General features: G+C 43.4%; 2 protein-coding genes across 4 annotated transcripts; one reads left to right on the top strand and one right to left on the bottom strand.

Moving 5' to 3' along the window:
* Positions 1-32776: 32776 nt before the first annotated feature.
* On the bottom strand, positions 32777-65349 carry SMARCA1 (SWI/SNF related, matrix associated, actin dependent regulator of chromatin, subfamily a, member 1). The gene is made up of 24 exons (XM_059859758.1): positions 65204-65349; positions 61459-61545; positions 59009-59175; positions 57971-58071; positions 57749-57849; positions 57290-57469; positions 55848-56003; positions 55480-55611; positions 54665-54733; positions 53831-53940; positions 52938-53164; positions 52276-52397; positions 51748-51900; positions 50259-50391; positions 49150-49298; positions 48438-48557; positions 47652-47762; positions 47352-47465; positions 45366-45488; positions 43696-43828; positions 42809-42927; positions 42397-42609; positions 37618-37728; positions 32777-36928 (listed from the first exon to the last, which is right to left on the bottom strand). Exons 1-24 carry the CDS (start codon positions 65282-65284, stop codon positions 36857-36859), a joined length of 3084 nt encoding a protein of 1027 aa, XP_059715741.1. The 5' UTR covers positions 65285-65349; the 3' UTR covers positions 32777-36856.
* An 11975-nt stretch (positions 65350-77324) lies between these two features.
* GAB3 (GRB2 associated binding protein 3) lies at positions 77325-142778 on the top strand. Of its 3 annotated transcripts, XR_009488253.1 has the most exons (11): positions 77325-77535; positions 121936-122239; positions 128180-128393; positions 128809-129281; positions 131788-131843; positions 132906-133161; positions 134294-134375; positions 135970-136072; positions 137321-137434; positions 138442-140344; positions 140739-142778. XR_009488253.1 is itself a non-coding variant. In XM_059859150.1 (10 exons), the coding sequence occupies exons 1-10, from the start codon at positions 77464-77466 to the stop codon at positions 138556-138558; spliced, it is 1788 nt and encodes a 595-aa protein (XP_059715133.1). In that variant the 5' UTR covers positions 77325-77463; the 3' UTR covers positions 138559-142778. The 3 variants fall into 3 exon arrangements, 2 of the variants coding, with proteins under 2 accessions (XP_059715133.1, XP_059715131.1); XM_059859150.1 differs by having other exon boundaries at positions 131791-131843; positions 138442-142778; XM_059859148.1 differs by having other exon boundaries at positions 138442-142778.
* The last annotated feature ends 1401 nt before the right edge of the window (positions 142779-144179 follow it).

Below are 144179 nucleotides of genomic sequence, written 5' to 3'. Positions count from 1 at the left end.
GATCAGGCCTGCTTCTCATCTTTAGTAATTGGTCCAGCTGCAACTTATTGGAGGATAAGATTACCTTCTATACCACCTTCATTCACCCACACTGTATCCCCCTACAAACTAGAACATAAGATTATTCCTGACTCAACTTTGCCAAAATTTCACCCTAGGAAATCTTTCAGCATGTAGGCTTCTTACCTAGGTAACCTGTTCCAAGGATGTGCCAACAGCTTCATCCCAGGTTGCCCAGCTCAAACACTTGGCAGTCTTGTGTCAGGCTCTAAGATTGCTTTCCTTGGGTTCTTACACTTTGCAACTTAGTTTTTGACCCTTGAAAGTTTGTATTACCCAGCCTCTCTGAAATAGGATTTTGTTTTTCCAGAAATTGATAGCTTTTCATAATCAATGGAGTCTAGACACTGAAACCTGGAAAGCAAAAATACAGACTTCTTCCAAGTGCTGACAGTATCCATTTAATTTCTTGCAGCCAGGGTGGGGAGAATAACAGTCCATTGTCCTTTAACCTCCAGGGCCCAAAACCTCCCAGAAATGCTGCCCTCTGCCCAGACTCATCTGGGCTTTGCCAAGGGAAGGTGCCTCTGGGTCCCTGAGCCCCCCTCCCCTGCCCCAGCCTTGGTATCCTCATCCCCCTGGCTCCAAGGGACCAGGCTGCAGCTGCTCTGCTCTTCTCTGCCTCCTGCCCTGAGCACATTGATCCAGAGAGATTTGTCTGGACCTTTGCTCCATCTGCTGCTCAAACATTAAATGTGGGAGAAGGCAGAGTCCCCAGACCACAGCAGAAATGATGTTTGGGGAACAACACTACTGCAGTTCAGTTGTATTATCAGTTTGAAATGAAAGCAAAGTGCTTTGCAGGGCATTGCAGGTACTGGAGATTTAACTTCACTTACATTTGGACAAAGAAAAGAAAAAAAAAAAAAAGAAAAAAATTTAAATCTCCTTTTACCACCTCCCAGTTTTCCAGAATTTTTTTAATTCTGTGCTGAACTACGGGCCATATATTTACACTCATGGGGATATTTTTCCTCTAGTTTGGACATATTTCTTTTCTTCATTGATTCAAGAAATGAAATGGGAGCAAAACAGGACAGAAGAGGTTTGCCTTTTCCTTTCCAGAACACAGTCACAGCACCCACTGATTACTGGACTTTTGGTTGCTTGTGTGAGCCAACTTTATTTTTCCTAAGTAAATCTTGGGGACATTGCTTTGGTATTTAGAGAAAGAAGGAGCTCTGTGCATTTATCACTTTTTTGTTTAATGTGATCCCAAAACACAGATGACTTTTAGTACTTTTGGGCATGGGAATTTTAAGGGATTTGGACACACATGCTTCTTCTGGATGAAAGGCAGTGAAAACTTGGTCATAGCCTCATTCATCACTGGCTTGATGCAACCAACACTGAAATCTTTGGGCACATCTCCACAAAACTGAACCCATGCACCAAACAGTTCTCCTCTGCCCAGGCTAAAAATAACAGAGGTCTCATATGAAGCCAGATATAAATAGATACCAGAAAATAAATCACTGCAGTAAATAATATCAAGAGAAGCAAATTCAAGTCAATCTCTAGATTTATAAACTATAGGGGTAAGAGGCCTGGCAGCTGCAAAGAAACAAATGGGTGTGATGGTCTGCTTTGTTCTGTTTGCAGATAAACTTTGCAATTGCAGCTCCAGTTAATATTCATGCAGGAATCCTTAGCTGTAAGCACAGAGAGAACAATAAACCAGCAAAACCCCAAAGTTACACTGTACAATGGAAGATGGAAGTTGATGCACTGGGGCTTTGCCTTCCTCCTTCCTTTGGCAGTGCTGTCAGAGTGGCATAATGACTCAGAAAATAAAGAATACACAACTAAAATTATATCAGAATAAGCAAGAAGGGGACAACCATGGGTTTACTACCAGTCTCTCTCCCTACTAATTGCTGATTTTAATAGCTTTGAGCTCCTTAGCTGGCAACACACAGCAAGGGGAGGGGTGAAAATGTTTTATTCAGGGCTCAATAAACGCTCTGCAGGTTGGTACTGACACGGCTCTCAGGACAAAAGCTCCTCACTGTGCCATCAAGCAGCTGAACCTCTAGTCCTGCCTTGTCTGAAGAAACAAGCTAGATGCCCCTTCTCCCAGTCAAATGCACATTAGTTGCTGTCACTGCTGTCAGGCCTGAGTTCTAATGACAGCATTACTGCTCCTACAGCTGCAGGGAAAGCAAACAGCACCAGAGAGGGAGGCTGCCAGGAAGGGGCAGTCACCACCTCATCTGCAGTGAGAGGAAGAATGGGAAATATCTCTTGCAGAAACCAAAGAGCAGTGATCCTTGCAAACTGCCCTGAGAAACACCCCTGCCTTTCTGGCCAGCCTCCTTTTCATTCCACAGATACAATAAATCCACCTCCACAGCTGAGAACTGTTTTTCCTCATCAGGCTGAGGCTCCTTCTGTCATACTCAGCCCCAGCAGACCATCCTCCTGGCGCTGTGTTTGGACACAGGTTTTGTGTGAGGTTCTGACTCCCCGTGCTCAACCCAGCTCTGATCATAAGGCTGAAATGTGTGAGAGCTGCCATGTGGAAATCAGCACATGGCACAAAGCAGTGCCCTTTCACCCCAAACAAAGGCAGGGTTGTGTCCAGTAGGATTATGGGGCATCTCTCCTTGTGAGCAGTTTCAACTAAAGAGAGACCATTTTAAATTTTCACCTGCTTCCCAGCATTCCAAATTTCTCCCAGCATTTCCATTTCTGCCAGGCTGAGCTCCCTGTAACAGGTTTCAATTCCTCTCCCCACTGCCAGGCAATGCACTCCCCTTGTTTGTTGCTGACAAACTGGAGCCTGCCCTGGGGTTTCCCTTTCCCCAGCAAACAGCTGCCCAGGCTCTGTGGCAGTGGAACAGGCAGGCACCAGCCCCCCATCTCAGCATCTCACCGAGCTGCTGCTGCTGCAGCTCCCTGTCAGAGCACCTGGCCCACCAAAGCTCATTAGGGGGAAGCAGGCAAGGAGTGCTGGGGAAGGATCTTGTCATCATTAATAATGTCAGACCCTTTTCTGCCTTGTCTTTTCATGTTAAAATTTTCAGAAGAACATGGAGGAGCCACACTTGACAGGTCCTAGAGTACCTTTGACACCCTGATCAAACTTGGCACCTACTACTTTATGTCTGGAGTAAATGATCCTTGGCGCTCATGTACAAGTCATGTATTAGCATATGTAGCTTTTTTTATAGCTGTTTGATATGTATTATTCTGTTTAGCTGCATATGGATACACAGCTACCTATTCCTTGGCCTGTTCTGATATCCAAAGGCATTCTCAGGCAAATTCCCACTAGGCTGGCCTCAGGGATCATATTTTCTGAACTGCACAGGGTCACAGCAGTTACTCTGAACAGCTCATCAGTCTATCAAAGAAATAGGTGACTCCTGTAGCCAGCCACACAGACTATTTTCTCTTTCCCCTTCTGACAGATAAATTATTTAACATATAACATGGAAATTTTCCTTTAAATTCATTAACAGTTCCTCCACACACTCCAGCAAGCTGTTATGTTTGGATACCTTTCTCTCATAAGCCTCAGGCTGACTTCTCTCTCTTAAAAATGGTTTCCCAGTGGATTCCAACATGGAATACAATCTGGTGTAATGGTGGTGTACAATCTCCTCCCAAACACAGCTCCCTGTCTTTTATCCCCAGTGCAGCATGAGAAGTACCAGGCTCCTGAAAGACCCTGGAAGGCTCCTTCCTACCTTTGAGACTTTTACCCCAGACTCCCTGAAAGCCACATGAACTCCTTTGTAGTTTGAAATTACACCTGTCTGGCCCCTCAGTCTCACTGATTGCAGCAGTGTGGAGACTGAAGCATGCACTGCCCCAGCTGCAAACACCTGGCTGGGAACCTGCCTGCAGCAGGTTTCTGATGGGGCACATGAAGGGAGTTCTTCCACCAAAACACTGACAGCAAACCCTGCCCCACGGGTGTGAGCAATTCCAGCAGGTGCCACAGGCAGCCCCGGTGTAACAACCTTCCTTCCCTCTCCAGGATGCCTGCACTCACCCTGACCAGCTGCTGTGCATCCCACTGCACACTACAGACAGACTTGCTATCTGTTGTGCAGAACATAAAAGAGAAGCTTTGCTGTCAATCTCCCATTATTCTGCTGCAGATGTAAGGAGAGGTGGCCTGGTTTATTTAATGAGCACAGTGTCAAAAGGCACCAGCCCTGCAGCCCCTGTCTCCCCACAGCAGCCCAGGGCAGTGGGGCACTGGAGAAGGTGCCTGCTCCCACAGGCACTGGAAGAGCTGTGACTACTGATTTCCAGGTGCATTCAGTGACCCGACCTAGGCAAAGTTTCACTAAGTTACTCCAGGATGTGCAACTCCTCAGCTTCGTCACTGGAGCTACCAAAGCTCTCCTGCAGCACAGCATTTTCCCTTGATGCCATTTTTTACCCACAGGGAACTCATCTAAATTTTCTCCCAGACCCAAACCAGCACCTAGCACAGTAGCTAGATTTCATCCAAAACCCAAGAATTTCCTATGGCATACCCTGGGGGCTGGCAGCCCTTGCTGCCTCCCACACCCTCCTCCTCCAGCTGTCTCACCCTTGCTTGCTCTTTTAACTACCAAGGATCCCTAATTCCTGATACTAGCTCTCCAAAGCCTCACATGTAGAGGAATCATCTCCCCATCTTGCTTGTATTACAAAACAAATTAGAGATACTGAAGTGATGTGTGTTAATCCTGTAATTATCATGGTTATAATGAGGCAGTTTAATGATCTTGCTAATTGTCTGTTCAGCAAGACTGGATTGGAAAACATTCCTTAGCCCATCCACCCTTTTAATTCTGCTTAGATCAGACATTTCCTGTAAGTGTAGCTGTGTGTATCACTACCCCATCACCAAATTAATCTTTCAAACTCGCTTCAGGTCTATCCAAAGGCCAAGTATTACATTGTAAGCAGTGTCTATGTAGCCATAGTCAGTAGCTACTCAGTTATATATTAATTCAGACAAGATTGCCAGAGGAAGCAAAAAGAGAAATAACACATCTTTGTGACGACTAAAATTTTGCTTATGGGTTGCCTGTTAAAGGTCTTAAAAATCTCAGCTGAAATTAGCTGCCTTAAAGTTGTTTCTGCCTAATCAACTGCTTTCCTGTTTATTCTGCTGCAAGACCCCCCCCCGCCCCCCCAGCCTGTGGCTGTGGCTAAATACAGGTGCTGTCCCAGAAACCACCTGCAATGCCCCGGGAAACTTCATTCTCCAACTCCTGCACACCTTGGGAGCAGCTCAGGACCCCCTGCCTGGGTTGTCAGAGATCATTAAAAATGATCTTTACAAAAGAAAGCAATCAAGAACGGGTACACAAGTAAGTGTTCACTGCTGCAAAAAAAACACATGCCTCCAGCACATCAGCTTCTCTGCAGGAGTTGTCATGCATATGCTAATCCTGGAGTAAACTGCAAGGAATTCCAAGCAATGAAGCAGTAATTTAGCCCGTGTTTACTGTAAGCAGCTGATGCAGCCATGCTTTCCCTGCCATGGCTTGTTCAAAACCCCACATCTCATCCTTCTGGCTCTCTCAGCTGTAAAAAAGGTGAACTAAGTGTTCCTGCAATAGGCAAAATTTACCAAGCATCTCCATGTAAAATTCCTGTGTTTCCCCAGCAAATGATTGCAGGAGAATTGAAAAAGAATGAAGTCTGTCCATTTAGCCAAAAACACACCTCTGAGCTACAGAGGTAACTGGAGAACTTCTCCCAGGTACTAACCATCTCTCTGAGATCCCTACCTCACCTGCTGCTACAAAACCAAGGTAACTTGTCATCAAGCCTGGTAATAACAGTGCTGTGAGCAGCCACCCAAAACCCAGAGGTCAGATTTAAACTGATATTAAACCAGCAAAACTCCACCAGTCAGAAAATACAGTGATTTACCAGCAGCTGGGGCCCTAACCTCTGCCCCCAGTGAGCTTTGCTCCACACTGCACAGGCAAACAGCCCAGCACACACAGGCCAAGCTGCCCAGCACAGCAGAGAACAGACAGAAATCAGGAGCTGTCTCTTACTGCAGCCAGATCTTAATGCTCAGCACCTTCCAGATTTTGTTTCTAGTACATTTGACACGCTAGAGAAATAATGAACAGTAATTTGAATTAATCATTGCAAGTTCCATTGTAATTAACAGCAGTGGTTAGCATGCCATATTTAGGAGTACAGAAGTGACGCATGGGATCAGCCCAAAGATTTAACTGAGGCACTGTTCTGTTTCCAACACCTGTCAGCAGCAAATGTCTGGAAATACATTTGCAAGGGCAAGGCAGGCAACGAGTAAAGCTTTCCCTGAACATCCTTCCAATCACCAAGGCTCCCAGCTGAGAAATTTCCTGAGCCAAAGCCTGCCAGGGCTGTGCATGCGAGCAGCTGGCACCCAGCAGCACCCACCAACTCCTTGTGCTCTGCAGAACATCTCTGCCTGGGCCTCAAAGGCCAAGCCCCAGAGGGTACAGGCAAGTTCTGCATGTAGCACTGTTTCTTTACTTATTGGAGACACAACTCTCTCACATCACTGTGTGAGCTATCACGGGACTAGAGCTCTCCCTTAGCCAAGTGCTGAGGGCTACTTTGCTGAGGAAAGGGCTCACAAGTGAGACAACAGCAGGTAATGCACTTGTATAGGCTAATGATTCCCACAGCTTTAAAATTTACTGTCCCTGCAGCATCTGGCCGTGATAACCAGAGGATGCCATCAGGAGAAGGTCTGTAGATAAGCATTAGAATTCATTAAAACCAACCAGCAGAGATTAAAAATGAAGACAAGACAAGCTTATCAAGACACAAGCCCTCTTCTCAGTCCTATCAGCTCTCCTATTAAAGTGTATGCTCTGTCCCCAGAGATCTGCCTTGGCTGAGCAGCGCTGGGTGCAGGAGCAGCAGGCAGCAGGTCAGCTTAGTGCCACTGCCCTGCTCCCCACCCTGCAGCAGACACAGAAAGGATGGGCCCCACATGCCAAGCAAGACCTGGGAATTAAAGTTCATTTATCAGCAATGGGAAAAATATTCCCTTGGCAGGAAAAGGAGAGGTCAGGTTACAGTGGCATCTATTAAATGACTCTGTTTCTCAGCACTCTTCAGAAAATAGAGTGGAAACAGCAGAGTGATGACAGTAGGTGGAATCACCAGCAAGATGAGAATCAAGCACCAAGGAGACAGGAAAAAAACCCAAGGGATGTGGCTGAACTCATTTCCCTCAGACCCACACAGACACTTACTCTGTGCTTCACATTGCTGATAGCACAGCCATCCACAGGGGGATGAACTGCAGGGTGCTCAAGTGAAAGAAAAGTTATTCAATAACTTCAGACAGGTTTTGGTTTGAGCTCCAAAAACCCCTCCAACTCAGCTGTTGCACCTGAAGAAGGTAGCCTAGTGTGAAATCTTAAATAAAATACACAATGGTTTTCAGACACATTTTCCAGCAAGGAAACCACTGGAGATGATGGAAAGCCTCGCTTGTTTTTTTGGCTTTTAGTCTTGTTTTGAAACAATTTTGCAATGACACCACTTCAAAACAAGCTGCCATATATGAAGTGGCAGAGTCAATATTACATTTTAAATAAAACACTCATTTGTTTCTTATTGTGCCTTCAAAACCATAAGGTTCTTGATTGTAAACACCTTTCTCAGAATACCTCAGATCAGGAGGTGTGGTGCTGGCAGCCAGGAGTGTTATCAGATTTGTATGATCCTCAGCAATGCAGCCACACTGCAAATGAATTTGCATACCAGAGATATTTGGGGCCAAATAAAGCAAAACTGCCCATTATTCCTGAGCTGTAACATGGCTCACATCCATCCCTCTACCCATTTACCATTCTTCTGTTTATTGGTCCATCTCCAGTATGAACAACTCGTGAAAAGTTTGGGGTAAAAACTCTGCAAAGGTAAATTTAAGTCAGAACCAATATTTATTCCAAGATTGTTCCTCAGTCCATTCCATCTACTCCCCAGCTCTCCACAATAAATCACTTGGGCTCTCCATATACTGCAGCACATCAGATCTCAACAGCATAGATCAGAACACACAGCTGTGTTTATGAGAAGGAGAAACTAATAAATGAAAAATTATGAGTGGATATTGAATCTGCTAGACAAATGCTCAGCAATAGATTAACATATGCTGCATTTGCAAAAAAAATAATACTTTAACTCCAGCTTATATTAAATATTGAGATCACAGAGTTTTCCTCAATGTTCTGCATGTCTTGATATATTGTAAGCAGCATATTTTGTTAGTTGCATATATCCATATCTCTCTAATAACTTTCAAACTCCTGGACTCCTGTCATTTGGACTTATATTTGAAGAGACACTTGAGACCTATAAAAGAAGGGAAAAGAACCCAAAACCCAATACTAAAAGCAATGTGCTTTCACTGCTTTTGTCAGTGGAAATTTTCTTTTGAGCTGTATAATTGAAAAGCAATGCAGTAGCACAAAATATTACATGAGATGAGGAACATTTCAGTGACAGCCTTGCAGCCCACAAATCAAAACATAATGCATTGTTTATCACAGATAATTTCAGGCTTTCCAATCCATTTTAATCTTTTTGTTAGCTTTTAAACAAACTCTCTGTCCCAATTTTAGAGACAGGAATAAGAAAAAACATTTGCATTCTCTTCTGAAGAATATTCATTATTCAGGGTAACAGAATAAACTGCAGAATATACTGCCCTGCTCATGGTAGCTACTCTCTGCATGATAAGATACAAGCCAGTGAACCATCACAACACATTTTCTTTATTTAACTTTTAGGAAGCTGTAACTAAGCTATAGGCTTCTCTGTTTCTATTCCTTGGCTTTCAATTCATTCTCTGCCTTATTTTAATATTTTCTAAGTTTAAAAAAAAAGCCTCACCAAAGTCAAACCTTTTTCATGCAGATGAGGATGCCAGGAAATAATTCAGTAGCAGATTCATCCCTGAGAACAGAAACACATTTTAAAAGTCATATCTCCATTTTTAATCATTTTTACAGTCTAAGAGGGAGCATTTTCTAGTGAGGTATTTTTCCTCCTGCCTGGAGCCACAGTCTGTGTAACATCCGAGGTGTTGAAAAATCCACGAGAAGGTCAAAAATGTAATTCTGAGACCAGTTTTAATTCAGCCAAAGTCATTCAAGGGAGAAAAACCCAAAACCACTTAGTGGTCTCTAGGTAAAGAGAGCATTAGCCCACCCCTATGTTATCAGTTTCATGGACATCAATGCTGATGACAATTCTCATTTTCCTGACACATCTATCCATAGCCTGAGTATTTGCACATGAGTGACACCACTCACCTCATGGAAGTCAGCAGAACTCCTAATGCTCACCCTCTACAGCTGAATTAAAGCTCACTGCCTACCACTCACTGGTATCAGCATCCCTCCTCAGGTGACCCACTCTGACCTCAATAATCAAATTTAACAAAATCCCAGCTCCCCTCCAACCCCCCTGTGCTGTGTCAGTCATACCCTGCACGCACAAGGGCCACGTGTCACAGAAAGAAAAACTTGTGCAAAGTCAGCTCAGTTTGCTGACACCACTCAGGTGTTGCTCATAGCAGGCACCTCCTCTAACAAGATTTGCAGTGCATTTTTTATAAGAACATTTGGTTAAATTAGTATCTGCAAACTACAGTGCCACACATGCATAATGCAGTGTGGCAGCTCTGAAGATTTAGTGAGGCTGCACAGAGAAGCACCCACAGTGATAAATGAAAAATACAGGTTTTCAAAATACAAACTTTATGTCTCAAGACACCTGTTACTTGCTCAGAGGATGAATGGAAAACTACCAGAAATCAGAATAGGTGTTCTCATTAGGCTGTTCATCATTTCTTACTCTGTTCTGCACTGTCAGCCAACCAGCTCTCTCTGGCTGGGCCAAAACGATTGCTGTGTCCCAAGTTCAGTCAGTGGGAGAAAGCCAAGCAGACAACAAAACCTGGAACCAACCTGAACTTGGTCAAGGTGCAGGGATGTTTGAAGGACAGCCCAGAGGGGGATAAAGAACATTAAGTGTCCCAGTCACTGATGTGACACTAAGGACAGAGCAAGGTCTCAAGGAGTAAATTGTAATGCAGTATTGGCCTCTAAAAAAATTGCACAAGTAGGAGGATTGAGGTCACACCCTTGTGCTTCAAAGGCAAGAAACTCCTGCTGCTGAAATGGAGAAAGGCCAGTCCTGCAGCTCTTAGTAATACCTGGTGTAGCAAATTTTTCAAACAGACAGAAAAGCAAAGAAAAGAGCAATGCAGGAACACAACAGGGTTTGAAGACACAGATTAACAGATTTCAATATTAATCAAGTTAAGGCAGAGGTTGTTATTAGAGACCTGCCCTAAAGTTGCTTCTGATCATGTATTTAATAATTTAGGTATTTTTACACATTTTCTGTACAGAAAAAAAAAAAAGAGAAATTGATTTTAGATTTCTGAACTATGCTCTGTCCTACTTCACTATTTCCACAGAGCTCCAGAGTGAAGCTGTCTGATTAAAATGCCAAGCAGGCATTTTGGCAATGAGGACCAATAAAAATGCACAAGCAGGAATTGTGCCTTGGCAACTCCTAGCCATGATGTGCTCCTAACTTGCATCCTGCTGCCCAGGAGCCCCAGGGAACAGCCCTGCCATGGGTGGCACCACCACACACGCCCTGTCCATAGCCCTTTCCCTAAATCTCCCTCTCTGCATCACACAGGTGAACATTGTTCCCTCCCACCAGCTCTCTCATCCAGCTGACAATTCCCAACAGAGGAGCATTTGAATAATCAACCAGCCATTTGCACAGCTGAAATAGCAATAAGTCAATACCAGGGTCATAAACCCTTCCAAGTTCTTTTTTGTGATATGGTTTGCAAACATTCCTACTGGCTCTAGCAGAATTAGATTGGAAGTCATGAGTGAGCAGAGCAATTCCCACTGCAGTTGGATAAACCCTCCCTTCCCAATCTGTTACAGCTGTAACAAGATACACATGGAGAAATAGTGTTGACCAAGGTGGAATAATATTTAGAGCAGAATGTCAGGTTCAGCCACAAATAGATTTGCTTGTGGAAGCAGCTGCTGCACCCATCAGAATCTTTTAATAAACTGTTATGAAGATTGACACCTTGGAAGTAATTAAGTATTCAGTATTTTTAGGTAATTACTGCAGCAATAACATAAGACGTGCTCATTTTCAGAATGAGGAATTATCTGTAGCTCCCATTGCTGTGCTCCTTTTAATAATCCATAATAGTTTGACACCAAGGATTATTACTCCAGCTTTCCAAGTTTCCAAACAAACTAATAGGAGCAAAAGAAACTGTTTACAGTCCAGGGGAAATCCCATGAGCTGGTTAGATAGAGCTTCCAGGGGAAAGCACACAGGAGACAACATGCCAAGGCACTGCCAAACAGCAAAAAATCCACAAGTAAAGCAAATACCTCTAAGTCAAGATCTTGTGTAGAAGGACAGAAAAAAACAGTACAGCAATGAAAGCAGCCACGAGAAAACGATGTCTCATTAGCAGGCTTGCTGCCAGGTTTGTTGGGACACTCACTGGCTGGGATGGGGAAGGGATCTTCTCATACAGTCACAGCTCATGGGCCACCACCCAAACCAAGCTCCCACCCTCTCTCTTCCACTGACACCTGGACTCAGACTTGCTCCCCAAGCCCTTTGAAGGGCACAGGCTCATCCTGGATGTCCAGCCACATGCATTTGCCAAGTGAGACATCAGGACCTCTCCTGGTTCCACACTCACACAGCACATCTCCCCACTCAGAGCCAGACTCAGGCTCACGCTGCTTCCAGGCAGCATTTCACCTGCTAATTGCAAAAAAATGCAAACCCAAAACTTCCCACAGGCACACTGGTTACTTTTGCTTTGAGCTGCCCAGTGAAACCAGCCAGGTTTCCTGCGAGGTAGAATTGACAGGATCTCCAGATGCAGATGGGATTTCTCAGAGCAGGAAAGCTTCACTGTGCTCCCCTGCAGAGGAAGAGAGCCTACCTGAGCTCATTCTAAGAGCAGAGTGAGCAGGCCAGGTTTCAGTGCTGTCCCCCTCCTGCCCAGTGCCACCACTCCAGAATTCTGCAGTGTCCTTGATCCCCCCAGTGCCACTGGGCTGGAATGACATCCTTCAGGCCCTGACAGGTTGAGAGCAGCTGCACTCAAAGAAACTGCTCTGCCGTCCTAAAAGAAATTTTGAGGATCAAAAATTAAATAAAAATAAATACACATCAATTAGACAAGAAGGCCAAAGGTGAGAAAATGTAACTGAATTAAAAAAAAAATAGACTGAAGCAATAAAGGTTAAAACAAAACGGTCTTGTTGATAAAAAAATGCTTCAGTAGCTTTAGAACTACCTAAGAGGGGCTTTGGCCTTATCACTTTCAGTAAATCTGGAGGTTTGTTTTGTATTTTAACTTAAATGTCAAGTTATAAATGCACTTTGAACTGAAAACACATTTTAAAAAAACCTTTTCAAAATGGGATATTCACTAAAACAAACCATTCTCCCATAAACAGGCTTGGCTTTGACAGAAAAATGTCAGCATAAAACATACCCACTAGTCCTTTCTGAGCTGTGTGGCCCCTAATGAGAGGATCCTCCTAATCTGTCCACCTGCAAACATCTCTCAGTGCCCCACCACCCAGGCACTCCCAGACAGCTTTTCCCACAGCCTGGGCAGAGCTGGTGTTGCCTTATCAGGATTTTTAGCTGCTGCCTCACCCTGCCCTCCTAGCAGAGCTGCTCCTCAGGGAAGCTGAGTGCCGCTCTTCAAACCCAGGGATATTGCTCTGGGATGGAGAGATGCAGTTATTAACCCCCACTTTGTCTTCCCTGGCTCCCATCCCTGCAAAGACAGAAATCTCTGCCCATGCTCAGCCTCTGCCCAACCCATGAACACGCGGTTACAAGAGCCGCCCAAGGAGACATTAACAGCTCCTCATTTATTTTAAAGTGTTGCCTGGTTTGTTTTTGAAATGCACCATCTGTGCTTGCCCCAGGATGTGTTAAGGAAGCCTGGCTCTTGGCTCTGTCAGGGCACAAAAGTGATTTTAAGGGCCCGTGGGCGGGAGCCTGAACCACAAGTTGCAGCTGTGACTGTAAGCAGCTGTGGCAATGGCACATCCACCTTGGCACATGGAGAACTCATCCCCACAGCTACCAGGGGCTGTCTGAAGGAGGCTGTGAAAAAGCCACCAGCAACATCCAGCCTCCTTCACAACTGAGACGAAATGAGGCCAAGGAGATTGTAGCAGCAGTATATTTCAAGTAATGATGGGATTCAAACAGCTGGAACTGAGGCACACTCTCACAGATGGTTCTTACATTTGTTTTTGTTGTGGTTTAGCCAGTAGACTTTGGGATAACTGTGTCTTCAGGATCCCAAGGCTCTAATAAAGTTGCATTTGCCATCAGCTCTATTTTTATTTGCATTGCTACAGGAGGTACCTTGGCACCTGCATGACAAGACAGAAAGGCTTCCAAAGTGGATCAAAGTGTGGATTAGGGCACAAGTTGACTCTTCAGATAAATAGACAAAACCTGCAACTAAACTGTGCTTTGAAGAGGAATTTTATATTCTATTCAACCTGTTTGGTGCTCTCTGACTGTGAACTCAAGACAGACACCCAAGACTTTTATCCTGCTTAAGCAAGCAGTAAAGGTAGTTAAATTCCATTAAATCCCATAGCAATTCTCTCAGACCAAAGCACATTTCCACAGCAGATAACTCAGATTATGCTAGCAAAGCAATGGATTCACTTTTTCCCCCTCGGATGCTAATGCTGTTAAAAACACAAAGCCAAGTGACACTGTCCTGGCTAGAAAAAGCCCATCAGCTTTGTGCAAAGATTCCTCTTATTAAATAGCAATATCTTCTTCTGCTCAGAATTTCCATCATCTCGGGGAGACAGAGAAGGAAGGAAAGGAGGAGGAGGAGAAAATGAGAGTGGGATGGAGGTGTTAACCCCTGCCTTTAAAGACACTGTTCCATTTGGTAAAAGGGACCCAGCTGTGCTCCTAGAGATTAAAATCTGAGCCCCATATCACAGTCTGCCTTTTCCTGAGGGACAACACCACAAATTTCAACATCTTCATCTGGTGAAGTGGAACCAGTTATCATGGGAGGAAAATCAGGATGTTTCATGTCCAGACCAAAACTTAGGTAAACTCTGGAAACCAGTAAACCCTGTAAACACAAAGTTTTATTCCACATTAAATAAACAAACCTACTAAAAACAGAGAAGTTAAAAAAAAGTTTGAATTATGCCTGAAGAGACCTTGGCCATATGTGGTGCCATATTCAGAAATTTCTTTCCAGGCTGCTGTGCCACTGTTCCATTTGTTAAATTATTTTCATGTTAGTGAGAATGATTAGGTTTCTTGTGAAGTTATTGGGGCCCGAAAGGCACCTTTATTTACCTCATTTATCATATACAGCAGCCTTCAGCTGAAGTCTAGAGGTAAACAACCTAAATAGCAATATTCTTGCTGGAATGCAGTCATCTTGACCACAGGAGCTCTGGAAAAATGCAGATTTAAACTGTTCACATTCCTGTTTTATCTGCATTTCAGTCTGAATGACTAACTTATCATCAAGCTCAGCAATAAAGAAACATAGAGAGAAGATATTAAATATTTATGCCTACAGTACCTTACAAGATTTCATTGAAATATTAATTGTAAAACAAAAGCACAACTGTTCCAGCTACCAGGAGCAGTAAAGGCAATACTTAAAGCCAACTAACAGTGCCATAGCCAATTAAGTTTGGTGTGCTAAAAGAATTGTTAGCTCAATTTAAATTTGTCAAGGGAAATACTTTGAAAATATACATTCAAAATATTTGTCAGCCACTTTGCAACCAGCACCTGTAGAACTGTTACAGGATAAACATAAACTAGGGAAATATTTGCCTGCCTGAGTCCCCAGGTTATGCAGAGTTTCTGTCACAGGGTTTCCTGCAGCTTTGCACACTCACACCAGGACTGACCCCTTGGTCAGGGACTCCAGAGCTGCCCTGGCCACGATGGTCACAGCAGAGCAGGAGCCACTTCACACCAGCCACAGGTGCCACACCATGCATTTTCTTAAAAGGTGGTCTGTTCAATCAGACAATGCCTTTTACAGATATTCATTTTATTTTTTACAAGAAATAAAAGCTTACTGCAATCTGAGAGAAATAAAATCTGGTCTTTGCTGAAAGAGCTTAAACTTAATAAAAGGCAGCCCGTGTGGGTGAGGAGGGGAGAAAGCCAGCTAAAATGGGCTGAAGAGAAAAATCAAAGACTAGTTGGGATAAATGAAGAGAAGCCTCTCCTTCACAGAGATTAAATTATTAATTATCCTGGAGAAGGGTCTGTGTTTACCTCAGACATGCTCAGTGCCTTAACAAGGGCCACCATGGGCGCTGCCCTAAAGCAGCACTGCACACACGGAGCTGCTCAGCTTATTGCATTACAGAGGATTTGAAACACTGCTGCTCCTCAAAGGCAGTGAGATGGGGTCAAGAACATAATACCCATTGCAGAGAAATCTAATTCCAAAGCTGGGAAAGTCTCTTCCCACCCCAAAATGGCTTTAGGTATTGAAATGAATCCTGTATTACAGCTAAGCTTTGGTCAAAGCAGAAATTCTGACAGATTTATTACTAGCTTATCAAGTGACTTCATGGCTTCAAAAAATACATATATTCTTCTAAAATCCATTTATCTAGGCAGAATTTAATAGTTGCAAGAAGTATGCTCATTTAATTGAAATTTGCTCCTAGCATGTTACTCTAGGGCTCTCTCCATCTGCAGCACCCCACCAAGGCGAGCGTCCTTTTATTCCTGCTGTCTATCTTCCACATTCTGAGCCCACTTAAAATCATGCCAAGGCACTTTCCTTTATGCCTTTGCATTCTCAGAAAATTGCTTTTTAACTTGGGTCAGCTTCAATTTTAACTTTATTTTTTAGGAAATGTTTTTTAATCTGCAGCAGCTCAGCATTTATATACCTCATTTTGCAGTGCTGCTCTGGAAGAAATGAAGGAAGTGGCCGGGGCCTCATCACCCCAAAGCAGTGCACTGTGTTCATCAAATGTGCTGTGAGGCTCTGGGGGAGACAGGAAAAATGGGCTGTAATTCTGGCTCAGGCCCTCCCTGGCCTCCAGCACGAGGTGAGATCCCTGCTGGGTGGTGCTGGACGTCAGGACCTGCTCTGTGTTCATGGCCCCACTGGACCATCTCAAAGCACTGCACTTCTACAAACTTGCTGATTAATGAAGAATTCTAAAAGCCCTTCCAAGAGCTAAGGACAGCCCTGGAGAAGGGTAAGCAGAAATTATTGCTCAGCTAAAAGCTTTCAGTTGCATTAGCAGACATCTGGGAGAAGCTGTTCAGTTCAGGACACCTCAAAAGGAGCTGGCAGGATGCCATGGGAGCCCCAGGGGAGCTGCAGTCCCTGGGATCTGCAGGATCCCCCTCCAGCCACAGGTGAGGTGACACCAGGGCTCCGGGAGCACTCACTGGCAGCACAGAGAGAGAGAGAAACCTCTGGCAGATGGGAAACCAGAAAGAGAGTGGATTTAAATTAGAAACAAGGAAGGTGTTCTGGTCTGTGGGCGAGGTGAGGCTCAGGCTGCCTCAGGTGAGGCCAGGCTGGATGGGGCTCTGAGCAGCATGGTCTGGTGGAAGGGGTGGACTTGGGGATCTTCAAGGTCCCTTCCAACCCAAACCATCCTATGATTCTGTGACATTAGGAAAGCAGTGTTCCATATAATGGAGACTGTAAACATTAAACCAACCTTTGACTAAATGCACATTAGTAAAGAAACTCCTAACCAATTATTGAATGTAGGCTACACACTGAGCTTCTACAAGTTAATGAAGAAGCATTTCAAATACATATTCTACTGGGTTTGCTTCCCATAATAAATTCTTAGTGTAGAGGAGTTGATGCTTCATTTTTCCTTTAGTCCACTTCCAATCACAATGCCAAGTGCACTTATCTGAAGGACATTATTTTAATGAAGTCATTTGTGCCCTTAAAAATTAATATGTCAGAGCAGTTAAAGTCTAGTGACTGTAACCAAACCAAATAATGCATAATGGAGAAATGCAGTGAGAAAAAAAATACAGCCTGAAATCAAGGTTAAAGTAGTTAACCTTAGGAAAAAGAGGGAAAAGAAAAGCCAACAGCAATTACATGTCCCCTTGACACACCATAAAGAAGACCATTACATTGTCATCACCCTACAGCACATCGTTGTGCATTGAGATGATTAACCATCACTGTACTGTGCACTGAAGGCACCATGAAATTTATCTTCATTCCAAGAGATAGAAATTGTGGTCTAGAGACACTTGACTTAAGAGAAGCCCCTTTAGCAGCACAGCACCAGAGCTTCTCAGACAGCCATGACTAGAACAGTCCTTTTTGTTGTCAAGAGTTTTGTGCAAGCCAAATGCATTGCAAAAATATGACACAACATTCACTCTTCCAGCTCTTTAAGCCAAGCCATACAGAAACTGCCATTTAATTCCATCAGTTCAGGAAAACTCTCCCCTCATTTTTGCATAAAGCCACGACAGACCGTTTGGGCAGCAGCTCCTTAAATTAGACCAGCTCCAACTCAGGGCTTCTTGTCTTCAAATAATTCAGCTTTTCCCACATCCAGGTGAAAGTGAACCATGTACTAACCAAAAAAGCCAACTATATACAAGAATACAAAGTGTACCTGTTGTGTGCTACTACTTCATCACTTTTCTCACCAGGACATGTTCCCCAGTGGTTCTGTCATTCCCATCAGCAGTGACAGAGGCAGAGCTGGTCCCTGTGAAATCACAGGAAATGTTCACAGAACTGAGGCTCCTTCCTTCAGCAACCCAGCAGATGTGCTTCCCACAGGTCCACTGCCCTCTGGGTGGTGGGAGGGGATTCCCAGCTAAGCATGCAGGAAGTTTTAACACATGAAAGAATTAACTCAAATTTCCAAATTTCCTGGTACCCAACACCCCCCACCTCACCTTTAACAAATGAAGAATTTGTTTCTCTCTTGCAGTGGAAGACCATTCCCACTGAACCCAGCAATCTACCACAGCAGCTCACTTAAACTGCTGCTCACAGAGGGGTTTTCTTCATTATCAACTGCAAACATTTCCAGACAAGAAAAGCACCATCACATTTGCAGAACCCATCACAGATATTTATGTGTTCTTCTTCTTGGCCCATGGAATTTACTGGTTTGACAAACTCCCTTCCCTTTTTAACACAACTTAGCAGTCTCCAAGGTGCACCTCCAAACCAGATTAATGTACCTCCAGAACATTCATAAGGTAAAGAAAAGTAATTTAATTTGTGATTGCATAAACCAGTCACGGAAGCCTCCCAAGAAGCCTGAGTTTTCATTTCTTTCATAGTAGACATTTAATTATATGATAATTACTTACAGCTTGCAGCTCAGCTTCTACTTTTATGAAATATAAATTGCTCTTCACTCAAAAGTGCAGGATGAGCATTTAAAAGGCTTCATTAAGTAGGTTTTAAGATTCTTTTTGACGACTTTCTTTAAGCTGTGGAAGGGAAAGCAGATGTACCTGTAAACTGAAACTTGCTTCACAGAAGAACAAAGTAGAATTGCTAATGTAATACCAGGATGGATGAGCCTTGACAAGAAAAAAATATTAACTTTTAACAAACACATTTTTTTAAATAACAAACAAAATATTTCTGTCAAGCTGTATGATAAAAGGGACCAGAAGGGAATAAGCAGCATTGCCAGATCTCAGACATGAACAACAAGGCTCCTTTTTCTAAATTTCCAAGGCTTGGAAACCTGAGGTTGTGTCAGACTTAGACCATTATTAAAGCAGCCCAACCAAAAACCCACCAACTCAATTGTGGCTTCCCAAAAGCCTGGAAAACAGGAACCATGAAAGCAAAAAGTAGAAAGTAAAAAGAAAAATGCCTTCACATGAGCTTATGTATTGTAATTCTGTGACTGTTTTGACCTTGATTTTGATTTTAGACCATTAGGAGATGGCAGTGCTGGTACTTCTGCCCTCTCATACCTTCACAGTGCTACAAGATCAGACCTAGGAACAAAGGTATGAGGACACAGCCAAAGGCTGAGGTCCTGGCTGCTGCAAAATGTTGTGCAGGTGTTCCTGCAGCTCCCTGGTGGGCACACAAACCTCTCACAGTGGTGGCAGAAAGAAGCTGCTGGCTGCAGACCCTGCAGGAAACATGCCCCAGGCAGGCAGAGAGCTCTGCCCCAGGCAGGAGAGGGGAGCTGAGAAAGGTGCTGAGGTGTGAGTTCCACCTTTTGAGACCCCAGCAGGGAAGTTTTTCTGATTTTAGACGAGCAGCTGGGTATGCTCATACTGTTAATCATATCTGGATTCATGAAACATGACTATACAAAATGAGACAATGAATCTGACACACAGAGCCTGCCTGGAAACTCTGCTGGGCAGCTCTGTCTGCCACCCTCCAAGTCAGTACCTCAGAAGAGAAATTCTCTCTGTAGCAGAGGAACACAAAACTTGAGGTTTACCTACAGCAGTGCATGGTTAAGAAAAGGAATCAGATCTGAAAAACACAGATTGAAAGGCACAGTTAAATTGCATTAAGTCTTGGAATGGACACTCTCACTCAGAATTAAAAAGCACCCCTGATTCAAGTGAGGTTTATTAATTCCCAAGGGAAAACAAAGCTTATTATGATTTTTTGTCACTTAAATTCTGAGGTAACAAGCCTACTGAGAATTTGATCATTTGGTTTAAAAGGTACTTTGGAATCATTTTCCCAAGGGCTCCCATGCAGAGCAGCATTTGCAGACTGCAGTGACTTTTCAGACACTTCACAGACACTACAGCACAGAGCACTCACAGCACCCCAGAGCCACCCCTCTGCAGCTGATGAATTCAGGGGATGGCTTTTCTTTCTTCTGCAGATGACACACCCCAAAGGGACACTTTTAATTGTGGCCATGGGCAGGCAGTCCCCCAACCCTGACTTTGCACAGAGGCTGTGAGCAGTGCCCCTAACACCCAGCTGGCTGGAGTCAGCCATGGTCCAGGGGAAAATAAAGAGCCAACACCCTACAGCAAGCTGTGCCTTGGCTGAAACGAGCAGAAAAGTTCATCTTTATTTTATGTAGTTTACAAAAGGGCAGAAAATGCCACGCCATTTCATTCTGAATAGCTTCTTCCATGAACTACTGCAGCACGAGGCACTTAGCAGCTAAATAACAGCAAAGGAAGGAAATTAAGAAGTATAGGGGAGCAAAAGGAGTTGTACTTCCAGCTGAGACATGGAGAGAATTGAGAGATGGTGAAAGGCTGCTTTGTGTAGGACTGAACATAACTTCTGTACCCTTACTCACACCAGCACAGCCTGCTGGGGTCAGGCTCTCAAACACCCTCATACTGATCAGTAATGTCTCAACCTGTAGAAATCAGCTTAATGCTGAAACAAAAGTTACCTGGCAGCACATAAAGAATTTAAAAGCATTTTTTGAGCACAGGTGCTGAAGGGAGGTGGGCTGGGGGCTGCCCAGCATAGGAGGGCCTCTCCCCAAGGGAAAAGGCTACTTAGAGCTCCTGTGAGACCTTCTGGCCACACACTTGGCCTTGAAAGGAGACAGTATTTTTTACAGCTGCTTTTCTGAAACTCATCTCATGTCCAGAGAGGGGAGAGGAGGGTCAGGGGACAGGGAGACACCACTGCCTCCTCTGTCCTACACCTATTTCCATACTACACCAGGAGGATCATTCAGTGAAATGGGTTGAAGGCAGTAGGGAGGTAAGGAGAACACCTGATCACACAGACCCATAAAAATAAAAGGTTTCTCTTTAAAGTTCCATTAAATCTGGGTGAAATTTTGCATCTGCAACAACTGCACAATTAAGACTGGAAGAGATAAAGTTGTAATTTAAACCTATAATTAAAACAAAACTTTAAAAGAGCAATCTTTTATTCTTCCCAATCTGTTCTTTTAACATTTTATCAGTTTAAGGCACTTTTAAAGATATAACAGCACACTCTTCCCACAAAGTGAAGTAGCAGGGCCTCAGAAAACATCTGCCATCAGGCAGGTGCACTTTGTGCTCCAATGAAGAATGCCCCATTTTTCATAGCTGGATACTGCTGGGGAACCTCATTAGAAACCAAATTACTACCTGCATCAGGTTTACACTAATGTATTGACATCTACAGCACTTGTTAAATGAACCGTAAATCCAATACACTGAAGTCATTTTCAACTGAATCAAATCAGGTTTCAGTCAAAAGAATTACAATTGTCATATGCTTAAAGCTTGGCACTTTCCTGGTGTCTCCAGCTAGATCATTTCAGACACAGAGAGAAAATTGTGAACCCATGAAAGAGCACAAGCTAAATTGGACTCACTGCAAGCATACTAAACACAGGGTGAGGAGTTTGAGGATGATAATTGACTCTAATTGACTACTTGGTAAAGCTACCCAGGCATCCACAGGCACACTCCTCACTAATCTGTTCTCAACAGATGCTATTTTCTTCTCCTTAGTTAATTTATACTTTGTTTGCATTTCAGAGAATCTTTTCATTTCAAATCTTCACCTCCTGGTACCCCTGTGGGCAATGGCTTTGTGGGACCGTGGCTCCTGCTGCAGCACAAAAGGACCAGGGCTGTGCACAGCCCTCCCCAAAGCTCTTTCTCAACAGGAAGAAAAATTCCTTCCAGGCCTTGGGAAGCAAATTCACACTCCTGTGTTGTCTCTTCCCCTCACAGCCACCACTGGTCTTCTTTTAATTCTGATCTAAAAATCCTTGACCCACATGTGAGTGAGGACAGCATTAACCCCAAATTTCCTTTTCTCTCGGGGTTGATGATTTCTCAGTAAATCCAGGTCTGTCATGCAGTGCCTGACCACGTGCACAGTACAAAAGGGGATGGCAGGCAAGAGGACAAAGCCAGCTTCCCCCTGTGCTGCTCCTCCAGCCCACCTTTTCAGCTTGCTTAAACCCAGATACTTGCAAGGCCTAATTCAAATTCAGTACAGCTACGAATCTGAACTAGCAGATTTGTCCAGCTAGATTTTCCTCCAGACTCACACACACTTTCCCTAAGTGGTCTTGGTTCTGCTTAATTCATTTCCCAGAAACAGAAAACAGCAAAATGTAAATTAAAAAGGAAATATATACGAGCCAGCTCCTCTACCAGCATAAATCAAACCTGGTACCAGCAAATCACTCTGACACTTAGAGTCTGAGGAACCAGCTCCTAATCAAGAGTTTATAGAGATTAAATTCATTTACTAGGCCAGACTTTAAACAATCTCTTTTGGCCTCTCACTACCTAAATCCCAGGCAGACTCTCTGTGCAAGTCCTCCTCCCCTTCCCTGGGAGCAGTGATGCCTCCATGATCTGCTCCAGGAAGAAAGAGGTGTCCCTTGGGAGAAGTGGCCACACAGCAGAACAAAAAGCCACATGACATTTATGCAGCCTGGAAGAAATGCTGCTGATCAGTCAGAAGGAACTGGTGACCTTCTAACATGAGAAAAACCCTCAGTGGAATAGGGGGGACACCATTCATGCCCAGAGCTGAGGCTGTCCCCTTGGATGGTGCTCCCACTGCTCTGGCCACTTTCCATCCCCATTTCAGCCTGATCCTGGAGGGCTCCAGCAGAAAGTCATCCTGCCAGTGTATTCAAGGACACACTTTTGTGACACACTCTTACTCACTGATGCTGTCACAGGCTGATGCTAAGTGAGGATCACCCACACAGTGCATCTCATTCCCCTGCTGGTGCTGAAATGCTGGACCTGCCCCGAGCACAGGGCTCCTGAGCCTCCCAAAGCTGGCAGGGAGGCAGCCTGGCCCCTGAACCCAGCACACAGGCAGGCCTGGACCAGGACAGGCTGGCACAGCTCAGCAGAAGGCATTGGGCCATTTGCTCTGTGTGTTTGCTATCAAGGGAAAGGTCAGCAACTCACTGCAGAAAAACAGAGAAAATGCTGGTAAACAGGTGAAACACAGCCTCAAGCTGTGATGGTCAGAGTGAAGCTCACACTTACCTTGGAACTGATTTGTTTTCAATTGCTTCTTCCTTCCAATTCTCAAATTCTTTTTTGTCCCACTCATTTCTCCAGTATAATGTTAGTTCCTTACTCCCCTGGGAACAAGCATCTCACACACAAGTTTCATGTGGGTGCAAGTCCTTTCCATTGCTTCCCTGGACTGCTCAGTGTGCACCAGGGGCCAGCAGGAGAGGATGAGGATGCCATGGGGCTGGCATTGATTCAGCTCAGCCATTTCTGCAGTCAGCTGGGGAGGCTGCACCCTCCTCACCACATCAGCCCTTTGTCAACTCTCCTACACTTTACCACGGTCATTTTATCTCCCTCCAGCCTGCAAAATAAAAGAGTAGGTGTTAATTTAGCAGCTGTAAGGTGGCTTTGTGTCAGACAGTCTTAGATACCATGAGTTCCAACACTGTTGTAGTGCAAGAACTTCACATCACCAGAGCTTCATACCCCCTCAATGTTCAAATGTTTCTCACAGGCAGCTCCTCCAAGCACTGACTGTTCCTGGTCCTTGCAGCAGCCATCTGACTCCAGATCCCACCAATCCACTCTTTTATACCACTGTTCTTATTGCCTACAGGTGTGGCCTGTTAAGATCAGGCCTGCTTCTCATCTTTAGTGATTGGTCCAGCTGTAACTCACTGGGGGATAAGATTACCTTCTATACCACCTTCATTCACCCACACTGTATCCCCCCACAGCATCCTCCAGAGGCAGCTGCCATGGGGGCCCTTCCCAGGATGCTCACCAGACAACCAAAACATTGGTGGGTAACCAGGGGAACCCAGCACTGGCTGAGGCAGGAGCTATGAGCTGGAGATCTCCAAAACTAAACACATGAGAAAGAATGAAGTCTGTGATTTCACTGTAGCTGAGTCTATCACACACCCCCTCTGTGAACCTCGTGCTCTCCCAGGGGATTAGGGGACCACATGACTGCACTGGGCTTTCCTTTAAAGAAGACAGAAAACCTGCAGGGCAAGCAGGGAACAGAGTCAAAGAAAAGCCTGGTCCATTGGGTGAAGGGAAAGAGGTTCCAAATACTACCAATGAAAGGGCAATGCCAAGAAATTGAGATTAGCTCAGAGCCAGTTACAAAAGCTCAGAACAAAGAGTGGCTACATCAGCCTTTAAAAACTAGTAGCAGATCCAGAAATAAAAGTGGATCTTAAGTGAGTTGTAAAAGAGATACATTAAATCCCTGACACAGTGACAGGTCAGAAAGGTTGTGTCACTGAAGAGCTCTCCAAATACAACACAACACACAAGCTTGCTAATGCTGAGAGAGTTGGGATAATTGTCTTGTAGTACAGAGTCTGTGCCCAACTGCAGTGCAAACCAGACAGAGCAAGTCCATACAGCCACATAATCAGCATGGAAGGATCAAAGCACTTTCCTCAAACATCTTTGATGAAGGTTTCTGACTCTTGAATTACCTACTATGCTTCAATTTATTATTTTTGATGACAATATTTTGTTTTCATCCAAACTAATTATGTCCAAATGAATGGTAATGGTAGATTTGGCATCAATTTTCCCTGTAGATGCTCTCAACTTAAATCATCCCTTTGCACACAGATGATTCCCTTGGCTACCTCCTGCCAGAGCATCGACACCTGAGTATTTATTTCACTCATTATTTTTATGCCCATCACTGGAATTTGATAGAAACCACAGGAACATGAACAGCTTCCCCCTCCTGTGCCCAGGCATCAGGAGCTGGGCTCCCTCAGCAGTGAGCCACTGTCTGATAATCTGCTCAGAAAGTGCCCTGAAGCTGAGCTGTGCTCACAAAACCTTCCTCAGTCACAGACCCTGCACCAGACAAGGTGTCCCAGCAGGTCATTTGTGGAGCTTTGTCAGTACAGGAGCAGCTTAACTGATGCACCAGACCAGTGTCTCTTCATTTAAATTACTGGAGAGTCAAGAGTTCACGAAAGCTGAAAACTGCTGGTTTTTTTTACATAACATAAAGATTTTTGCAGTTTTGCAGCTGCCTCTCTAGTTGTCCACTTCTCCAAGTCTTCCCTGGCCTGGAAGGAATTACTCAATTCTGAAAGAGAAGCAAAGCCCACAGTGATTGGGATGACAGATGGATCCACCTGCTGGCATAAAATCACATTTTCTAAATCAGAAAATAGAAAAAAAATTGCCCACTGGAAGAGAAAGGCTTCTACATTATTATTATTTACATTATTATGTTGTCCACCTTTTTTCCTCATAAAAAAATATCACCTAGGTAAGAAGTAGTCACTTGACTTTCACAGAAAAAAAAACCATAACAAAAGAGATGCAAACATTTTTTCTGACATTCTGACTCAGAATGGAAAATTCATCTCAAATAGCCCCTCTATGATTGAAAATTGTGTTTACTCTTGAGACAAGTAGGATTAGTCTCAGTGGCAGATTCATTTGCTTTTTGATACAGAAAAAGTGTTCTGTGGGGTGAACACAAACACTGCAGGCTCCAGAGGACTGCAGGAGATCATTTCACCTCCAGGGCACTGCCTCAGGTTCCATCTGGAGGTAGGGACAGAAGAATTTTTAGTGTCTAATGTTCAATGTTCATTTCTATGTGAAATGAGTTTTGTTGTTGTGTAACTCGGTGTTCTCTCCAAGTTAACACCACTGACTGTCCCAGTGGTGAGGCAAGTGCAGTGAGCAGCAAACCCTCCTGCTCCCTGAGTTTCCTTGCCATGGGGGAAAGGCTGCTCTTGAGCTGGCTGGAATGCAGTTCTTCAGGAGCAAAACAAAGGATTTCTTGAGATTGGGGCTTATTAGCTCATTGCTTGTCACCAGATTTAAAATTGTTCCAAGTGAATGCTGAAGGCAGCATTTATAACCCAAAAGACCCAGTTAAAACTCAGATCTGATGCAGAGATGAATAGGCTGCTCTCCTCTAGAAGTTTCTCCTTTTTTTCCTATTTGCAGATATGTGCCTTCCTCTAAAAGCAATGTATACAGTCCCAAAGCCTGGGAGACTGCAGCTTTGGAGCATTTCCAGAAACACCACATGAAACACATTGCACCTGCAAAGGTCTGCTGTGGGCAGATGGAAATGAGCAATAAGCCATTTTTCCTTTAGGCAATCCCACAGCACCAGTAACACTGCCCAGAGGCCTCATTCCCTGCCTCATCTGCAGCTGGAGGTACTTTTTCTCCTGTGACATAACACACTTAATGTATCTTAAAAGCAAAAGGCTACCTGAGATTTCCCAAGCTGAAACACCATTTTAGAGGCCAGAACTGGAGACACTCGGATGCAGGGAGAGCACTGCTGCTCCCAGCACTGCTGCTCTGCCAGCCCCCAGCAGTGACAGCCCTGCAGGCCCTGGGGGCAGCTGCTGAGAGGGAAGGGGACACAGGAGAGGGGATCAGGGACCCTGCCAGCCTCAGAGCCTCCTAAAACCACGCTGCAGACACCCTGTCAGCCTGTGATTCAAGGCTGTTCTGGCCACCTCCCACAAAGAGCATCCTTCCAGGGTAGCTCTAGCCACACCTCTTCCCCCAGGCTGTGCACATGAGGTTGGAGAGGGGAAGGAAAAGGAAACTTTGCACTTTGCCTGCAATGAGTAAAGGAAGCAAGAAATCAACTAATGTGTTTTCCAGATCTTGCTATGATGCTATGATGAAAAACAGGTTCTTGCACCAGCTAGCCACCCACAACAATTTATAGCACCTGATTTGGGGGCATTAACCTGTGCACACAAAATGTGTCAGTTCTTATTATTCACTGTAAACATGTCATCAGCATGGAAATATGCTCCACAGGGCTACTGAGGCTGGTCCTGAAATTGTAAACAGCCCATTAAGTAGGAGCAGTAAATACTCCAAAGTGCTGTAGATCTTGGTCAGTTAAAAAAAGCACTAGACAGACTTTAAACCCCAAAAATATACTTGGCTCCATCTAAATCCCCTTCTTGCAATCCAACCCAGTGCTGCACTGCAGGAAATCGAGGGGAGGAAAGCAAGCAGGTAAAACCCAACAAGGACAGGAAACACGGGAGCACTTTCACAGCTGCTGGTGCTGGAGCAAACACCAACAGCAGCATGACAAACACTCCTCTGAAAGAGAGGGGTGAAGCACGGGCAGGGGATGCCTGTGAGCTCACATCCTTGCTCAGATCAAAGGTGCACCTGAGCATCTCAGGCAACAGGAGCCAGAGCAGGCTGCACTGGTGGTAATGGTGACTGCACTAGAAGACAGAACTGTGGAGGAGGCAGAAACAAGATCCAGCTGACAGGAATATTTTTGCTAAGACAAAAACATCTGATCCTGTGTAACCTGGTCCCTGGCACAGCATGGGGACCTGGGTCTTACCAGCACAGAGGAAATACCTGAACTGATTTTTGCAGGGCTGGAACTCAGCTGATCCTCACAGCAATTTACATTGCTCTCAAAGATAGAAACCACACTCTTCTTTCTTTACCAAAGACCACAAAACTTCATTTACTCCCCTGATTGCATTAACCAATATGAAACAAAGTAATTTTTAATAAAGTGTGCCATGGCAGAGAAAAATTGATACAATCACAGAGCTGCTATAATAGGATTTAATTCTGCTTCAGATGTGCTAGTTTTAATAAAAAAGGATTGAGCAAATCTAAAATAAATTACACTGAAAGGTCAGGCTTATTGCTTGTACAGTTATGTTAACTCTTCCACAGACATTTTTACAGACTGTATTTATGAGACCTTTTGATTTTCAGAAGAGGTATAAAATACATCTGCAATTTTCTCATTATTTGCAGCAATGTTTCTTCTACAAGTGTCATTTCTTGGTACTTCAATATAGATTTATTTAATGGACATCTATAAAAAATTATGAGTTATTTATCAGGTGGTTTTGTTGAATTAGTGAAACTGTAATTCCCAACAGAAACTTAAAACTCAACTAGAAAAAAATGTGTTAAGGGAATGATGATTTCCATTTGTGTGCCAGTGACACTCGTGATTTCTTATTCATTAATCATTCCACTAGCATGTCATTTATTCAATAGAAAGCAAATAAATTACTTATTTTTATATATAGCTAAGGCCCTGATGCAGTGAACTACTCAGAACAGCCCTGAATTGGAAAGATCTGTAGACACTGAATCTTATCACAAGGCTCTTATTAATATTACAGCAGCAGCTTGAGGCCCCACCCAACATCACAGCCCACATCACTTAGTGCTGCCATCACCCAGAGATAAATCTCCATCCTACCCCTAAAGGAAGTACATAAACAGACCTTAGCAGAGGAAACAACAGAGTCTGCAGAGGAAGGAGCTTGCTGCAGTCCCAGAAGAGACAGAGCAGCACAGCAGTGTCCCAGCCCAGAGCCCCAGGCTCTGCTCTCCTGCATGGCCTGACACAAATCCTGCAGGCACAGCCAGGGACCCCAACGAGCTGCAGTGACACCCTGTCATTCTTACCCAGGTCCATCCTTACACCAGTCCATCATGTGTGAGCACAGAGGTTCTCTGCTGCTTCTCCATGGTTTTACCCAGCTCAGGTGAACATGAGACATCACACTTGGAAAAAGAACTGTCAGTCCTACATCAGTGTTGATACAACATCTAGACACCAGAAGCTCCATTCTCTAAAGCCACGCCAGAGAGATCCTGCTGAACTGGACCAAAGAGATTGTTGGAAAGAAGAGGAAACCCAAGCCAGTCTGTATGCACAGCTCCAGGGAACCTGGAGCACAGTCCACCAGCAGTGAGCACAGACACAATGGGCTGGACTGTGTCTCCACACTTAAAGTAAAATCCTGGGTTCATTGTGAAGTTCTGCTCAACAACAGTAAAGAGTCTGTCCAGCATCAGGAAACTGCACACAACACCTCTGACAGCAGCAGGATAATAAAGACCTGACACAGGTCTTTATTATTATTTCCCAGAGGGTCTTGGGTTTTAAGAGTCACTTCAGTTCCAAAACACTGATTTTTATGTCATTCTAATGAGATGAATGGCTACTAGGTGACTAGGGAACTGGAAGAGAGTGTTGTCTTCATTTTTCTATTTGGAAAATACAGCAAACCTTAGAGATAACTCCTCAAATTTGCCTCAACACCCTAAACATCTACCAAGCTCTAGCACATCAGTTCATACACACTTTTCCTTCTGATACCACTGGCTCTGACATGATATCTGCATCTATTTCCACCTATATAAGACAGAGATACAAACCATAGTGTTTGCACAGGCCCTGCTACATAAATACAACCTGCAGTTACTGCTGCTGTGATTGATATAAACCCTCTCATGTCCCACAGGAATGTGGTCTCCATCTGACAAAACCATCTATTTTGTCTTTTATTTTAATTGGTTTCCTGCCAGCTGGGTCTGCATCCATCTGATCAAGTGAACTATGTCCTCAATCAACCCTTCTTGATTTTTTTCCTCTCTATTTTTAAAAGCAATGGCCGAAGACCATGAAAGCAGTAAAAAATATTGCATTTTCTCAACTTTATCTAATTCCTGATAAGAAAAATATTTCTATAGCAACCCTTGCACAAAGCCCTCAAAGCCCTTTAAATTAAAAAATAATTGATTAATGCAGAGAAACTGGCAACACTGCTGATCTCAGGTTGTAGGCACCTTTGTTTAACCAAGAGCAACTCTGAAAACTGAGGTGCATAACCCAGGAGCAGAGTCTGAGGCTGTGTTGAGCACACTCATCTGCTGAATTTGACCAAAGAAACTCACATTCATCCTGCTGCACTAACTACTGAGGAGCCCCTCAGCTCTCCCACACACAGGCAGGCTGGGAGTGACACACATGGCCTCCCAAACTCTGGGAACAGGTCAGGAATGGCACAGCCACCCCAAACTCTGGGAACAGGTCAGGAATGGCACAGCCACCCCAAACTCTGGGAACAGGTCAGGAATGGCACAGCCACCCCAAACTCTGGGAACAGGTCAGGAATGGCACAGCCACCCCAAACTCCGGGAACAGGTCAGGAGTGGCACAGCCACCCCAAACTCTGGGAACAGGTCAGGAATGGCACAGCCACCCCAAACTCTGGGAACAAGTTAGAGGGCAATCAATGGTTTCATTCAGATGCAGAAGATAGCTCAGATTTGCATGGGATGTATCAATAGGGTGTCATTAGCTCCATAATTCTTCCACTTTCCTCCAGTGAGGAAGACTCCTTCTGCCCACCTCAGTTCTACACTGAACACTGCAAGGAGCCTTCTGTGCAGAGATGTCCATTTCTGCCTGTGTGCAACATTCATGGATGGGCACTGGGACCTGGCATCAAACAATCCTTGCACCACAGGCTTCTAAACAAACTTTTAAACCAGGATGCCTGACAGCCAGCATTTTAAGAAAATCCTGCAGCACCCAATAATAAATAGACTTCCATTACCCTTGTGTTTCTGATTCTGCCTCAGGTTCACGACAAAGTAACTTGCAGCTCAATAAATTTTGACATGTTTTCATGTTATAAAAACAAAGACAAAAACTTATTTATTCACTTTTTACCTCATACATCCCAAATCAATAATTGCATCTATTGACTGAGGACAAATTCAAAACTTTAATTTACATTGAGTACCATAACCTAATAGATGGCAACAACTGAATTTGTTGAAATCGATTTTCGTTTCCAACAGAAAATCTTCAGGCCCATAGCATAATAAGATGCAGTACATGGAGCAGTTAATTACAAGTGAGTATCACAAAAAGCTAAAATTAAATTTCTTTTTGAATATTGAAAGAAAATGCTGAGTCTCCAAGGCTGACACTTAAGAAAAAGAAATTTCTTGTACCTCTTCCACATGTTCAGTCACGTAACATTAATCAACCCTTTGTAACATAAATAAGTAAAGTTATTTCAGAGAAATGTATGTATAGAAGCCATAAATTAATGCTGACACACTTTGAAAGGGTATGGGGTTTTGGTTTGTTTTTTTTTTTTTAATTACAGTGACAGTTTTAAGTCCCTGAAGAAAAGTCCTGCTTTTTGTGCTGCAGACATGCCTGCCTTCAAGCAGCCACTGAATGGGCTCTGATACAAAGCCACCGCAGACCTTGCAGCCTGGCTCTGAGCATCACGAGTGCCACACTAACTACAGCTCAGTTTAAACTTTGAGAGAGGCCCTTTAAGTTGAACATGATGCAACTACTGGATGGGAAGACCTCCTCAAATCACCTCTTACATGGCAACTAACCAGCCAGCCAGGCAGTTTGTGTGTATGTTTGGAAAGGAATGGCAGCTCTGAGGAGGCAGCTGCACTACAGCCCTGTCAACACAGAAGTGCATAGAGCACCTCAGTACTGCCACACCACTGGCCTTGCTCACAGGGCATGGAGCTTCTCCAGCTCCACATTCCCTCCTTTCAGATCCAACACCACCACCTGGGGTCTGAACGGGTAACAGCAGGGGAGCACTGCAGGCAGGAAAGGCAGAGAGGAGCAAAGCCCAGCCAGCAGTGCCCTCACCAGCACTGAGGTACAGGGACAGCTCCGGTGCCTTCCGACCTCCACTCACTCAGCAGCAAGTTGCAGTGGCTGTACTTTCAATTTCCATTTACTAGCAATAAAAAGAGATGGATTTAGCCATCAATCTCCAGTTAATTACAGATTTTCCCAGCCCAGCTCTCACCCCTGCCCAGCACATGCAATTTTTTCCAGGATTCAGCCTTTTTGCTCCCCATTTCAAATGTTGGACAGGGAGCCTGTTGTGAGAGCAGGGCTTGCACAAGGATGGGGCACTGTGCCAAAGCACCCCATCTGTTAGTCTGGACAGCTTTCCAAGGAGCCATGAAAACACCCATGATGTTAACTTGTCCAGCAAGATTTGAAATAAGGCCTAGAAGCAAAGGCTCAGTCCCAAACAAGAGCACATCACATACCTGTGCCTCTTCCTGCTCCTGACTTCACACCCCCCCTCCATCCCAACACCAGTCAGGACTTAAAGCAGGTTGTAACAACAACTGGCAACCTCTTGTCTTGCTATCTCCACATAGCAAAGCTGTCTGGAAGAACTATAGCTCTTGGAATGAACCCAAAAATTGTTTTGGCTGCTACTGAAGACCAGGTAAGGTGGAACATCATGTCTCTTCCCAGCTCCTCCATCCTGGTCTAGCTGCCTCACCTGAAAAAGAGTGAGGTCTATCAAAAGTTCACTGTGGAGCAGACACAATTGCTACCAGCAACACCAGAGAACCAGGTCCTCCAGTCTGTCCTTTTTTTTTTTCTTAGGTTATCCTGAGGAAAAAAACTGAGCAGTCAGTTAGGGCATGCACCTCTCAAAGCACAGTATCTAGCAAGGCTACAACTTGCTTGTGATCAACAACTGCAACAAAATTCATGACTTCTACCACTGTGTCAGCTGGACTTAAGCTCCAAAGTATTTCATTTTAGGAACACACCAGAGGTATGAAATAAGAGGGAACCAGCAATACACTTTAATATAGGACCAACATACATTGTGTAAGACTGTACTAAGAGACAACACAGGCAGGGCTGTCAGAAAAACACAGGCACTGCTAGTATAGTTTTAGATTACAAGAAAATATAATTTGAAAGCAGATGTGGAACAGCCACACACCTCCTTACATTCAACCACCATGGCCTGAAGGTTATGGGAGGTACAAGAGCAACAAAACCAAATCAAACTATCTTGTAAGTATCCAAGTAACAGACCCCTGTGTACCAGAATGACCAGAAGACATCAGGTTCATATTAACTTTTATTTTCATGTATGTACAACTTAAGAAACAAATCCCAGATTGAAAAAGTTCAGAAGTCATCTTGAACAACACAACATCAACATACCTTTGAGGCAGCAAATATTACTCCTATTAAGGCTCTCATGAAAGGATGGATACCATGCAAATGCAATTAAAGAGTACATTACATTTCAAAATATGCAAACTAAGTTCAACTTAAAGTCTTTCAGAAAAATAACAGATCAAACATTAGAACTATGAGCCACAAACATATTTACACATATGCTTGGAATATGTGTGAACCAGATAAAATTAAGTAAAATGTAACAACTGTCAACCTCTCTTTAGTCAGATCAGAACTACAGGTGGTGATCAATCCCTTCCAGCATCACAAGTGCCAATGTGTGCACCAACCTCATCATTTTGCATTCATAAAACTGGTACTGACTGCAAAACTCCACCTTTTTTCAACCTGTGCTTTGGCATTTATTTCTCATCACTGAAAGTATTTAATCTCCCTACTGAACGTGGGCAGGAGGCATGTACAGAGGGCCTGTAACACAGCAGCACACAGCAGCAACTGCAGGCACTGCACAACCAAGTTACTTCCATTGATGCCAAACTAATTTTTGCTTTTATACAACCTTCACACAGCTAGCTACAAAGATACAAATATATAAAATCAAAAATCAGTTTGGCAACACCATCAGGCACTTAGATTCTGATTAATTTCTGTATACTCCTTGCTCATCATCTCAAAGAGTGAAAGCTGCTTTTTTTTTAAACCCTAACCAGCATTAGCACTAAATCAAACAGCAATGCTAATCCACAAGAAAAAAAATTCATACTTAATATTTTAGTATTGTACCACCACTTGTGCAAAGCAGCATCTAAAGATGGCCTAATATTACCAGCAAGAAGACAGTTCATTTCTTCTCTGTGTTATTGTAACAAACTGAAATTAATACAATGAAGGTGGCTAGCAGCATTAGTTTTTTGGCGTCATCACTAACATAAATCAAAAATAAAAGGACTAATGAGTTGGAAATTATGAATATGTGAAAAAGAAACCACTACAATTGCTGTGACCTCTCCCAGGATGTTACGTGCAGGTGACTTTCTTCAAGCCTATGTTCACACAGATTTTACTTGTCCACTGAAAAGGAACTAAATTAGCTTTCAAAATGTTTTCTCTTGCAGCATTTCTGGCAACTTTAAAATTGCCTAAAGGCTCAAACTTTTCAGAAGCTTTCTGTCACATTACATTCAGCACTTACTAATTTCTTACAAACAGTATTCCTCGCCTAAGAAAAGAGCAGTTAAAAGGAGAAAGATTCTTTCATTTCTGTCACCTAATTTTGAGTCACAGCAGCAGATAATTTAAGATACTGCTAGGCACACACTGTGTGGGTATTGGCAAGTAGAAGAATGAAAAAGGGAAAAGAAAGATCCATTTTCCTTTAATCCTGACCAGCAGCTGTTAGCAATTTTCTTTAGTTATCACTGTAAGACATGATGGATGGGAAGGCTCAATCTGCTAGGAACTGGTGTATAGTGACCAAATGCTCTCCAGGACTGTTGTTCAAAAGCACATTCAGTTTAACTGGGGACTACAGACTGCAAGAGGTAACAGATAGCTCCTGGGAGAATCTATCATTCTTCAGAGAAGCTGTCTGATCGAGGGGTAATACCTGAAAGAACCATTGCATGATCTTTTGCTATATGGTTTGTGCATCAAGTCATTGAGAAGAAAGAACATTAACTCAAGTGGTAACTCAAACCAAAAAATCTGCATAAACATGTTGAGATAGTACCATTTTAAAACTTTCCATACACTTTGCAACACAGAGAAACTGGATACACAAAAACATGCAAGTCAAACAAAGCTAATCTACAATAAACAAAACCAGAATACACTTATTTCAAGACTTAAAAACATTAAAATATTCATCCAATGCTAAATAGGAGCAATTGAAAAAGCTCTAGACCTAGCCATGTAATTCCATAAACAATTCAATTGGCTCTTTCAGCCTTTATTCCCCAACTCTTTTAACTTGTTTTTATCATTTCAGGCCACAAACTTAGTGAGTGGCACATGAGCCAAAATTCAAATGCAAACAAGGCATCTTCCTCTCTCTATCAATAGCAATGCTCCCAGGATTTGTGGTTATATATGCATGTAGCTGCACAGCCTTTTCCATATTTCCATGGGACGTCCTCCTCCCAAGGACAAAGCAGGATGTTAACTGCTCCAGTAGCACATCCTGAGGAGACATGCTTCTTCCTGAGCACACCTAGCCCACCTGGGCTGCACACTCATTTAAGAGCATGCTCTGACTCCTATGACCAATCTCCTGCCTGAAGTTGTGCCCCATCATTAGCAGATGTACCTCTCAACTCATCAGATGAAGTTCAACAGACAAATACCAAGTCTTACAAATATAAGCCCAGTGAAATAATTAATGTGGTCCCTGGACAAAAGCTACATTCCAAAATACAGAATCTAATATTTTGAATTATCTTTTGAAATGTTCAACCAATCAATCATCACACCCATTTTGCCCCAAACCTTTAACAGACACTATGAAAAAAGCTGGAAATACCTCATCAAACTTAGAGATACTAATCCCAGAAAACTTCAAAGACATACCAATATATTTTAAATGACATAGAAGAATATGGGCAGAGCTCAAGAATTTTATTTTATAAAGTCCTATGTTTTACAAACACAGAAGAAGGTAGCCAATGCAAAGCACAAAATACAAAGAGTAAAGAGGTTTCTTTATCTAAAAACACCTCAAACCACTGAAGGAAGCAAACTGCACTAGAAGTTTACAAGTAGTCTTCAAGGGAAGTACCATGTAAAGCACACTGCATTAATCTAGACCTGACATTATGAGGGCATGTCTCACTGTAGCAAGGTCTGTACTAAACACCAGATCAGAGACAGAACATTAAAGTAAAACATCAGATGTCACAGCCACTGTTCCACTGATCTGGGAAAGGCAGACTCCAAAGTGAGCAGGAACTGTGAACCTGCTTAATAAAGGCCATTCTTGCAAAGTCAAAAAATCATACATCCAACACTTTCATCCCTTCATTAAAATAGAAATACTAAAAAGGAGCACTCCATAACATATCCCCATTGCTTCTGACTGACATGTTGAATAACAGGTAAAAGAAGAACTTTAGCAGAGATAATTAGAGCAACGAAGATCTTTGAGCACAAGGCAGCAGAGCTGAAGAGCCTACCAACCAGAGAGTGAACTATTTTGTTTGCTACTTAAACAGCCAGAAGCTGTGAGCTGACTACTTCCTTTTTTGAGGCATAGAAAAGGTTTCATCTAGAGGCCATTCTGAGAAACACCTCACCCTGTGTTAAAGCATAAAGCCCAGCAGAAATCACTGATAAAGAAAAACAAAAAGCCTGCATTTGCTGGGTTTCCTTTTGAGAAAATTTCAGAAAATTTCATTTCAGAGAAAATGTCCATTTAATGCAGAGAGCAAACAAGGGTGTCAGTCTAATTAGATTTTGTTCAGTCATGCTCCTGATCCTGTCTAAGTACTCCTCTGAAAAAAATCTGATTGATGATGAAGGCACAATTATACAAACCTTAACATTCTCTCTAAATGTAGCTAAGCAAAAAAGGGGGAGAAGATAGGGAAAACAAAGGTGAAGTATATTTCTCTTCAAATAATTAAGTCAGTTTATTTTCCAACAGCCATATAAATTTAAAATATGAAACAACAATAATACAGCTATAGAATCTAGGTTTTCTTTCAAAGCAGCAGCATATAAAACATATAAAAGCTAAAACCTCAGCACAAGCTTCAAAAAACCAAGGACTGAGTGAATTTTACCAAAGACATGAAACTCACAAAATACAGTACACAAAAATACTGGAATGCGTAAGATATAAAGCTACACATTTTAGGTAAAGAAAGGCCTTGTAAAGGATACAAAATTTGCAGAATTAAAGCATGGGACTTGGGGAAGAGTACCATGAACACAAAGAAGTTGGCAATTAATACACATAGATGGAGTGAAGAAAGTGGCAGTTTCATATTTAGCATTCAGTTTTCAGGTTCATGACTTCACTTTCTTAGCATCTTTTTTTCCAGAGTTCTCAGCAGCCAAATCTGCTTTTCTCTTCTGTGACTAAAGAGAAATAATAAGAATAAATTTTACAAGCTGGCATTACAAAAAAAAAAAAAATTAAATACATAACTGGTTATTCAGAAGGGAATGTACAACCCCAATGCATTCTAGAATTCAGTTCACTTTTGTAGGATATAATGAAAAGGCAAACATTAATCCCTGATGTAGACACTTAATTCTCCTACCCTTTTTATATCCTTAAAATCATTACATGGTCTCAGTGGTGCAGGCACCACACATACCATGAACTGGATGAAAAGATCAGGACCTTGACTTACACACAATTCTGTTCTAAAGATGACAAACCTTCAAAATAAAAGAAGCACTTTAATTTCTTCTTCCAGCAACTACTATGTAGGGGAGAAAAAAAATCTGAGAAGAAATTGAAGCAACATGTGATGTACGTAAGTAGGAAGAAGGTAGGCAGTGCAACTTTCTAAAAAAAGTCTTCCTCTGCTACCTTAACAAAAGACTTCTCAAAAAAAAAAAAAGCCCTCAAATACTATGCATTGGGAATACCTACCTAAGCAAATCTAGGAGAGCTGTGAATAGACAAATATTTCAGTTTCATCTCTCACCTCATGGTTTCTACTCACGCATTCAGTGCCTACAATTATCTTTTACATTTTTTAAAAAATATATAATTGAATTCTACCCCACTGGAAGTAATTAAGTGCTGCTAAACATACTGCTGTAACTTTTGCTCCTCTCTTCTTCTTTTCAGCTCTTTCTTTTTCCTCAATTTCCATATTTTCTTTTTCTATTAATGATATGAGAGTATTGCAGCGTCTCTGAAACTCCTAAGGAAAGAGAACACGTCAAATTTTTAAGTAAATTATACAACTTCTCTTGCTTACATAAGTATGTTCAAAATCCTTTCATTTCAAAGCACTTACATTTTCCTAAAATATTCAATAATACTGATCATTAGCTTAGTTACTATTATCTGTCTTTCCCTCAGTGTAACCTTTAGAAACAGGAAAGGATTTACTGTCCTCCTGACAAGGAGTTTTCAGGATTCTGTCTTCCAAACTGACATTCCAAAGACTGATGTGATCTTTCATCTTGGTTAATGAAGCAAATTACAGCCTACCAGCATAGTAAGCCAGATTTTAGGAAAGAGGTCTTCAAGTATATCTTTAAAGCAGAGAGAAAAGGAAGCAAAGCTATCTTAAGCAACACTTTTCTGTGGCACACAGACTAGGGAGGGTTTTTTGTGAAGGACACAGTAGAGCTGCAAATTGGCCAAAAATCTATTCAGTCTTAAACTGTAAACTCACTGTTGTGTTTTTATTCAAACAGGACCATAAATGCTCTAAATGCTTTCAGCATCAAGACTTGCAAGCCATCAGGACTAAATGCCATAAGGTTGTTTACACATTAAGAAGTATTTCCAATACAACTCAAAATATCTGCATTGCAGTTACTAATGGCTGACTTGCTTAATAGAATTCACTTGACTTGGACAGTTTCTTGTACCCCATTTAAAAGAAAAAGATCTCTTACAAAACACCTAACAGTTTTATTATAATTATTCAGTATATTCTATGTACTATTGAGAACATATTTCCATGGGGTTTTCTTTCCAACTCAAAGCAGGAAGCTCTCTTCTGAGGGAAAAAAAAGTCCAAAAAATATGTCTCATCTCTGCTAAACTCACTGAAGACATTTTTGAAACACAGGCTATCCTAGAATTACCTAGTAGCATGTATCATAACCTACAATGGGTCCATTTGCAATGAAGTGAACAAGTGACCTTTCTGTCCAGAAATTAGTGTCTATTTTCTCAGCATCTGTAAGCTGGATATTGCTTCAGCCATCATGGATAAGACAGCCTTGGTGCTTTCCTGATCTGAACCTTCCCAAACAGGCAGCCATGTGACTCATCTTGGAGACATTCTAACCCTCAAGCTTAACCAGTCTAAGTTCTACCGTTTCCACAGATTCCTGCACAAAGGATGCTCCATGGCCTTGGGCAAAAGCTATGCAGTTCAGAATGGACACAGAGAATCCTACCACCATTTGAATTCTTTTTATCAGACACACACACATAAAAATCCTCAGGACATTGTTCTTTACAAGTCCCCTCCAGAAATGTTCCAGTGTCATGCTTGTAGCTACACCAACAGAGTACTGTAGTAAGTCACATCCCTTTTATCACATCCCTGTAGCAGTAATGCCACACCCTCCAGTAAAGGTTAAACCATGAATTAGGGTGCCATGCTTGTGCCCTGATATGTGACAGTCCTTCTGGAGCTAAAATACTCTCACTTCAATTGTTAAGCTCCCTCAAATTCCACCCAAACAACAAGGTTTAGATAAAAAAGCAACATCTCTGAGTAAACTTGAGTTCAAGCCATACTACAACCCCAAATAGAACAAAAGAGAGCCTCAGTCCCAAAAAGCTACACTCTTAAGATGAACAGAGATGAAAAAAGACCAAAATAGAATGATGATTGTCACCATGCCACAAGTACTTGACATCATTTAAATTTGTGTATATTGCACTCAGACTTAGGAGCTGAGGTAAAGAGTGATGACAAGCTGCTTCACCATCATAACCTGGATTTTTTTCTAGCATATGAGAAATGGGATTGTGTTAAACTCAAAACAAGCAACTAATCTGAGAGGAATAAGAAATAACCTTGATGCACTTGCCTAAAGCACTCACAGATCCTCCTCTTTCCTGGGGACAAATGCTTGCATAAATACATACATTTAGAAAGTGTTCAGGTTCATGGTTAGACTTTCCAGATGGACTACTGCTCCAAAGCATCTGCTGTGGACAGAGGATGGACTCAAAAACAATTTTCTCTGGAGAATCACAGAATCAGTTGACAGCAAGATGTGCTATGCACACAGGTTTCTTGTACATCTACCACCAAAAATCTGAGTGATAAATCCTGCACTAAGCTACTGAAATTTCAATATGGACTGCTGAATTCCATTTTAGTACTACAAAAATGCACTTATTTAAAATGCCTTGCACTTTCAGAGATGACTTTTTATTCCATGTGGCTTGATACTTTTCTCTTTTGGATGGAAAGAGAGAAGACACACTTAGTTCACCCCCTCACAGCTATAAAAACCTGGATTGCAATAAATAAGATGGGAGCACTGAACCTTCCCTTCTGCATGGCTGGAGGCAGAGATGCTGACTTGGGAGCAAAGGCTCCCTCAGCTCTGTCCATAGGCCTGGGCATTCCTGTATTTACTAAGAAGTCATTTCTCTTATGCTGGGGAGTGTTTGCAGAAAGCTAAAAGAGAATATGCATAATTTATGACTTCAGAGAACAGATACATGCTTCACTACTGCCATGATATTTTGCATTCTTCCTGCAGGGACAGAATTTTTTTTTTAAACCAGCCAACCAAATCTGTGCTCAATATAAAAAGCAAAAAAAAAAAAAAAATTACAATCTTAGGCACTCCTGGTATCTTTAAGAATTTACATTTTGGGTAGACCATTTGATTTGGAAATAATTAAATGAAGCAGGATTTGTTTTTCAAAGAGAAATCTTCAGGAGAACAGAAACAGTAAGATGGAAGATAAATTAGCTATTTATGTGGAATTCAAGAGACATCTAGTGGTTAGAACACAAAGCTTTCTCAAAGAGCCTGTTAAAGCCTTTTCTGAATTATGCTGCCCTTTTTATCTTGTTGCATATGAGTTTAAATGATCACATGGGAATTTCAGCATTTCAGGAAGCCTTCTCCACTTTCACTTATTTACTCCTCAATAAAAGTTTGTATTTATACTTCATTCATTGTTATTATCATGTGATTTTCCAGCACATTTCTTCAAAAAAAAAAAAAAAAATCACCAAACAAGTGCAAAATGGACCCATAGAAATTAAGACCTCCACAAATCTCAGGACATTAGAATATATCAGCTATATTAATAAACCATACAGAGCACAGTAATTCAGAACATTTCAGAAAATTAAATGCCCATTGAAAGTGAAAGATTGTTTTAAGTTTATATTTCCATAATACTCTTTTTCATCCATGCAGTAGCAGAAAAACCAAAATTATTAAGGGATAGAATTTTTTAAAGAAAACCTAAGCCAAAAGATTCACTGTATTCCCAATGTCTCAGTTCCAGCATTAAGACACCACAGAACATATTTCTACACTTGAGCAAATGATTTCTATCCCCTTTAAAAAAAAAGTATACTGAACATAAGGATCTGCAAGACTTAAATTGAATATTTAACTCTACCCCTGACAACTATATATCAACTAATATTAAACGCTGAGCTACATTTTTAATTTCTAGTACCCATTTCTGTGATTTATTTAAGTGGATTCCTGCACAGACAACTTAAAGAAACTTCTTAATGTGCTAAATACCGCAGGCTTCTCTCTTTATAGACATAATTTAAAAACCCAGTATTTCTTTAAACAGACATTTCAGTATGAAACACCTGGAATTCTTTTTAATTAAGGGCTAACTGCTGCACTACCCAGAAACACTTCAATTGCTGAAATATCAAGTAAAAAGTGTATTGCATAATTATAAGTAGTACTGGGAAAAGCAAATATACCCACCTGTTCAAATACATATTTTACATATTATATTTTATGTTTTATTTATTCTTCGTACAGTACCCAGAACTCTGAAAGAACATTCTTTCAGACAAACAAATCCTGAGGTCAGGAAATGAAGACAAACAACAAGTAGAAGGAATTGAGCAAAAATTTTGGGGCAGATCCAACAGCTTTTTATCATTGAAAGAGTCCCATATTCTGATGTTGGTACCTACATACCTTAATATTTGCAACCACCAAAGCTTCTGTTAGTGTTATCAATTCTGCTTAATAACTAAATTAAAAATGAATGGCTCTGCTCTAAAATTGAATACTAGTCTACATGCTATTAACCTTGTATTATACTCTCTAAATACCAACAAAATTTTCAGTAAAGTATACCTAAAGAAATTTCAGCACTTCCATGGGATAATCCACATTCACAAACTACAAAGTGCATTTTAAACCTATTGCTTCAATGATTAATTTCTACGTGAATCACTAACTTTCCTCATGCTGTTAGAAATTAAATACTGTATTAGAAAAGCTGCTCCCTTCTCCAAGTATATTATTCAGATGTCTTCAGTCTTTAATGTTATGCAACAACTCTAAGAGAGTCATATTTTAAGAGACATTGCTTGGTAAAACATTCAGTTTGCAATAAAAGTAACAAGGATATTTGTAAGTCTAGTCTACCTCAGCCTTCATGCCTTTGGGTAACATGTGCCTTCAGTCTGGCAAGTTTTCTAATCTGTCTTTCAGTTGTATTGCATTTCTTCTGTACTAAGACAAAAGGTTACTATAAAAAAACAGCAATTAGAATAAAACTCAAATTTATTCTTTCAGCACTTGTTTCCTAAACAAATTTTACGTGGTGGTGCTTAAAAAAAAGAACAAGATGCCTTGTGTCATGCCTAGTCCCTGTAAGTGGTACCTACCATGGCAGTTCTGGATTTGATGAACCAGTCGAACCTGAACTGAGGAGCGTTGCGCACGCACTGCCGCAGCTCCTCGTACACGTTCTCCTTGTCAAAGCCCATCTTGTGTAACATACAGATCAAAAACCTGTCTTCTTCTTCTGTGTAATTCTTCCCTTTGTTTGTTCCATACTGAATACGCAGCTGATGAAAAGGTGCTTTGTACCTTGCAATCTGCATGGAAAACAAAAATAAGGACTAATAAAGGTACAATGCTACATCAAGGAATCATTACATGATACTGTAGATCACTGAGAGAGGGTATACTACCTATGCTGCATAAAAAGACAGAACTCTCATCCCCAATTATTCCTTTCTGAAGGAATTTTTGGAAGAAGTCAGCTGCAGAAAACAAAAAACCTGGAATAATTACTTTGGCATCAAGGGCTTTCTTGATGCTGATCCTCCGCTGAATTCTGGCCTCTCCTCGTTCAATTTGAGCCATAATCCTCTCAATGTCCTGTAGCTCATTACAACGTTCCCAGAAAACAGCTAAAAAACACAAAACAAAATTGTTGAATATAATCTTTTCCTCTGCTCTTATGACTTTACTGTTAAGATAAAAAAAAAAAAAAATTTTTAGCTTGTGGTTCCATTAAATCTTAAACAGTGAGCTAATGCACTCCAGCTTACTATGCTAGCCAAAAAATAAGCTTGCACTGACTCTTTATTCAGAATCTTTAAAAGTTAACTGTAAGTAAAGGCTTAGTAAAAACTCTAACAAAATTTACATGCAACATAATTAATTGTAAAATAAATTCAACACTGAAGGAAACTCTTGTGGAGCTCTTCCTTTTTAACTACAGGAAACACTGCAAAGTTGATTTTATGAAGGTGTTTAGTAAAATTACATCCAAGGCTGAAAGAGGAAGAAATCTCAAAAGCACTGTGTAAATACAAAAGACAAAGACACAGTGTACTAGCAGGTAAAACAGCAGAGATACACCATAAAGAATCACGTTGGCACTATCAGGCAAATTCACAATTTCACAAATAAATGTTGTCAGCTAGAATTAGCTGCGTCAAATTCTAAATCTTGCCTAAGGAGGGCTAAAGGCAGCTGTAGGTGATGGTTACGTGCTACGAAATCAACCTTTTAAATAGAATTTAGTCTTCTGGGAAAAAAAAGGCATAATTTAACAAAAAAAAATTCTTAAATGCATCCAAATTCTCCATCTTGTAATTTTAAAAGAACATGCAGCAAAAATCATGGTAATGCTCTGGTATTAGGAAATAAATACATTTCAAAATATCACAAACCTGAGTACTCAATGACCTCCTCAGGTGACTTTCCTTCCACCTCACGGGCAATATTGTCTATATCATCACGACCATATTTCTCATTAGCTTTAATAAACTGGTTAAAATCTCTTTTATTCCAGTTTGTAAAACCCTGTAAGCAACAAGAGATTAAGGAGGCATTATCAGGTCAAAGGAAAGCATTTTCCAAAATTTTGATTTATTTATGTACCATTTGCTCCTCTGCAACATCACATAATGATAGTGGCTAATGGTCTTTCAGGATTTCCATCAACTTGTGTTATCCAGGCTTATTACTGAACCTACAACTAAGCAGTTATTTCTGGGCATGACTCCACGTGCATTAGTAACAGCTTTTTATCCTTTCTTTTTAAAGTTTTTGTGATACTTCACCAAAGAAACAAGCTCAGTGACAGCTGCACTCCTGCAGATACAAGCACCACACTTCAGAGCAGTACAAGATGCAGCAATGCCTGTGTCATCACAAGTTCTTAGAGCAGAGTGCAAGTATCTAAAGCAAGAGCTCCTACTTCAGACATTTACAAACCTGGAACCAGACAAACAGCTGGATGAAAGCTTAAGTATGTCAAGAAAAGATCTCTAGTCCAAAAAGATGCAATCAAATGGAAACTCTAAAGCACTGTCAGAGAGAGAATTTGTTATGTACCAAAGGAATCAATCCAAAACTGAACAAGCGAGATGCAATGCACAAAAATACTATCCAAGAAAGAGACATTACAATTTAACGACAGGGAAAGCAGAAAATGACAAGAACAAACAAGACAATCACATGCCTGGGCAATAATCTTAGTGCACTGAGTTTCTTTCATCACAGAAATGTATTTACAAGGAACTTTGTCAGTTCTCCAGCTGAATAAGCTCACTCCACAATTAGCATGTTCAGAGTGAGTCTAACATACACAATACAACTATTTGTTTTTAATCATTAACAGCAGTACTGATATGCATTTCAGCACCAGCTTAGATATTTCCTCTGCTATACATAGGTGAAATTAAGAGTGAAATTGTGACCTTGGAATTTTCTTCCAAGGTACACCATCCCCAATTCTTCCAGAGAAAATTTTCTGGATCAAAAAGTCCTGTTACTTTGAATAGGCCTTTGTCCTTAACAATCAGCTTAACTCAGCAGGATAATCAGCCAAAAGGTCAAGAAACTAGTCAGTGACAGAAATTCAGTCCCAGTATAAAAAGAACATGCCAGACAAATCGACTGGGACAAAAATTAATGGATGTGACATGCCTTAGACACCTGCATAAACACCATGTATGTTGACACAGGCTTGTCCTGATTCAAACCCTTTTTGATTTAAAATCAACACAGAAGCTTTATGCATGTACAGGGAACCCACTGATTGGATTTCTGCATGTATTGCTGCATAGTACATCTACTATATGGATAGTACATGTACTATACAAGCTGTTGCCTCTGAAATGTTCAAGGACTTTCAAGGAAACAGTACATGACTAAAATGTAAACTTGTTCAGGGACAGGAAAGATCCCTCAAAGCAAAACCAATCAAAATCATTATGTGTTCTATGCTTTCTTCTTTCAATTACATCAACATAGCTTTCCTGCGTGTATTTACCATTACTTATATTCCATACTGGCAAAAACATATGATGAAATACTTCGGCTGATTTTATTTTACCTGTGTTAAAAGCTTTTCTTTCTCTTCACTTTCCTCAGCATTCAGAGGCATAGACTCATCTATCTTCTTTTGCTCCTCCTTTTGTACCTGAGCTGCATTTGGAAGGTCAGGATTCCTGGGGACCTAAAATCAGGGGTATCAAAAAGCAGTACAGCAGCAATGTTATTTCAAAGACTGCATTTTAAAAGCACTAATCTGTAAAAAATGTGTTCTACCTAGATTCAGATCTTACTGCTTAAACCCCTCCTCTCAAAAACAGGACTGGCTTTAAGTTCTAAGTTGGTTATGGCATGAACCCATCAGTCCTGCACACAATGACCTCAGGATACTGTGAGAGGCTGAGCTGTCACAGCTCACTGATTTCAGTGGTACTTTTCACCAGCAAAGGATCTCCTTTCCTACATTCACTGGTTTACAATGTTGTATAACTACAGTGAAACACTAAGTTCTGCCAGGTTTACTGTCAAGCCATGGACACTGCCCAAGTAAGGACCAGACACAACATGATGTAAACAAGAACAAACAACATTTTATCTGTCCCCCTCTACACTGACCAATTTAGTATTTGTGACCTTGGAACTGTACTCCAATTCCACTGCACACAACAGCAAACAAGTCAGAAACCAGTATCCAGTAAAGGTTTAGCAGGCCTTACTTATTCCTGCAGCAAAAGGCAGTGGAAGATAAGAACTGTTAAGCTGGTTTTAATATATAAGAAATCTTCTTGACTTTACTGGTTTAAATTAAGACTGACACAAAGCTTGGTCTCTGCCTATTGGTTACCTTCTGATATTATTTATGGCCGTTTTCAGTATTTATAATAAACTCTCTTCAGATTGGAAGTTATACTTCCATTTCAAAGCTGAACAAATTTAATTATATTTATCACTTTTCCCACCAGTAAACAGTCATACTAACCTTTTAAGATAACAACTATTCATGTTCAAACTTTCCAGGCTGAATGGTTTCCATAACAGGTCTGAAACACCTCTTTTTACATGCATATTGTCAACATTAGCAATTCTCTCACCCTTCTTTGTTGGAGCATTAATTGAACAAATTCTTTCCCTCAAGTAACTGCATACTCATCTTAATTCTGTCCTGACATCCCCATGAAATTCTTCTGGCTGCAAACACGATTCTAAAAAAACCTTCTGCTTTTTCTTAAAAAAAACATTTTGCTAATATTAATTCTACTCTAACCAATTTTCTATCTGTTGCTTTGTATGACAATTATGACAATTTTATGTTCTCTAACACATTTTTAGGTTATTTTTTTTTCTTGCTGCAACCTGTCACAAAAACTGAGGCTTTTTAAAGCAAGTTACAGACATGTCTGGCTGGAAGTAGAGAATCCATTTGGTTTACTCAATCAATACTGGTCCAAGTAAGGATAACAGAATCTGTTCACTGCTTGTCCAGTAATGTCAGCAGGGAAAAGGGAGAAATTCAGCTAAGGCACAGCAGGAAGAAAAAATATAAGGAAAATTGAGAAATCTGTTATCAGGTTTCCTTTTTGTAGCAGTAATACATTCAGACTTCTCCACACCTTTAAACCTTTTACATCCCACCCGAATTCAAGGAAAACTGATGTCGTTTTAATTACCTTCATATCAACACAAAGATATACAAAAGTTTTTACAAAAAAATCATACTCTGAAGGTGACTTTATATTAGCCAAATTATCCTCACCTTAGACCACATGTCACACCTTTGGTTTTGAGTATATGAAACATCAGAACTGTCTTTTTTCTACTCTATTTTATTGTTAGGAATCCACCACAAAACACAAAGCTACACAGATTCAGAATGTTTAGCGAAGGAAAGAACGACAGATTATTTTTTCTGGTCTTCAGTGGAACAGAAGCAGAAGAACAGAGGCTTTAAGCAATTTCTTTCACAATAACTTGACAAGTCAAAGCTGCAACAAATTTACAAAAAGAAATACAAATACATTTCCCTGATTTGAAAAGGAAAAAATGTTACCTTATATCCTATAGTTTTACGGTAATATAGAATTTCTTTTTCCAGAAGTTCAAATAACCGTGGTGGGAAAAACTGAAAATCCTGAATATTTGGTTGTTTTGGAGGTCGTGGAGCCTTCAAAAATACACAGATAAATCAATATTATAGAAGCTTTACTTGCAGAAAAGTTAACTACCATAATTCAGCAGCAGTGGCAACCTATGACCTTGTAAATAGACAGGGGTAGAGCCAGGGATACAGCACGGGAGAGGACGAGCAAAAGAACAACATAAAACCCTTCCACACTTGCCACCTCCTTACCTTTGGGACTTTGGGTTCACTGACACGTAGGGCCTCTCTGAAATAAGCATCCACTGCATAATTGGCTTTGCGTTCTCTTTTTGGAGGCTCAATCCATTCCATCATGCTCAGCTACACACAGAACAGAACAAAAAGCTACTTAAGTAACTGTTTGCTTCCCTAAAGTCACAAGAATAATGACTAATATGGCACTGCAAAACAGGAATGTATTTCTATGCAGCAAATCTAATGATTGTGCTCAATAATTTGGATACTACAATAGAGCTCAAAAATCAGCTAGAAATTACTGCTGATTATAACAAATATTTAAGCACTTAAAAGATAATACACAGGTAAGGCAGTGCAGTGGCAAGAAGAGATTCTTTTAAAGTATTCTAAGTATTTCAGACACCTGAGTAGGGTTATGATTCCATCTACCAAAACACAATGGAAGGGCTGAGGACTTGGGCTCTGAATTCTCTAATTCCTTGTGATATGAATAAATTGCTTCTCCTCTAAATATCACAATGAATAGCCTCTATAAAGGCTACAATACAGACAAAAAATCCATTAGCAATCAATTAAACTGAACTAAATCCTGTTATCAGATTTTGCCATGAAAAAAACAGTGGGGCTGAAAGTGGTTTAACAAAAATTTGGAATATTAATGCTTGGGCAGAGCCAAGTGATTTTTTTAATAGTTCCTTACTTCTCTAGAATCTAGAAACCTTCACAGTCATAGCAATTATAGTATGGCTTTTATGTTTGCATCTTTAAATTGAAGTCATAAATGCGACAAAAAATTACCTTCTGTTTTTCTCTGTAATCTTCACCTTCAAAGTTGTATAAGCTCATCTCTGTGTCCATAGTGAAATTTCGTAGGGAGCTCTCTCCCATTTTCTGCAATCGCTCATTCATTTCAGCTGTCTAAAATGAGAGGAAGATATTTTTAGGCTCACTCAAGCTACTTAATCTTTCCTGAAAAAAAACAGCTTTCATCATGACTACAACATTCTCAGTATCTTTTTCTGATTTTAACTTTTACTTACACTTTCTTCTAAAGAGAGATACCCATTGTCCTTTGCAATTTAGAGCAATTTGACTTCAAGACTCTCCATTAAACTAAATTTATTATGCTGGGATGTAGTCCTACAACTGTAGAATTTAACTTTAAAATTCAAATTAAATTTATGCCCATCTCCTTGGAGCTGAAATGGCAGTTCATTTTTTCATAGAGCTATCTATTACCTAATGAAGTTCCATAAAGACTTTGTGTCTGTCAGAATTATTGGCATTAAATTTACATTTTTCTAGAAGACCACAAAATAAGCAGCGCTTAGGACAGGATACACACAGCATGAACCTTGAAAACAATTACAATCACTAATTCTACTTCTTCAGAACTTTCGTATTATTTAAAATCTGCACAAATAGTAAAGTAATAACAGATTTACATAATCAGATCTCATTCCATTTTGTGCATACATATTTTGAATTCCATATTAAAAGGTTCTCTAACCTTCTTTTCACCTCTTTCTAAAATAGTGGTTATATCCTCTTCTGTCAGCTCACTGTCTTTGGAAGCAAACACATGCGTGGCTCCGTGCCGGATCATCTGCAGCATTTCATCTTTTGCCAGTTTGTTGGTCTGCTGGTCTATGAGCCTTCCTACAATCACAAGGAATATGTTGAAAGTTAAAATGTGGGAGTTCTAGTAGAACCGTGCAAGCAGTGGATTTTTTTACTTCATTGACAGAACAAGAAAGGAAAAACAGAACAACCATATAGAAAAAAACATGTTTTGCTCAAGATAAGAATAAACAGAAGTCAGGAACTTTCTTGGGGAAAATTAAAAAAAAAACTTTGTCTCAAGCCATAACAAAAAATATTTCACATTCAGATAATCTGAATTTTACATGAAAGATCTTATTCTTGCAAAGTTAGCTGAAATTTAAGGTCACAATCTTATCTCAAGAGGAAAAATTAAGAAGTATTCTATAACCACTAAGAAGTGCTTGACATTTTCAACATTCACATCACTGATTTCAATCCAAATCTTCTAATTATTCTTCCCAAAATTTAATTGCTGTCCCAAAATTTCTCTTATCCTATCTCTTCTCATGCTATCAAAATCTTGACCATCATCCTTTCAGTAGCCCACCCTTTAGTAAATACAAACAACTCTAAAAACTTAGCTTGAGTACCTTAGTTTTGACAAACTATTCCTCTAAGTGCTTCCAAACAAAAATACACAAAGGTATTTTATTTTTCAGTTAACTCTTATGTGGTAAGAAGCATATGCATATCATTATTTCAACTGCCATGGAACATACCTGATTTTCTTTTTTTCCCTTGAAACATATCACAAAACTAAGTAACATCTATTCAGCTGTAGTTTACTTTGCTCATTTAGACTCACTCTAAGTCTTTATCTACATTAATCAGAAAACAGAATTCAAAAATAATTCAGCTGAACAAGTGAATACCTTTCACATTAGGCTGATTCAGTACACTGCTATTATACACAAGGCCTGCTTTCTCTAACACTGTACATTTGTACAGTTATTTAACCATACTTTAAGGGACTGAACAATTCTGTTGCAGACAAACATATATAGCAGTTGATACCTTGTTGTATAACTATAGAGTCCAGTCTCAGTTTTATTTCAGCTCTTTCTACAATCCTCTCTTCAACAGTATTATCAGTGATAAGTCGAAACACCCGTACTGGTTTCTTTTGACCAATACGATGCGCACGATCCTAACAAACATAAATCAATGAGTGTTCAGCAACAAGAACTCACAAGCAATAGACAGTTAGCTTGCAGAAATAGCAGCTTCAAACTAGCATTGCACTTCTTGGTCCCTTGCCTATTCAAAAGCAGATGACTGTAAAACCAGTATTCTAATATTTACTTTTACCTGGCTATTACATTTTTGAGTCATTCCACAGCAATAAATGCATCTCCCTCACTGTAAATGAAGATAACTGAATGTCTGTCCAGACTGCAGCTGGGAAGTGGACACACAACAGTACATACATGCATACACTTGTATTGCTTCAAATGAATTCTCTCACTTGACACAGGTGTTGATATTCTGCGTCCCTGGCTTGAGCACATTAATTCCATGTGCAGAGTTCCTGCAGCCACAGCTCCAACACTGTGCTTGTCCCAAGCCAGCAAACGAGGTTTGTGACTGATTCACTATACTCATTTGTAACAAAACTTGTGTTTATCCTCTCTGGAAAACATGTCCTTTTAAATCAAAAAAAGTTCAACAGCTGTCCTTCAAGCTGTGGGTACCAGGATTTTTTCTTTAAATATGAGTTGTTAAATCTTTTTCTCTCCTGCATAATATTAATTTCTTCCTGAAAACCCCACTGAGGTTCACAAATCACACTTACACTCTCCAGGAAGTTGGTCAGCTACTGGCAGTCAACTTGCATATCTAAAGGATGAGCTATTGATATTAAATATTTGATGTGCTGAAGTGCATTAAAAGAAAATTTGAAATTACAAACCACTGAACAAATATCCACCCTTCTAATCAGGCAAGACGGATCACACGAGCTTTATTCCAAATGAAACAAATTACAGACTCTATTTTTTTTTACATTCAGAACTGAGAAAGAGAAGATTTGAGTAGGTTTAACCCAAAGGTAACTTCCTCCACCCCCAGCATCACCACCAAATGCCTTTATGCTTATGCAGAAACAAAAAGTAAAACCATAAACTTCCAAAATGGGAGAAATATAAGGCTGCATGCTTTTAGTTATCTGCTTTTATTTTGAAAACAGTCCTTTATTATTCATTGACTCTCTTCTGAAAAGACAGAATTAAGAATAATCCTATACTTCTATTAACAACATTCATACTGTATTTTGATGGAAGTAATCTCTCATTTTGAAAATAATTAAGACAAATTTACAGGCAAAAATCTACAATTTCCTAGACAAATTCTGTTCATGCCCTTTTATTCAACTCCTTTGTTTCTTGGTATTGTCTTGTGTAAACTAAAAGTAAAGAAAAACAAAAGTGCAAGTTCTGAAAACAGTTATACAAAATAGAACACTAACAGCTTAAACCAACAGATGTGTGTTAGAGAGTTAACTCACCATGGCTTGCAGATCTACTTGAGGGTTCCAATCTGAATCATAGAGAATAACCACATCAGCAGTTGCCAAATTAATTCCAAGACCTCCAGCTCTGGTACTCAGCATGAAAATGAATTTACTGCTGTTAGGAGCATTAAATGTGTCAATTGCCTCCTGAAAAAAAAAAAAAAAAAGTGTCACTGAAGTATCAGATCTTTCAAACAAGTTTCCAGTATGTTGGTGGCTTTCCAATTAAATTTCTTTTAAATTTACACAATTTTCATATAAAACAGAATTTTATCAAAGTAAGAAACTGAGCAGGTGGGAAAATCTGTACTGACTCCACAATATACTGTATTTTTCATTTAACTGAGGATCAAGTAAAACATACTGTGGACTTAGGTTAGGAGAAACATTCCCTTAGCAGCCTTTTAAAAACTGCAGCATTTCTGCTTTACTTTAAACAATGAGGTGGCTACATACATATATGTGAATAATAACTCATTAACCTAACCAAAGGCTTTTCTTGTTTGCATACAAATTTCCCACCTCTCTTTCCTCATGTGGTGTCTGCCCATCAAGCCTGCAGTACTCATAACCACGCCACATGCAATAGTCTTCCAAAATATCCAGCAAACGAGTCATCTGACTGAACAGCAGAACTCTGGAACCTGACAGAACACAGAAGGTTTTGACATTCATTTTATGTTTTCACGTTGATCTTATCACAGAGCTACTACCAAGCATGACTGAGAATTTATGTGAAATATTCTTTAGTATGCCTAAATTGAATAACTCTTCCTTTTCAAGTTATTTTTCTGGTAGTGATTTAACCACTCAAGAATATTACTTGATAAATTATAGAGGAGAAATATATAACCAAAGAAGCAGAACTCCACTGTAAGGAAATCTGGTGCTGACTGATGCACATAGATGAAATAATCCCATCATCAGAAATTTTCTTACAGAAAGGAGAAGGGAGGCTCTACTCTTCCTTTCCTTCTGCTTCTCCATATTTTTAGTCTTATTCATCATTGCCATAAGATTTCTTTTCCTTCATGTGTTAAGATCTACAGAAAATTAATTTTCAACAACAGCCTCAGAGAAAGTGCTGAATACATTCGCTGCAGGAGAGGCTAAACCTGTGCTGTTTTTGAAAGATACTTTACTTAGAAGGAGCATTCAGATCACTGTCCATCAACAGTACTCACCCTGCTCTCTGAGTTTTGCCAGCAGCTTATCCAGAACTAACATTTTACCACTGTTGGTGATGAGGTGAGTGTCAGTGGTATAAGGAGGGCCAGGCTCAGCACCATCAAACAGGTAAGGATGGTTACAGCACTTCCGCAGCTGCATCAGAATATTCAGCAGGCGCATCTTATCCATTTTGCCAGCTGAGTTCAGGATATCAATGTCTTTCATCAGGATCCTGGTATACCTAAGGTTTTAAGGGCAGTTTTGAACAACTTCCCAGTTTTTATTTGAATGAATGAATGAAACCCTGCAATATCACCATTCCTATTTCTGGATGTGGGAGTTGGCCTTGTTTATATAGCAATGAGCTACATTACTATGAAACATCTGACTGATAATAAGGATTTCTAAATTCATACCAAAATACAAAAGGGAATCTCTCTGAGAGTGACAACGATCTGATCCGCCACTCCCTGGATTATTTTACACTTCCATTTTAGTAGTACAAAGTGGATTAAAAGTATCACTTATTTGACACAAACTGCTACACTGACCTGGCTTCCTTGTCTCATGTCTCTTCTGGGTATGTAGCTCCTCAGGGTTCTCTTCTACTTTCAGGTTAAGACTTTTTGGTGCATACATACTTGGATCACAGGAGGAAGCTTAGGAGGCATTTGTTCTTTCACATAAACTTAAGGAAGGAAAAAAGTTTCTGCTTTCTTCCTCCCAGCTCTTTTCACTACTCTTCCTGAGCCCTCTGAAACTTGTGCATTTTTTACAAAAGCCCTAAGACAGCTATAAATAAGTTTCTCTGACTGTCTCAACATGCAAATGTAAGGGAAAAAACTATCAGCGTGAAGAGCTATAGTGTTTATCAGAAAAGAATCTTACTTCAATGTAAATAACTCACCATTCTCTCTGCATTTTGCTGAGCCCAAGATAAATTTTTACCTCCTTCTTTGGAGGCAAACTCTTTTCTACTTCACCTTTTATGCGGCGTAAGAGAAATGGCTTCAAAACCTGCACAAATTAAGATGTTTTGCATAGATTAATGTATAAAATTGACTGCCACAAATACAAAACTAACAGATTCAATTATCTGATACTAATCCAGAACTAATCAGTATCTATTGCTGTCATGGGGACTCCATGAGAAAATTCTGCAAAACGAAGTTGTCTAGCAATGACTAAACTCACATATAAATATGTGTAATAAGGATTGCCAGAATCATCCCAGTTGTTATCTTAAGAGGGGGCAAAACTCTTAAATTTATAAAATTTAATCCTTTTTAACATGAGCCCTGTTTCATTTCCACTAGAAGGGACAAAACCTACCAACAGCTCAAGTATAAGAAATGCATGTTGTAGGTTCTCTGACTTCTTTTGCTACTGCAAAAAATGTCTTATCTCATGCACAGTAAAACAAAGGTAAAGGCATGCCTTTATTCAGTTTAGCATGATGTGTAACAGTGTACTATTCACAATAATAAATGGTTTAAAAAGACCTCAAAATTCTTCATTTTCATATCTTATGTTCAGATTTTGTCTGCTTCAAACAGTAACACACAAAAAGTAGTACCTATAACAGGAAGCTTAATTAATGAAAATTCTGATAGGTATTCCTGTAACTAAAGACCTTCATGTTCTTTTTTTCAGCTTTGAGATGAAGGGGAAACTAATCTGGTTTTCTTCTTTACAGTGTGCATGCTAATGATGACATGTGATTACAGCTTTAATTACTTACAGCATGAAGTCTTTCTACAAGTTTCTGATCACCGAGACAATTTTTAGTGTCAAACCACGAGTCAAAATCCTGTGATGAGAAACAGCACGATTGGTAAGAACAGTTTATCATCTGCACTTTTAACAGACATATATTGACTCTCTTTCATTCCAGCTGAGAGTGGCATAAATCTTGAGACAAATTACTTCTGTGAAAGAAAAATCAGGCTGCAATTCTGTGCCATCTCCCCAGTACACTGTAACATTTGAGTCAAGTGCATCACTCTGCAGACAAAACACCATTACACCCTGCTTAATATACAACTTTCCATGCTCATCACTGCAGTGTCCAGGTGCCTCCCTTCAGTGCTTAAGTGATGATGGGGCAAAAAGTTAAAAAAACCCAACGTGAATCCTTAAGAAAATTAGATGCACAGCAGAGCAAAAATAACACAAGCAAGCAATACAAGCACAAAGAAACATTAACAGTAAAAGAGAAGAAAGATTACTGCAGTTCTAAATTTAAAAAAAAAGGCTTATACCTATTTGGATGCTTAATACTCATGCTACTTCATTGCTTTCTCAAATTTTGCGTAATTCTTGATTTATTTAAGGTATTGCATTTGCTATTAATGGTCTGAGGCTCATCCACACCAGCAGAATGCAATGTTTTAACTAGGCAGAGTAAGAAAAGTAGTCAACAGTAAGCCAAAGATCTTTCCCTGAACCTGGGTCATGCACAATGTCCATCTCCTAGTAGGCTGGTCATTCCTCTCTTCTACTGACAGCAGCCCAGGAATCAAAATAACAACACTGTGCTTGCAAACATCAACTTACATCTGCAGAATTGAAGACATCAGGTAAAAGGAAATTGAGTAATGCCCACAGCTCATGGAGGTTATTCTGTAAAGGAGTTCCTGTAAGCAGCAATCGATTTGTTGTCTTGAACTCACGCACAATCTCTGACAGCTGGAAACACAACATAGTTATCTACACTAAAGCACAGTGAATCAGTTTTTGAAACCTAAAACAATATCAATTAAACTTAGAGACAGTGACCTACCTATGAAATTCACATTTACCACCCAATAGCTTATTGCTTTTATTGTAAAAACACGCCACAGCTAACACCTGCAATCTGCTCACATCAGATGTATCTTTTTGTATCAAACTAACCTCCAAGTATGAAACAATTTCAAATTTACCTTAGACTTCTCATTCTTTATTCTGTGGGCTTCATCAATTACCAGGTACCTCCAGTTAAATTTCTTGAAGACTGATTTCTCTTTAATTACCATTTCATATGATGTAACACAAACATCCCATTCACCAGGCATCATAACATCACGGATAAATGCAGCCTAGAGCAAAAGAACTGGATTAGTAAGCATTTATAAATATGAACAAATTTTATGGCATTCAGGGAAAGCTGTCTCCACCAGGATCACTAAACTAGCACATGTTCATCTGAAACATCTTCTCAGTAACTGAAAGTTACTGTAACAAAAGCCTTCAATCCTTTGTACTTCAAGCAGAGAAAACTGGAGTTAAGCAAAACACAAATTAGCTTCTACTCAAAATTAGCTATTTGCTCTTCAGCATCATTTCTCTGTAATTCAAATAGAGTACATACAACCAAAAGGGGAAAAAAACCTTCTGAATTAACTTGTCCAAAGATACAATCCACAGAAGTGTACCAAACCAACTTACATAGTCTACTCCCAAATATCTTCTCTCTTCCCCAAATAGCTCCCTCCTCTGTCCCATCTGTTTTGCAAGGCCCATATCAAAGCATACAAATCCTTTCACATGAAAGAACACCATCCCAATAGGAAAGCCACGTGGTGCACCTGAGGCCATTTCTTTGTCCTATAACCTACAAAAACAAGTTCCCTCAGCTGCTCCTCCTAAGCTCTGCTCCCTTCTCTGAACACACTCCAGCACCTCCATGTCACCAGTGCCCAGTACAGGGGGACAGTCACTGCCCTGGTCCTGCTGGCCACACCATGGCTGGTACAAGCCAGGATGCCACTGGCCTTCCTGGCCACACTGCCAGCTCCTATTCCCTTTCTAGAACCTTTCTACCCTCAAGCAGTAACAGGCAGCCATGCAATCCACACGAGCAGCTACAGAATTCACAGAAACATCCAGCTCGTTCATCCTCTTCAGTTAGGAAAACATTCCATATCTATTTTAAGGCCTTCACAATGAAAGATGAAAAGCTCTACAGCAGAATCCTAGTTACAAGGCCAGGCAGGCTTATAAAATACAAGAGTGGCAAAAGTCACCTGAAAAAAGGTGAAGGGAGAGGAAACAAAGTGAGTGCAATAAAGAAAAATGAGTACACACTGTCACATTGCAAATATGGAAGAGAGATAAAAAATAAGTGCAAAAGTCAAAGAGAAAGACAACAGAAAAACAGACAACTCCAAGGGATGTACCCAGATCCCAGTCTATTATTTCATCTACTGATTTTCAGTTTTTCCTCATAGGAACAAGCATAACATTTTGCATTTTCAACATTAATGCAGTTAAAGATTACTAAAATACACTGTAATTAAGGAAACAGCTTAGGGAGAATTCCCCATACCCAAATGATATTTTTTTGCCAATTAATGCATAAATTTCTGAAATGTGAAGCACTTACTCTGGCATCTTTATCTCCAATAAGGCAAACAGCACGTAAGGATGGAACCCAGCGCTTGAATTCATTCATCCAGTTATGCAAAGTTGATTTTGGAACCAGGACCATGTGTGGCCCAGGAATGTTCCTGTAATGCTTCAGATAGCCTAATAAAGCTATTGTCTGGAGAGTCTTACCGAGGCCCTGCAGTGACAAAGAGGGGGGAAAAAAACTTGCTGAAGTGAAATACACAGAGAAATACTTTCAAACCATTTTCTTACTAGGCAATTATGCCATTTGTTTAAAGAAAACTACACAAAAAATGTTTGCAAGAGAATTTCTTTCATTACAATTTTAGATTTGAAAAACCAGACTGCTGTAGAATGAAGCATACTACTGCATGTACATGAATCCTATAAGCACTTCAATGTTGTATTTTGCTCAACAATTACCACAAAAAAAATCCAAAAGATTACTGCTTACCATTTCATCTGCCAGAATGCCATTAACTCCATTTTCATACAATGAGATCATCCAGTTCAAACCTCTAACCTGATAATCTCTTAGGGTTCCTCCTTTCACATCTGTAAATATAAGATTCCTCTAAGTAGAAAAATACTAATTTGAAGTAGAAAATTTCAATTGCAATCTGCTCAGATCTTAATTACATGAAATCAATCAGAGAACTGTCAACACCATGCTTACATGAAGGGGACTCCTCAAACCGAATGCACACATTGGAGCTTTTCCGACTCTCGGACAAGAGCTCCTCATCCTCCTCCTGCTCTGTGCGCCTGTGGCGGTACCTAAAGAAAGAGCCCAACACTGATGTGTGAACAAACCACTTCAAAACACTGCTACAAACTCCAAATTACAACAGAAGCAATCACTGACCCACAGCGTGAACGTTCTGGTATCCTGATCAAACTCTCATCCTGTTAATACATTATTCCTCAGGAGTCATTCCAGCTTTAATTAGAAAGGCTATAAGAGGGATATGAAGCCCTCTCTTTCAGAGCCACAGCTATAATCTGACAATATCATGAGATCTCTGAGGTACTTTTTAATGAGCAACACAGAAATACAAGACATCAGTGGTGGCCTTAGGCTCAATCACTTGATAAATACAAAATTCAGAAAAATCACATATTCAAATTTGAAAAAATTCAAATTTCTAAAATAGAATGTCATTTTGCAAACATTTAAAAAAAACAGTTGCTTGTTATTTCAAGACCTCTCAGAGGCACTACAGGCAGGCTCTGCTGCAATACTAACACAGACAGACCAGTGGGGAGAGCCAGTTGGTGCTGAGGATCCAACATCCCCACAATGTGGACACTGCCTTGTCACAACATGTTCTAGCCCCACCCTGGTCCCACTGACAGGTGCACTACCAGCTGGGTCACATCAGGTGGATTTCTGGAGTGCCCCTTCAGCATCATGCAAAAGAAATTCAATTCATGTGCTTCAAAGCCACCCCACAATACAGACCAAAGCATTTTACATGGCGAGAATCAGGCAACTTGCTTTAAAAGTGCACTTCTGATCCAAGGTCACACTTATGTTAATGGAGCAGATGATGCTTTCAAAGCAACCAGCTTTTAAAGAAATTGATACCCCACTAATAGGAAATTGTCTGGATTTACTGAAAGTACAATTTCTATGTAAAATCTCTAAACAAATTATGTTAAAAGTCTAAGCTGTTTGAACATGTAAGAAGTCAGAAATAAAAATAAAACATACTCCCCAGCTGAAATCAAACTCTGTTTTTCATCTTTCTTCATCCGTGGCCGTCCCAGCTTGACTTTCAGTGGAGATGTTGGTGATTTTTGTGCTGCAGGTTGAATAAAATGTGCAAAAAGTTCTGTCTGCTTGAGGAGGAATTCAAACCTTTTTGCTCGATCTGCTTTCTAGTTTCCAAAATGGAGAAGAGAATAAAAAAAGAAAAAAAAGAAAACTAAATAACTTTTCTTTATAAAAACGTATTTTTGTTAAGAAACAGAATTCAGACACTCATGAGAACAACCTATATGAGGAAAGACTGACAAGGCCATCTGTTAGACAGCCCAGAGGGCTACAAGCACTGTGAAACAGAGCTGGAGAGGCTTCATGGTACACCAGCAGTGTTGAAGGGACACTTTAATCTTGGTTTACAAAAGATAAAGACAAAACTAAAGTTATGACTTGCAGTAAAGGATGAAATCCTAACCTTGCTCGTCAGTGGCAGAACTTTCATCAGCTTCAAGGCTATCAGGATTTGATCAAAGACAACAATGTAGTAGCTCTGCTTTTAGAACTATTTCTGAAGTAATGGTTGAACTGCTTTCACTCAGGTTTGTTAATTTTGCTGCCAGATTTCAAATTTTGAGCATTTCAGTTTTGCAATCTCAATGGGGCACATGCACTTCACTATGTCACACAGCAAAACGTGGCCTTTCTTATACTTAGAAGGTAAGATGTTACATAATTTTAAAGAATAATATGAAAAAATGCAAATTCTATCGGAGAGAATACAACTGTTACCAGTTTCTCTGTGAGAAATTTAAGCACCGTGTAACACTGTGTCATGTAAGGCAATGTCCATGTGATCTCACTCACATATCATGATATAAAGGACAGAACTGAAACCGTAGTTCTGCATCGTGGCCTTTCCAAGGAATACCCGACCCCCAGCACGCCTTTCCGCAGGTCGCTTTCAGCAGGCAAGTCTCCCCCAAGAGCAGGACCGCCACCCAAAGTGCAGCAGAACGATCCCGGCGTGCAATGCACGATGGCGCCACACGAGGGCGCCGCGTTCCTTTAACAGCGCATCACTCACCGCACAGGAACAGCTCTACCGAGATCCCCTGGGAAAAAAATTACTGCTTTCCCCCCCTTGCACTATTATCGGACCATTTCTACCAATAACTTGACAGCCGACTACAATGTAAATAAAAAGTAAAACCTTTATGAAAAAGAAATTATTGAAAGGGGAAGTAGAGGCATTGATGTTTATGATCATCAGTATAAAAACAAATCCATTCAGCAGATTTGTAGTTTACAAACAATACATGATCGTTTTGGCAAAATAATCATTGTTGGTAAGGACCTATATTGAATGAAACAATATTATTTTCTGCCTGCAATATCACAGGCTTAGAATAAACAGTACATCTTGATAAAACAGAAAAGGTCAAGCTCACAACTGCACAATTGCTAAAAGGTAGATTTTTGGTATCTAATCCCCTTTGCCTGTTAGGACAACTGAACTAACACTGTAATTTAGGGAAGCTGTAAAGTCATGTATTACTGTGAAACAAGTTTAGCTGTTTACTAAATTCATTCTCAAAGAACAGATTCACTGTGGCTCTTCAGCTATAAATTAGGTGTTCATACATGTAGGTATCAATTTTTCTACGTCTTAACAGTTGTAGTCTTCCCTGACTTCTGTGATATCCAGTCCTTTCAGACTCTACTGTAATTGTCTGGCATTCATTTAACATTAAAGCTTTTAAAAACAATGCAAGACAGAGGTACCAGCTTAAACCAAGAACTTAATACAAATGTCATCCAAGGTTTTTGCCTCTTTGTACCACAGAAGTTACCCTGTTACATCTCCTCTCCAACACTACAAGATCCCAGCACTGGTGTCAAGGACAAAGTCTCTTTTGCATTGTTATGGCACACATATTATGGGGCATTAAAATATTTAAAGCCTTGTTTTTATATGAGAGAAACTGGCACCTTCAGTATTTCAATTAAGTAAGAAGTAGCTTAAGGATGTCTCTGACATGACCCCAGGAGTTATCAAATAAAACTGGCAGAGACCAGTTGAAAACAAAATGGGGAGAGTTGTAAATATAAAATGTCATTGAATAGTAAGTCTTTACTATAGATGGGTGTGGATAACTAAAAAAGAAACCACAAAACCAAAAATCCACTGACAACTCCTGAGTATAAAAAACCACAGGGTACAACTCCAAAAACCATGCAGACAAAAATACTTGGAAGAATGGGACAGTATTTAACAGAACCACCACCACCTGACCTGTCAGTCACTGTGAGAGACATGACATGGACACCTAAATCAATCTTGATTTGGTTTTCTTTCTGACACATCCAGGCTGCAATAACTCCCTGTAACTGTGCTGATCCTGCTCCAACAACCAAGTGCCATAAAAAGCTGCAGTACATTTTCTCATGAAAGCACTTACCATCTTCTCTTCATATTCTGGGTCAACTTCTTTTTCAGGTCTAGCTGCCTTTGGAGGAAGTTTGAGCTGGAATGGGGGATCATTTTTCTGGAATTCAAAAGTTAAACGTTTTATAAATACCACTTTATTTACTTTATTAGCAAAATGTATCAAAGTGAACCAACCTACAAACTGCAAGACAAGCATGCTACTTTTTAAAAATAATTATTTCAAAATGAAATGAGTGCATTATTCATATCACTTCACCTAAAGCAAAACTTCATGTCCACAATGAAACTAAAGAGCCTCATATTTATCTCTACAAGCAGGATCCAAATTGAAAGAAATTACTGAAAGAACACTAAGTTTAATCTTTCACAGAGATCTCACTGTAAATGCATAATTAAGTTTAGTATCTTGAAATAATATTTTAAAAAATTTAAAAGTTTTTAAAAATAAAATATTTTTAAAAATTAAAGGTTTTTCTAAATATCAGATTCCTAACTCTAAGTTGCTGACACTTGCATTTTGGTTGGGTTTTGTCTGTTTCCACTTCTAGATGAATAGTCACAAGTTCAATTGGAAACACAGCTTAACGACACTAAACCATAAACCTAGGAAGATACAAACAACCCATTCAATCCAAGCAGCAACAACTCCATGGGACACTCTCAGACAGAAGAACCACTTTATTTACTATATATGAAAGAAATCTATGAAATTGTAACTAAAATGTAACTTTTGTAGTTTATGAGATTCATGCCTGTCTTCAGTTGTGAAGCTCAAAGCAAGTTTTCCACAACTATACTGGTAAAATGATGAAATGGTAGATTTTTTCCCCCTAATTAAGGAAAACTTTCCTAATTGGTCTTTGAAATATGCCAATAAAAAAATTAAACCTATTTTGACATGCCTTAAATTCTAAAAATGTTTTTGAAAAGCTCTGAATAAACTGGAAGGGGCTGCAAGAGTCCATGTCTGCATAAAATATGACAGTGCAGAGCATAAATCTGCTTTAAGTATCAGACTACTATTAAATACATTAAAATAATAATTACTCTAAACTATTCAGAGTCCAGTAGCAAAACCAGGCCAAAATGGTACCAAATATTTAAAAATCTGTCAAGAAAGATTGCATTTAAATTTCAGAACTGTTACTGATAAATACACACGCCAGCTTCTTCTTTAAGCACAATCATGCAAATGGGAGGAATGTTTTCTGAAGTCAGAGATTACTGTTTCAAGTTTGGCCCAAAGCCATAATTCTCTGCAGAGGTGAACAGTACTTAGTGTAAAATGAAGCTGCTTGACAGCTTAATGATTTTATAAATGCTCCAGCTCACCTGTGCAAGGCCAAATGTTGCAAATAGGTAATTTAGAAATATTAGAAATATTCTATTCACTTAAATGTTCTTCAATCACACAGATAATCAGCTCATCTCAGAAAGCAAAGTTACCCCAACATGCCAAAGAGAGGTGATACAGATGTGGATATTCACACCTCCATTCCATTACTAAACAACACACAATCCAAAAAGAGACACTGACATTGCTAATATCAGGTCCAGTCCTTCAACTGAAGTGTCAGATTATTCCTTAAATGAAAACAAACTGACAGTAGGCCATTTCAGGCATCTCCCTCACTTGCCCTAGAAATAAATTAGATAGCTATGTGTTATTGGAAAAAAGCTGTCTGTCTACCTCATGTAAGTATGAAGTTTCTTCAAGCAGAATAACATAATGAGAATCCCTAAAACTGAACGTTTTCCAAGTAAATTGTAATGCAGTATTATCTTTCTAAGCCCCAAGGCAGGCAGCTGCAATGCCACTTCTGTTCTTACTCAGATTATCCCAGAAGGATAAAACTTATCCTACAAATCAAATTTATTCTGAAAGAAGTATTTCTGAATAACACACTGAGTTAAAACAGAAAATGAGCTGACCTATTACTGCAGCCACAGCACAATAAAATCACAGTGTACACCTTAGCCTTGAAGAGAAAACAGTGTCCCTACCTCCCCCCCACGACTTATTGCAACGTTTCTGTTGAATATTGATGGACAGGCATCACACACAGACTTGCTTCTGCATAATGCTCACAATCTACACTTTGACAATTACTAAATTTTGGTATGAGTAAGAATATTTCCCCCTAACAAGAGGGCCATGTAGCTTTATACAACACAGAAGCATAAAATATTTCACGAAGCCTGAGAGTTTTTCCCTAGAAACTTTACACAACAGATCTTCATCACGTAGAGGGCTGATCTGTCAGGAACCAGCACAGCAGAAGTCTCAGTGCAATTCACCATCACAAAAGTAGTTTCATTTTTAGCTCAGGAAACTTGCCAGTAACAATTTGTCTCTAGTCTAAAACCTATTTCCATTATAGATTAAACAGTCCCCTGAAAACTGGGGCCATTTAAACACCTTACAACATCCACGCAGCACTTTCAAAAAATCCTGAGTATTCCAGGATACAAAATACTCCCCTTAAAACCTCTAATATTAAACTACCCTAAACAGAGTTCCTAAATTCAGGCTGAGAGATTTCTATCCAGAAAGTTTAACAGTCCCAAAGTGAGCAGGCCCCATGAACACATAAATGAACAACTGGCAACAAGAACTGCTGCTGCCTTAGTTTACCCTTGCAACTTCCACTACTGAAAACTGAACAGATGCACTAAGAATAACTGGGATTCCTTCTGCGTTTAACTCACATACACAAGATGGAAATACATTTCCAAATAGCCAGTAAGACAGTTTTGGTAGTACAACAAAGACTATTTATGAAGTAAAGCACTGACAGGGAAGCAGAGCACAACAGGTTGCATGACTGCCACTGTTATGCAGATGCTGTGACTGTACAGTTGACATGCATAAAATTTTGCAGAGTAAGTTGAATACAACAGAGAAACAATCTTTAAACATTTTCTCTTGAGCAAGCAAGTAAACTGCCCCATAACTGTTCGTATACATGACAAAATAAAGCTTCAAACATTCTTTATAGGCAAAATGGACTGTCAGTAACTGGGATAAAACACCTGAATGTACTGTTATCAGTAGTTACCAGTAGTTATCAGTATCACAATTTTCTCCAGTATCATAAATATATGATACTGGTCCTCATTCCTACTAAGTTTTTTCTAAGATTCATTCTTCGGGTTAAACCTTGTTCTGTGTTTCCAAGGATACCCGAATACGTCACTTTCTACATGCCTTGTGTCTTTCTTCCAAAAAACTAAGGAGAGGCGGCTGGCAGCCATACGTGTTCTCTCGAGGGGTGTAATTTGCACCAAGACATAATTCGAACTGGGCAGGGGCAGCGGGAGGCCCTGACCCCTGCCAACTCTCCGGGCCGCCCTCCCGACATTCCCTCCCCGAGCCCTCGGAGCTCCTGGCTCCGTGACAGCTTTCCCCGGGACGCGGGAAAGGAAACAACAGGGCGGGGGGCTCCGGCAGCCGGACCCCGCGGGAGCGCGCAGGCCGCGGGGCTGGCGGGGCTCCGCAGGGCTCCACAGCCCCAGCCCCGGGCTGCAGGGCCGGGCCGGTGGCACGGCAGGGCGGCGGGAACGGCGGCCGGTGCCGGGGCGATGCCGAAGGGCAGGCTAGGGAGCGGGGGTGTCTGGGTGGGCCCGCAGGGCGCCGCGGCGGAGGGGCCCGGGCGGCCTCAGGGCCGGGGCGGCGCGGGCCGAGCAGGGGCTGCAGGAGGGGGCGACCGAGCCAGGCTCCACCACCCGCAGGGACCCCCGGAGCGGAGCGGTACCTCCTCGGCGCCGAGCTCCTGCGCGGCGGCCGTGGCGGAGGACGTGGAGGCGCGGGGCTCCTCGCCCGGGCCCGGGTCCATGTTGAGCTCGGCGGGCGCCGGGGGGGCGGGGGCGGCCCCACCGCCCCTCGCGCCGAGCGGCCCCGCCCCTCTGGCCGGCCCGCGCCGCGCGGCTCTCGCGATAGCTGCGCGGTTCTCGCGATAGCCGCGCGGGTCGGGGCCCTGGCCGGGGCCGGGGCCGGGGGCCGGGGGCCGGGGGCCGGGGGCCGGGGGCCGGGGGCCGGGGGCCGGGGGCCGGGGCCGGGGGCCGGGGGCCGGGGGCCGGGGCCGGGGGCCGGGGGCCGGGGCCGGGGCCGGGGCCGGGGGCCGGGGGCCGGGGCCGCCCGAGTGACACCGCGGCTCCCAGTGAGCGGCACAGCGCCACAGCCTACTTTGGGGTCCAATGGACCTTAAAGATCATCTTGTTTCACCCACCGGCCATGGGCAGGGACACTTTACGCTATCCCAGGTCGCTCCAAGCTGCTTCCAGCCTGGCCTTGGGCGCTTCCCGGGATCCAGGGGCAGCTACAGCTTCTCTGGGAAACCTGTGCCAGTGTCTGACCACCCTCACATGAAAGAATTTCTTACTAATAATTAATCCAAATCTCGTAGTTTAAAACAGTTCCCCCTAGTCCTAGCTGCCCATGTAAAAGTTGGCCTGCCCGAGTCATGAGCCCCTTGCAGAACTGAAAGGCTTCAGTAGGATCTCCCCAGAGCCTGTCCCCACAGGGAGCAGAGGTGCTCCAGCCTCCCGGCCTTCTCTGGAATCGCTCCAACACGTCCTGCCATGCTGGGAACCCCGCAGCTGGGTGCGGGTGTCACCAGAGCCGGGCAGAGGCTGAGATCCTGCCCCTGGCCCTGCTACCTCCGTGCTTTGGGTTCAAACCTTGCTGCAAATGGCAAGTGTGCTTTCCTAAACCGCCCCAGAGAGAAAATCATCTGTTAACATCTGCAGGTCTAAGAGGTACCAGTAGAGCTCACAAAACAAAAATAGCTGACAAGTTGGGTTTTTTTTCCTGAGCGATTTTAAATTCAGCAGTGTTTGCTTATTTCTTTTGAAAATTGCAATGATGAAGCCACTCAGTTTAGTTACTGGCAAGGCACATATTGCACTGTCCATGCAAGACATTCAGATTTTCAGCTGCTGAGCTGTAACTTTGTTCATACTGCTTAAGAATCCCAAAACAGTCCTTGAGCTGGTAGACTTAAAAAACATAGCTCCAAATCAGCCATGTTCCCTGGTGATTGGTGATTACTTACAAAGGCAGTAGCATGAGCATTTTGTCCAGTGGCAGCAATGAAACCTTAGCCCAGTGGGCAGAATGACCAAAAAATGCTACTTCAGTCCAGTAAAAAGCTCAGCAACTATCATCAAAATCTTTTTGCTTAACAACTAAGCTGAGCAAATGGGTTATTGCAGCTCACATACGCTGCATTTAGAAAAACTTCTGAGACCTCTCTTCCGTCTATACATTGGTTCCGATGAAGTGCCAGTAACATAAGTCTGAACTGTTTCCATGACTGCCTGATTACTCTGAAATTCAGTATCTACTTTATGGCCCATCATAGACAATCTAAGCTCCAAATGCCCCTTTTTCATGTTGTGAAACAGTTGCAAAGCAGTAACAGTGCTATTCCAAATTATTTAGCACCTTCTGTGTATGCTACATCATCCACAAAAAAGCAAGGCCCACAGCATCTACAGTAGCCCTTGCACATGATTTATTTTTAAAAGCTTTGGGAAGTACATTTGTCATAGAGCAATTGAGAAGAGTGCTGTAACTGGTTTTGAAAGAGTACTCCAAATAGCTTTTCCAAGCAGGGCTCTGTAGAAAATGAAGTTTACCGTTAGCTATGAGAAAGTCCCTAAGGTGGGAAAATTCCAGTCCATGACATGGTTGTTCTTAACCTTCAGAGCAAATAGCGCACTAACTACTTTTAATATCTGCCTTTCCTTCTCCACTTTCAAATGCTTGAAGCTTCTGTTTATGCAGAACACTCTCAAGTGTTTGTCACAGCTTGTTTTTTCCTTGGAATTCACAGGAACATTGTATACTGTACAAAACAATCAAGCTGCTGCTTTTATGAAAGACCTCTTTTGGCTATTTTTGCTTGTGTGCTTCACATTTACATTTGACACTTTGCAAAGATGTTCTTAGCTGCTTCTCTTAGACTATGCTGTGTACTCCTTGTGGATCTACAGCAGTGGCTGAAAAAAAATCACTTAGTCACACAACAGTGTTATCATGTGATAATCTAATTAATTGCTTTTAAAAAGTAAGAAGTGCTTTTTTTGTACTTTGTATATTAGATTTTGTAGTCATATTTGAAAAATTCTACCAAATATTTCCTTTTTTTTTATGTGTTGGGAAGGAAGGGGCTAGTTGTCCTGTTAACATTGTAGATTAGCTGTTAGCTCCTTGTTTACCCAGGTTTATTACTCTGTATTTTACAGTGTGCTAGATATAATCACCAGAGCTGAATGTGTGGTCTCCTACACCCCAATTTAGCAGGCCTCCTCTGCCCATCTCAGAAAGATGCACTTAACATGCTGTATGATGAGAATTATGTTTCCTTGTCAGATTTAAAAAGAGAAATTGCAGGCTCATTGTTACCCACTTGTACATTTTAAACACTGCTGAAATATATAAAGATATGATAAGATACAGATCCAGTGACATTTTTTTCTGCTATCTGGGTAATTCCATAAGATTTTAAAATTTTGACAGTGATTACTCAACCTTTTCCAAACTGTAGCAGTTTTCATTTCTCTAGCACAGATATAGCTGGGTTTGTGTGACTTCTTAAATAAATCTTAGTATTCTGTGGAATTACTTTCTAGGCCAAGTTGCTATTCAAACTCCTTTGTGTGAGCTGACAACCTGTAACCCAGCAGGCTGCTGAATTCACAAGAACAAATAAACTCAACACACCAAGAATCTGCCAAATCCATGCAAGGCCGGCAATAGCACCAGGTTTGTAACTCAGACCACAGCTGAAGAGCAGTGGCTATGGCTGCTAACTAGAAAGGGAGAGACAGGATTATGCAGGCACCTGCTGAAAAAACAGGAGTGGTCTTCAAAGACCTTTTGAGCCCCTTGGTAAGCAGGTGGGGCTGTCACGCCAACCAAGAGACTCAGTGTTGGTGAAATGGAGCCATGTGAGTGGGGATGGGATCTGCTGTTAGCAGTAAAACCTTGATTCGGTAGAAAGCAGCAGCTTAAATAATAAAATGTGCCTTGGATATCAGTTGTGATGTGTGTCTTTGCTGATTTGACAGTCCGATTTCAAGTGGCAGTGCCACTGTCACGTGCCACCAGGTGGCAACACCGACCTGTACTCAGCTGCGGCAGTCCTGACAAGGGCATCCGGCAGCCTGAGGGCTGTTTGATGTGAATGCTGCTCAGCCTTGAAACTATTCTGATCAAAAATAGGAAAAAAAAAAAAAACCCAACCAAAAATTACTTTGTAAACCATGTTTTACTTGCTGTTGTTTAATTACCTTTTTAACTCTATCACATACATATAGCACTTTCCCATGGAATGGCAAAAGGGTTTTGTTAAGAAGGGCCTTGGGAAGGTTCTATCCTGTTACTTTGGCATCTGTTCACTCCCACATGCACATTCAGGAGGTTCTCCACTGAATGCCACAGTCCAAAATCCACTTCTAGGACGCTGGTCGTTTCTGGCTTAATCATACCAGCAATTCACTTTAACCACAACTGTGCAATGCATGTTAACTGTAAGCAATAAACAGCTTTATAATTCAGCTTTGTATATAAGCAGCAAGACCTGGAAGTAGCACAGCTATCTCTGGGGTATTTGCAAGTTGACTTGAATAGTTGCCACCTTTATCTCCGTGCCTACATCAGCCTCCAAGTGTGATCAACCACAGTAACCACACGTTACCCTGACTGCAGCAGTGTTACTGACTTGCTTAAAATGCTTATATCAAGTGTTGCTATTTTAATATTGCTGTTCCTAACAGGTTATTTCTCTACAAGTAGCCCTGGCTATGTCCAGTAGCGCAGTTCTATGCATTCTTGCACTTACCTGTTTCTTCAGTTCCTTATTTCACAGGTTCCCTTCCAAGTTTACCAACTTCAGAGTTCCAGATTATTTTCTTGTTCATAGGATTAAAAAGCTTAGGACTCCTCCTCTGGAACTTACAATACGGAAATGTGCTCAAATGTGCTCTTGGTTTATGTGCAAGTCATTTGTAAGCCAGGTTTTGCTGAAGATGCCATTTTCAGGGTGTCCATGGCTGCAGGGCTTTGCAGCAGCAGAGAGCTGAGAGCAGTGCAGTTCATGGCTACAAACAAATGCTCCCTGGTTCTGCATCTGTAACAGGCAACAATGTGTCCTCATAGACTCGACACTGAGTATTCTTGTAGAAAAGGGTTTGCTGCTTTTGTTGTAGCTGCTTGGAGGTTTTGTGAGGTTTTTTTTTTTTTTTTTTTGCTTGTGTTTTTTTCTTCTCTTGTTTGTTTGTTGGGGTTTTTTTGTGGTGCAGGCTTCGTATCAACACATCAATTTTCTGTATCAAGTTTTCATTTCACCCAACGAGAGTCTATGGCGTTGCCAATAGGGTTTGCAAATGCAAGACCACATTCAGCATTGAGAACTATAACATGTCCTTTGTATCTGGTTCAAAGTGTTGATAGCTGTACAAATACTCTTTGTTTTTACAACTTTATCCTAAGATTGCATTTGTAATCCAGGCTTTAGTAGCCAGAGCTTTATTGTGGTACTGGAAAGGTTTCTAATATCCCTGTATTTCCCAACTATGCAGTTTTTAACTTTTTTTTTTTTTTTTTTTTTTTTTTTTTTTTTTTTGGCTCTGTGTTCATTGACGCACTGGGAGAGCCAGGAGCTCTCACAGTTTGTGTTCCTGACCCCTTGCACTGTTACTGGTGTTTCTGCAGGTGAGCAGTGGGTTAGTTCAAGATTCTAAAAAACAAAATTGATCCTAACAAAGAGGGTTACTATTTTTTCCTCAGATCAGCCCAGCAAAACAACTCAACTGCCCACGCACACAGGGGCCAGTGCCAATACAGCAGCAAAACAGATCTACAGCAAAATGAAGGGTGGGATTGCAGCCACACTAATTTGTATCAGTTTAAGCTACCATAACCAGGCTTTAATAAACAGCTTCACAACTGTGTATTCTGTCCTGAATGCCAGATTTTGCCCACCTACAAACAATGATGTCATCTAGATATAACAATGATTGGTGATTCCTTTGGAGATCATAAAATATTTCCTGCTGTAATAAGCTACTACTTTGCCAAAATCTGAGCACTGTCTCAAGAAGACAGTCCCTGACCAGAAGAGCACTTTAAAAGAGACTTTTGATCGAAGCAAAAGCTGTCAAAAGTTTCCTCCAACTGCAATGAAGCTGAAGCATAATTTGCTACTCCCTGCAATGGCATCTTTTTCTCCCTAACCTATGCAGTCATTTTGCAATATTGAAAACCTATAAAAACAAACTGCTCTTAACAAAGACAGAACATTATAAAATTTGGAATATTTGTGAGAATCCAGTGAGCAGGCTGGTGCAGTACAGTTTTTAACTCTCTTAAATGTTGGTTGAGATTCTTTCTTCACAAAGAATTCTCTTACTTCTTTGCCCAAAACAAAATATCTCTCTCTTAACCAAAAGCCTGTGGGTTTGATTTCACACAGATTATTTGTAAACATAACAATTCTTGTTTAAAGGTTTTAGCATGCACCAGGATTTCCTTTAAATACAGGAAATGCACAAAAGGATGCTGAAAAGTACTGCCTGCCTAAGCCTTGCAAACATGGCAGATCCATTCCATAAGCCAAAAGCCATCACTTCAGTTACCACAGACTTTACCCTGCTGTGAAAATACTTGTAATCTTGTCCTTTATTTCTATTTTTACTTGTAAACATCCACACACTGAAAAACTAGACTGAAGCTATTCTATTTCCCAGAGTACTATCCATTTCTGCTGAGGGGTCTGTTAGACAAATGTATTTTATCCTAGTACACATAGAATTTGTGTCTGCTTTTCCCTTTGCTGTCCTTTCTTTTTCTGCTGCTATTTTGCTTCCCTGACTGCCTGGGCCTTCTTTCTTCCTCATCCTGTACTGATTCTTCCTTTTTTGTAACAGTCTCAAACACAAAGCTGCCATCAAAACAATCCCTCCTTTCCTGCATTTGCATTCTTCACACAGAGCAACCTTTTAGACATAGAGTTCAGAAATCTGGTGTATTTGCTGTACTTTGGTGTACTGCTTTATGCTCTATTTTCTGTGTTTTGCTCTATTCAATCATAATTAAACATAGTTAATTGCCTAGAGAGGGAAGGTCTCTCACCCATAGTTCTGCCATCAGCATGAATATTTCTCCCAAGTGTAACAGGTAGGGTTCCTATTTATTCTCAGGCATTTTTGGGCAATCTAGAGAACAGAGGCAGGCAGTGTCCTCTGTTAATTCTCCTGGGTTCATTTTCTCATCACTCTAGCGTGTTCTCTGGTCTCAGCAGGACAATTTGGGGGAAGCTGAGACCCATCCTCCAGCTCGTGGTGAGTCTTCCACATTTATGAGTCTGGAAAAAGCTAGAGAGATCATTTTTTTCATCTGAACATAAAACTACAGACTTCTTTTTCCATCTGTTTCTTCAGGCCTACCTGGGACCCTTCTTTAAGCTTCCCATCCAAACTTCAGGCTGCTCCAGATAGTCTGGAGTAAACTGGTCTCAGCAAATCCTCACTTTCAGGGTATTAAAATTCAAATAATGATTTGCTATTTCTGGCCTGGAAGAGGCATATCATAATCTTGATGTCAAATAGAATATTTTGGATTCCTTTAACAAAGAAGGTAAACTCCTTGAAATTGCCATATAAAGTAGACCTCATGTGTGAGCTGAGTACTGATCATTGTTGTGTATGAAAAATAAATTAGATTTTTCTTAACTCATAAAATTTATTAGGACAATTATAATAGAAATTTTGGATCTTTAAAAAAGCCTTTGTATCTCCTCCCTCAACTGCAAGGATTATTTGCTGACCTTGAGGGGCCAGTAATACCATTACCCCATGAGGAAATCTTCACAAAATGTTTGCTACTGATTCACATGTGGAAAGGAACAGCCATGACTCACTCCATCACCTGTGTAGGCATCATAAAATTGTTTACTAGTCTGCAAAGAGAAACTGAAAATTAGCAAATGCCCAATTTTTAGTAAGTGCTTTTGTGGATGACAGAGAAGAAAGAAACCTCTCATCTGGCAAAAGAGCCAGGGCTGAGGTTTGAACAAAAGTGAACCTGTTTGTTGCCACTCCCACTTCAGAAAAAGTTTAACATTTGTAAATAAATGCACTATTCAGGAGAACTCCAGTCTTCCATCAGTTACTTTCCTAAACAGAAGACTTTGCTATGAGATGCTGGATGTCTGCTGCTGTTTCACAGGGGAGGTTAGTGCCAGAGGGCGTTGGTCTGTTTTCTGAAAGGGACTGACAGAGTTCTCCCTATGTGTCATGAGAGCTTTTGGTAAAATTAGATTCTGCCCTGTCCACAACAATAAAGGCCGTCCCCTACCACAGCTTACATAGTTCAGAGCTTCCTGGAGCAAAACCACAGCAACGTTTGGCCGTTGTCTTTTTTTCTTTTGACAATGGCTCCCGCTCTGAAATCAGGTGTCTGCCCGTGGGGTGTCACTGCCACCAAGGTCCTGGGGGTGACAGAGTACAAACCAGGCAGAATGTATTCATCAATCAAACAGCACAGTGCAGAGGGGGCAGCATCACCCTGGGCCTGTGGTCAGGCTCCAGTTTTGGTACTTCATTGTTTAAACAACAGCAATAAATCGTGACTCTGAGGATCTGAGTGCATTCCTCCTTTAGACCTGATTTGTATGGTGAGGACAGGCTGTTGAAAGGAAGAGCAGGGGCTGAATTATCCCGTGACTTTGCTAAATTTGTCCTTGTGAATGGAGAGAGAGAGAGTGAAATACTTGTCTGCAGGGGGGAGCAGAGTGGTAACTGTCAGGAACAGCTGGAACATATATACTGTGTCATGTCTTTTTGTGGCACAGGGCTTCTCTGCTTGCTGAGAGAATGCTGCAGAGGCATGTTAGCATTCTGCTGAGTAAGTGTGGTGCGAGTTCCATATGTAAACAGGGATCAGTTGCTAGCTGAGAGAAAAAGGCTGTTCTCCCAGGGCTATGGCTGTCTCTTGCATGCACCTCAACCTTCTCAACTCCTGCGTGGTGTTGTAAATTAAATGGGAGGCTAGATTCTCAGAAAACTATCTGCTTGTGGAAATACCAGTTGAGACTCTGGCATCTTTTTCTCCTTTATACCTATAAATTTGTTAATTAAATAAATCCTTCTGATTTTTTCCATCCTGATTATCCATTTGTGCACAAGGAAAAAAGAGCTTTCACTACTCTCAAAATTAATGATAACAGCCCCAGTTGCTGTGCAACATAGAAACGGAGAGGCTTAAAGAGCAGACTTAACTTCTATCAGTGGTCTCTCAAGTCATGAAGGCATTTTTCATCAATGCCAGTAGCCATTTTGTTCTTTTCTGATTTATTAGTGTTGTTTTCTTCTGAAACATCAGTAGCCTAAGTTAGGGAATGAAAGGAGTACACCAGTACTGCCACGACAAGCAGAGAATTCTCTCAGGGATCTGGCTGATGTGAATTGCACACACATCCAGGGTCAAACTGCCCGTGGTTGCTCCGATCTTCGCTAGTGGCACATACGAGGTTAGTCTGGGGAGGGCGGTGTTGGTGCGTGTGGCAAGGTTCTGACAGCAGAGGGGCTGCAGGGCTGGCATCTGTGAGAAGCTGGCAGGTGCTTCCTCCGTGTCCAACAGAGGCAGGACCAGCTGGCTCCAAGACACACATGCCACTGGCCAGGGCCAAGCTGATCCGTGTCAGTGGTAGCACCTCTGGATAATGTCCTTAGGAAGGGGAAAACAACCTGTTCAGCAGTAGAAGAGAGGATTGACAACTTTCTATTATATTTCCAACATCAGTTCACCCTCTACATATGTCTTCAATGGTAACATTTTTAAAACAAAGACCCTGTCATTCGACATCATGATGATGGATTTAAGAAAATAGTTTAATTATTTAAATGTGGCTGAAAAATTTGTGCATGGATCAGGACAAAAGTGAAATCCCACTTCTTCCATCAGGATGAGAAACCATTAATTTTTAAGCCTGTTCTTGTCAAACATGTGTGTGAGTGATACATTATCAGCACAATGAAAGTTGTCAGTGTAAGAAAATAACTTTATTTGCTCTTTTAATGTTTGGAGCTCAAATACCAAGAAGGCAACAGCAGCTTTCATAACAAACACGTTAACCCCCACATGCTCTGCTTAATTATGGCTTCCTGTATTTCTCCTCAGGCTACTGGCATCATAAGTAAGCTGGCACAGATTTTATTTGTTCTGAATGTGCTGAGTGCAAGTGGCCGGGCAGGTGCTTCACAGGCAGCTGAGCCGTTCCAGCAGTTCAGAGGACAGGAGCCTGTGACAGAGGAGTGACACATCAAGCAGGGAACAGAATCACTGCACCCCTCCCTGTCACCATGGCTACCACTCAGCAGGCGGGTTTTGGGCAGAAGTGCCAATTTAAGCAACTGCTGATTTCTTCTTATTGCCCCTGCATCACCCCCTCCCTAGATAAGGTACATGCTATTGCAGGCCACAGCATTTATCAGATCAGGAAACTAGTCCTGATACAGCTGGAAAATAATCTCTCTCCTTTTTTTGACTCGTTCTTTTCCAACCAGTCAGGTTTGTGATTCAGTTCCTCATGTAGACACAGGAATACACCATGTCTGTGCAGTGGAGCTGATGGCAGAAGTGCAGGGACAAGGACTGCTGGTGATCTGAGCAGCACAGCAAAGACAGAGCCAGAGCTCTCCTTAGGGCTGTGGTCTGCTATTCAATGTTTGGATTCATTTGGTAGCCCAGGCTCCTTTTTCCCCTGTCCTGTCCTCTCCCCATTCCCTCTGCTGCCTTTCTGCAAATGGCTATGCAGCTGCACAAGGGAAGCCATCTGTCTGAAGCATGATCCAGTAAAAAATGGATATTGCTAGGACAGTGCAGGGATAACACATGAAGTGTATCCCAACTCATTTTATTTTGACATTTGCACATTTTAAAGCCTTTAGTTCGAGGCTACTGTATCTGTCAGGGTGACACAGGCAAGTCACATATGGAAGGAAAGTGTGACTTTCTTTCCCTAAATGAGTTCCATGGCTGGATATATCTCTTCAAGAAGTGTTGCAAAGCCTTGTTCACAAACCTGCTATTAAACATGTGAAGTTGCTAAAACATCACCGTGTATAATGGATAAATGGAGCTGAGTGAAGGTGGTAGTAAAATAGAAGATTGGGAATCAAATAATACTGCAAGACTGGATGAAAGCCATTCTCATAACATATCTAAAAAAGAGCACATTTGAAATCTGTTTGTAGTTTATTCATGACAGTTTTCATTTACCATAGGATTCTTTTGAGACCAGTGATAATGTAAAGCACTTGCAACAGAAATCTATGAGTTTGTGCAGATTTATTTATATTTTATGTGAATTTACATAGGGCCATATTTATACAGTTATGTCATTTAGAGTACATATTATATTAAATATAATAAATACATATTGCAGTCACCTTTTTGCTTAAAAACTTGAAAAACACATTTATAGTTTGTGAGATTCGAGGAGTGACGCTGCAAGCTGTTGTCAGCCTGCCCTGCCAAAGAGCCCCAGCAGAGACCTGAAAAATTCTGTGAAAAGATTAAACTCTGCCATGGGCGTGCTGGTGCTGATCACACCTTGCAGTCAGGCTGCACTGTGAGTGCTGTGCCTGGCCAGGGGCACGAGAGACTCCTCTAAGTAACAGACTTGTGAAGTCAGTGAAGAGCCACCGCATCCTCTTTAAATAAGTCAGAGCTTAAAACGTCTTCTGAAAAATGAACACAGATTGCCCTGTCCTTGAAAAGGCAAGAGTTTCCCACCCTGGAAAGAGGCACAGACTACAAGGATATCAACAATATTATGCACCCTGTGGGTGTATTTTTCAGTTGAGACAGTGGAGTGGCAGTCCCTTTGAAGTCACTTTCTGAAAAAGTATGTTTCTAAAAAATCCGTGATAATGAGAGCAGAAAAATCAAGTTTATTCCTATTAAATTCGTACAGGGGGCTAAATGCTACTGGAAAAAGCACTAAATCCACAGACTAACGAAGCTTGTTAGATGTCGGAAGTTGTAGCGGAGGTTTCAGAGGGGACTGGCCCCACCGGCCCTGGTTTTGCCTCCCGCTGCGGCCAGAGCCCTTCTCGTGCCGGGTCCCCACGGGGACCTCCGCGGTCACCGCTGCCTCCGGCGCTCCCACGGCTCAGCCGCGGGGCTCGCCCACCGCGTCCCGCCGGGCAGGGGCTGCCAGCATCCGCGGGGCTCCGGGGGCATCCGCGGGGCTCCGGGCAGGGACCGTGGGCATCCGCGGGGCTCCGGGCAGGGACTGTGGGCATCCGCGGGGCTCCGGGCAGGGACCGCGGGCATCCGCGGGGCTCCGGGGGCATCCGCGGGGCTCCGGCGGGGACCGCGGGCATCCGCGGGGCACAGGGCCGGGCTGGCCGGGGCGATGCGCGGCCGGGCGCGGGAGCCGCCCGCTGCCGCTGCCGCTGCCGCTGCCGCTGCCGCTGCCGCTGCCGGGGGTGTCGCAGGCGGCGGCGGCGAGCCCCGGCCGCCCATCACGTGCTCGGTGTGTTGCATTGTGCTGGCGGCGGAGGGAGGGCTGGCCGTGTCAGTGATCAATGTCATGACTTCTTCCGCGGGCTGGAGCCGTAGCAGAGCGCAGCTGAAGGAAGCTGATTGCTGCGGTGCGAACTGGCTGGGAACAATACACACACCCGCACGGGCGGACACACAGCCGCACGGGCGGACACACGCCCGCACACACCGGCGCACACTCGGGCGGACACGGCGCGCACACACGCACCGCGGGGCACACGCGTCCGCACACACACACACACACACTCAGATCCCAGCACACACACACACACACATCTCAGCACACACACACTCGCATCCCAGCGCACACAAGCGCGCACACACGCTCGGACGGACGGACGGACGCACAGCCGCACACACACCCGCACAGAACAAGTACACACGCACTGGCAGCCCGCACCCTGGCTCCCGCTCCGCCGCTCCGCGCCCGGGGGGAAGATGAGCTCGGGGGACGTGGTTTGCACTGGCTGGCTCATCAAATCACCCCCCGAAAAGAAACTCAAGAGATACGTAAGTGCAGAGGCTTTGCTGATATTTTTTTTCTCGCTAAAGGGATTTCGGCATGTGCTTGCTGTCTGACTCTTCCTTTGAAATCTCTCGCCCGTTTCGGCTTCGCCTTGGACCAAAACAAAAAGAATTCCAAGTCCATGCGCTTATGGAGTATTTTAGTTTCCACCGACATTCTTGTGCCCTCTGGAATTAACCTTTCCCGGCTCGTAAGATTACCGTACTTCAGCTGTTATGCAACATATTTTAGGTTAAAAACCACATTTCGGTTTCAGTTAACGCAGCCGTGACTAACAGAATTGTTGTAATAGAATTGCAGATGTCACTTTTCCAGGGACAGACAAGAACATCCTAAAAGGAAAGGGGGAAAAACAAATCCAAACCCAAACAGCCAAAATTCTAGTAATTTAAATTCTGAGGATTGGTTTTGTTAAGATGCTCTGTAATTTCTATGACACTTGCTAAAGGCAACATATGCAATAGTTTTATTTTTTTTTATTTACTAATGCCAGATGCAGTTGTTAGCAGAAAGCTTCAGAAAGCTTTTTGGTCTGTGATAAAGAGGTGCTGGAAGATGCTGCGCTGTAAAGTTCCTGATAGCTGAAAGGTGAAGGGGGCTGGGGAGAAGAAGCGAGCCCTGCATGGAGATCTGCAACTGCACTATGGGCCCCTTGTTTCATTCTGTATCTGCTTGCCTGTTTGTCTGGGGAAAAAAAAAAAAAAAAAAAAAAAGGATGTGTGTTGCAAACATAGGAAACTGTCTCATTGCAGGGTGCGAGGAAAGCACTCCGGGTAGGAATAAATGACCCTTAAATTTTTGCTTGGGACAGCATTAACAATATAAGCCCCTCATGGGCCATTTTGCATACTCATTTGTGGTGGTTCTTCATCAGGCATGTTGTTGTGTTCTGCTGTGACACTTTTGGAATCGGTAATACCCGTTTGAGTCATGCCCTTCTAACCTGACTTCCCCCGGAGCTCTGCACCGTACTCGAAGGATGCACTGGCCGTGGCTCCGGCGCTCCAGCCGTGGGCACAGCTTACATCATTTGTCGTGTTCACTTCTGTTTATCAGCGTTTTCTCTGGAGTGCTGATGTTAGCTTTTCCCGGTAATGCGAGGCATAACTGTCTTGTGGAGGAATATGGTGGATATCATTTGGTAGAGTGTTTTTTCTTTGGCTAAAAGTGAACTGAAAGGATAATTTACTGATGTTAGAATTATTTTTAACTTACACTTAGCCAGAGTTTCTTCCTGTAGACCACAGTATTGCATTGAAGTGGCTGAATATTTGCTTTGTTCAGTTAGCATTTTCCAATTCTAAAATAACCACTATGATGTGTCTCATGGGAGCTGCAAATAAATTATGGGCATCTCATTTTTGCTGTATTTTGTAACGAGTGCACTAATAGCACTGTATGGCAGGCACAGTGTAAGAGCCACTGATTCACCCAGCTGGTATCATTAGTAACTCTGTCAGTGAAGCTATTTTTGATGACTCAATATTCATAAAAGGGCAAAGTAGAGAAAACAGAATGTGATAAAGCTGGGATTTGAAAGCCCCCATTATACAGTGAAGATAATAGTCACAACAGGGGCTCTGATCAGCTCACAAGGCTACTTGCAGTCTGCTCTGCTCAGATTTTACACTACAAAACCAGGGGAAATTTGGTCTATGTTATTCTCCAAACACCATTGGATTAGCCAGATCTCTGCAGATTAAGCTTTGTTTTCTGGTTAGGAGGATAAGGTAGTCCTTTGTCCATAATAAAGCAGAAAGAAATCTTGTGCAAGTACAGCAAAGCTCAATGTTCTTTCTCACATGACTGGTTACACGGTGGATGCTCCAAACCAAATGGAAATTGTCTCTCACCTGCTGTAAACTACTTCTTCCCTATTTTTCGTTGTTTCACCAGCATGGCAGTTCGTGCATCTTGCACCGGGGTAGCACATCGCACTGAGCCACGGTGACTGCTTAAAAACAACAGAGCTTTAAAACAATGCCCGTTTAAACTGACTTCAGTAGGTGTCAAGTGTCAACCGCTTACAGGAGAATGGTGTTGGCTCTGGTTCTGAACTGACAACATACATAAATCCCCGAGTTCTGCACCACCCTTTGTGCTCAGCTGCAAAAGCCCACGGTCTGAGCCGACGCTTCCAGGGAGCTTCAAGTGCCAGCCTGGCCTGCTGCTCGCGGCACCTCCCGCACGCTGCCCAGCCTCGTTTGCTCTCATGGGCTTGGCTCCCAGTTTACATTTTCCTGAGCTCAGCATCCGGCCTTTGTAATGTCTCATCTGAGGGTCCAGTGTTTTACACACAGATAAATTCTTAATCCTTCATCTATTGCATTTATTACATCTATCAGTAAGAAAATCCATTTAATTTCAGTGGAATATGTGGTTAAAGATCAGAAAAAGCAATGAACTCAGGTTGTGAGATTGGGAACTGCAATAGCCCTTCTGAAGCCACTGGGAATATTTGCAGTGTTTATAAAATTAAACAAATTATTCTTTCCAAGACTGAAGCCTAAAGACCGAAGGATACCTTCATTTATATTTGTTGTCTGGTGAAAGCAGTTAGGTTTTCTTCGCATAAATAAGTCAGAATTTGCCTCTGGGTAAGCAGAACGTTATTTTCAAAACTTTGAAAGTGAAAAGCAGGTGTTAAGAGTCTATATTTTTCCTGCAATGTCTTACAAAGCCGATGCTCTTAGTAACACTATTCTTAGAAGTGTCTTATCATTCCCTAACAAAGGCTGCTCTCTTGCATGTGCAGGAAACGAACATGAGATTAATTACCCTAGTGTAAGTTTCTGTAAAAACAGAGAGCTTAATGCTAAACACAAAGAATTCGTTCCAAAGCACAGGGAGCTTTGCTACATCAGGCAAATACTCTAATAGTGATTTAATGGCATGGGCAATGCTTTTCTCTCAATCTGATACTTGAACCATGAAACCACCACCTCAGCCTATCTATAGAGGCTGTTGTGCAAGGAGTCTCCCAGGAGAGTATTTGGTGTGTGTTGCAGTCCTTTGTCCTCTGAGTGTGACCCGAAAGCTGTGCTGCTTTCATTTCCCCACTTGGTTCCAGCTTTTCTCACCCACCAGGTCTGCGTGGGCCTGAGGGGTGCCAGGGAACAGCCAGAGCTGGGGGAAGCTGGGTATGGGGCAGGAGACAGAGGGGAAGAAGCTGCTAACAAAAACTAAGAAGTGGTGGTGATGGAGGTAAAGTCCATCCTGCTCTAGACCAAAAATGTTAAGTATCAGTCATAGTTTGACATTCAGCCCCACAGGAGGAAAAGCCACTGAAGATTTTTGCTGTTGATGTTAGTGGATCAGTGAATACCAGCCTCGGCAGGAAATTAGGTGTATGGGGGAATCTGCTTCAAATTTGACGGGTTTTACAGTTCCTTACATTAGTCCTGAGTACATCCATCCCAATTCTGTATTGTCAGCATTGAATGTCTGGCTCCTTGATAGTTTTCATGTGGAAATTTATCTGATCACTGACTGTTATTATTTGTTGTTTATTTGGGGGACGTGGAAGGAAGGAATGGTTTCACGGCCTTGGAAACAAAGGACTTAACACAGCCAGTGCAAAAAGTCACAATGAAAGGAAAAACAACATAGAAGAAGGCCCAGAGAATGTCTAATGAAATAAGAGACCCGTGCTATTGAGAAGACACATTGCTCATGTGCTGACAAAGAGATGGGAATTTTAACACACAGCTAATTGCAACCTCTCCTCGAATCGCTGTCCCATTGTTTGTCACACAGTGTGGAACGGCAGCAGTAGCTCCTCTGAATGCCCTGCCAGTGTTTACTTGCTGTTAGTGTTGTGTGGTTTGCAGGAGTAAAGGGCCATATCCAGATGTTTGCTTGTTGTGAGTCACTGCAGCTCCCTTTAAGTTAACGCTGTGCAGCTGTGCCCCAGCTGAAGAGCTATTTTTAATCTTCAGTACTATACACATTGATGAGGGAAGACCACTTGCTTAAAAAAGGGCAAGTTTCCCACTTTACTTGAGTGATTGATTTCTTCAAACATTGTTAAAAATCAAAATTCCTTGTCAGCATCTCTAGAGCAAGAGTCCCAAATGGACCCCATATTAGAAAACGTAGCCTTGCACTTCCTACCACCCTTCTTCTTGGAGAGTCTGGTCTAAGACAAACAGAGGTGTAAATTAATGTACTCTATGGCAAAAGCTGGTGGGGCAGAGTTCTTTGCTGCAGTGTCTGTGTGTGGGGCAGTAAGTGCTGCCAGAAGGACAGAGCAGAGCCCAGCCCAGCATCTCTGACCGTTGGGGGATCTGCCAGGGCCCAACCGCAGCACACCAAGGCTGGGGCTTTAGAAGATAAGAGAATCTAGGCAACTTCTCCATTTTTAGCTGAAGTTCTGGTATTTATCAGGAGAACGAACAGGAAGTTGCTAAGAAGAAAAAGTAAAGTAGAATTATGGACAAGTTTGCTCAAGTAATTGGAACAGGAGTCGCAGAGCACAGCAAAGGGCGGATGGGATGGAGAGCATCTGCTCCCTGATCCTGCACTGGGCTGCTGTCACCAGAGGACACTGCCACCCTCCCCTGAAAGAAGTCCCCAAGTGCTTTGTGAGATCAAGTACTTCTGCTGCTTTGGGGTTTGGGGGAAGTTTCTGAAAAATATTCTCAAGAAGAAACCCAAATTTAATTTTTATCCTTAAGTCTATTAATTTCCAGGTGCTCCTTACAGAGCCTCACCTCTTGAGTCCTGTCCCTTTTGAACAGAGAATTCTGACCACCTTTCATACTTTCCTGAATAAATATCCCGAGCTCCCTGAGCTTCTTTACCCAGTTTGAGCAGGTTTTGTAGCTGTGGTTCACAGGCTGGGTGGAAGTGGGAGTCACGTGGGTGCAGAAAGTTGTCAGAGCCTTTCAGCTCATTCCAGTTGTAAGTTTTGTGCCTATGGTTTTTTCCTGTTGTTGCTTCACTTTAAAATCCAGTGAATATTCTATCTGTCTGGTTTGTGTATTAAAAAAGAAATTATTTTGAGAATATGAAGGCTTTCAAACAGAAGCTCCTGTGTGTCAGTCTACATGTTCCCTTCTCTGTGAAATCCTGTACAAATTGATCTCACTGGTAAAACAACAGCAGAATATTTATGTTAGGGAGGAGTTTCCATCACTGGAATTAAACATTTGTAATTAGCTATGTGCAAATCAGACCTTGTTTTGGTAGGTTAAATGTGGTGTTTGTTTTAGACCGTTTTCTTCCCTTTTAACAATGTTTTGATAGTTTAAATCCAATGAGATAGGTTGACTTCTAAGAAAGAAATAATTTCTAAAAAACACTGCTGTTCTTGGCAACCTGTGTATCAGAATAATTTCCCTTGAACTATTTATTTGGGTGGAGCCATAATAGTCCCGAAGCCCCAGTTTAATCTTTCACTGCATGTTTTCAGTGCACAGAAATGTCCAGCTATTGGTTTCTATTCAAAACAGAAACCCACAAGTTATCAGGTCTTTGCATTCAAAAATAGAGCCTTAAAAAAACATGCTTGTTTGAAATAGAGAAGGAAATGTTCACTTGAGTGGTGATTAAATGAGTGATGCATTCAAACATGGCTCAGAGGAAAATGCATTACCAGTCCTACTTTGGTGAAGTCTTTGTTGCAGCATGTCATCTATGCAAATATGGATAAACACATTACTTCTACCATGATGCATTAAAATGCTATGAATATTTGTTATGAAAATTTGTTAGGATTTTAGGGAAAGGGACAATGTTACTTGTTGGAAAAACAGTAATTTTATTTGCTTTTTTCTTCTTTTCATTTGATTTGGAAATAAATTAGCAATGTGATAAGACAAGGAAAAAATGCTGGTCTTGAAATAAAATTTACATGTCAAAACATTACATGCAGCCAGATAAAATACATTTTCTTCTCTCTCATTTAATTGTTAAATAGAATGCAACACTTTAACTTTTTTTTTCTTTTGTTTTACAATAATGTCCTTGACTCGCTTCAGTTTGTGTTGCATCAGGAAAATAAACAAACAAACACGTAGCCATGCAAAACTTAGTTCTAGAATCTGCTGCAGCTTGGTATTTGTTCAAAACAGACCAAAACTGATGCCTAGACTTTGTGCCAGAAAAATACTCCCTTTCTGAGGCTAATTCATTCATGGCTTTGTAATTGTTAGAATGAGACAACTGTTCTTAGAGATTTTGTTATTCCCTTCCCTCCCGATGCCAAAAACCCCACCTGACCCCTGCAGTCAAAACTGCATTGTAGCTTTCCACAAAAGCCCCAAGCAGCACATTTCAGTTATCCAGGATCCATTTTCATAGAGCATTTCACAGAAAGGCAGTAAAATGTTGTTATTAGTATGAATTTGAAGTTACTTAAATGAGAGTGTTAATTTAAACCGAGCTTAGATTGTCATGTGAAAGTTTTTGGCTCATTTTTGACAATGCTTTTTTTAAAAGACAATTCTTTCTGTGAGGCCTGTTAGTGATAAATATTCATCCTGTGACTCCCAAGTCTTGAGACCGTGGGTTATGTATTCATATTTCTGTTGGACAGAATAATGGCCATGAGGGGACCCTTTCTAGCTTTGCAACTGTTGTAATGTCAGCAGAGCACATAGTTTGTGAACAGTCTGTTTTTACATACCAGACTTGCAAACTGTTTGTAGAAGTTCAAGGATTTTACAGTTGTGGAACCATTTTTGCAAGCTGACACGAACTGGTTGTGCCAAGGAGAAGCCAATAGTTCAGAACAAGCTTGAGCTGTGTTTTGTTTGCAGACTTTACAAACAGAGCAGTAAAGCCATGAGCTTTACCAGAGTTCTTCCTGGGTTTGGGAGCACTGGGGAAGCGGCTTTGGGTGCTTCCCAAAGGCACCCAAAAGAAAAGTAAAGCAAAGTACCCAAGTAGCAAAGTAAAGCTGCACTTCCAGGGGCTGTTGCTAGTTCAACAGAAAAGCTCCCAGCACTCAGGGGTGACTGAGCTGATCAGATCACTGAGGGAGGAGAGGAAACATCCCAAGAGATGCCAGCTGAGTTTACAGTAGCAGTGAAGAAACAGTTTCAGGAGAAGTGATAATGCTCCCTCGCCAAGTGTTCACTGCTGTTCCAGCTACATCATCTGGATTGTTTACTAATATTTACAGTGGAAGCTCTGCAAGCTTAAGAAGTTTTATTTTTAATAAGTTCAACATTTTGAACCCATCGTAAGAAAATAATTCCATTCTGACTGAGGACTTAGGTTTAAAAATAAGAAGCACTCAAGTAGCTCAGGGAATTGGGGTTTTTTTGAGATTTTCAAGTGCTTTGCTCCCACTATAAAAAGGTTTGCAGCATTTTTTCACTGCGTCCTCCCCTGACTCCAGGGCTGCTTTTACAGGTCTTCACTGATTACCTTTCCCAGTAAAACAGTGAGATTTGGACTGTCAGCTGAAAATGGGACTGGTACTCCCACTATTCCTGTTACTGTTACACTTTATACTTTTTCAAATATTCCTTTTTGACAGATGACTGAGTGTCACACCAGCCTTGAGCTATGGATTATAAAATAAGGGTGAACTGTTCCTGGAAAGTGATGGAAAACCACCAGCTAAACCCCATCATTATTTCAGAATCCTCCCCAAACTCCTGCTTTCATCTGCTCTGAGCCCAATAAATAGCCAAGCTGGAACACCATTAAGACAAACAGACAGAAAGGCTAGGGGACAATCAGATTGGCATAGGAAGAACAGGCTTTGTGGTGGTGACACTGCTTTGCTTCCCCTGTGCATCCCTTTCCTTTGGGTTTGCAGACTGGAAGCTTAATAACTCTGGTATTTAATATATAAAAAAAAGAAAAGGCATTTATTGAAGTGTTACTAGACTGCAATACTTTAACAGTTTTAATATGTTCATATGTTCTTTTTTTTTGCTTTGCTTTTTTTTCAAATTCACAACTGAAAGTACTGTTGCTATGTTACTGTAATGGTGTGTAGGCTGCTAAATAAATAGAGGGAGTTTAGTCCATGCCAGAAATAGAAAGCCAGGTCAAAGGTGACATTTGGGACATGCTGAAAAAAAAAAAAAAGAGAATATATAATTATTTATTTCCTTCCTATTATTCTCTTCAGTCTCATTAACCCTAGACTACTTAGAAGGAAATTGCAACAGAATTTCTGATCATGTCAGAGTATAAAAAAATGACACCTTGGGAGTTGTAAGTCTTTTGGCTTTGTTCTTTGCAAGATCAAATTTGCCCAGTAAAACAGTGGCACCTCTCACTGCTGTGAATTGGGCAGGTACTTGGAGGTCTCAAAGGACCCAGGGACTGCTGAAAATTCACTCTGCAAAGGTACACACAGAAGGGAAAACCTGTCAGAGAGAGCAAGCTTTGAGGGAAAAAAACCCCAGGAAATGTGAGTCCATTGTCCTTTCTGGGGTAGTCTGGCAGGTTCCCAAAGCCCAGATACACAAAATGTGCTCGGGCTCTGTGAGCAGCCCAGGTGCCTGCACCTCTTTGTGAGCCTGGCTGCTTGTGAACCTGCACAAGAGCAGGGTCATGTCATCCTGCTCTGCTTTCTCCGTGTGCCCCTGCTGTCCCTGGGCACCAGGAGCTCTGCTCCAGCCCCAGGGAATCAGCCCAGGTGAATGGGGCACTGCAGCCACTGCCTGAAAAGCAGACCCAGCCCTCCCTCCAGCCACATGGGCTGGGCCAGAAGCACCCTTAGCCCAGGAACCAGCCCAGCAGCCTCCTTAATTGCAGAGGGAGGCTTCTGAGTTTATTTGCAAGCCGTTAGGCAGCTGCTGGAAGCTCAGGGCTGTGTTCCTTGAGCACCAAACCCTTGGCCCTGCTGCTCTGGGAGCATCAGGAGCTCTGAGCCCGCAGCAGAGCAGCTGGAAGCTGCCAGACCTTCCCCTGGCAGGAGGTGGGACATGGAGCAGCACTGAGCCATCAGTTAATTTAGCAGATTTGTAATTAATCTGGAAGATCTTCTCTTTAAATATATATGTTTACTTATAAGCAAATTATCCACAATATGAAGCCTCTAATTTCTTTGTGTGTTAGGGAAGAAGCCCACAGCAACAGCCTTAACCAGCTCAGTGCATGCAGTCCTACTGGAGATTTTGTGGTGTTATTTTTGTAGTGTTACTTTTCTCCAAACAAACAAGTTCCCCCTATGGAAGAGACCTTTGGATTCGAAGCATTCCAGAAAATCCCACATTTAGCATAAAATTTATAGAAAAGGATTAAATTAGAGATACAACGAGAGCCAAAGATGCAACAAGTCTTGATCCTAAATTGCACAAGGCTTAAAATTTTCTTTGTTAATGCTCCTTGAATGAAGGGATGGATCTTGAAGGACTGGGAGCATTTCCTCATATGATGGACGTGAATAGCTGGTTTAATAAGATACTTTCCTATTTTCAGCCCCATGCCAACCCCTTGTGCCTTAGACCTTGGGGTGTGTCTGACTTTCTGTGTCAGAAAACAAGAGTTTAGGATCCATCAGGGTTGTTTATTTACCTTCATCACAAGTTTGCTGCTGCAATTGGTTGTTTTCTATCACAACCAGTATTCAGCCTCACTCTGAGAGGGTGTTAGAAGCTTTCTTGTCCCCTGTGGAGTTCAAATCCTCATTTGGACTCTGTCAAATCCTTTACCCTTGCCAGAGACTGCATTTATCTCAAACCCTAAAGTGCAATTACTATGATTTATCTCTCTTTGGAGTGAATAAGATTTTAGCAGGCATTTTCTCCACAGAAGTCTGCAGCTGGGAGAAGAGCAACCTACAGCCTGTCCTTTCCAGGGCTGTGTTGCATATGCTCAGTAAACTGCCCAGTTTTAACCAGCAACAGCAGCATTGCTAGGTGGAATGAAGGATGAATTATGCCCTCTGCAGTTCTGTTATATTGTCCTCCTGAGGACCTATTTGCCTTTCATGATATTTCCAGGTCCTTGAAATTATTTTCTAAAACTTGTAAGAAAAGTTGTTTTGCTGGTTGGTAGATTGCAGCAGTTCCCCACTGGATCAGTCCAGATGGGCTGCAGGGATGTTTGCCTGTGCTCTTTGCTGGGGCAAACAGCTTGATTGTTAAACTGGATGAAATTGTGCCAAGGCAGAAGCTGGCAGACATGGGCAGCTTTCAGATAAGCTGTGGTTAGCTGGATGAAGATTAAGCATATTTGCATTGCTGCTCTCAGTCAGTACAAACTCCCCTCCCTGTGGCACTTACCTTGTGGTGGGCTCAGAGATGCTTCAGTGGAAGTTGCCATTAGAGAACAGGCAGCACAAGTTTGGGAGGTGAAGAGTCAAGGGGAGCTTGTGTGGAGCTGTGGCTGTGCAGTCCTTCCCAGAACACAGTGATGGAGAGGGGTAGTCCTGGAGATGGTCCCCAGTGACAGGTCTAAGGAATGATGAGACTGTAGCTTAGCAGCCTCAGCTCTGTGAGGACATCAGCAGTGCTGGCTCCAATTCTGACATGCTCGGAACTGACTGTGCACCCACAGACAGGTTTCTGTTTGACTTGTTTCTGGGGTTCACTGGATTTGGAAGTGGAGCTGGGATCTCTGTATGAGCATATTGTTAGAGGTTTTAGCAGGTATGTTATGTGTCATCTATGCATATGAATAAAAGATAAGGAGCAGAGGAAGGCACTCAGATGTAAGACCTTATAGCATTAATGGACACAAAGCCTAAGGTCAGTTTGTTGTAGGGCAGCTGGTCACATCTGACTTCCAGCTCAGGTTGCTGCAGTCAGAGTACTTGTTTGGAGTGCAAACATGGTTGTGCAGAGCCACTCCAGGTTTAGCTCATGGTGCACAATCTTCGTGGCTCCTTGCTGGGATAACAAGAAAAGGCACATGAGCCTGCACAGCAACAGCAGCAAGGAAATGTGGTGTCGTAGCATAACTGAGTCTGCACCACCCAGCATGAAACTTTTTCCTTCCAGAGTCAAGTGCACCCATAAGGAACAGAAAGGCCAAGTAAATACTGGCTTTAGTAAGCTGCTGGAATCAGGCAGGTGCAGAGTCAGACTGGAGAGTTGGATGTGAAGCTTTCATTTGCCTTTATGAGTTTGCATAAGTCTGCTTGGAATACCTCTTTGTCCTCTCTGAAAAGGTTTCATGTGCAAAGTACTTAGACTCATCAGAAAAAAGCCCTTGAAATAGAAATGGTAGTTCATGTTCTTTAGCAAAATAGGAGCTTAGAGAGAAAACAGAAGCTAGAAAATGTAGTCTCAAATTCTAACCCATTATGACTATATTTATGGGGAACATTTAAATGATTGGAACTGTTTTCCTACATATTCTTTACTAGAAACAGCAGTACTTTGTGACTGGTGATGTCTCATCACCTTTAAACACTGAACTTGAATGTCAAGGTTTTTCTCTTTAGCTTTTCTATGAACTGGCTGAATGCAGATCCAGCACAGAGCCATGGTCCTCAGCAGCAAGGGAGTGGGAAGAGAAAAGCAGGTAGGAGGATTTTGCATCCCAGTGGAAACCCCCAGATCTGCCATTATTATCAGAGCTCCTGGTAGCTGCAGTGACACTGGGAGAGATGGTATGTGCTATGGGAACTGCAGCATTTACCAGCCTGTGATTGGAAACTGGAGGCAATGAATGGATATGAATATGTTCAAATGCACAGTTTCAGTTCATTTTGTGTAACATCTCTCTCACACAATTTTCCACAAAAAGATATTTCAGCCAGATAGAGTTATGGTGAGAAATAAAAGCAGAGTTGCAGTGAAATTGGTAACTTCTTAAAAAGAGTGAACTCACTGAAAAATCTCACTTTCTATTTGAGAGATTAAATCTATGCATGGTGCAGCCATTTTTGCTTTGCCTGGCATAAGATTTGCATGACTCGTGGCCAACAGCAGACCATGCTACCATCCCCAGCTGGGACCTGGAAACACAGAATGCTGATGCAGATGCTGACTGCTGGCTGGGGGATTCCTGCCCCATCTCTGAACCGATGACCTGTTGGATGGGGCAACACACAGAGTGCAGGCAAGTGCCTGTAATGCTTCTCCCCAGGTGAGGGGATTGATCTGAGGGTGAGAGACAATGCAAGGCTGCCAAACACCTCCTGTCCTTGCAGCCAGTCCAGCTGATGAGGATGGATGATGTAATGGATCAAGCAGGAGAAGGAGGGTGTAAGATTTGAAAGGCTGCACATAGGGAGGAGGAGTTGCAGTCCTAATTTGAGTGCAGGCAGCTCAGCAGATGGCCCAGCAGACGAGTTGCTATGCACCAGAGCGTGTGTGAGAACACAGAATCACAGAGTGCCTTGGGTTGGAAGGGACCTTAAAGATCATTCCAGCCCCCTGCCAGGATGCCACCCACTAGATCAGGTTGCTACCATCCAACCTGGGCCTTGAACACTTCCAGAGAAGAGGCAGCCACAGCTCTCTGAGCTCTCTGTTCCAGTGCTTCACCACCCTCTGAGTAAAGAACTTCTTCCCAACGCCTGATGATAACATGAGGGTGGTGGTGAGGCAGCAGCAGGCACAGAGCCCTGCCCTGTGTCTGCTACAGGTACCATCAGATGTCACATTCCTTACCCCAGCTGTGCCCTGCATCCCCATCAGGGTGCTTTCCTGGCTTGCTGAGCTTCCCACAGCAGTAGTTCATTTTGCTGTTCTGCATTACAGCCATTTCCTCCACCAGGCTTTGTCTTCTCTCTCCAAATGGAGCCCACCTCCAGCAGTGGAGGTCCTTGCCAGTCACAGTGACACCAAAGTCACATTACTGACTGCTCCTGCCTGAGGCAGCAGCTCTCTGGCTGAGCTGGCATGTCTGGGGGAGGAAAACCTCGTGCTTTGGGCCACAGAACAGCCTTGCTGACATGTTTTGGGGCTATTTCCTACAATTCCTGTTCTGTCAGCAGTGAAGTCTAGTGGCCAGAGATATTTTGATATTTCATGTGCATCCTATGTGGCTTACACCTTCCCTAACAACTTCAGCTCTTTGGGAGTTTTAGGAAAAATCTTCAGAAAATCTTGAAAAATCTCTAAATCCCTTTGTTTAAGAACTGGACAATTTGCAGATTTGCAGCTGACTTTCTCCAGAGGATCTGTTTTGCTGCTTGCTGTTTGTGAGTCCTTAGGGCTCTGTTTGCAAATCACCTAAGCACTTATGGCTAGATCCAGGAAAAAGCATCTTTACCCTTAATAGCTTAGAATGGCCATTGACACCTCACAGTCACATTGTGATGCCACTCAGCACACCAGCCTTGGAAACTTTTTTTCCAGGCTGTCAATTCAGAGCAATATATTCCTATGGGAAATTCCAGTAATCCATGTTTAGTGATACAGCAAAAATCTGCTTCAGTAACCAGTTTATGTGTAACACTGGTGAAATGATTGTCCCTGGCTTGTTCCAAGAAGCTCCATTTCCAATGAAATCTGCAGGAAACCCACAGAGATGTATGGTGATGCATGAATTCAATCACTATAATTAGGCTGATAAGCATCTCAGATATTCTTGGGGCGAACATCTTTTTCCTTTAACTGTTTCTGGAGCAATATAAACTAAACTGGGAACAACGTTCTTTTTATCCATATCAGAGTGTTCCCATGGCTTACTCATGCCAGCAGCTACATGGCAGCTCAGCTATGCCAGTAAAAATGCAGACAGCCCTTTGATTCAAGCAGCAGCCACACAAGCAGAGGTAATCCCTGCTTTCCCACACACTGCCCTGTCAGATTCCTTTTGCTATCTCCAAGTCTTAAGAGCATAGTTCAGGTTTTGTGTCTCCTTTGCCCTTGCTGTATTTACTCAAATTGCAAACAAAATTAATCCCTCCTATTTTTACTATGGTCCCCTGGAGTCTGCCCTAAGACTGCTCAATTTACTAAGCTCATCCAAGGGTACTGTTTGCCCATCATTGGGACAGTAATTTTGGGAGTCCCCAGTGAAAATTCTTTGGACCAGGTCATGGACTAGGTTGCATGGCTGAGGATATTTCACTACTGGACCTGTAGAGAGTGTTTAGCAAGGAGAATGTTTTGATTTTCCACAATTAAATTCAGTGTATATAGAAGCAAACCAACACCAAAAACCCGGGTCTCTATTCACTGCTTGTACAATCAAACTCTCTGAAGTATCTCTCAGGATAAGGACTCTGAGATAAAGTGGAAAGTTTTAAACTCGTAAAGGGAAAACTTAAATGTCATGATCATCTCTCTTATTGTAAAGAAGCAGAAGGATGTTTAAAACTTTGCTATGCTGGCTCATTTTTTTTCAACAAAAATTTTTGGGGGGCATTGTACATGCTTACAATAAAACAGTTAAATAAGAAAAAGTGAAATCCACCATAAGTTTTGCATAACATTTTTGTTGATAACATGCATGTGCAATAGAGCAATCAGAATGCAATAATCAAACTGTATCTTTCATGCTTGAACATCAGTGGCTGTCTGGAAAACTGTGTGTTTGTTATATTCTCTCAGATCCAGTCCAGAGCTGTCTCTCTTGTCCAGGGGCTGTGTTCAAATAGGAATGGTGGAAGCAGGCCTGGCATGTTTCTGCTGAAGACCTTGGAGCAGCCTCCAGAGCAGCAAAGGGAAATGCTCAAGTGCTGGAAAAAATCACAGCCTTTTGTAGAAAGATCTTGTAGGCACAAACTGCTGGTGGCAAGGGCTCTGCCAGTGCAGATACCCTTTCTGCCTGCAGCAACTTACCTGAAACCTTTGTCTCACACCTCCAGTTGTCACTGTGCTGGTGCAGAGTGTTGCCTCTCCTGTTCCCAGTAACAAGTCTGAGGCTCTGGAACAGGCTACAGGCACTCTGGTTAGTCAGCAAATACCAGAGCCCCAGGGCAGGGACTCCACCTCAGGGGACAGGGAAACGGGACACATCCAATGGCTGTTGGTAATCAGCTGTTAAAAATAAACACTGACTTGACAAACTCCTAACCAAACACCTGTTCCATCAGAGGGGAGCTCTGACACGATGATAATAACACTCTGCTTCTAAGGCCAGGGTGTAACTGTGGTACATGCTGGGGAGATCTCAGCTGAGTGGAAAGAAGAGCTCAGGGAGTTACCTGAATCCAGGAGGCCTTGGCAACTTTGGTCCCTGTTCTTTTGAAACCCATGTCTCACAAGGTCGTACATTTGACTCACTATTATTACTGTGTTTGCTCAGCTTTTTGGTGAAAACACCATTAATCACTCATTTAGTTCAGTGGAATGAGTGCAACAGTGAGTGTAGTGCATTAGTCCTGAACCTGTAATTGCTCTTTCCTGTATCTAGTGCTGTTGGGAAAAATTCTCAGTTTCACAGTGTCAAGCCATTAATTAATCAAGGACCAAGCCAGAAGCAGAGAACTCTGGAGAAGATTGTGAGGCATGGGAAGTCTCTGGTAGTAAATCCCTGTGGAAACAGTGCCCAGCTGCAGCTGGGGGACCTCCCTTCCAGCTAGAGCCTCCCAGGCAGTGAATGCAGAGCTGGTGCTTTTTGCCTGTGCAGAGGCAAGGCAGAGCCACCAATCCATGCTCAGGCACAATCCATGCACAGAACTCTGGAGCTGTCAGGATGGAGGCAGAAGCTTTGTGGTGTGGGAATGCAAGACACACACATGCAAAAAAAAGAAAAAAACCACCAAAAGAGTCTGACACTCACTGCAGCCCAGGACACGAGTGTCTCTTCAGAGGCCCTTGGCTCTCCTGCTTTGACCCTCTGCAGCCACCTCCACCTCTCCCACATTCCTCCTTTGGTGGTTTTCATGGCCAACCCTCAGCATCCCTGCAGATGCTTCCCTGGCCCCTTGGGTGGCTGTGGCCCATGCTAGCCCACATAAAAGTGAAGTAGACACAGGCTTAGGAAATGGCAGACAAGCAAGAAGATCTCTCCTTGCTGCTTCTGTCCCCTGAATGGCAGCTTCTTTAATCAGGGGCTCTTAAGGGGGTCTTGGAAGATGTTTGTATTCCTGTGAGTAGAGATGCGGTCCTGGAGCTCTGGAGGGGCTAAGCTGTCTCTCTCAGAGGGTTTTCTGACCCACAGAGCACGTGACATCAGTCACAAAATGCTGTGAGAAAAGTGTTTCTACCTCAGAGCTGAAGCAATGTGAAATTAATCATAGGTGTATGTGATGGGTTCTGATTAAATGTGGATTAGAAAGCATGCAGGCAACAGTCTGTCTCTAGAGACATTGGTTCTTTGCAGCAAAAGAATGAAAGTGAAAATATCCTGAAAAACACTGAAGAGTGCTAAGGCCTGCAAAACCACCAATTTTGCAAACTGGACGCAAGAAGAGGCGCGAGGAATGGGCATGGGATGATTTTAGTTCTTCATTCACCTTCAGCTTTACTTGTATATTATGGGTCTGGTTTTGCACAGGATTTTGTACTCAAGAAAAGCTTTTGTTTTCCTTTTAATTGTCAAATAGGAACAAACACAAAATCAGACATGGAGAAGGAGCCTTGGATTAAACAAACACAAAGTCCTAATCCAGCTGGATTCAAGGCAATTGGATTATTCTGCTAATTGTTGTAAAAATTGAAATAAACCATTGTGGAGAGGAGACTGAGGTTACAGGATCAATATTGGTATTCAAAGAGATAGGCAGGAATGTCCTATGGCATATTTAAAATATTTATTTTGGATTTATTGAAAGATGACTGCTCAAATACCCCAAATTCCTAGATAGGCTTAAAATACCATTTTCTTTTTTTTTTTTTCCAATAAATCATTGTTTAAATTATGTATATTATAATATCATGACAATAGCAATGCAATAATATTAGTAAACACCATAATTCTCAATTTATTTTAAGTAATAAGGAGCTCATAGAATAAAATATGGACATCTGTAATGGGTTTAAAAATTAATTCAAACAGTCAGTAAGATTAGAAGCTCTATAAGTGCCAAATTATCGTTGCAGAAGTATTCTTTTTATCTATGGGCCATCATTTCCAAGAAACAAGTGAAAAATGTAAACACTTCCAAGCATTTGTCCCTTTAGGCACAGGGTATATTAAAAAACAACAACAAAAAATACTTCAGGGACTGAAAAGAAAAGCTGGCCAGGGCATTTTGAAACCAATAACAACTAACCTGGTGAACAAGCCAGAAGAAAAACTTGCAAATGATTTTATTTCCTGATTCATGGACGTTCTCCATTCAGCTGAGTTTTAAAATTAAGTTCCCTTTAATTTTAAGGAAAGTAATTGGAAACCCTCTTCAGTAGCAGAATTCAAAGCAGGAGATGGTTGTGGTAATTACTGGCAGGCAAATAGTAAATAGTCTCAGAGGTGAGAAACCACAGGGCTGGAAATCGTGCCTCTGCTGAGCTGGGTCAGGTTCTGTGCTTAATTACACCACATGAATAAATCATTGGAAGACAGTTCAAACTTTTTCAGAAGTGAAAAGGATAATGCACATTCTTACTTTTGCAAAGCAGGGTCAAGGGTGCAGAAAGAGCATAGCAGCATCATGAGTCTGCTGCATTATTGGTTTAGAGGGGCCCTTTTGAGTAACACAGGCACAAACATCCCATTGCTGCCAGGCTAGGTTGTATAAGTCATTTAAGCATCTAAATCCATTTTGTTTCCTATGTGGGTTCTTTGATGGTGGTTTGATTCACAGTAAAAAGGTAGTAGGAGTATCAAAGATAGTCAGAGTATCCATGCTGAGAGGGTGAAAGAGAATCAGCATCACATGGTTTTTCATTGATAGGAACATTAAATAATGGCACTGGCACTGTTTCATCTGAAACATGAAGCACACTGGAATTCCATAAAAGTCAATACAGTTGATTTTTCTTGAAAATCTCCTGGAACCCAGCTGAGCAAATACTGTAAGTTTGGAGCTGCCTGGCAAAAGTAATGCTTTGTGTTTCTCCTCAAGTCTTCATCTGTCCAACTTCTCCTCTGATTGCACACAAAAATAGCTATGGCAGCACCACAGGGAGGGCCAAAGTCAGAGCAAAATTCTTTGGGTTGTACTTAGCACAGATCATGCCCATCAGAAACCACCAATTTCAGACAGTGTTGAGTGTGAAATCAGAAAGTGGCCACTGTCTGAAATTTTTCTGTCTGTTGCAATCCTTGAAATTTCCCCAAGAAAATACAGTTTGCTGGGCAAGGAGTAATGTCATCAAAATCTTCCTTGCCTTCTTTGGAAGCTTTTTCAGTATTCCTCTATATCTTACAGTCAACCCATCAGCTCTCTGGGGTTAGGTTGCTTTTCAACAAATTTCCCTGGTTTGAGACATCACATTGTATTGCTTATCTTTACCATGCACAGGACACATGGCTTTGTGTGTATCTGATTATTCTTGTAACCTGCTCAAGTCAGAAAATAAATTTTTCTCCTTGTTTCTCTAAGGTCAAGATGCCATTCTTAATTTTCCTGTGTGATACTGTTTTCTCTCTCTATGGTCTTCCCTCTAAATCAGAGTCTTTATGAATGGCAGAGGCATTTCCCTTGGCATGTCCCTGGAAAACAGCTCCCTGAGATTCTGCAATGGCTTTTAACACAAACATCAAAACAGCATCACCATATGATTCTTCTTGGGCATTGTAAAGTAATAAAAAAGTGTATTTTCTGCTGAGAAAAGGCTTTTCTAACTGCAGAAAGCCTAGATCAATCATAAAACCACCAGTTCTGGGCCATTGCCCTCTGAATGGGCGCATCTGTGCTACAGCCCCTCTTAACTCTGTGGCTGAATAAACCTCTGTAATGTTAGGGTTTAGAATCCACTCACTTCTGGCTGGTTTAGCATCTCTGTTAGTAGATGGTATTTTACCTTCCAGCAGGCTTAATTTAAATCTAGCAATTAGTCTTCGCTGTCAGTCACCACATCAGCAACAGGCAGGCTGGTGGGGCTGCTGCCTGCAGCACACACCATGCATGCTGCTCGTTGCACTGGACCCTCACAAGGAACATTTACAGTCTGGAAAACATGGTAAGAAAGAGTCATAAGTGAAGGAGAAGAGTAGGAGTAATTCCGCATTCAGTTCTAAATTTGTGTCAAGTGTGGGATGAGGTTTAAAATAAGAAAAGATAATAGTTGGGGTTCTGTTGTTTCTTTCCACCTCTTTGTAAAGTCATTTTTGATCCTACTCTTTGCTTCTTTAAGAACGTAAAATCGAGTGATGGATCTTAGCTGAAGTGTTTCACGAGTTAAAATTAAACTTGAAAGTTAGCAGGAGGTGTTACTTGCTCTTGCTTTTATTTCTAAGGGGTTTTTTTCATGTCTGACCAGAAAAAGGTAACATGCAAATGTCTCTTAGTGGTTTAAACAAATAAGCATGAAGTCTAAAAAAAGGAAAGCAGTTACTGCTTTCTGTGTACAACCACTGCTTTCAGAAGTCTCTTGTATATCTGCTGCCTGTGAGTATGACTCCATTTTTACTCAACAATATTGTGCATTGTTGGGGTAGGAGGGATCAGGGGAAGGGATTTTACTAGCTTGGTTTTCTCCTTGAAGGGAACTCCTGCAGTATTCCTCCCCTGGAAACCAGGAATAACATGGGGAATTGCACAAAGGTAAACCTTGTCTTTCCCTATAGAATTTATTATTGATTGTTATTCAAAATGTCAGTTAATCCACATTGGAAAGCCGTAAAGGCTGCACGGTGCCCATCCCCGAATGCTCCTGACAGCACCCACGGTTTTACAGGGTCCTTTCTGTGTGCTCTTCCCTGCACTGTTGCTGTGAACAGCACCCAGGCAACAAGGGCAACACCTTAAAAAAAACATCTCTTTTCTCATTCAGAGCCACCCCTTTGGGGTATCATGTGCAAGAATTATCTCAGCCTACGCAGAATTTCTCTCCTCTGTGCAACTCTGGCTTCATGTTTGTAGGCAGTATTTTGGACTTGCATATTTTAATCAAATCCAGAAGAAGAAACAAAAAATTCATTATATTTTCCCTTTTTCTCTTTAGTGTATTAGGGTTTGTTTTGGGTTTTTTTTCAAACCTTGAGATTTTGGATTTAATTTAATTTAGATCTTGTTCGGTTAAGAAGAGGCACACAGCTTTAGAGAACTGGGAGCTGTCTGCAAGTTATCTTGGCTGCTCCTGTTACACATTTTATTACATCTTGTTCTGCTGGAAGGTATAATGCTTCCAGACTGGTGGTTTCTTTCTCGTGGTTTACTGGTGAATCATAAAGGTCTTGCTCTATTGTATTCTGATCTTTTTTATTTACTGATAATACACACCTCATGGCCCTCTAGTTTAGCAAAATTGATTTTATAGAAAATAAATAGAAGCACAACTGAAGGATCAGTGACCATTGTCTATCTTTAAAATATGTATTATCTGCTATAATACATTTGCTTGTTATTTGTGATTGATCTGGTTTCTCACATTGCACTTTAGCTTTTGGATTATGTACTTGAAAAGTGTTTGGCTACTGAGTAATCTGTCTTTACAATATCCTTTACAATCCTAAATAATCAAACTATCCTAATTAATCAAAATAGTAAATTTTCACTTGTTTTAGAGAGGGAGAGGAGTTGAAGGAAACCATTGTGGTGAAGCAGCAACACAATGTAGCCTTGCATCAGCAAATGTATTTTGGGTAAAAATAAAATGTGACATTTTTGAGATGCAAAGTCATTAATTTAACTACATTATGGCTTCTTCTAGAAGGCCCTACCCCTTCCAACATGAAGCTGCAAATTACTGACACGGCTGAGAGTGAGCTGACCACTGTTGCAGGAGTAGGAAGAACTGAAAGTGTGAAGGAGGTCTAGAGCTTGAACAGTATTTCCCCTGACTACAGAGCTCTCTGTAACATACAGATTATGAATACCCAGGAAAGGAAAGATCATTCATTCAGCCCATCAGCCTCCCGTGGATTACAAAGGGTGTCTGATGAAGTTCTGTTTAGGGAAGCTGTGCAGTGCCCACCTCTCTGCATCTCCCATGGAGGGGCTGAGCAGCCACAGCATCTCTGCTGATCTTGTCTGGCTGAGCACCCCTGGGGTGCTAGGAAATGAACTGCCCTGCTGTCCAGCTTAAATCCCTTTTCATAACTATAGGTAAAAAATAAGTGTGTGATTCAGAGTTTGGCTTCAGCTGACCCATGGGTCGAGCTGCTGTTGTTTGTTTTTGTAATTACTATAGTTACCCTGGAAGCACTCTGGGCATTCAGGTATTTTAACTGCCAAAAGCCAGAAATAACTAGTTGGAATAAAAGTGTTAATAGTCTGATGGCTGTGTGTGACTCACAGCCACAGTGGCCTTTAGACAAAAGAGAGATTGCTCTGAGTGCAGCAGTAGAGAAAGCCCTTCCTCTCTGCAGCCTTACACACTCACTGCAGGTCAAATTTAAACTTCCTTACTCAGAGCACAAACAGCTCTTCCATTTACACAGCTCCAGCTCCCATAGGCCAAGATCCCTTATCACAGAGCCACAGAATCATTTAGGTTGGATAAAAACCTTCAAAATCATGGAGTCCAACCAGTTAACCCAGGCCTGCCAAGCCCACCACCAAACCATGTCTCCAAGTACCACATCTACATGCCTTTTAAATACCTCCTGGGATGGTGACTCCACCATTTCCAAATAACTAAGGAATCATTGCAAGGCTTGAGGAATCAAACCTTGCCTCACTGTCTCTGCTGAACCAGGGACAGACTTCTTCCCATGCAGAAAGAGGTTAATTGTACTGCTGGTTTTGTATGGCACATTTGCAAATCAAAATTATGAGATGTAAACCATTCAACATCCCAGGAGATTTCCATGTCCCTCTCATGCACATGTTCATGGTGCTTGCTGGCCTCTTGGTGCATGGCTTTTGCTTTAGAAGAGGAAGTGTCCCTTCAGTTTCGTAGCATACCAATGTGCATCTGTTAAATACATACCGTGCAATAGCATTCTTCTGAAAGGAAATCTTCACTGTCTCTGAAGCAAGAAGATGGTTAAATAGGAGCACTTCATTTAGTCAGAGTCAAAATTCTCCTTTAATCTTGCCAGGTGCTGTTCACACTTTTGGCAGTGAAAATGGCAGGGAAAATTTGGACAATGGCAAAAAAGTAAGCAGGTTCAATTCCTTAAATTTTAGTTTAAATGAGGTCAAAACTATTCCTGAGCTTGCTGTGAAGCATGTGCTTAAGAGCTTTCTGGAACTAGGACTTAAGTTTGAAGGGCAAGTTATTTGGTCATGAATGATGAGACATTTCTTGATACCCTCAAGAAACAGCCTTTGACTTAAGAGATTCTGTCAGGCTGAATTTCAGAAGTTATCTTTTGGATGTGAGAGATAGCAACTCTTCTAACTGTGCTAAGCTCTCTGGAGTTTCAGGGTCTGTGTAGAGTGTTTGTTTGCTCTGTGCTCACACAGCCTTTATCTCACATCACTTTTTATGGGATTCACGTAGCAAAACCAGCCACTGAAGTTCACGCTTCTGCTTACAGCCCCTGCCACCATCCCTGCTCTGCAGGCAGGGCAGATCGCGTGCACTTTGGGGGTCAGAAGTGACAATACAGCAGCACAGCTTCCTGCTCCTGGAACTGGGTCAGACAATGACAGCAAGGGGTTGCTGAAGAATGAACTTCACCAGCCTTCAAGAATGGGGCAGGAAGTTCTCGGCTCTGTAGCCAAGCTGCATTTTGCAGAGAATTTCAGAAACTTTAAGAGAATGCACACAGACTTTCAGGATGATGTAGCATCTTTGCTGGTGTGAGATTTGCTTGTGGCTGTGAGAGAGCCTCTCCATGTAGAAGAACCGTGGTGTGGGATGCCTACCTGGGTTTGTGTTGTGGGGCACAGTGAGTATCAGGATTGCTGTCACTGGCCCAAGAGCACTGGATGGAAAACACTGAGATGCTTTGTGATGGGTTGTGAAACTGTAAGGAAAAAGATCTGCAGTGTGAGGGAGTCTGAGTCTGAGTAACAGGTGTTCTCTTCTGGGTTTTCTTTTCCTAGTGTAGCAGAGAAAAGCCTAAGCTTATAGGGAGCTGAGCTGCAGTGTTTAACTTCTTTTTGTGGTGGTGTTTATTTGGGTTTTTTTTGTTGTTTTCCTCATGGTAAGCTCTCACACCTACACACTCCATTAGCTGTGCCTGGAAAACACCCTCAGTGCTGACCTACTTCACACATGCTCACCAAAGTGTGAGCTACTGCATGTGTACCGTGACCTGCTCTTTTGAAGTGGTATCAGGCATATCTGCAGGTCTGCTCTCAGATGAAACTCTAGCTGTGTTTGAGTTGTGGCTGTAGCCACCAGCTCAGACTCTGTGAACACTGAGAGCCCAGGGAAATCCCATGTGCATGAGAAGCTCCAAGGACCCTGTTAACGTGCATTATTCTCAGAGTCCTTGTGAAAACATGTGGTAGCTGCCTGCTGTACCACAAGGAAAATACCTGAGTTCAGTTGTTGGAAATAAGGTGTGGTGAGAAAGATTAATGATTTATCCCTCGGATACCTTTTAATCTGTGGGTTAACAGATGCCCTGTGTTGTGACAGTCCATGACTGAGGGCAGAAAAAGAGCGTTGCATGCAGCACCATTGATCACAGGCTGCAAATCCTGTTCAGTCTGAGAGCACTAGTAATTTTATTTTTAATTTCAACAGCTCCCCCTCATGATACTTTCCCAGTCTAGTCCAGTCATCCTGAGGAAATTTCCCTATAAAGAGCATTTATTCACATAGAGTAGTGTTAACACAGATTTTTATTATATTAAATGAGAAGATATAAATCTTTGAATTGAATTGTGATTTCTTAGTCTCATTTTTTTGCCACAGGTACTTTACCTTTTAAATACAGTTTCATTAGCTGATGTGCAATGATTTGCCACTAAGTGAAGTTTTTAGGATAAATGTAGTGCTTATTTCTGCTAACAGTCATGCTTTATCTCCGTCCATAAATATCAAGGCATTGCTGTAACTTCATTTACAATTACTCATGTTCTTTATGTTACAATTTTTATGCTAAAGAGGTATCACTGTGAAAAGCTTGCTTTCCCCCAGCGAGGATTATTTTATGCGATTTGAAACAAGTTGCATTTGAATAGAATTGGAAAAATATACTAAAGCATTTAAACACTTTTAAAAATTATTTAAAATTCATGAATTATATTAAATTAACTAGGTGTGTTTTCTTTGTTAATTTTTCACTGTTTGGGTTGCAGATTTTTTTTTTATAAAAACTTACTCAAAATTCCAGTTTGTTTGACACATCCAATGTAGAAAGCAGTAGGTGAAATATATGTTGGAGCCAGAACTTGATGCAAACAGATAAACAGTGCAGTCCAGCACTGCTTCCTTCTGCTGCTGGCTGTTTACTGAGGCTCACAGGCTCAAGTGTGACCCTCTTACTGTATTATACAATTACATTATAAATCATATTTGCTGATACATATCACTAACACCCTGAATTCTCCTGAAGCTGAAAACTTGTGAATGGTGTCTTTGCACAGAAGTGTTAAGTATGTTGAACTTTTGTGTTAGGACTTGTTTGCAACAGAAAGGTGACTTGGCTTTGGGACAGGTCTGCTTTTGCTGGGCAGGAAGATCCAAATTTTTATTTCTTGCTCATTATGAAACTCACTCGTGCTCGGGAGCAGCACAGATCCAGGTCCAGCTGCAGCCCTGGGAGAGCTGTTTTCCCTGTCCTGTCCAAGCAGTGCCAAGGAGGGAGGGCTGACACCTCCAGCAAGTGCCTGCGGAGACCAGCCCGGGAGGGAAAGGGGCTGATAGCTGGGCTGGGCTGGATATAGCCTGAGTATTCCTTGGTATGTGCCAGGAGATCTCCAGCTGGCACTGCTGGTGGCCAGAAGAGTACAAAATTACCATTTTCAGTCAAGAATCCTGCCCACAAGGTGCTGTATGTTCAGTTATTCAAAGGAATATCAGGATCCTACTCCAGACTTCAAGAAAGGAGAGTCAGAGGCAGCCAGGCTGTGAGTGAGTCACACAGGAATACACTAGCACACATCTCATACATAGTGATTTGAAGTACTGATGAGTTAATACAAGAAACAACTAAAAGCTTGCTTAGAAAAGGCTTTGTTTGAAGTACATTGTCGTAATTCTTTGGGAGATCCCAACAGATCTGTTGAACATTGTGCTGAAAATGTCTAATCTGTCAATGTCACCTGTAAAGGCTGCTACAGGTCAATTTAAGATGGAACAAAAGAGATGCAGAAGGGCATCAAAAATGCAGGGGAAAAAAAGATGCACCTCAACCTCAGTGCCTGCCCAGTGTCCCTGGCTGTGCTGGCAGCAGAGGGAGAGGAATGGTGGAGGAGGAGGGGGAGGCTTGCACAACCATTGCCTGCTCTCATCATCCCAAAGGATCAATTTTCAGACCATTACCTACTTTCCCACACACGCAGACACACGTCACTGATCCAGAGAGGATTTATAAGTTACCATCTGAGGAATCACTATCAAAACACAGACACCATTTGCTTCAGGGTTGTTTGTGGTTCTCCAGTAATGGCTAATGCACAAACCCAGAAACAGCCCCAGCCCAGTTGTCCTACTGGGGACAATGCATAGTGCTCCCAGCTTATTTTTCTCTAAGGCACAGCTGTGTCTTTGGGCTCCTTTAAATCTGTCTCCAGCTTAGTCACGGAGCAGAGGCTTTCTCCGTTCCTGAGCCAGCCCGACAGACACAGCTATCTAGCAAGCCAGACTAGCCCTCTCCAGCACAATCGCAGGAAGTTATTCCAAGCCTCAGACAAATCCCATTTCTATCTCTGGAAGAGTAAAAGGTCAAAAAACACGAGGCTGTAGCTGTGCCAGCAGCAGCAGCCCCAGCAGTCCCAGCCCACGGCGGGGCTGAGCAGAGGGGATGCGAGCCCAGCGGCTGCTCCCCCAGATCTCTGCCCTCCTGCCAGGACCAGTGGCTCCTACCCCTGTGCCTCCAGGAGCCCCTCCAGGGCTCCAAAAACACTTCACCGGCTGTATCATTCCACAGGCAACCCCAGGAGAGGGAAGAAAATGCATAAGGACCAGGTTACCAAGGCAGACTTTCCCTGGGAGTCAGCCGAGCCCTCTGGTCCCGCCTACCATATTACTGTTGGCATCCAGCCACATCCCCATCCTCTCCCAGCAGCAGGCAGCTTAATTAGCACAACTCCTGATTAGCTCTTGCCCTCTGCTTGCAGTGTATTAGCAAAACAGGAGGTTTCTAGGGCTCTCTGCAATTCTTTAGTAGCAGCCAGAGGTGCCAGCTCTGAGCTGCCCAGGCCAGCCGTGCCCGTCACACCATGCTTTGGACACTGTGCTGTTGCACTGGCAGCTCCTGCAATGCAAGCAGGGATGTGAGGCATTGTCTGTCATCATTCCTCACTGCTCTCATAGGATTTCACTAACGGCCTCTTCCCTCCTGTTGCTTTGCTGGCTTTTCTGCTTGGCTTGAGCTGAGGAGACACCTCATAACAATGCATACAATGGCCAGCCCAGGGCCGATGATTCAGAGTGTGATGGGGCTACTCCACCCCTAGTAAAAACTAGGACTAATTTTGAGAAGCCCTTGCTGGAGGAGCTGTGCCTTCCTCATGCTGGGAGCTGGGGTTTACTGTCAGCCTTCTGCAGGCTGTGCTGTGTGTGAGCTGCTGGGGATGAAGCTCTGTGACATCCTCCCCACAGAGCTGCAGCGCCCAGTCCATTCTCTGTATGGTCCCCACAGTTCTTTTTTAATTTGTCCTTCTTCCTTCAGCTTTCCTGCTCCTCCCATTCCTGTCTTTCCAATATTCTTGCCCATTTGGGACTCCCCTACTCTCTCTTTTTAGCTCTTACTTTAACTTTGCCTTTGAAAACACTTATTATTCTGTAGTCTTGCTTTGCTCCTAGAACATAAACACCCTGAGATGATCTCTCTAAACAAAGCCTGTATCCCTTCTCCCATCACTACCTACAAGCACCAACAGGCCTGTTGATACCCACATGCTGTCACTCCTAAAATAACATCAGGCAGGAGCCTAAATGGCAAAGCCAGGGAGCAAAACATTGCCTGCTAAAACAGAAGTGGATTTGAGACCTGTTATAAAAAGAATAATCTGCATGGCTCCAAGCACCACATTTCAGCTGAAGGCAGCCATAGGGAAATTCTGCTTTGTTTTTCTCTAAGAGGCTGAGCACTGTAGCTCCAGTGCAGAGCCAAGGATGTTGCACATGGTTCCTTTGTTGTGATGTGTCTGTCTCCACACCCTCCCTGAGATAAATGCTCTGAGCAGGGCTTTCCTGGCCACTGTAAAGGCACTGACTGTCCAGGATTTGCACTCTTTGACACAAGCTGAAAGCACATTGCTGGGCACAAACCTTTAGTTATTTAACCATTCTGTGGCTGGGCCATCATTGGTGAGAGGAGGAGGAGAACTCAACAGTGACTAAGGGCGTGCAGATTCCTGAACAGGGGAGGAGAATCCCGTGGTTCAACTCTGCTTGCACATTCAGCTGATCAAATGGTCACATCTGTGGAGAGTTTTGAATTTTTATGCGTCTTCATTTTGGTTGGAGCAGATCTTAGTGTAATGCTGTCTTGGCATTTCTGCTGCTAGTTTCTCTGTCTTCATTAATCTTTCCTATAGGATTAGAAGCAATAAAACCCACTTCAAAACCGAAAATTATTTCAAAATTCAGCACAGGAACTCCAAGGCAGCTGGAATTTCACTTCAACTCCTGTTTTGCAATTCAAGTCAACAGCATTCAAGCAGTTCAAGTATTAGCATCAGCCACACTTGCATTTGCTTCCTTCAGAAGCATATGCAAGCACTGCAGACTAGGCAGATGACTGTACACTTTTGGCTTTGAAGATCTATAGAATTTGGGCTGGCTGAGGTATGGTTTTAAAGCCAATTGACCAACTCTTCCCATCAGAGGAAAGCAGAACACACCTTGGTCGTGGCCAAGGTGACATGGGCCTTTCATCCCAGCATAGCAGCATGGTCTCACCAGCTGGTTGGGATGGCACCATCCTGGACAGCCCTCACTGCAGCCTCCTGGGGCTAGAGTCACATGTGGTTCAGATGCCCTAGGTGTGCTTCAGGCTCTCCCCAGACATCAGGACACAGGGGGACCACGTGTACAGGTATTTCCCTCAGGGCACAAGGTGGGTAGGTGACCGTGAACAAAGGTGGTGGCACTGTCCTGCCATGACTGGCTGGGAGAGGCTGGGAGGGCACAGGTCACACTAAGGTGAGGCAGGGGAATGGGCAGGAAAGGGAATGGCCAAGGAGCTTGTGCAGTTCTTCATATTTCCCATTTTCCTGCAGCCTTGGCACAGGAGAGGGTGGTTGGGTGGAGTCATGACAGACCCTTACAGCCTTTACCATTCGTGGGATGCAGCAGCCTGGATGTGAAGGATCCCTCATCCTTTAGCTGCAGACACCAAGAGGGCACAAGAAAGCTCTCCCTGAAGCACGTCCCATCTGTCTGTGTTTTTCCCCAGTGCCTGTTGAGACAGCACCAGCAGCAGAGGCAGTGGCACAGCATCACACAGAAGCAGTCCGGTCTCAATGCCTTCTCCTCCTTCCTGGTCCCTTCTCTGGCTGCTCAGGAGCCCTGGTGAGAGAAGGCAGCCAGCAGCATGCACAGAGTAAATGATGCAGTCACAGTCTGCATCCACATCCTTACTGCTCCCTGGTGACCTCATTTTCTGGGTGTAGCTTGGAGTGTATAAACCACAAAAAATAAAAAAAAAAAATTTAAAAAAAAAAGGGATAGGGAAGGGAGGAGAAGAGATAGAGAAGAAGTTGCAGAAAAGCAGAAATAAACGCTGCAGTTTTGAAAATGCCTGTGGAAAAACCCAGCTGGCTCATTGTTCTCCCTTTTGTAACAGTAACATTGATCCTATTTCACCATCCCACAAGCACATACTCTTCTGATAGCTTTACTGTTTAAAAAAGACATAGATCCAGATAGGCTGCACAATATCACTGCCTTCAACCACGTTTACCAGTTTACATTACTAAGAATCTGGATTTTGGTGTTTCATAGATTAGTGTGCTGACAGGTTGAAAAATGATAGAAAGAGAGCTATTACCCTTCTCCCACATTGCTCATATTTAAGACATTGCTGAGCACATTAATTGCACGTTGTTCCCAATACATCAAGCTGAACTTTCATTTCTGAAATCTGTCTTTACTCCCAAACTGTTCCACTATTTGTGGAGTTTGGCAGTGAGTTTTACTCCTGCTGTACTCACAAAAAAAAAATCCGCATTACAAATCCCTGTCAACTGACTGAACATAACCCCAAAGAGAAGGCACCTGCTCAGGAAAGCTGGCTTGTCTTCTTGCAAGCTGCATCTTCATCAGCTTGCAGCAATGAACCCTTCTGGGTGTGAAATCCATGGGTTCTGCAGAGATGAGCATTACCCAGTGCTGGCTTAGGCACATTCCTCAGTGGCACCAGTCTGCTGCCCACAGGCCAGCAGGAAGGAGCTGGTTTGGGGCATCCTGAAGTTTTTGCCTGCATGTGCACTGTGTGGTCTGAAATCCTCAATGTCCAGGCAAAGCTGGGTTCAGCAAGTCTGGGGCATTTCCTATGAAATAAATCATGGTCCACAGTTGTTTTAATGGTGCTGTGATCAGAGTGCAAGCCTGTAAATACGCTGGGATACCAGAATTCGGAGTGTTAAAGTGTGCAGCATGCCAGAAGTCATTGTTTTCCTTCTGCAGCCTGTTGTACTCAGATGTTGAGGAAATGATTTAATATTTCTGAACATGTTGTGATTTCATCATTTGGTTCAGCAAGGGAAGCTTGAGAAGTCATGGAAATGAAGATAAACTTTACATATGCTCTTAGGACCTTATTTGCCATGCTGAGTTGTTTCAATAGCAGTGCTGTACAGCGTATGCCAGCCCTGGCCACATTCATGTCTCCACATCCAGGCAAAAGCTGCAGCAGTAACGGGGGCTGAAGAAGGTGAAAGGTGAAATTAACCTACAAGTGATTTGCAACGGGAAGGACTAGTCTCAGGAGGTGAGAAGAGAAAGGGCTGATGATGAGGATGCTTCTTCATGAGGGTAAAAAGAGATGCAGACACTGATCTCCTGTCTGGTGACCAGTAAGAGGACCAAAGAACAACATGAAGCTGTGTCAGGGTAGGTTTAGGCTGGATATCAGGAAAACCTTCTTCACCCAGAGGGTGGCTGGGCACTGTAATAGGCTCCCTGGGGAAGTGGTCACAGCCCCAAGGCTGACAGAGCTCAGGAAATGTTGGGACAATGCTCTCAGGCACACGGTGACTCTTGGGGATGGTGCTGTGCAGGGCCGGGAGCTGGACTCGCTGATCCCTGCGCGTGTTCTGTGGTTCTGGGAGCGGCACAGCTCAGGAGCCAGGGGCAGCCCCGAGTCCAGAGGCCAGGTTTGTGCCCTGCTGCTCATTCCCAGCTCCACTGGAGCATTCTGCTCCATGGGCTGCTGTGAAGAAGGCAGAGCCCTGAGGCAAACAGTGCAGGCCTGCAGAATTTCACAGGCAGCAGCAGTGCCTTCCCAGAGCTGAGCAGTTATCTCCTGAGCATGGGAAGTTTACACAAGCAGTGTTTGCATGCCTGAGCTGACTTTAACCAGCTGACTTTGTCAAACACACCTAAAACATAAAGGAAAGTGGAGCTCACAGGGTGCTATTTCTTCAAACTCTTCGTCCTGAAACCCTCTTTCCTTGGATGACACTCAGGGCCCAACATCAACAGAAAAAGTACTGACAACTCAGAGAAAATTCTTAAACAAAAAAAAAGAAAACCTGGAAAAAGGAGTGTTGTTTATATGTTCCCTAACATTTATGTATTTTAAATTAAAAAATGACAGCAAGTGAAAGCTGTATATTATGAGCCATGTGAGTGATGACCACTTTTACACAAACTAAGGAGAACAAAAAAATAAGTCTAAAAATATTTAAAAATTAGCTCCGCCTCCTGTCAAGTATAAAGCAGAGACTATTTTAAGACAGCTTTTAAAGAAGTAAACCCAGGTCTGGAGATGTAACACTGCCTAGAGAATAATTAAAGGTTAAGCATCACAATTTAGTTGATGAGAAGACAGGTGAAAACTGCAGAAGTGCAATCAAAACAGAATTATAAATTCCATCCCATAGCTGGTTTTCTAACGTACTTTGAAATGAACAAATGGGTGCAAAAAGCAGCTATTGAGCACTTTCAGCCACCTTCATTGTTTTGAGGTTCAACTCAACCCACTTTAAATTAAGCATGGGCCACCTAAATATACCCCCTCTAAAAAGCATCAGTACTTGCACATATGCAATGTAGAGATTTCATCCAGCACATTCCACCGTCTGTTTTGGTTTGTGCCTTGCCCACACACTTGGTGTGCTCTTAAATACAATTATAATATTTACTAAATAGGTCTGACAAATAACTCTTAGTTTATAATCTGGTTTGTTTTCTGTAAATATTCACTGAGGGAATCTGGCCAGTGATGACTGGCTTTGGCTGAGCATCTGAATCACACAGCACTGCTTCCAGTTGGAGGCTGCAGAGACCTGATTGCTCAAACCACATTTCTGGGACAAAACAGACCTTTCCAGACTTCACTTTATTTCACCATAATTCGTTTGTTTTCTGGTTGCATTCCAACAGCTCTCCCAGTGCACCAGACACCCTCTGCTCCTGCAGGAGCCCTGGCAGCTCATCGTGGTACCTGGCTTGCCACTCTGCCCATGGGGCTGTAAGAGCTGGGTCTTTGTGCTGCATAGAGCCTGCCCTGATCAGGTATGGCTAGGGTAAAACCTGTGGGGGCAGTCTGCCTTCCCCCTAACAGGGGCTTTTACCATGCCTGGAGTCACCAGCAGATATTTGCTCTTTGGCTGGAGAAAAATCAGTTGTGGGCAGCCTGTGTGCAACCCGCAAAAGCCAGGCTAGACCCATGAAGGGAGAGTTCATCTTCTGATGTGGTTGGTAGAAATGCTCCTCATAAGTCCAGAGGCAGATTTCCTTTATTCAGATAATTTTTTCATATCATGTTTCCATTTTTGGGAATCTCTGAATTTCTCAAAGCTTCCTGTCAAGAGGAGGACCTGGCCCCCTCAGAGCAAACGGGAGCTTTGCCATTTGCATCAGTGCAGTTTAAATGTCACCGCAAAGGCCGGATGGTTCCCACGGGACTGATTTCAGGCCAATATGTAGATCCCAGAGGAGATTTCTGAGTCAGAATACCTTGGAACATGCAAATAAATCAGTGCCCCCCTCCTCATGCCTAAAACCAGAGCTCATCTGGATACTCTATAGCTGCTCTTGTGAGATTGGACCTATTCCTATTTTTCTTTCTATCTCTGTCCATATGTGCAGAAAGGTTGATTCTTATTTTCAACAGAAGTGACCTGTTCTCCACAGCAAGTCCTCCCACACATGTGTGCCTCCTCCCTATTTTGCTGCCTGCCTCCCTCACACTTCCTTTCTCCAGGCAATTTTAGGAGTGAAATGAAGTGCAAAGGTCAAAGTCTTTGCGGCGCGTAGCCATGAAGTCAATAAGGATGTAACAAAGAGCAGCCCAGATTTGGCCTAAAGGGGATGTGGAGGATACAGCTCTTTACTCCATGTGCACCCCGATCAGCTGAGCGTGGGGGCGCTTCCTGAACCTCATTGTTATGATCAGGCAAAAGTGCTACAGCCTAAACATTTGCAGCTTTTATTCTGCTCCTGCTGGCTACTCTGCTTTTCTTCATTGGCTCTGACAGCGTGTTGCTGAACACTTTAAAAAAAAAAAGTGGTGTTGTGGTCCCCTACTAAAAGAGTCACTTTGCCCAATTTCCTGTTTATGCTGGAGCTGCAGCATCATGTGAGCACAGACAGTTGTAGATAGGCTGGCGACTGTTGCTGACCTCACACCACATGTTCAGTTAACAAGGTGAAACAGCAAAATTTGCTCTGTTTGTGTAAAGAATACTGAGAAAACTGCCAGTTCCAAGTAAAACAGAGGGAGAGGGACTCCCGATAGCCTGAGGCAGGGCGCAGTCTCCAGGCAGTTTTTTCTGGTCTTTAACTGCTTTGCACATCTGTATTCACACTGGGCTGCTAGTGACAAGAAAGGGGATTAGCCCCTACTCCTTTCCTTAGCGAAGCAGGTTTGGAGTCCTTCCATAAAAGCTATTAGTTTAGCCAATTTACTCAAAATTTGTCCAAACTTCAGTCCCTTTGGTATATACATTTTCCTAGACTTGTTTCCAAAAATGACTGAAAACTCCTGTGACTTAGTTATTATTCAGTTATTCAGCAGATGCTTATATCCGGCATTTGTGTTTCAGAACTGTTGTTTCTTAAACAACCTGGGAGCAACCTATTTTTCATTAAGATCTCAAAGATCCGTACATAGTCTTCCAAAAATCCTTTAAGATTGTGCAAGACTTTTGGATTAAAGCCATTCTAAGAAATCAGAATTTACCTCTATTCAAGATTTTGTCTCATTCCTTAAGTTAGTATTAAAAAATTTATTGTGAACAAGTCAGGGGGATCTTAAGAGTTTCCAGACCATTTTACACAAGTACTTTTCATGTAAAAGTAGGAATTCCTATCAGGCAACTTAAAGCTTCAGCAGAATTTTTTCCACTTAGAGAAAACAAAGTTAATGGTTAAATCCAGGAAGACCTGTCAGTGTATTTTCTCCTTTCTTTCTGTTTTCAACTTGTGTCTGTAAAAGACCCAATCCTGCATCCTGAGAAATCCAAATTTTGGTTTTTAACTGACCAGAGGAGTGGCACCAAGCCAGACCAGCAGTTCTGTGTCCACCAACCTCTGCTACCTATGCAGCTAATAAAGGGTTTCAGATGCAAAAGTGTCACTGCAGATTGGCTGAGGCTGAACACACAGATGGGAGTGCATCTCTGTGGGTGTGTGGAGAAGCAGTCTGAGTATCAGGAACACAGCACAGTTTCAGAGACAGGTGTATCCTGTGACAGGTGAACAAATCTCAACATATGGAGGCTGTAACCATGATGTACAGGTTGTCAAGTGCTTTGGGATTCAAAGGTGAAAAAAAGCACTCCAGAAACTTAAACTGCATTCAGGATGATAACAATGTCATTTTAAATGCTACGTACAAACATGCCGTGAGGGAATATGGAACTAAAACTCTTGGCTAGCGGGCGAGGCTGTAAACATCCTCATGTAAAGAGTCCTGCCTGTAAGTCTTCACTGTCAGGGAGCTTAAATGCTTGCAAAAATGTGGCAGCAGTCAGAAGGTGTCGTTTGAGGGGCAGCTTAAAGGAATTAGTGTTTCACAGTGCCTGCACTTGGGAAGGAAAATTGTCCTGGAGGAGCAGAGGGCTCTGGGTGGGAGGAGGTCCTTGAATGGCAGTAATCTCTGCAGTGCTGTCTTCTGCTGCTGGGAACTCTGCTCTGAGCTGTGACCTATTTTACATGCCCACTAAAAGTGAAAAGGGAAGACAAAATGAAACAGAGGGTATGAGGCTGCTCATAAGGGCGCTCATCGTGTGAGTCAAATCCAAGCCTGGTGCCCAGTACTTTGGTACCCCCTGCCTGGCATCACAGCATGCAGGGATACAGGTGGGACAAGCTCCACTTGCCTGCCCAGGCAAGGTCAGCTGGCCAAAACCAGCTTCCCTCCACCAGGGCTTTTGTTCACCCATTGCAGCATCCTCTTGCTGAGAGCTGGTAGCCCACTAGAAGAGCTGGCAGCCCAGATGGAATATGGCCATCCTGGGGTCAAGGCTGTCCCCAGACCTGTGCAGATATCTCACCACAGCTGGCTTTCTTTTCCTTAGCTTGATTTTACATCAGTTCTGCAGATCACTTTGGGCATAGCTTTACAGTGATGCTGAGTCACAAAAATTCCTGTTTCCTGAAAGCAAGTGAGATCGTTTTTACCATCTTGTTAGTTCCAGTGAGCCACTGCCAAATGCAGCTGGGGAGTTACTTCATTTTTTTATTAATACCAACTGTGTCTCTTCCTGGTGCCCCACAGGTGCTGTCAGGTTTGTTGGCTGGCCCTGGTCCCTTGATGCTCCTGACAAACCCCCCTCAGCCACAAGTCTCTCTCTGGGAGGTGCAGCCCTCGGGGCACAGCTGGGCTCCTGCCCTGGGGTGGCAGGCAGCACTAATTTCATATTGATTGATCCTTAGACTTCCTGTACATGAGCTCAAAGAGGCCTGCACATATTTGCAGGGCAGCTGTTCACAAGGAAAGCTCCAAGCTTTCAGCACCACTGCTGTCAAAATAGGAGGAAGAATGGAGGTGTGATGCCCTGGGCTGGCAGTGGGGAGCGCACTCATTGGCTCCATGCCTGTTGCAGGATGCCACTGTTGAAAAAATACATTGAAAATGGATTGCCATCCTGCAATGGCATGAAAATGGATTGCCATCCTGCCACCAGGATGGCAATCCACCAATCCATCCAACACACTTCTCGGGTGTTTTACTGCTGTGTGTTTCACAGGCAAGGCTTTATCAGCCTGCAGCCATCAGCCTAGAGCCATCTCTGTAGCCTGGGACAGTGGTGGGCAGTGAGCTCTGTCAAGTGATGGGGTGACACTGAGGTCCTGCCTGCCCTACAGACTCAGGACAAAACCCTGTGAGGCCATTTGATGTATATCAGCCCCCTGGGTGAGGTGGAGCTGTGTGGTTTTCCGCTGTGGCAGTGTTTGTTGTAGCTGGGATCAGTCAGTGAGCTCCTCCCCACAGCAAGATCTTGTGGGATAAGATACTCCATCAGCATCCTCCCCTGTGAACTCCATGGACCCATGTGGGCAGCATGACCACAGCACCCACATTTCTTCTCTGTGGGAGAGCCCCTTGATACCCACCCACGGGGAGCCATGGGGAAAGCGAGGAGGGCACAGCACCGCTGCTCCTCTGCAGCCCACAGGGTCCTGTGAACAACTCCTACCTGCATGAGGAGCAGAGAGTTGCTGTGCCACCTTGCCAGTGTCCTCAGGGGAAACCTCTCATCAAAATGACTGTGAGGAGCACAGTTCTTTATTGCCCTTATTAAAGGACAGGGCACCTGAGTGAAATGATATTTCTTCATCCAAATGTCTGGCTCCTTTCTGCCTCTCCAAAATGAAGTGGTTTCATTATTGATTTTACCTTCAGAACTTTTCTTATCTTCTGCAAGTATTTTAAGAACATAAAGTTCCCAAGTTTTTGGGTCCCTATGACTTTGACCCTCCATGCCCAAACAAATCCATTAGAGTAACAAAGAATCTTCACGTTTATTAAGTAGCAGTGACTGACTCAGATGCAGATGTTTGTTTATGTAAAGCACCATAGATATTATGGATTAGGATGTAGAGCAGGCAATGGGAATGTGTGTAGGTTAGCAGGCAACGTACGACTGCGGGATTTTTTTCTACTTTTTTTAAAATGTGTGTCATCTTTTCTTCGCAAACCACAGATTCCTTCATGTAAAGAAACAGAAACAAAGGACACGTCTCTGCTTCTACAGGATGTCCTCTAAGGTGCTTTATTACAAAGCTCTCATTGCACTTAAAGTGCAGGAAATTTTCTGACTGGTGTTTTTAGTCAATTAACATACCTGTATCACCTTGAAAGGAAGAAGGTATTTCCCCTTGTACTACGTACCCATCACGTCTCCTCTGAGGGTTCATGGTGACTTTCTTGAAACAGGGCTCATTTAGAGTCATTCTGAAACTACACAGTCAGAACGTGGCAGATGGAAATCCATTGTGAGGCTGTAGCCTGTCCTGAGCTCGCTGTGTGACAGCCCTTTGAACAGGGTGAGCCACAGCATTTGTGCCAGTCTGTGTGGAAAGTTGTTTTATATGGAAACACTGGTTAGCTCAGAGCTTTTTCCCACCAGAGCTGAGCCCTAGCCTTGAGAAAGCAGAGGTGCAGTGGGCACCAGGCAGGGAGAGGGAGAGCCAACACCCACAATCGAGAATGCCCCTCAACTTCCAGGCACCCAAGCAAAGGGAGAAAAATTACTGCAAAAAATCTTATTTTATTCTCCAGATTAAATAGAATTACATGCCCATGGAGGCAGAGGAAGGGCCTAAGGGAGGAGTATCTCTCTCTGAAATTGAGTATTTATTGATTTTTCTTTCCCAGTCATAAAGCATGAGTTTCAGCCTATCACTGCTGAAGACATTTGTGAGAGCTGAGTGGAAAATATGGGAGACAAAATCCAAGAGAAGCATTAAACCAGTAAATGATGGACAGTGAGCTCATCTGCTCCCAGAGTGCTCCACAGGGACACCCTGGAAGGGACAAGCAGGCAGCCTCATCAGCGAGAGATTAATTCTGTAGAGCTGATAGGTGCTGCAGACCAACAGCCACAACTGAAACAGCAAAACCATAACTCCAACTGGGGGACAGGCTGTGAGGTTTAAGAGTGGTGGTCTTTTTCATCTGATTTCTGTGAGCGAGTAAATCAAGTGTTACAACCAAGCACTGCAGGCTGCCAAGGTGGGAGCCTTTCTGCAAGGGTCTCACATTCTGAGGAGCATGTGCTGCATGGAACTGGCCCTTTGCTCTGGAAAGAGTGGCACAAGGAGCTCCCAACAACATCCTTTTTGAACATGAGGATGTTTGCTGGGAGCTGGTCCTGAGTCCTTGCCAGTGCACAGATTCCTCTTGCAGGGACCGTGCTCCGCAGCCCCACTCTGCAGGCAGGGAACCTCTGTTAACATACATGGTCTTAGTGGGCTTAGAATCAGCTACTTACAAACCTGACTACATATGAATTTTAACTTCCTCTTTTGGGCTTTTTATAGGAAATGCTATAAAGTTCCGCTTAACTTCTTTTTTCCACAGGAATATGTTTAAAAACTGTTCTCTAAAAAAGACAAGTTGTGAAAACTTGTCTCAAGTGCTGGCACTCCCATGGGACTATCATCCTGCAGCTCTGCTAGTTCTCTTGCCCCAGGGGTGGTGGCTTAAGCTGTGGGCCCACAGTGAGTGGCAGTAGGAGCACTGTGCACTGCACTGAAGCTCCCAGCCCTCAACCAGCTGTGGGAGAGAAGCCATGCCAAACCCTTCTCCGGTGGGATTTGCTGCTTTCCCCTCTCCAAGGGATTTTGCAGGATGAGAGCAATTCCCAATAGTCATTCCTTTTGCAGCCATCCCTATCAGTGAGTCTCAAACTCTTCTTTGAGTGCCAGAGGCCCTGCAGCAGGCATGGGGATCAGCACACATCCTGTGCCATGTCCTTGCAGCCTGTCCTGCCTGCAAGGCCACCAGGCAGGCAAGGAACCAGCACACAGCCACCTTTCTTTCTGCTTCACTCTGCCATCCCCTTTGCTGCATTCTGTAAAATGAAGATTATCCTCACGGGGGAGTTGTAAGCATTAATATAGCTGGTCAAGAATTTCACGTTTGGTTTGTTGGTTGTTCTGTGTTTTGTTGTTAAAACCAAAAAAAAATCAAAACTCACAGGGCAAATTAGATTTCAGGCCAATTTACCTCACTGAGCTTATATGTCCTCTAATAAATTATTTAGATCTCAAATACTGGATATGTTGTACAAACAAATGAGAACATGGTCCTCAGGCAGAAGGTAAGTGATGAAGGTCCTTGGCTAAACCTTTTCAGCTTTCATTCTGCCCTGTTCACTAGCCAGCTGTTTTTCAGCTCAGAACAGGTTTGCTCGTGGCTTTTGTCTGACAGTGCTGAGGTAGAGCAAATGTTCACATGTAAGAGCAGCCCTCTAAACCTCACACCACTCATTCAGCAGAAGCAGAGACGTCAGATTGTGGAAGGAGCAATCTCTTTCTTGGAAACCCTACTGAAATGGAAACAGAGCTGTTCCTCTTTCTTTTAGATGTGACTCTGGAATTCCCAAAGTCAAAAATTCAGGAGCAAGATGAAAACACTGATAGCTTGTGTTACACAAAGGAATGTGCTGGCAGCCAACCAATGCTGCTGCAAATTCTTTTTTTCTTTTGGCATTGAACTGTTTCACTTACAAAGGGCAGATGAAAATTGTTCTAGATTGATGTTGGCTCTTGTGGTAGTTGTTTTTCTCTGATACAGCGTTCTCTAGTGCCCACAGGGCTTTTGAGGATGTGTAAACTTCTAATCATCCTATCACTCCTTCATCAAGAAAATAATAATTTCATGAGGCCCCAAAATAAATGTAATAGTTTGGATGGAATAGCCTGGATGCAAGGAACGTTTCCATAGTGCAACTGAGTGCCAGGAATCAGTACCTATTGAAGTATATCCTTCATCTCAGCCATGGGAGTGCAGTCTTTCACCCTTAAATTGATGCACATTCTCTTGTCAGTTTGGCAGCATGTGCAGCACTAGACTAAATATTGGCAGATATTATTGGCTCTGACCAGCTGAAATAAATCCCTGCTCAGCACAGCCCAGCCACTCTGGCCCTGCTGCCTCCTTGGGTGTCCCCACTGGCCTCAAGCCACTGCAGGGACTCCCAGGGTCTCTCTCAGCCTGGTACCAACACCCTCAGCAGACACAGGGACAATCCTGTAACAGGGAAAGGAGGAGGCAGGCTTGTGACTGGAAAATGGTAAAAAAGAGCCTACCAAGGATGTACAGCTGTATAAAACCCAGCCTGCTCTGCCCTGGGGCTGGGGACTGGAGAGAAGGACAAGTGCCTGCCCTGTGGAAAGGGACTGTGAGGGGCCAAGCAGCCTCTGCACCAGGGTGTGTGAGCTGCTGAGGCTCTGAGAGATAAAACTGCTGCTGCTGACTCATCTGGCCAGGGCTTGTCACTGCTGGGCTCCCAGAGACCCCAGTGTGCTGCATCCCTAACCCTGGGGAAGGGAGGTGTACAGCAGACTGCAGGCAAATGCCAGGAAAATGAGGAGAGGATATTTGACTCAGAGATAAGAGCCTCCTGCTGCAAGGTGTGCCAGAACCAAAACCCCTGCTTTGCCTATGCCACAGAACAGGGCAAGTCCTGTGTACTGGCAGTGGCAAACCTGCTCCTGTCCAAAAACCTAGTGCACTGTCACTCAGCATTGTAGGATAAGCAAAAGGGTTTTGGAGCCAACGTTTTGTGAGTAAAGGCACATACTGGGGAAAGTTTCAGAATGGAAATTAGTCTGAGGAGGCAGTGATGGGACTGGATATGTCAAATGTGAGAGGATGTGTAAAAGATGGTCCTTCAACCCCACCCATGCAGGTAACTGTGTCATGTCAGCAGCTGGTGCCACTTTTTGCTTAGAAAGTGGAGGACAGAAAACGGAGTCCAGAGAGCTGGGATGTGTGCAGTTGTAGTTTGATGGTACAATGAAGCTGATCTTAAGAGCAAGCATGCAGGGAAGAGGTGTTCTCATCCTCTCCCACCTTTCTATGCCCTCTCTGGTGCTGGGTGCCTGTGTCCAGCCAAGGCTGTGTGCTGGGGCAGTGGGCTGGCAGCACTCCCCATTTCCCAGTGTTGGGTGAGGTGGTGTCTGCTGCTTTTGCTCCCTCAGACAACTCTTTGGTGTCAGGCACAGAACATCCCTGGCACATGGCAGCAGGTGAGCTCACCAGGTGGCTCCAGCAGACTCCCCATTGTCCCATGCCACTGCCACTCTGCCATGGCACCTGATTTCAAGAGGGCTTGAGTGCTTAAAAGTGTGCAAATGTTGATTCACCTGCACTGCTGGCTGAGCCTCCATGCCTCTCCCTGCCCTGTGCTCCAGGCTCAGCAGAGGTTGGCAGCACAGACAGTATTTGCTTTGGTCCCTGTAGTGGGATAGAATATAAGAAAATAAAGACAGTGCAGAAAGTAATCTTACCCCTAAGGAGTTGCAGCTGGGCCAATTACCAAAGATTAGGAACAGGCCTGACTTTAGCAGACCACAGCTGTAAGCAATGAGAAGAAGAGTGCTATAAAAGAGTGGGGTGGGTGGTTGGGAAGGGAACTGGAATCAGCTGGCTGCTTTGTGGAGAAGAGTCAGTGCTCTGAGGAGCTGCCCATGAGAACACCAAGAAGGTACAAAACCTTTGTGATAAGATGACAACAGGTCCCTGCAGCTCCATGAGGCTGAGAGCACATTAATGTTTGGGACGCTCCACAGTGGCACCCAAGGGCTGTTGACTTACCCCAGCTTGTGGCATCACCAAAGGGCAGTTCCTCCATCTCACTCCACCCCTCCTTTCCTGCACATGGCTGTAGTCCCTCTGTAGCCCCCCACAAGAACAATCTCCTTGTTTTTCAGCCGGCCAGGGCAGCCTGGCTCCCTGGGCCCCACCGCCAGCCTGGGGAAGGTGCTGAGGCCGCCCTGTGGGAGAGGAGCGGGGCCCACCCTGCCCGAGGGCCTGCAGATCTGGGCAGCTATCTGCCATTGTTTCCCCTCAGCCCTGCTCTCACGGCTGCTCAGCTGTGATAGCCACTGTTGGCTCCCAAAGACCTAGCCCCCTGCTCTCCTCTCCCATCACGAGCTCTCTGACAGGGCACCTCTCCATGTCCAGCCTTGCAGGCCCAGCCCCATGGCAAAGCTGCTCAGGCTGTGTATCCCCAGGTTAGCAGGCAGCTCCTCACCTCTCCATGTCCAGCCTTGCAGGCCCAGCCCCATGGCAAAGCTGCTCAAGCTGTGTATCCCCAGGTTAGCAGGCAGCTCCTTGGGGACAGAGCCAAGCCAGCTCAGCCACAGCCCCTCACACACGCCCCAGCCAGCCTTGCTGTCTCATGGAGGCACCATGGGCTTTCCCCCAAAGCACAGCAGCACTTTTCTCTGTTCTCTCACCAGCTGCCTGGCTTGTGCTAAACGCAGCCTACACACTCCTTTGGAATCATGAAAACCAAAATGCTTGGAAATGAAATCAGGTACTGGGCTGTCCTGCCTCGGGATGTTGCAACAACCAGCAGCAGGTAGCCCTGAGCTTCCACCTTTCCCCAGCTGCCAGCTGGGTGCCAGGCAGCAGCTGCTCCTGTATCCCTTCCCTCCCCAGTTTGCTCAGATGTAGGGGATTTCTATCCAATTTCCATCTGCAGGAGCCAGGTGTATTTAAGCTGCAAGGCTGACAGCTTTGGGAGGGGGGAAAAAATAGGGGGTTTTGTGGTAAAGCTGGTGGGGTTTTTCACCTTACTGCCTCAGCAGTCTGCTTCTCTGGGTGGCAAAGGAGCAGTGCTGGTTTGTCTCACATCTTCTGAAACGTTTCTCTTGTTGTTTAGGGTGAGGGTGTGTTAGGAGATGTGATCTTTCTGCCCTGAGCTATCTATGGGGAGTGTATTGAGCCTGTGCAGGACTTGGATTGCAGGTGACAGAGATTTGGGCTCCTTTTGGTACCGTACACGAGGTACCTGCTGGCCCATGCTCTGGTGTGGTATCTGGCTAGTCTAGAAAGTTCCTTCTCCATTAAACATTTTTCTTTTTTCTGTTTCATTTTTCTCTTTTTCCCTGTTTTCCACAAAATTATGCTTGTCTAAGATGTGTCAGTTACCTGTTATCTCTAGCTACTTCTAGCAGAGAACAAATCACTTTCACACTTTAATAGGTCAGTGGGGGCAAGACTTAATTTTCTTTGTGCAGTACACTTTGCACCTCATCTCTTCTTCCTGTTTTTTCCTGATATGATGCCCCAGTCTGTATGCTCCTCCCATACACAGGCTTGCTAAGCCTTGAAAGAGCTTTTTCCATGATATTTTATTCTCTGTTCTCTATATTTGAAGAATCATTTGCTTTGAAAAAGAGATTGAGGTACTGCCAGGCTGAACAGACTTACTACTTAGATAAATTTTTGAGTGAATATTGACAGCCTGTGAAAAGCTGGCTGCACTGCACAAAAACCCAAAAAAATATTTGAAGTACAAAAAGAAATGCTTTTTCCTGACATAACAATTGTTAATATTCTTTTGTTGCTCATTTTTACTGTCACCATGCCTATGGGAACTCAGCATCAGCAGCATCTAGCATCAGCAGTGCCTAGAATATCTTAAACTGTGCCAGTAAGGACTCTTACATCTTACTGAAAGCAGCCTGAACTCAGGTATTTTGTCTTAAAATTGAATGGTCGCCTGTCTTTAAACTGACAGATCCACTTTTTGCAAAATGAGTGTGATTTTTAACTCAAACACAAGCTACCACATCATTGTGACAAAGTCCTTTTGCCAGGAGTTCTCAGGTAAGTTTCAGGTAGGGAGGTTCTGGTAGTAGTGGTTGTTCAGAAGTTCCTTTCAGTGAACTTTTAACTCCAGTGAAGGCAGGTGGAGCAGCCAGTGTCTGTGCAGCTGTTGGAGGTCTCTGAGCAGCGTATGAGCCCCTGCGCCTTTTCCAGGTTTCCATCTGAGCTGAGGCAGCTGCAGCCTTAGCTGTGGCTGTTCCCTGGCCTGGCTGGTTTGGGCATGACATATCCAACAGTTTTTATGGAGTTTGGCAAGGGTGAATGTCCTGATGTCTTATTTTGGCTTTTCCCTGTGGGACAGAGATCAGGATTGATTTCTTCTGGCCCAGAGTAGGTGTTGGTGACAGCTGTAATCAACACAGAGGTGCTTATACTGTTGATGAACAAAAGCAGCTGCTGGGAAAAAAAAGGGGAAAGTATATTACTTTTTGCCTAGAAACAGGCATGTAGCTTAATAGAGTGATGTTGCAGGACTTCATTTAAGCCTGTATGGGACCCTTACAATCAGTCACAAGGGTCAGAAAACATCAGTGCCTGCCAGGTTTTCTTCAGCCTGACAGTGCCTGTGTAAATAACTGTCCTTTTGTAAGCTGCTGAAGTTTTCTGTTTTTAGCACTACAGCTCACTCAGGGGTTTGTTCTGAGCTTTCAGAAGTAATTGGCAGCTCATAAACAGCTTTGTAATAGCACTGAAAACCATAGGAGGGGAGCTGCACAGGGTATCTGGAGCTCTGGGCTTTGCTGGGCAAAAGGCACTTGTTTCCAGCTATGTGCAGTTCTTGGTATTTTCATTTTACAAAAAAAATTGTGTTCTATCTTCTATGGATGAGGCAGTGATGTACTGGATCACCTTGATTGCATCATGTTGGCAGGGTGAGGGAAAGGGACAATGTTCATCTTGATCTCCCAGGGACAACCCTCTGCCTGTCTTCCTATCTCCAATGCAAGCTGATAGCAAGTGCATCAAATAAAAATCACAATTTGGCCAGCTTATCAAAACAGCTATAAAACCTGAAAGAAAATAAGCATGGAGCAAAAGTCCTATGAGATGCAGCTAAAGGAACTCAGGTTGTTCAGCCTGGAGAAGAGAGGCCTGAGGGAGGACCTTATTGCTCTATAACCTGAAAGAAGGTTGTGGCCAGGTGGGGGTCAGGCTCTTCTCCCAGGTAATGAGCAGCAGGACAAGACAAAACAGCTTCAGGTTGTTTCAGGGGAGGTTTAGTTTGGACATTAGGAAAAATTTCTCCACAGAAAAGCTGGTTAAGCATTGGAACGGGCTGCCCAGGGAATTGGTGGAGTCACCATCCCTGGAATTCTGGAAAACGCATGCAGGTGTGGTGTTCAGGAACATGGTTTAGTGATGGGCTTGGGAGCGCTGGGTTGATGCCTGGGTTCAATGAGCTGAGGGGTCTTTTGAAGCCCTGCAGATGCTGTGTGTGGTGGTTGCTGCAGTGGTGTTTGGCACTGAAGCTGTTTGTGCCCCTGCAGGCCTGGCGGAAGCGCTGGTTCGTGCTGCGCAGGGGCCGCATGAGCGGGAACCCCGACGTGCTGGAGTACTACAGGAACAGCCACTCCAGAAAGCCCATCCGCACCATCGACCTCAATGAGTGCGAAGTGCTCAAGCACTCGGGGCCCAACTTCATCAGGAAGGAATTCCAGAACAACTTTGTCTTCATCGTGAGGACCACCTACCGCACCTTCTACCTGGTAGCCAAGACTGAGGAGGAGATGCAGATCTGGGTGCGCAACATCAGCCAGATCTGTAACTTTGGACACCTGGAAGATGGAACAGGTAAGATCACGCTCACCTTGGAGGCTGGGAGAATGCCCAGGAGGCATGGACCTTGCTGTCAGGCTGGGCAGGTGGAAGAGTACTGTAGCTCCATACAGACTGAGATGCTGCTAAACCCTGACCTGATTCTCTGTCCCTGCTCTGCTGCTGGGTGGAAATACTCACCGGCTGCTGGTCTCACTTTGATGAAGCAATTCTTCCTTAATAAGAAAAGGGGCTCTTTATGTGAAAAGCTGACTGTTATCTTCTGGGGCCATTTATTTCATTATGTGTCCTGTATTTAGTTAGGCTTAATGTAAGACACCTGTTCCAGGAAAGCATCCTGCAAAACTCTCATTTTCTCAGACTTTGCTGGGTGTGGAACGTGCACAGACTTTAGTGTATGTGCATGTACATAAATCAATGACAGAAATACTAAGCTGCCTTAGTCTGCTAATAAGAGAAAACAAAGAAAAGGCAGAGGATAGGAGTGTTAGAAGTGTGTGTATAGACTTAAGAGATGGTCCTGCCAGTGAAGCATCACGGCAGCTCTTTTGCCAGGTCCTACACCTGTATATACTCAGCAGAGTGAATTTCTTGACAAGCTGCCAAGAATTAACCACTCCAAGATGGATGTAGTAATTAAAGTGGGGACCTGTACCATCATTAGCTTACCTTTTAAATGAGACAATCAGGCTCAGATAACAGCAATCTGTCTTTCCCTTGACAATTCCAAGGGGCAGATACAGCAGCAATTTGAGAGTTGCAGAGGAAGTGAGTCAGAACGAAGCCTTCAGTGTGATAAAAGGCAATGCAGGAGTAGAAGGGGCCATGGAGGGACAGGAGCCTCCAGGCAGTAATGTGTTTGGGGGTATCATGTGTGGCCAGGCAATTTATCCTTCCTTGGTCTTCGTGCTGCTGCATTCAGAGTGCTGCTGCTGTCTGCAAGTGCTGCATGGCCACACCATTACCAAGCAACTTGATAAGAAACAAAAGGCTATGGGAGAGGTTTTATTTTGATTTATCATGGTTCCTGGTATTGCTTAGCTGCCTTTTGAGTAGTGTCTTCTGAGGGAAATGGGAGTGGCAAGAACACTGCAGTGGTCCTGTTACAAACGTGATGCCTGTTCTTTTCCCATTCACTTCAGAAACCACCATGAAAACTTGCTGACAGATTATGTGTCAGTACAAGCTGCCCATGAATACAAATTTCAAAGTAGCTCTGGTAGGGATTGGAGTCTACTGCCCTTTGGAGACTGGATGGAATTAGGGATATTCAGTAACCACCTTCCTATTGTTCTGCCTTTGTTGATGCTGAGTTGTTGCTCTTGGGTTGTTATTTCTGGTGCAGGTTTATTTGCGATAGAGTTTTACCAGATACTCTGAAATTAAGGTAAACCCTTCTATGTAAAAGAGAAAAATAATTTTTTGTCTCTCAAATGTGTAGGCAGCCTTGTCTTGGGCACTTTGTGAGGATATTCATGGGTATGTGATCTGTGGCAGAGGAGCTAAGACAGTGGCTGTCCCGGACAGATGCATGTACACTGGGAAATGCCTTCTCTGTTTTGCTGGTGCAGTGCACTATTGCTTGTAAGACTTGCACATGGACAATACTCAGAGTATTACACATTGGTGTTTCTCTCTGAGCAAAGATTGCCAGTATGGGCACTGATGGATGAGAAATGACAGCTCTTGCAGCAGCAGTTGGGAAAGCTGACACTCCAGCTTTCCAAGGCAGATATTACCCCCCAAGAAGTTCAGCACTGCTGAGCATTTGCCTTGATTCAGTACAAAGTCTGGCACTTGAACTTGCAGCCCTCATCAAGGATGGTGTGAGCTAAGCCTCCAGACATGCACTTACTGTGTCTCTAATGCCAAATAGCTCCTAAGAGCTTCTATTTATCCTGCAGCTCCTGCCATTGAGCTCAGGTCTGGGGTGTATCCAGGTCAGGCTGCCAAGCACATCCAGATCCACTGATTTAAATCTGCACAGCTCCAAAAATTGCACATCACATTTCAAACAGTTGCTAATTGCTTCAGCTTTTCAGGATCTCCTAAATTCTCCAAAGCCTGTAGGTTTAAACAAATTACCCTTTAAAATTAACATTAGAAAAGAAAAGCCCTATTAAATGCCACGATATTTTAACTTAAATGTTACTGCTTTATAAAATACTAGTCCCTGCTATGAGTCATATCACTCTTAATCTGTGCATTGCTGAAAATTTGCTGTGAATGAGACCAAAACACAATCTGCTGCTTTCTCTTCTTAGTGCCCAAAGTATTGCCACAGGTTTATGCAGTGACTCAGCTTTAAGGGCTGTCCTGTTGTTCCCAGTTAGTCCCTTCCAGCAACAAAGGATAAAAAGCCAGGGTCCCCGCTCCAGAGGTGTTGGCAGCCAGATGCAGAGTGAAGTTACAAAAGCCATGGCTCCTGTGAGCACAGCTCTGTAGTCAACAAGAGAGGGGACAGCTGGGAGGCAGAGATGATATGGCAGCTCCAGGCAGATGTCAGGAAGCACCTGGGAGGGTGGCTGTCAGGAAGGACTTGCCAGCAGCACTCACACACTGCTGCCACCAGAAAGTGCTGCTGGCTGTGCTGGAAATGACAGGGGAGCTGGCACCTTTGGGGAGTCAGCTGGAGGAGAGAGGAAGAGGCCTTGCTCCTGGTTTTCCTACCCTATCTCAGCAAAATCCTGCTTCCATCTTTGGTGAAATCTCCCAATAGAGCCATCATTCCCCAGCCCCACAGGATCCATGGCCGTGCAGGGGACTGGGAGGATGCTTGGCCCGAGTGTCTGGGGCAGGGGAGGGGATGAAATGTGGCTGTGGGACAGCAGGGGCACAGTTTATCCCATGTGCAAGCTGAAGTGTGACTAATTGACACAATCCAGCGTACCAGCTTTTCATTGGAGAAATTAGTGGGAAGGTTGTTCAAGCAGCTTCATTAGGAAGCCTTACTGTTATGATTTCTACCTCCTTGGTATGTCAGTGCAGCCTTGGGGGTGGTTGATGTGAGAAGAACACCCCTGTTCCACCGTGTCCCTGCACTGCTGTTGCACCATTGGGGAGGGGGCTGGGGTCTGTAGCAGAAGGGAAAAGCCTTCTGTTTCTCCAAGCAATGGCCCTTCACTGATGGGAGAGGTCACTGTGGAAGATGCTGTGCAGCCTCTGTGGTGACCTTCTCCATAATTGCAGGGCAGAAATGTTTGGTGTTAGTACCCACCAAAGCAGTTATTTTGGCAGCTGAAGTCTCTTGCTGTCTCTCTGGCAAAGGGGGTGGCAGGCACCAAACCTATTCTCTGCCTTCTCACTGTTGAAAGTAGCCATGCATAATTTATTCTGCCCAGCTGCTGTCGTGGTAGTTTTAAGGCACACGATTCGGTTACCAGCAGAGCTGGCAGGGACAGGAACAGTCTGTGAGGAGCTGCCTGCAGGTCCCTGAGCCCCTGAAGGTCAGGAAAGGGCAGGTCTGTGCTGTCCCCACCCCTCCCTCCTGCTCACAGCCGTTGCCATGTGGTCTGCAGCTCACAGCCTTTCCTGATGGGATAATCCATGGCTAAACCCTGTGAGTACCAGATGGAGTTCAGGCCTGTTCGTTCTCTGTGTTAATAACTCAGAATGTCATTAATTTCTTTCTTATGAGTCGTGGCAGTTTTAGTTGTTGGTTTGCTGAGGTTTTTTTAAATGTAGTCAGATGGTGAACATGCTTTTCTGAGATCCCATGGGAGTTAGCCCAGTGTATGTTTGATCATTGTCAGCTTGCAAGACAGCTCTGAGTCCTAGATTGAAAAGCAGACTTACTGTCTGAGCCAGCACGATGAACAAAAGTTATTTTTCAGATGGGAAGGCTGCAGCCCTCAGCTCTGCTTTGCAAATGTGAAACCCTGTAAAAGCCATTCCTTCCAGATGATCACTGATAAAACCCTGCTGCTATGAGCACCTGCTCAAAATTAAAGCAAATCCTTTGCTTACACTTGAATTAAAGTATGTTCTTACATGCTTTGCTGACCTGAGGCTTGCCACTGCCCAGATCTCTGAAGCTAACTGGAGGAAGCAGCAGGGAGTCAATAGTGGTAGATGGGAAGGCAAGAGGCAGCTCCCTCCCAACTTGAAAGGGACGAGATGTAGGATAGTGCAGGGAGGGGAGATCAGCTGTTGTATTCTTCTTCTGCTATCAGAAAGATGAGGGGTGAAGCCTGCTGTGGCTGGTGTGGGATCCTGGATCACTGGAGTCGTAGACTATCCTCAGTTACAAGGGACCTGCAAGGATCACCAAGCCAAACTCCTGGCCCTGTACAGGATGGCCCCAAGAATTGCACCATGTGCCTGAGAGGGTTTAGTTTGTGTTTAGTCATGTTGCTGTCTAACCACTCAAGCCTTGGCAGTCCTCTCCATCCCTCCTGGTCTGCTTGCATGTATACCCAGCACCTCCCAGGCTGAGAAGTGACTACAGCAGCCCGGTACAGTGCCAAGGCTTGTGCCTCTCTTGAGGTTGGGACTAGATTGGACCTGCTGGAGGATCTCAGGACCTCATCACACAGTGCAGGGTCTGGGGCACAGGACACATGCAGCTGGTCAGGGGCTGGTTTCCAGCATTTCCATCAAGTTCTGGATATCAGCATTAGAGAAATCTGCCATCTTGCTGCACGTTGAAGTCATGTTAATTCTCAGAGTGGTTTTATCAGCAGATGCTGCTTTCTTGTGTTTGTTTCTGCTGTGGGGTTTTTCATTTTGGAGAAGGGTTTGGCAGCTTTGCCTCAGGCAGTGTCTGAGCCAGACACTGGGCATCCACTGTCAAGCCCTCCAGGTGCCAGGGGACCCAGTGGGCACTGCCCCATCCCCACACAGCTCTGGCAAAGGAACTGCCATGCAGCAACCTGAAACTGCATTAGAAAAATCATATTCCCTAACTGAGGACTTGTGCTCTTGGTGCCACTGTTTGAGCTTGCTGCCAGGAGCAGCTCCTTTTGGGGAACTGTTCTGTAAAGACACCCTTCCCACTCCACAGCTTCCCCTTGTGGGAGGTCTGGATTGCACTTTATTTTTTGAGTAGGAATGCCCCAAAAGCTTTGTTTAGCTTGACTCTGTGTGGCTCAGCCATTGCAGGGACAGAGGCTGGGAGAGGAACAGAACCAGACTTCTCTGCTGCCAGGCAGTGCTCAGGCCAGATGGGTCTGAGTGTCTCAGCCACAGGCTGCCACTGAAGGGTGTTCTTGGTGGTGTGAGCTGGCAGCCAGCTCTGGGCCAGCCCCACTGCCTGCAGCCCAGACCCCCTCCTGTCCCACTGCCATCCCACTCTGTGCTGGGGACACTAGAGTGTTATGCTCAGAGAAGATGGCACTGAACTCAGGCTCCCTGTACCTTGTGACCTCCAGAAAAGTTTTGTCACTTTTCTCAGCAGAGCCAAGAAGCCTCCAGATGGGCAGTTATAGCCACAGCACTGCTCTTGGCGTTTGGTGGCCAGCTGAGAGAGGCACAAAAAGCTTGCAGACAAGTTCAGAGCTTGTCTGGCTACTCCATGGGCTGGAAAGCTCAGCTTTGTCTACTGAGATCTAGAAAGTGGCAATAAACCAATCCCTTTCCTTGTCACCATTAATTTATGTGTTTGAAATGAATAATTAAATATTTGCATTAGATACTAAAAAAATACTTGATAGAGCTGAGGCACAGCAGCCTGTTTTTTCTTCAGCAGAGTCTGTTGTTAATTGCTGGCCACAGGAGGGAGAGAGAGACCCCAGAGTAAGTGGTCTGCACTGCCTACAGCCTGGAGGACTTTGACAGCCTGGGCAGGGGGAGCAAAATCAGGCTCCCTTCTACCCAGAACCAGGGTTTGCCTTGACTCTCTGCTGCTCTGGCATAAAACATCCCAGGTGCAAATGCAGGGTGGTGACTGCCAGGACAGTCAGAGGGCCAAGGTGAGTCAGAGCCGTCCCTCAGCCGGGCCATCCGTGTCCATTGCAGGTTCTGTGGAGAGCCTGTCTCACACGACCTCGTCCCCACAGCCCTCGCCGGCCGCCTCCACCCACGCCTCCCGCATCGCCGACCCCTCCTTCTCAGTCGAGCACGCTGCTGCTGACGCCGCCGCCGAGGAGACCCCCAGCGAGTCGGGCTCTGTCTTCCTCCCTGACTACCTCTTCCTGTCCAACTGCGAGTCGGGCAAGCTCAGCCACAACAGGTGAGTCTGGGCCCTGCCACATGTGTCGGGTTGGAGCCCCCCTCTGTCTGTCCAGGCATGAAACTGGGGCACATGGCCCCAGGGAGCCCTGCCACTCAGGGCTGGCTCCCAAACACAACGGGGGACCACCAGCCTAATCCAATTTACAGGTGCTTTTCATAGCACAGATTAGTGGTTGAGCATCGTATGTTGGTCCTGTCCCCTTCCAAGGTGGGTGGCTGAGGATCTGACACACAGCCTCTCCCCAGACACCTGCTGTTGCCCAAGGTGCTCCACAAAGTGCCCCAGCCTCCAGTGCAGCTCAGAGGGAAGGGACAGATATTGGCCCAAACTGTGTGGTTGGGTGTTTTGTTTGCTGTATTCTTACAGCCAGGAGAAAAGGAAAGCTCAGGTCCTGACTTCTGTCTCCTTGCAGGTGTGACAGCTGGTCAAATTCAGACAGATCTCTGGAGCAAACATCATCAGACGATGTTTTTGTTGACTCCTTGCAATCTCAGCCCTCCCTGTACCTTGTACAGCCAACCAGCGCTGGTGCCATGCAGCAGGTTGGAGCGCCTGTGGCGAATCCCAGCATGGTGTCCAGGAACACAGACATTAGTGGGCCATCCAGTGACTTCTCCTCCTCTTCCCCACTGCTGGGGACGCCGCTGACCCCAACGTTTCAGGCTGACAAGAGCCAGAAGGCACTGCCCTTCGGGGTGACGCAGCTGGACGTGCTGTCCAACACGCCGCCACCGCGGCCGCCCAAGCCCACGCACTTCTCAGACAGGAGGGGAGAGGAGCTGGGGGCCCTGCAGAACGGGCACGCTGGCATCTGCCGGGCTCAGGTCGCTCTAGTGCCCAGAAGGATCTCCTTGTCCAGCTTGGACAACATGAGGAACTGGAAAGGTGAGTGCATTTCCAAGAGCCAGCAAAGCAGCACCAGTGTGATGGAGCTGCCTGCATGCACAGAGCAGTTTTGACTTCTTGTTGCGCCTCTCTGTCCTCCCCTCTGTGAACTCTTACCCCACCCAATGTAACACCAAGTGCTCTTTCCAATGAATTAGCAAGCACGATTCAGTCCCTTAGGTTTGCTCCTGCTGTGTAGAAGCCTCTCAGTATGGGTACAGATGGGCAGCAGTTTGGCTCTGGTCCCTTCAGGGTGCCTCATGCCTTGCTAATTTTCCCCCTTCCTCCTCAGAAGAGAAAGCAGTAGAAAAACCAAAATGAGAAGTCAGCCACTGAATTGGGCAACGCCAAACTCTGTTAATACAGGTCAAAATGTGGGCTTGGATGTGGGAAATGCCTCTGGAGTTGTGCTGCTTTGCTACACCCAGTCTGTTCTATGAGAGCTGCGTGTCTTTTCACAGCTTATAGTAAAGACCAGGAAGTCAGGGAGACACTGGGGATGGGATGTAATCCTGGCTGAACCAGGGACTCTGCGTGTCCTTGAACAAATCCCACTCTGTCCTTGCACTTCTGTCAGGGCAGTCTGAAAACCTGCTGCTACAGAGCAAGGCAAGGCTGCAAAGCAAACTCTGCTCTGAGCTGAGCTGGCTGTTCCACTTGCTCCTGAAACACCATCATCACAAAGAGGAACAACAATCAAAACCCAGAACATCATGGTGTCATAAACCAGCATATGCAGTAGGAGAACACTTTATTACATGGAGCCACAGAACAGAGGGAGGCAGCTGGAATACCTGGCTGGAAGTCATCAAGTATATTGTAGTGATGTGAAAACCTTCATTTTTGATGAGGAAAAAAGTGTAGGTTGTTAAGGTCAAGCATCCTTTAGAGTCCTACAGTTTGAATGATCAGACAGTGTGTTGGGCTGTTAGATCTTGCTCTTAAAGCTCAGAAGATAAAGCAAGGAGATCTCTGCTCAGTCTCTCAATGTACAGACAATTCTTGGAAGGTTTCTGGAGAAACACCCATCAGTGGAATTGTTATTCTTAATTATCAGCTACATTTGGTTGCTCCCTGAGAGATGCTGCTCTTGCTTCTGCATGTGTGCTGATCCAACATAGCTGGTTCATGATCCTCCAACCCAATTTACACCAAAACGTCTCTAAGAGGATTAAATGGCCAAATGTCATGATGTGCTGCAGGGTTGTCTCTGCCTGATGGGGGCAGCAATGAATTAATAAGTGCTGCCACTTTTTCTTACCCTAAGTGTAGCTGAAACCATTTGAAGGGTTAAACTCTGAATTAAAATGTGTTTAACAAGAAAGATCAGAAAAATAAAGAGGGAGAAAGCAGCAGTTCCTCACCAGCTTCCCCAGTGAGTGCACTCAAGTTATTAACTTAATTTTTTGCCCTGCTAACCTGCAAAAGGTGCACAGATGCAATTAGCCCAGGGCAAAAGCAGCATGAGCTAGTGGAAGTGCTGCAAAGGAAGATGAGCTGTGAGGCACCTGTATCCTGGTACCTGCCTCAGCCTTGGGCCTCAATGTCTTTTTGCCAAAATAAATAAATGTAGCTGTCCCAGGACAGTGACTGTTTATCTGAATATGTATCTGCACTAACAGAATTGCTTTGTTCTTGTTTAGCCTTTTTGGCTGGTACCACTAAAATGCCTCCATTTGCAGTACTGACATCTCTACCAGAAGAGCAGGGAGTGGATTAACATGGTTGCAGGGATTTGAGCCATTCCCACAGAAAAGCCATTTTCTGCACAGAAAATCCCTTTTCAGAAAAGGGTGGTGGTTGTAAGCATCTCCCACAGCTGAACGTCTGTGTGCTGAATACTGGATTTTAGGGTTTTTTGGCTTTTGCTTGGAAAATAAAATTGGCCTATACCAAGACAAAGGCCCACCTGCACAAGGAGACTGGTGATTGTCTCCGTGATCTGGCTGTTCATTCCCCATCACCTTGGGCCCCTTGCACCCCATCAGCACTTCTGGATGACAAAGCAAAGAAATTTTCTCCTACCGTTAAGTTCCACCACGCACCACTTTCTGTACAATAACAATTGCTTCCCTGGCACCTTAAAAGGCTCCTAAATAAATATCCAAGAAATAATATTATCTATAATAGCCCCTTTTCATATAATTTCCCCAGTCTGACAGATGGGAAAACAGAGAACAACCAGAGCAGGAGCTGCATTTAAATTCTTTCTTGCTTGCTCCCACACCAGCCTTTTTCCCCAACTGCTTGTGTTACAGGAAGCATAAGTTGCAGCTGGATTATACGTGAACAGGTTCCTTGGTTTCATACTTAAAATAGATGTAATCACTCTTGAAATGCTGCTGAGTTGGATCTGGTCTTAAGTGTCATTGTATTTCCTCATTTACTAGTTATGGAATCTTTATAAAACTCTAATTATTTTAGAGCCATATGTTTTACTCCAGAATTATCTCTGTAAGGTTGCACTGCCTTATCCCATTTTTAATCACTTTTTTTTTCCTCACAGCAGACATGGAAGGCAGTTCCCTAAGAAGTCGAGATAAGAGGCTTAGCTTGAATTTGGTAAGTACTCTGTTTGCACAAATTTAAACCACTGGTACAAACTTCCCAGTGGATCATTTCACATCCTGATACTCAATCATTCCTCTCCTCTTTTCAGCAGAAGAATTTAAAACATGGAAGAAGTGCCTAGCTTTGGGCAACATAAGTGCTGACTGCTTTATGGCTTCAGTCAGCCTTTGAGAGAAGAGGGAGAGAAAGGCCTCAATACTGAGCACCCTGTTTTTAAAGCAGATGAAGTTGGGTCTGTTATGGCAAGGGTTCCCAGTAGCCTCAAGAATTAAACTGTTGACCAAGAGCATCAGAGCAAATGGCTTATTCCTTGAAAAGGGGGTCTAAAGAAGCCTATCGCTCTGTGGTCCTGAGGGATGTCTCTTCTCTAGGACATTGGAAAATGTCTGCTCTCACAGTGCCTGTGATTGAAGGCTCTATCAGTCCACAGCTTCCTGCCTCAGCCTGTGACAGACACCATCTCATATCACATAGCCAGTCTTCTGCCTGGGGCTGGATCTTGTCTTTTGTGGGAGATCCTTTGCTGGTGGTGGGCAACTTATATTTTTCTCCTTTTTGAAAGCTTGCAAGAATTGTAATCACTCTCTCTCACCACTCAGCCAGCACTAACCTGAATGAAGTGATTTTCTAATGCTAATTCTTGGTGATCAGAAGTGAGTTGTAGGTCTGTGTCTGCTCTCTCAGCTTCCACATTTGCCAAAGTCTAGTTCATTAGGTGTCCTCCTTTCAGAATTTTTTTTGTATTCAGGATCCTCCCTCATTTTATAGGTCAGAATTACTGCTGTGAGAGGCAAGTGCAGCCTCGCTGAAGTTGGAGGGTTTAACCAATAAAGTCACCAGTCAGTTTGGTCCTAGTTTCCAGCAGTGACTCGTGAAGCTCAGCGTGGACTGCTCCAGAGCTGGAGTGCTCATCAGAACTCATGCGTTTGTCTCTTATCCCATCAGAGCAGTCCTGGGCTCAGCTCAGCTGTGTTCCCAGCTCCCAGCAGCTCCCGGCTGGGAGGTGCATGGGCTGGCTGTGCATTAATGGAGCCCTTTTTCTGTGCCCTGCAGCCGTGCCGCTTCTCCCCGCTGTGCTCGGCGGCCTCGGACAGCGCTGAGGACAGCTACGTGCCCATGCGCCCCAGCACCTCGCCCTCCGCGCCCGCCCCCGACTGCTCCCCCGACGGCTACATCCCCATGAGCCCCGGCTCCGCCACCTTCACCTTCCCCGTCGTCAGCACTGAAAAACTCACCAGCCCCTTGCCTGAGCTTCCCTCCGACGTGGAGCCCCCTCCGGTGAACCGGGACCTCAAGCCTCGGAGGAAGTGTAAGCCCTGACCTAAAGTGCAAAGCCTGGGGGTCCTGATGGTGGGGACATGGGTGACCTCCTTTGATAGCGTCCTTGGCATGTCCTAAAGCAATTCTCCCTCTAGAGGACGGGTTGAAATGCTGCACGGGTGACTTACAGCACTGTAGCCTAGGATGTGTTTTCAGGGTGGTTTGTGCGTGAGGAAGAGCTTCCACGGCTGCTTCTGCAGTCCCAGCCCAGGTGGCTGTGTAAGAACAGTGCCTGGCTTTCACTGTGACTGCACACAGCCAAAGGGACCTAGCCCGGGAGAGACAGCAGACTAAATCCTGCCACTCTGAAGGACATGTACTCCTGTCTCACTAGCTCTCCAACCTGCCAGGAATGGGACATCCAAACACTCAAGCACTCAAACTTGATGTGTTGGCTGTGGTTAAGCTTCTCTTGGGTAGGCGCAGCTGGCTTAGTTTAATTAGGAATTTTTTGCAGATGCTTTTGCTGATGGTAATTTTCCACTCCTGGTTTTCATGGCATGTCCAAAATCTCAGTTGCACTTCTAGAGAATATACTGGGGACAAAATTCAGCTTTCAAGTGGAGAAATTGACTAAACCTAGCCTACAATAAAGCTCTTAGGGTTGCAGAGCCACGGGGTTACTCGGAAATTGGTTCAGGCAGCGCTACTGTAAAGTGGGGACAGACATTTAGATCATTGCCAGGAGGAAAAGCAAACTCATATACTTTCTTAAAGGGTCTTAAGAATGGTGGGCACATGTACATCAAGTGGTGACAGGGATGGTCCTGATCCCCATCTGTAGGACCTTTTTGTTTAGAACACAATCCAAAACCTGTTATAACTTGTAGGCTGAACCAGCCTCTCCAAGGCAGCATATACAGAGCATATTTGGGGCATGTGTATGTATCTTGTTTGGCATTTGGTCTCTTTATGCCCACTATATTTATTCTGTTATTTTAGGGTGATTGGAGGACTTTGCTTTCCAGCACTGACTGAAGAGGTTGTTTGTTACTGATTTCCTTCTCAGTTATGTTCTGTGAAATAGTCTGTTAGTTTCCTTCTGTTAATACAAAACTGCATTTTTCTAAACAGTCAGTACTTTTCATTGAAAACATAGTTCCTTTTGTTCTTTCTTACAGCACGACCACCTCCTCTGGACTTGAGGAACCTCTCCACAATCCGGGAGCATGCTGCCGTGACCAGGATGTGGACTGTGCCTTAGTAAGTCAACAAGAAACCTACCATTCCAATCTTCTGAACATCAGGATGGAATAGAGTTAAAAATAACTTATTCCATCCCACAAGAAAGATTTCTGGCAAAGTCCACAAACAGAAGTTCCCCGAGGTTCCCTTCAGCATCCCCCAGGCTTTTGCTGTCTCTGAAAAGCAGAGCTCTCTTTCACAACGGGCAGCTCCAGAGAATTCAGTGTCATGATTTGAAGGTTCCTTTTAACCTGGAGCTGGTCAGCACTCTGGTGTGGCTGCTATGATGGCTAAAAGCTTGGCATGCCTAAACTATGATAGAGCCATTTTTGCTCCTTGAAATTAATATAGCAAAGTAGAACCAGATCAGATAAAGAGCTCCCTGAATTGTAGACTGGGTGTAGAATTCTGCACTGCCACACAGCAGTCCAGACTTGAACTTTTAGGATGACCTTTTGTCACTAGAAATTAGTTGTTGGTAAAACAAATGCTTTTGATCCCAAAGCCCAGGTAGTATGAAAAGATGATACTGTTGGGCTCCAAGGGCAGCAGAAGACCAATCTTCAGGGAACTTGTGAGCAGGAGAGGATTTCAGCCTGCTGGCTGGGGGGAGGGCTTGACACAAAAAAAAAAGCAGCTGTACTGAAGTGTGCATGCAAAAGCCAGAAATTCCCACCAACCTCCTCTGCACACCCTGGGCACTCTAGAAAATGTGGGGGTTTGCTGGCATGAGTGCTAGACAGGGCATTTCCACTCGCCCATTTCAGGCTGTCATGTGAAGGGCAAAAGAGACACAAGATGAGCAGTTTCTCAGTTGCAGAGCCCTCTCTCACATCCAGTCCAAGGCTGGTTAAGCCCCTTGGCGCTGCCTGTTAGGGAAAGCCAATACCCTGCCTCCCAAGCACCCCTGCCAGAGCACTGAGGTTAATCAGTGCTGACACAGTGCAGAGTCCTGAAGGATAATGAGCTTAGAGTGAGTTTGCATGTTTTACACTAATAAAGAAGTTATGCCCGAAACTAATACAGCAAAAGGAATTATGCTGTTCATGCACAGAGAGGCCATCTAATTTCCTATTAACCAAGCCCATTGTGCTTGCCTGTGGTAATTTATTCACCATGCCCCTCTGAGAGTTGTGTTCATGGGAGAGATTTCCTTGTGCAAGAGCTGAGTCACAGCCATCTCCACAGCACAGGTGGCAGGTGTTGACACTGTGTGCAAAGCCAGACTGAGTTCTTTGCATATACCTTCAGCAGCTGATTAATTCACATCAGTCTCCAAAATGTGGATACCTGCACAGCCAAGTAACTGCTCCCATTATTACCCAAATGAATGATAGCTCTGTCCCCCTTGGTAGAGAATTGCTTCAACGTTTTACGGTTTCTGTTGTACCAGATAGCAAACTTTCATAAATCCCAGAGGAAAAAATCAACAAAATCAGTCAGCAATATAGCACACTATTTCTAGAACTAATGAGTGGCTTTGGACATCCTCTCCACAAAGGCCTCAGCCTTAGTGTGAGTTTATTCACCATATGGACTGTGTCAGGCTTTGGCTTCATTTCAGTGCATCTGTAAGATGCTTCCTCAACCTCTCCTGTGTTTTTCTTCGTAGCAATCGAATGAGCTTTATCTCACCAGAAAGAGACAGTATTAATTCAGCAAGAATATTTGCCAATTCAGTTTCCGGAGAAGAGGAAGAAAGTTACATTCATATGGTAATGTCATTTTCACACAGCCATCCTTTGCTTTATTCTGCTCTGTCACATTGATGGAGAATGCAGAAGTTTGTTTTCTAAGAAAAAAACGTTGAGGAGGTTTGTCCTTTGCCTTCTGGTTTGTTTCTTTTTTTTTTCAAATGATGAAATGGTTTTAGACCAAAAACACTGGGACCAATTTACAGAGGGATAAGGGAAGCCCTTTTCCTGCTCTGCAGATCTCAGCTGTTCGCCCACGAATGTTGCTGAACAGTTCCAAGAGATCACAGGGATCAGCCATATTTACATGAGAACTCATTAAGACAAAAGAAAATTAAATCTTTTCACCTTTTAAAAGTGTGCCTTGCAAAATCTCCTAGGAAATAACAGAAAGCCGTTAGTGCACTTCCTAAAGAAACACACCAAATATTGTGCAGAAACAGAACTCCCATTAAAGTCTCATTGCTTCTGCTTTGGCTGGTGGCACTAACTCCACTTCCCATCCCATGAAAGAAGAACATCTGGCTTTGTGGCTTCCTTTTTTTCATTTACTCTTTAGCCATATCTTGCAAAAGACCAGAATCTTGTTTTACTTTGAATTTTAGGTGGAAATGGATCTCAAGTCCATTCATCTGAGCCAATGTCTACAGATCTGCTTCATAGACAAAGCCCAATACCAATAGCTATAAAAATATATTGCAAAACTGACCAGTCTCCATAAACCATAGTTTCAAATTTTAACCCACATCTCTACCAGACTGAAATCTGCTCAAGAGGGCAGTTCCAGTTGTAACCATTCCCTATTTGGTTTTTGTAGTCTAGGAAAACCTGACATATGTTTGTGGTTATTTGTGTTTTTATGAGAATAATTTTCATTTTCTAGATTTGAACTGAATTTTCACCATTTCTTCAAATTCATTGAATGATGGTGTTTAAGTGGGCACCCCTGCAAATCTGAGCATTCTGAGGGCTTGGATTGAGAAGCTGGACACAAGTCCTTCTTGATAAAATTGAGTGTAAATCAGCCTGTTTTGGTTTTTTTGCCAGAATTATCAGAAGAAAAATGTGCTCACAATTTCTTTATCCCACAATTATCAGTGTTATGCTGTGGTTAGTAACCAAATGCACCCTGGGCTTAGACAATTATGTGGGCCCTGACTGTTCTCATTCACATTCTGCCAGGCGAATCTCCCAGCTCCCAGTTGTGATCCTGTTTCCTTCTGGAATCATGTTTTTAGAGCATTAAAAGTTTTTCTTCTTTCCTGACAGGAACACAGACAGGCCACCTCTCCCTACAGCGGTGCTTTTCCATGGACAAGGAAATCTAATCTTGATTATTTAGCACTGGATTTTAACTCTGCTTCCCCATCCCCTGTGCAGAAGGTAGGAGTCATCTGAAAAACCCCGCAGCCTCCTGCCTTTTTGTCTGCTGGGAGGAAATCCAGACTCAGGGTTGCATTCTGCTAGGTGCCCTGAGTGCCATGATGAAGCCAGTCGTGTTTCCAGCTGACTGTGTTTGTGTCAGGCCCGAGATTAATATGACAAAAGCATGGTGAGGGTGCTGGCAAGGTGTCCTTAGTGTGGCTTATAGGGATGCTGCTAACACGAGCTCAGCCCAGGGGATGAGACTGCTCTGGCAAGTGCAGCCGTGAGGGCTTGTGGGCCAGCAGGTTGATGCTTGCAAGATCTCTGCATGCTCCTTCATTTCATCAAGTTTCCACAAAGCCTTTCCTGCTAGTTTTCCCAAAAATCTCTGCAGTAGCAAGTTTGCAGCCCATGATAAATTAACGGGGTAAAACTGTACCGTCTCTTATAATCTGGCAAAATGTGCATCCTTTTTCTTGCATCACCAAAACCGTTTCAATTTCTTTTGCAATGCTGAGAAAATACATTCCTTGTTCCAAAGAACTTCTAACATGCCCAGGTGGTAGGTAGGTACCACTGCAAAGCAATGAACTGTTGTCAGTTTGGATCATTTTATGTCCTGTGTATCATTTTCCCCATCGGTCCATACTCCCAGATGCAAAAGACTCAAGACTCTTAAGCTTTCTTATTTAAACCCTCCCTGTATCTAAAATCAGTTAGGTTATCCCTGCAGCAGCATCAGTCAGATGAGGAGAGAATTATTATCTGCATGGAAATAGCCAGTACAGCATGTTTCCCTCACTTGCTGTGCTGGGCTGAGTGACAGGGTGGCAGATGGATAATTATAGCTAAAGCAGGCTGTAAAGCAATGCTTTTGTCAGCTGATGTCACTGTGAGCTTCAAGGTGAAGGGAAGCAATCAAGGAACGGGGGAAAGGGAAAAGAGAAAATCAAGCTAAGTATTACTAGCATCCATTTTCAACCTGAAAATTAAAACATTGGTTTTTTTTCCTCTCTGTCCCATAGAAACCTTTTCTGTCTGAGGAACAGAGAGTGGACTATGTCCAGGTAGATGAACAGAAGACTCAAGCTTTACAGAACACTAAGCAGGAATGGACAGATGAACGACAATCAAAAGTATAAAGGAAAAAGATTTTGGATCTGGAGGGGTGTTTTTTTTTGCACTGGAACCACAATGTTAATGAAGCAGCTATCACAGGAGAGCTCAAAGGCAGAGTTGTAAGATGCTTACAGTCTGTAGATGCATTTATACTGGAAACCTTTGATTTCAGCTGGAAGAAGTATGTTGAGTGAGTGGTTCACTGATGACTAAAGTAATGCATTAGCCTTTTACTGCCCTTACCAGTATGCTCCATGGTACCATTTTCTGGCATGATTCTGCAACGAGTCATACACTTAACGTTAACAAATCCACTACAAGTTGTATTAATCTAGTTTGTCCTGCCTTCTCCTTCTGTTGCATAATTCCTAGTTGCTAAAGCTATTTTTTGATATTCCTACAAATGCTGCAGGTGCTCAGAGTGCTTTTATGGCAACAGGCATCTGACAGGTTTTGGTGACTAATCAACTAAGGGCTAAATACTGAAACAATAATAAGAACTTTTTGAATATATAGTGCTTAAGCAAAGAGAATTTAAAAAAATATTTTTCCCCTGGGTTTAAAAGGTCTGGCTGTGAGCTGAAGCTGTCAGAACTTAAAAGAGGACTATGTGCCCATGCGGCTGGAATGCATGGTCTTTGACCCTCTGGATGATGGTCACTGTACTCAGCTTCTTCCCTCCATTGTGGCTCATACCTCTCACTTTCTGTCTGATTCCTACTGATGTTCCCTCCCCTGTCTTGGGAAGTGTCTTCAGCACAGCACAGCTGCTCTTCTAGTAGGAGGCTGCAGCCACACAGCTCTTGGCTGGCCAAAAAATAGAAAGGGAAGCTGTGAGCCTGTTTCTGCAAGCCTTGAGAGAACTGGCGGAGGATCAAGACTGCTTTCATCTGAACAGCAGAAGGAATGCCATTGGAATGCTGGTAGCAGTCGTCAATCTGATTGTTTCACTAGACCCACCCCAAAATAAAAAAGAGCATTAGGAAGTGCAGCATGCTCTGGGAGGCCGGGAGCCTGCCAAAACAGGACAACAATGTGCTCACACAGCATGAGGACCTCTGGGCTCAGGAAGCTTATCTACCTTGGGACTTGTTACAGGCACTATCTCAGGATGACATGTGTGTATAGTTTATAAGATATTTAACTTTAAACGCTTGGCTATGGTCTGTATTTTACAGTGGCACACAGCCACTTGACTCATGGAAGTGGGCAGTGATGCTGAGTGACCCACACTGGATTTGGTCTCACAGGCTTTGCTCCTGTAGATGAGTCCCAGTAGCCATAAGAGGTCTGATCCTGTCAACTGGGACAGACAGACATGACCCTTATAAAAGATTTCTTCTCTGACAGTGCCAATTTGCTGGCCTTCCTTCATGTGCCTGTTGTTACCACGTTGCATTGCTGTAACCTGACATCCTAAAAATTCTAATCTACCAAACAGAGGTCATAGAAATGCCACTGCAGAAACCACTGGCATTTCAAGGCTCCTACTCAACTTGTTCCTTACACCCTGTGTGCTCCCATCATTTAGGCACTCTGGGAGGCCGTTGCACATCCCGTGGCAGAGGCAGCAGAGCTAACAGAAACACAGTTTTCCTCCTACCTCAAGAGAGCTGAAGGGCTTGCAAGTCTTACTGCTTCTTTAGCCCAGCCCCTGGGGATCTGTGGTGACCAGGATCTCACTAGGTTACCCTGCAAGAACAAGGTTCACCAGCGCCTTCACTGACTGGGGCAAACTGGGCACCCAGGCCTGCAGGCATGAAGTGTCCTGGACTAGAGCTGCTTGGAAATCCAGGGTTAGTCCTGCAGGTAGGTGACCTGCTGTTCCCCCTGCCCTGCTCCTCCCCCCCTCACCAAAGCTGTCAAATGAAAGTTTATGTCGATAAAAATTCTGAAAATAATTCCAACTTTTCCACATACATCTTGTCTGTCTGGTGTGAAATTCAGTTTGTTAAAACCCAGCTGTTTTGTCCTCTGACTGACTTAGCAGAGCTGGGAGCACCCATGCCCTGGGAGTGATATTGTGATTTGGGGAGAGGCAGGGGAGATGTGCACCTGCACAGAGCTGTCAGAGAAGCAGGGATGGGCCATGGGTACTGAGACCATTGCCTTTCTTTCAAAGTGTGCAAATAACTCGTGTCACTGAAAGCTCTTGGTATGTGCTGATGTACTGAAACCAGCTAAAAGGCATTTTAAATTACAGGCAGACAACCTCCACAAAGGGTGAGTGAAGTTATGTTCTGCTACTGTAGATCCCAGGTAGTGGAGTGATGGCAGAGCAGCCTCTGATGTGGATCAGAATCCCATACAGATCAGCTCGTGTTTGACTGGAGTGTTTCCTTTCATGCTGTCAGAAAATCTTCTGAAGTGGAAAAACACCAAGTTATTGGAGACAACTGACTCACTTGTTATTCTAGTTTATTGTAAAAATATTTAAACTTCAACAAACCTGGCTAACGGATCATTCAGAAGTGTAGAGAAGAAAGAGCTGTATCTGGATTTCTACTCCCCTAAAAGGACATAAGCATATAGCTTGGCAGGGACTGTCCTTAGAGAGTGGCCCCTTTCAACTTCCCGTGTCCCCTGCTTGCCCTCACAACTCTCTTATCTTGATCAAATGCTGCTCACTGGTTTCTAACTTTTAACTTACAGCTAATTTTGATTATTTATTCTGATTTTTCATGTAACCTCCTTTTTACCAGCTGGTCCAGGGCCCATGAGATACATTCTTGGGCAGGTATAACACATGAAACAGGAGCAATTAAAAAACACTGGGGGAAAAAATTTAAAAGCAGAGCAGTCCTCAAAAGCTTTTTTTTCGTCTTTTTGTTTTGGTCAAATTCCACAATACTTCAAAGAGGGCAAAGAGGAGCAGGATGGTGGGAGGGTTTGGCAATGCCAAATCTGCTGTGGCCACTTCACCACTAAGGATTTGGGTGTGAGGGGAGCTGCAGCAGCCACCTGTGGGCCAGTACCCATAGAGCAAACTGCTGGCAGTGGAGGAGTGTTACAGAGCAAAAAGGAGTTACTCTCTAGTTAAGTCTGTTCTTAAATCCTTATCCCTTGGCCGAGAAGGAAAGAAAACTTGAAAACTGAGTCAGCTTTTGATAGTGTCATGTCTGAAAATATAGCCCAGGCCAGAGTCCTTGGTTAGTACTGGCTTTAGGGCCAGCCAGGCACACTCCTGATGGTGTCCTCTTTTTGCCATGGGTCTGTTACTTGCACGTATTTTTTCCAAAAGTGTGGTGAGAGCTGATGCAGAGAGATGCTCTGCACCTAAATGAGCACAGAGTGGCCAGTGGTCCCTTAGCAAGCTCTGCTGAGGGAATTGGCACTGCCCAGCCCAGGTATTGTAGTGCCTTCTCCAGAACTGCTGGGGCTTCTCATTAAAAATAGGGAGAGCACTAAATAAGCAGAACTGATCTAGTTTAATTGGAAATATCACCTTGTGGAGTTGCTGGATGAAGCTTGGTGGCAGGATGACTTCAAAAGCAATCAAGCTTAATGGTTTGAGTCCTGTGGTTATTGTTGGGGCCATCAGCTGGTTCCCCCCACTGATGTGTTTAATATGGCCTTACTCTCTCCTTCAATGACTGCACATTTGACCAAGGCATAGCAGGTCCACAACTGATTTGCTTTGTGGACTAAACTACATTTCATACTTCTAATTCCTTTATGACAGGAGGCAGCATTAATTTCCTTATTGGCAGAAATGAACACTTAACCTGAGAAATGCCAGCAGCCATGGAACTGGAGCAAGGTGTGTTCAGCCAGCTCACTTTGCCAGTGGTAGCACCTGCTTTCTTCATTGTCACTAACTAGATGTAGATTTTGGAGTTGCATTCACTTGCAGTGATTCAGAAGTTTAGTAATTCAAAGACCATCAGATGCTGTGATGAGAACGAAGTACAGGGCAATGCCTTCCCTTTGTCCCCCTGTTCCGCAAAACTTGCTCAGGTTTAAAAAAATGAAAGCCACCAAAATAGCAGACGTTTGCCATGTCAAAGCCAGATATTTTTTGTTTTCAAATAAAAATAAGCTTTTTCTTGTGCAAATGAAGCATTATACATTTTTTTGTATTTGTAAATCTGTGGGGAAGCATTAAACAGTCATCTCTGTTATGAAGGGACAAGTCATTGCTAGAGGGAAGGGGCTCACCTTCCTCATGTTTCATTGTAATGTTTGGTGTATATATTTGCACATTAAACTGTATCTTTTTTCTAATAAATTAATATAAAAGGTAGCTGTGATTTTTAATTATTTTGTTAAGTGAAGTTCCTCATGGGATAAGCTCCCACATCTTTCATTTCATGCTTTTTCCATTTTTAAATTCTCTTATTAGGCAGGGACTTGTTCATATAAAATATTTGGATGCAAGTTCAAGCACATTTGCGAACAAATGTCAAATGCCTGTGTATCAGGGAGATTATTTGTGGAATAACAAAGGACTGTGAAGTTGTGACTTGGGCTCGTGTCTGTCTCCTCCTGGGACAGGGTGAGCTGCAGTCCCCTGGTCCCAGCCACAGCCAAAGGGCAGGAAGGGGCCACAGCTCCTGACCAACCATGTAGAGCACAAGCACAAATTTATTCAGCATATGCTCCAGGCTTGGATACAAAAGCTGGTTGTTATTTAACCTGGTCTTTTAATTGCTCTGTGCTGAGGAGTGTAGTTGCTGGTAATATAATTTCCACATGCAGCAAGCTAGGGATGTGGGATCCTTTCAATGTGCACATCTTGGGATTTGGGAGATGAAACAAGGCAGTCCATGGGAGCAGAGCTGAGCAAGCCTTGCTGCTAACAAGTCAGGTAGTTTGGAAATAGTTTATTTATTTCTTCAGGCGAGTGCCCCTTTTGGTTCTGCATGCTTTGTAATCTGGCTGGAGACACAGCGAGGGGATGGAGGGAGGTGTAGTGCTTGGAGAGCCACTGATGGAAACCTGGCTGCTCAGCTCAAGACACACAGACACGTGTGGCTTAGATAAGCCCTCGCCTGCAGGATTGATAGAAGGGAACTCCGTGACATTTTCTGTTTGGTCTTCAAGGGAGGGCAGGTCAGACAGATAAAGTCTGACTGACGTTTCACAGCTCTTCCATGTGCTCTGCCCAGCAGAAAGGGCAACAGCCCTTTCACCAGGGAGCACTTCCCAGAATAGAGACCACCCTCAACTGCCCCTCCTCCCAGAGCCTCAGACAGAAACAACTGCATCAAAGCCACCATCAGCCCTGCCACCACGGGGTGAGCCAGGAAGCTCTCAGACTTCTCACACCCCTGTGCAAAGTACCTTACTGACTGGATAATAATAACAACAACAATAATAATAATAATAATAATGTGAAAAAACTGACAGCTAAATGTCTGGATATGTTAGCACTTGGCTCTGTAGAGGCTGGCCTCTCTAGTTGCATCTGTATTTTCAAACCACATCAAATACTTCTCTGAAGCAAAAAGCCACAGAGCAGCCAGCTAGGTGGCAAAACCAGGTTATCTTCATGGGGTGTGAAAAACAAACTTCTCCAAAAAGGCAGTAATTCCCCATCATAGAATCACAGAATATACCTTGAGTTGGAAAAGACCCACAACAAACACTGAAGTCCAACTCCAGGTCCTGCACAGCACAGCCCCAAGGATCACATCATGTGCCT

Source organism: Haemorhous mexicanus, chromosome 14, assembly GCF_027477595.1.
Source record: "Haemorhous mexicanus isolate bHaeMex1 chromosome 14, bHaeMex1.pri, whole genome shotgun sequence".
NCBI classification, from domain to species: domain Eukaryota; kingdom Metazoa; phylum Chordata; class Aves; order Passeriformes; family Fringillidae; genus Haemorhous; species Haemorhous mexicanus.
This window is presented reverse-complemented; position numbering and strand designations above follow the sequence as displayed.

Coding starts and splice junctions, on each gene's coding strand:
- SMARCA1 (XM_059859758.1), bottom strand. CDS start 65,284: ATGGACCCGGGCCCGGGCGAGGAGCCCCGCGCCTCCACGTCCTCCGCC. Junction 56,004..57,289: donor TTGGAGATAAAGATGCCAGA/GTAAGTGCTTCA, acceptor CTTTTGCTCTAG/GCTGCATTTATCCGTGATGT. Junction 47,763..48,437: donor ATTACAGAGAAAAACAGAAG/GTAATTTTTTGT, acceptor TTCTGTGTGTAG/CTGAGCATGATGGAATGGAT.
- GAB3 (XM_059859148.1), top strand. CDS start 77,464: ATGAGCTCGGGGGACGTGGTTTGCACTGGCTGGCTCATCAAATCACCC. Junction 128,394..128,808: donor GGCAAGCTCAGCCACAACAG/GTGAGTCTGGGC, acceptor GTCTCCTTGCAG/GTGTGACAGCTGGTCAAATT. Junction 129,282..131,787: donor CAACATGAGGAACTGGAAAG/GTGAGTGCATTT, acceptor TTTTCCTCACAG/CAGACATGGAAGGCAGTTCC.